Raw genomic sequence first — 144,179 nt, 5'->3', positions numbered from 1 at the left:
TTAAATTTCCACTCTGACCGTGACATTTGTAGCTTATGTGGTGGGAGCACTAATTTCAGTATTCATGAAACTACAGTTGTCCTGTTTATTTTCCACTCTGACAATAGTATTCGTAGCAGATGAGGTAGAATCGCTAACTTCAATACTGTATTTATCTGTTGTGAGTCAGTAGTTGATAATCTTGCAGGCTTGGAGACACTAAATAGGTATGTGCTCTTTATGCAAGCATCAACATCTGCTTCTAACAGCTTTGCCTTCTTTCCACAATGCCGCATCGATTTTCACGAATTAAAGTTTGGTCCATTCACTCCGAATGTTTCTTTTAAATGTTGCATCTTGGGGGCGACTCGTTGGGAGGGCGCACCGGGCGCCGCCCGGTAGCCCTATCCGCCCCTCTTAAACATAAAACCCACAACACTAAAATATCAATTTAAATATGTAGTTGGTGTCATTGATAGTGTCATTCCACTGCACTGTAATATAGTGCAGAACATTTTCGTAACCGGTGTGAGCGGGAAACAAATTGATTGTGGTACGTACCAATATTCTCTTCACTGTATGGCATAAGCCTATAGGTAGTGAGAAATATATGAATGATACAAATATTCAATCCAGTGCATAGGATTGATTATATTTGTTATTGTAATATGGAAAATCTGTATTAATTTTAATATTCAGGTATTAACATGTGAGTGTAGAGAAGTTTTGAAAATGAGGGAAGTGTGGCATTAGTATAAAAGCTCCGTCCCTCTCAACAAATATAATTTCTATTCACCATCGAAATTTATAAACTAATTAAGTAAATGCATTATTAAATCACAGATAAAAAGCTAAAACTATTCCTAGAAAATATATGCAAAATATGATTTCGCTTTTCATAAAATAAGTGATTATTTAAAAAGTAAATCATGTTGATTGATTTATATTAATCTAATAATTACTGTTGTATGAATAGCGTATTATTTACTGATGTATAGTAAATAAAAAGTAGTTGCTACTATAGTATGTATATATAACTAAAGTATATATCTAAATCAAGAAATAAATTCAATAGTCATATTCTAGTACTTCCTCCAATCATAGAATGGTAATATATCTACCATAGTGTAAGATAATAGACAAAATAAAAACATACATAATAATATCTTTTAAAGCGAGTATGTGTGATTGTATGTATGTATCCATAGTCTGTGTACTCTCAATCTGTGTCTGCAATATCCATTCACTATAATTCTTAATTGAGTCGCTCCATATCTTTAAAATTACGTACCTTTGCTCTTACTTAGGCCTATATATAAAGCCAAGCATAATCACGCATTTAGTTCCTGCCATATGTATTACTGTTTGCTTTCATAGTTCATATTATAATTTACCATGTCAGTAATACAGCAACTAAGATATATATATATATATATATATATATATATATATATGTATGTATTCTTTCCAAATACACAAAATAAAATAATATTGTCTGAATTACAAAAACATCTTGCTACAAAAACAACTTAACTTATTTGCACAGACTATCTCCTGACAACACATAATCAAAATGTAGCCATGTGTCATTATTACGTAGCATAACGACTCCATATTTAAACAGCCTCATTCCACCCCCAGGCCTTATTCCATGCAGGGCTCACTTACAATACATAGCAATTATACAGTAGATTCGTCATAGGTTCTGTAGTTATTAAATATTAATTAGTCTCTATTCTAGGATATTATTTGTTATTTTAAAGTATATCTTATTTATTTTATATTTGAGCGTTCCAAATCAGGATTAAAATATTATCTATATTCGTGAAAATATATATTTGGCAAGATTATGAACAAATAGGCACTTATCAAGAGCAAAATTAAGTCTTAATATATTCTTGTATTAATATTATTAAAATCCAGGTGCAATATAATACCTCGAGGCGGCGCTTTGCACTAGACTATAATAAAATCATATCTTATTTTAACTAGCTGTGTGCCAATTTGGGATTACCATACAATTCTCAGAACTGTTTTCTTTGATTTTTTTTTTTGGTGGCACATACCTATGACTCTCTTTGAACAATCTTAATTTTTACTTAGAAGTCTAAATTTATTTTCATATACTATCATTACCATATTCAACATTATATTATTACCCTTTTACAGTTATTCATATAATTATATTCAACATATTAAAATTGCGCGTACGCTTATATTCAATATTTATTATATTCATATGCTTGTAGTATTTTTATATTCCTGCACTAGTATATTATTGTATTGATTGTCAAGTAATCATAGAAATAAATATATTATCTACTTGGTAATTTTCCGCTGATAATTTTTGTTTAATATTCTAATTATTTTTCTTTCTTTTCAGGTATGTACTTTTCTGCATCTAGGATTCATTGTCGAATTATATATATATATATATATATATATATATATATATATATATATATATATATATATATATATATATATATGTGTGTGTGTGTGTGTGTCTGTAGTACGTGAGTACCTTTTAAAATTCATACTTATCTATTATATTATGAAATAGTAAAATTAATGTAATAACAAAATAACTTAATATTTTATTCTAATGATTTGAGGAATAATTCTTATGTATAATGCAAATAATTAGTTCACTAACTAATTTTGTATTTCCATAGATACTGACTAATTCAATAGAAATCATAACATTAAATGGACAATAAAACAATCACATGCTTTACACATGATCAAAAGGAGGCCTTTAATTCCTTATGGGCGCTTTTAATCCCCTCAGCACCTCTCATTAAGTTTATCGCCGAATACTGACTGTGTTTAAATAAATACGTTCCAGAAAAGCCATCGGAAATGGTATACTGAGCACTTAATTTCCTCTTTGCTGAAAAAAAGCATACGTTTGTTTCCTTCCTAATTAGTATTCTCTACGAAAAAAAATATTTTTGTAACTTGTCTAGGATTTAATTTCTCTACAATTTTGAATGTTCGACTAATGAATATTGTTATTATCAAATCGCGCTCTTTCTGGTATTTTTACGTTTTGATTTTCAAAAAATGGGATATTAAGATTAAGTATAATCTCGATGAAGCTTTCGAAGCTTGCCAGCGGCTCAAAAAGAAGATGTATGTTCTTCATGCTTTGGTATTGCATTTATACCATTTCCTAAACTTATTCCTATTTAATATACGTGTTTGTGAATCCTTCTCATTATGGATTAATTAATTATTATTTTTTGTTCATGTATTAAGATGCATAAATTTACCTTCATGGTCTAGTTGGTATATTTATTTTCTTAACTTCGTTCTGTGTTGTTTTAAAATTTAGCAAGTTTTATTTTTTCTGCTTTTATTGCATGTCATGGATACATCAAGAAGCATTCGAAATGAGCTGTCATGTTTGCTTCATTGATTGATTTCATAGATATTAAAATCCATTTCTCAGCTTAAAGCTGTTGGAGCCAGTTGTGAGGAAATTATTTCTTGCTTAAAAGCAATCCTTAAAATTACACCTAAGCGATAATGAATAAGATAAAAATAACAAAGCATTTCTTAATCTATTTACGGTATGCTTATAATGCATCAACCCTAGGTTTCTAATTCTAGTTTTTCTCTGACATTATTTTCAAGGAAACATCCGAAAGTTATTTTCATTAAAGATATGTGTGTAAACTGATAAATCTAAGAGAACCTCTTCAGATGATACTGAGAAACATGATCGATCATTGCATCTCACGTGTGTTCCTACAACGTCCGTTATCTGATATACAGATTCGAAATCGAATCTTGAACTTTCTATCCAACGTGCTCTGGTGTACTCCAGCTCCAAAAATAGCAACTATACTATATTTTCATCTAATTGAAAACATAGTAAAAGATTCAAAAATTCTACATATCTTTACAAGACTTGCCACTCATGCTAGAAGTTTTATTTTGCGACCAAATTCGATTGTAATGTATATCTCTAGGTGTAATTTCAACTACAAACCACTTTTATAAACTTCATTTTCAACTGAATTATTGTACTTCGAATAATATTTTATAAAAGTAGCAAATACGCAAACATGCATATTAAATTGCCTGATTTTTTATTCAATTCTCACTTGTTACCATCACTTCTCAAAATTGGATAATCCAAACTTTTAATAGTACTCATAGTGATGTTTCGATCTAACTTACTTTTAGTATTATTACTATTTTTAATATATAGTGTCTTCGGGCTTAAATTTACATATCACCTTAAATTATTTAGCAATCATTCTAGGATGGGCGAGTCTCTACTTGCATGTTGAAATTGTCTCGAGACTGATAGAAAAATGTGTAAGTCTCACAGTATTCTCCAACTATGTTGAATTATTGGCCAGAGCTGTAGAAGTAACTAAATTTAAGAAATTCAGAACTGTTTTCTGGGATCGTACCGTGGGCGTAAGACACACTCACCTGTACCATGTTCATATGAGTAGTGAGATGTGTACGATTACAGCTGCTGATACGCTAAATACTAATTTTTCTCTATAAATTTAGAATCAAGAACCCCAGTTCTCCGCCATGTTGAGATGTGTGATTTGCCCTAATTCTAGGTTCTAGTTGGGGGTGTTTTGTCAGATTTACAACAATAAAATCTCATAAATCAAACTTAAAATACGTTTTAGTATATTTTAATTTAGAGTTTGAATTGAAGCGACTGCTAGTAAACTGTCTCATGCACTGGGAAAAGTCTAGCGAAACAGATTTCTCTGATGCATACCTCGTAGATTCTAATGGTTTTAAATATTTCAATTTTGTGGTTATTATTGTTGTTCAACTCCAGTACTTATATAGTCTTGATTAGACGCGGATTGATTTCGCAGAGACGAAGTAATGATTGCTAGTAATCATTTCCTAGCCCTGTCCTGTAATATTTATGCAGAATATCCTCCGTTTCGGTAGTGTTAAACTTGAAATAAGTACTATTTCACATACGGAAATATCAGCGTTTCTCTGCGTTAATTGAAATTGAAGTCTAGTAAACGGAGAATAGAGAACTCAACTTGTGTCCATGATAACAATGAACATAGATCTTGCGTCATTTAATTTCAGAGTACAATTGAACTCTATATTTAAAATTACCTAAGATTTTGTATGGGGTTCTTTCCTGAAGTTGATATTCTGAAAATTCGTGGACGTGACGTAAAGACATGTACAGTGACAAAACTTTGAGTCCGGGTTCTAGAACAAATTTAGGAATTTAGGAAGTAAGAAATATGTATATGCCAGTCTTTCGTAATGAGTTCTAATTACGTAAGTGAAGCTGTCATCAGTACATAAGACGAATTCATAGAAATGATTGAATAACAGAGTCTTTACATCATGATCCAGTTTTTCACATATAATTGTTGCTCACTTAGTTCCATACGTTCTGATATTTCATAAACTTATACCGATAAAATGAAAATTAAATTTGGCTCGAAACAAAATCTAAGATTAGAGCTACCATAATATATACAAACTAACACATTTTTAGTTCGAAACTTTCTCAAAAGTAGCATCTCCTGTGTCAGACATGTTGAATTCGAGTACATACATGTTCATTTGCATTTCGTGAAGCAAGAAGTGCCCATATATTGAGCTTTGGACATTTACGACCAACGGTTAAATATAACTGTAATACTAAAAAACTGCATAGCAAATACTGTAAAATTTGTTTTTTCACACAGCTTGGCTGTTGTTTTACAATGTTCATCATTTCCCTTGGGTCTCTGGATCGGTTGTTGATTATACGAAGGTTATAACTATTCAGTAATATGGTGAAGAAAAACTTTGATTGAATCGGTAATTATTTTTGTATTGCATATATATAATACAAAAATAAGGACCGATTCAATGAAACTTTACAGCAGGGGCGCCATTTAGGGAGGGAAGGAGGGACAATTGCCCCCCCCAAAGTGTGAGGGATACATATAGGCCTACTTTAATCGATTTGCTACTAGTATACTAGTACAAACCGTGAGTCTTATGTCGGTGGTGCTCTTGGCACCCCCACACACAAACGAAGTCTGAAATAACTCCCCTGTTTTACAGCTAGTGAAGTCACTAAACTGTTAAACTCATAAAACTAATTAGTTACATTCATATTCGTATTAGTGCGAGATGTTATTGGTTCGATCCTAACTTAGAGTTCCTTCCTGGCTAATCGGTTAGCGTACGCGCCTTTGGTGTAAGAGACACGGGTTCGATTCCCGCTGGGAACTCACGTGGTTCTGCGTTAATCAGTAGGTCTCGTCTCATACAGCCTCGCTGCTGAAAGGGACGTTAAACTCAAAATTAATTCAACTCGATCCTAACCTATGGCAGTTTATTTTGGACATCATCGTATTCATGAGTTTTGTACGCGTTCTCTCGTTTTGCCATCAAGCTCGCTTCACCGGTTATTTCAGGAAGGTTCAGTTGCCTTTGTTATCAATATCTATTTGCTTTAGAGCCCCCTTGTAGGTAAGCGATTACCATATGCACTTTTGACGTGGGATCCCTGGTTTTGATTCCCGACAGGAGCACGTGTGGTTCGAATCCCACATTAAACTGTAGGCCCCTGTCGCATATAGCTTCACTGCTGAAAGGGACGATAACTCAAAACTGCATCATATCACATATCATTTTACTTTAAAGTCCCTAGGACGTCAAACAAAGTATTTTATTTCATACAAAGCATGTAATTACTAAACTCAAATAAGAATGATTCTGATACGTTTACTATCGCTCCTAAGATTTTTTTTTAAATCTCAAAATCCATTACATTTTGTGAGTTGAGTAATTCATGTTTGTATCTGTACCACTGATGATGATCAGATGAAACAAAAGTTCAAGTTTGCTTTCACAAGTTAGGAGCAATATATCATATTTAAGATACAAATCTGAACCGAATAAAGTATATCTCTTAGTAATTCTACTTTTATAGTTAACCGCTTTTAAAATTAGAAATAAAATGATCCAAATAACTGATTGTTTCGTCTCCAAAAAGAAAGATTCAGTCCATTTTAATCAACATCGTTCATGAAGTAATTTGGTCTCTTACTCTGAAACGACTTGTCAAGAAAAGAAAAAGGAAGAAAAAAGAAAAAAAGAAAAGAAAAAGAAATGAAAGGAAAGAAAATGGGCCTACTAATAAATTTATGGTATTCCTATATTCTCTATGCGCAATATGTCAAAGAGCTTATATTATGATGCACGTCATGATCGCATGATGAGAGTATGCTGTGAGAGTTCAGAGAAAAGTAGGAGGAAGTATGTTGAAGAAGTAAATTTTGCAATACTCGAAGCACTTCATCTAGTATCTTTCTGTTACACTTAATTTCTCGCAAGTACTACAGGACAAACAAGTGTTGCGGTATCTCCTTATTTCTTGCTGTACACTGGGTTCACAGTAGAACCCTAAATAGCATAACACTCCAATTAAACTTACAGACGAGCTTGATTATTTCGTAGATTATTAAATGCGTTGCGTGAGTGTTTAATTACTTATTTCACTTTTTATTTGCTTGGTGCTTGGAGTTTATATTTCTTACGTACTGACACTCTATCGAACATATACCTACAGTTCAAGTGGGGATTCGAAGTACGGACAGTCGGTGGTGACATTCAGCCAATTCACAAAAAAAAAAAAAAAAAAAAAAAACTGCTATTAAAATTTACAGGTTCCCATATATACTTGTTAAAATTCCATCTTCACCTCTAGATTAAGTACGGAGGAGGAATAAAGAAAAGAAATAAAATGTAGGGTTGTTGTTTTTATTTTTTAGAATGTGGTAATAGTTGTCACTCCCATATATTTAAAAAATGCATGTTTCAGTTGAGACATAATACTTTAATCATCTTCGCGATAACACACCGTTTGGCTCACCTTGATTCCTCCACTTAGCTGACGCTAACGACAAGGGACGCTGAGTACAACAACTACTTGCTTCTCTCGTGTAACTGCCATTGTCAACCTCATCTCACAGTTGATTGTATACGAGTGGAGATTTGCACGTTATGTTTTGCGTGTGCATATCAGGCATTTTCAACCTGGATATATGATTTCAAATTTACTAGAAATGTAAATAACATAATGTTTTTTTTTAAAGTTGGTAGTTATTTTGGTTGATAGCTCACATTAAGATTTTATATATATATATATATATATATATATATATATATATATATATATATATATATATATATATATATATATATATATATATATATATATATAAACTGTGCAGTAGCTCAGAAGCTTCATAAGTTTGATCTACAGCATTGAGGTGCAATGGAAATGTAATTTGCCGCTATGGAGGCGCAGTTCATTTCTGCAGCACGCGTTTATAGTTTTGTATCATACATACAAATTTTGAGTTGCGCTATCGCAAACTGATACGAAACAAGCAACTCATTTTTGTGTGTGTGTGTGTGTTTTGGCACTCACAGACTTGCTACGTTTTACTGACCAGAAGAAATGTCTAGTTTAATTCGTGGAAAATTTTGCATCTAATGGGGGAATTGCATAGATTCGGTAACGAATATTTTTTTACGAAAGTGGCAGAACTGTGTTACAGTTCTGTTATATCGTTCACTAGTATTATTGGATTAATAATAATAATAATAATAATAATAATAATAATAATAATAATAATAATAATAATAATAATAATAATAATAATAATAATAATAAAGGATTGTGTTGATTTATAGATGCGATTTTCCTATTTTCCTCCGAAACAAATCTAAAATTTATCTGAAGGTTTAGATATTTTCCTGATAAGCTGATTAAGGTCTTGAATAAATCTACAAAATTAAAACAGTTGTGTTTCTGACATGCGATAGAATGCATGTCAAACACAAGTCACTCTGATCGTCGTACATAAAGAGCTCTCATAAAACCAGCTCAGAGGGTATTTGAACGGTCTTCGTAACATTATTCTTTTTTTTTTTGTATATAAATGTATTTTCATTGATTTTACTCAGAGAATAGCATGAAATGTAGCTATATGGACAATTTAACAAGCTTTAAATGTTCGTAGTGATTAACATATGAATATACGTAGTCAAGTTATTAATAGTGATACACACATATATATTATGAGGTCAATATCCTATATTAATTTTATCTACTCGGATTATAAACTAAAACAGTTAGCTTATGTATTTAAAGTTATGTTACTGATTAGTAAAATTATATTAGTAAAGCTCTTACTAGTTAACACTCTTTACGTCTTCGAAAATTTCAATCGTTTAACTGTTGAACAAGACCAAGCCGTTAACCTCCAAAACACAGAATTTGATCCCATACATGATGATGACGATTATTATTATTATCATTATTATTATTATTATTATTATTATTATTATTATTATTATTATTATTATTATTATTATTATTATTATTTATTCATCGTTGTATGGCTTTTGCACCTGACCAACCCATTGTGAACTTTCCTTTAATTATTTTCTAGTTGTAGCTTCGCCAAAAGTCATGAAGAAGAGACCAACGGTAAGGAAGTCCTTGACTCTTATCTGAAATGTGTAGACATACCATAACTACAAAGAATTAAATAGTTTTTTTTTAAGGTAATATTTGATTTTCATGAATTTTCAATTGTCCATATTCCATAATTCCTCAATATTCCATAATCGAATAATACTCAATATTGTATGCATTATACCTGCTAAAACTATTTTGAGTGAGAAAAAAAATATTAATCAAGTGTGGTTAATATAAACAATCCTGAGTTAACATTTCCTACTTTTGTCAATCATGAACAAGAAAAGTTTGACAACTTCAGTTATGTTTTCTACACTGTAAAAAAAAAAAAAAAAAAAAAGGACGTGTTATTTCATCGACATGCCTGTATGTTAACAATATTGCGTTAAAATATAATACAAATAGGTGGTTAGAACAACTCACTTTCTATTTAGAGTTGTGTGTCAAATACCGGTAGTTGAAATGACACAGCCTTTTTGTCAAATTAGCACATGTCGGTGCTGTTTACTGTGTGATTGCCAAATATGTTGAGCATCTAATTATAACGGCTTATGAATTGAAGCCACAAACACAGTAGATAGAAATAGTTAAACAAATTCAGGTATTCGAAAAATTTCAACATGTAACCCGTGCGATATGTTCTCAATTGTCTTACGTAATTTTCCCGAATATATATCAACAGCGAGAAACAACACCGTATTACTGTGTCACTTCTACATTGGACACCGGGCTCACCAGTCAACACCAGGAACTGCTTAGAAATGGCGGTAAACAGATAGAAACACGATAAGGAGGCAAACATATCATAAGGATATAGTTATGAGTTTCCTATGATTCTTGAACAAGATGTTGGTGAAGGTTGTGTTTTGCAGGATTAAGAAGTACTTCACAATAAGTTTTTGAGACGACGACAAAAAGTTTTATGAAGGTTTTCTAAATGAAGTGTTCTGTAGTTTACTACCCTTATTTTAAAAGTAGAATATTCGGTAAGCGTAAGCAAGCACACTACAAGCATTTTCAACACATGGTTACATCAACACCGCACACCAGCGGTTATTTCAACACCGAAATACATATCGTAGTAACACAGAAGTGGAGTCGAACTGACACAAAAAATGGTGCTAATCTGGTGTTCTGACCCTAAATTTTAACACAAGAGGATGTTGAATTAACACAGAAACGGTGTTACTTGCGGCTTTGACCTTCAATTATGAGACATAGTATGTTGAAATAAGGAAATTATGTTGAAATAACACAGGACTTTGTTACATTGATACTTGATATGGTGTAATATTAAATCAAAATAAATAACACACTACGAACTGTGTTACTTTATTCGTGTTGGTGCAACATCGCCACAAGTAACACTCAACACTTTTCCCTACACTACGGACCCTTTAATGGTATTGAATCAATACCGAAAATACTAGCGCAGATAAGAATTTAACACTGCTCAACACAACTTGTGTGCTAAAAACGTAACACACCCCTTGTGTTAAACACCAACACCGCAGTTTCTCTGTTGAATTAACACCGCATGGTGGTAGTCACCCTGGAACCACTGCCCTGTGTTAAAATTGAGTTAAATTAACACAACCGTTTTCTATTGTGTACCATGTAGTTTCTTTGGCTTCCCTATAAACTGTGCCTTTAGTTTCTCTTCCAATCTGCTAGAAGAAGTATTTTCTAAATTATAACGCACAAAATAATTTTCTTTATTTAATTTAAAGTTTCGGTATGCACGAGGAAATGCTCCATCCGCTAGGAATATCAACACAAACGATGCCTAAATAGATGTCAGCATGTATTGGTAGGATCCCCAATCTTTGAGGCAGTAAAACACTGAAGGAAGAAAAGTAAATCAGGCCTCACAAGTCTACAGCATAATCCAAAGAAAGATCATTATTCATTGCTACATACTCAAGTGTGGTAGCTAGTGCTTGAAGATAGACGTGTGGCAATTAATTGTTTAAGGGGGTTAATATTACTAGGAGTCCGTCCCTGATTTCTTCATAGACCTCTGTATTTATGTATGTTGTTTTCCTATCATCTTCTATTATATTTACATCATCAGCATACACCATAACCTGATGAATACCATTTTGCTATAGGCCCTGGTTGCTGTTTTTGATTTTCCTTATAGCATACTCCAGAACAAAGTTAAATAATAAAGGCGACAACGCATCTCCTTCTTTCAGTCCATTCTTGACGTGAAACAAGAATTTTCCTACCCGGAATTTAAAAATGAAATGAAATATTTAAGTTTTACGTCCCACGCTTATGCCGGTTAGGCTAAAGGAGACGGTGATGATGAGAGATGAGTGAAATGGTGGAATGAAGAAAGTGGGAGGAAACGGGAGAACCCCGAGAAAACCCACGAGCACGGTGTTTGTCCACCACAAAGTTCACTTGGCGGGGGCTGGGATCGAATTAATTTATTATCTTAATTTAACTAATTTTGTTTGTATTCAAAATTCTGTAATAATGCTGTACAATGATTCACTCCTAATAGAGTCGTAGGCCATTCTAAAATCAATAAATAATTAATATTAGGGTATTTTATTTTCATTTCATTTCGAATATTTGTCGAATCGTAAATAACTGGTTGACAGTTGATCTATTTTGCCTAAATCCACACTGATAATCTCCAATAATTTCACCTGCGTATGGAGTCAATCATCCTAATACAATGTTTGAGAAAATTTTATAGGATGTTAATGGAAGATAAATACACCGATAATCATTGCAATCGGTTTTGTTGTCTTTGTTGTGAATTTGATCAATGATTGATTCTCTCCACTCTTGTGGCAATTCCCCCTTGTTCTGGATAAGAAGAATGAGTTTGTGTATCTTGTTACAGAGGTTCTCCCTTCCCGGCTAAAATTAACTCAACCGAAATTTCGTCTACACCCAGAGATTTGTGTTTCTTTATTCCTTTATAGTGATTTCTACTTCTGTTCGGTTAGGCTCTGGGTTATACGTTTCTGTCGTGTGCATTTCCCTTTCTCCATGAACATTAGCTTCATGTGAAGCAAACCGTCAAAGAAGTATTTCCATCTCTTCAAAATGTTATCTGTATCAGTGAGAATTGTTCCTTCGGCCTTCTTTAATATATAAGCGCCAGGTTGATAGTCTTCCTTAAATTCGTTGATACTCATGTCCCGAATGTTTTTTTTTTTTTGTTTTACTATTATCTTTAATTTCGTTAATTTTAGCTTTCAGGAATCACGTTTCTTTGTTCTGAAAGTTTTGGAAGTTTATCGTCTGATATCAACAATTTTTTTGTAGTTACTTCGTTCTAATTGTGTGGCCAACGTAGTTTGATCTGCTTTCTCTTCCCTGCTAGTTTAGTGTATTCCTGGTCAAACCATGATTTGTTCCTACGTATTTTCCGTTGCGTGTCCCAACTTTTCTTTTGCTGAATATTTAAAATAATAACATTTTAAACTCTACAATTGCCAGAATGACGAAATATTTGTGCAGTATTGTATTTATATCATCCACACGGAATCAGAATGCCCCATATGAAATTCATATTTTATTGGTTTGTATTTTAGCTAGTGAGTCATCTTTGGTACTTACATTAAAACTGTATTGACGTTTAGTAATCCGGCAAAATCGCTTATCCGGTACAGCCGTTGTCACGAACCTGTCGGACTAGAAATTGCCTACTGTATTACTAATTCGCAAGGACAGCATGTTGCAGTACGTCGACGCTTCCATTGTTTTGATGAATATATGCTTATATTAAGACTATAGTTAGTTAATTTGTTGTAATAGAAATGTAACATTATTGAAAGAAAATTTAATACGGATAGATCTGAACTGCCGCTCGTTTATGTTAGGTTAATAAATCAAAGTTAGAATTGGAAACCATGTTTGTAAACAAACTGGCCTGATATCTCGAGACCACTGAAGTGATTTTGTATTATTAGTTGGTTTTGAATGTCTTTCTCGTTTATCTTCAATTACCTCGTAGACAAGCAATTTTGTGCTTCTCTTCTTCGTAGCTTCTTGTGCAAGTTGTCATAGGAACAGATTTTATTTCCTCTGTTTAATATAGACGCCAACTTGGAGGGATATGAAACTTCCATAATTCTTGACAGCTAGTTAGATCAGCTGCGACTGAGAAAAAAATAAGAATGGTCGGTTTTTGAGAGGGCATGGAAAGGAAATCTAATAAATCTTTCAAAACCTGGAAACGTTGCATGCAAAGATATAACTTTGCAGTAGAAAATCAAGTAGGAGCTCTCGTCCGTTCTCCTCCCCTTTCCCCACGAAAAATGCAGCATTGATTTCGAAAACCTCTTCTTTATTCCTGACCTAAATTTCTTTTCTGATGTTTTTTTTTTTTTTTTTTTTTTTTTTTTTTTTTTGTAGTCTTTCGCTCTTCAATCACTAACATTTTAGCCATAGCGATGTTGCTGAGCGAATAACATTTTATTTGTTTAAGATGTTAAATTTTCCGGATATAATCATTGGTTTGGTGCCGATCATCTGGATGCCAGTTGTTCCAGATAATAAATTGTACACATATGAATCGAAATTAGACCAAAAGTTCATGTTGAGATGAAGTAAGAGTAAACTCTAAGAATATTTTTTGTACTGTGTTTGTAAAATGAATATTCAAGCTTCTTTGTGTTTGCCTCCTGAAAGATTTTGAACCTTTGTGGACTTTTGAAAAAAAAATGCTAACAAGGAGAAAACACACTTTGGTAAATGAACTTCGGGACCATCTTTCGCGAGGTAGTAGCGCATATTTAATGTGTACATTTAATATTACAAACTTGGCGAGCGCAATAGCCAGTAATAGCGGAGAAAAAAGCATCTTAAAGTTTCCGACTCGCCGCATATATGATACGACGTGTCAATTTGTCAACTGACGTCATTGTAGAGTGAGGAGCAACTGCGACCCACGTGCAAAGGAACCCGTGTTCGATTCCTGTTTGGGCCAATTTTTGTTTGTTTGTTGCTTTAACCAATAAAGTAGCGATTTGTAACTACAAGTAAAATATCAATTCACCATATGTTTAAATCAGTTGTAAAACCGTTCTGTGTTAACTAGCAACGTAGTACAACCCACTACGTAAACATATTATTGTTACCACAGTCTTGTAAAAAATGTTCTTGGTGCATCGAGTCTATATCAGTGGTCAGTGTGCGAATTACAAGGAGCGTAAGGTGGAAATTCCCTTTGGTAATACTGGTTGTATGTTATAAACAAAATAACCAATATGCTATAACCAATATGATTGTAGATAAAGTGACTACTTTCTTGGTTAAAGCAAAAAAAATTGACTCGAGCGGGAATCAAACCCGAGACCCTTTGAACGTGAACCATATATGCTCCTCATTCCACCACGCCATTACTTCGTAACTTTACGCGTCGTATCATATAAAGGGTGGTAGGTAACTCCAACGACAAACTTTGGGAGGTGATTCCTTATATGAAATGAAAGAAAAAGTTCTAATAAACATGAGACAAAACGTCTCCTTTCAGAGTTATGAACCGCCGAAAATTCACGTTTCGAAACGCTCTAGCTTAGAAACTACAGGACCGATCTCAAGCGGTTTAAAGAATTACAAAGGAACTAGTATGCGCTCTACCTAAATATATATGTTCTACCATGGTCCGTTATCGGCGAAACGAACAGCAAAAAGGAAGTTGAGGTATAGGGATATTCCTTTAAGTACTAATGGCGCGTTCATTTCGCCGATAACGATGGTAAAGCATGGATATTTAGATAGATCGCATACTAGTTTCTGTGTAATTTCTTAAACCGCTTGGGATAGGTCCTATAGTTTCTAAGGTAGGGCGTTTCGAAACATGATTTTTCGAATTTTCGGTGGTTCATAACTCCGAAAGGAAGTTTGCTTTACTCTTAGTCCTACACTTAAGGACTTACTCATTATTGTGAACAAAGTATCTGCTAAACATTCATACTATTTTGGTTATATATTTTGACGTAGTAATGACTGCCAGTAATCGAATTCTTAGGGAAAAAATACGCTGACATTTTTTTTTAAATGTAATTGTACTATATATTTGATACCTCATCTCATACGTACAGAAACGAAAGAAACAAAATTTCGCTGAAGTTTGAACGATAAAAGAAAATCTTGTTCATGTGATTTAACTCAAGCACAAGGCAGCTTCCTCGTATATAATCTTCCTCGTAGCTATACTGCAACGTTACTCATTCGTAGTTCAGATAATTTACGCTAATAAATTTTAGCATGGAGGCAGATGGATACGTTCACTTTGATATAAGGAAACTACGAATGCTAGTGTCATATAAAATGCTGTGAACGTAAGATGAGAATTATAAATAAAAAAAAGAAAGTGTTATATTAAGGTGCATTCTAAAGCTGGTGTTCTGACGAGAAAACTAATCAAAGGTTATAAGCCAGACTTATTCGCTACTGCATCAGTGCTAGTCAAGATAGAAGATATCACCACTAACTTTGTAGTTGAAGATGTCAATGTGTATCTTAACACAGTTATATTTAGATCGTCTTTAAATTTATATATGTTGATCCAGTAATCTTCTTTTCCTGAAACGGTGGTCTGATGTTTTTTTTTTTATTATTCCGTTTAATTGGCAAATAATTTCTTAGTTACGTTAACTGTATGAAAATGACTTAACCCTTTATTGTCCTACTAAATAAATTGCGACGTATTGAGACTCGATTCCTAGATATGATAATTTATCATACGTGAATAATTTAAATGTATGTGTTTAAGCTTCCCCATTAGATACGATGTGTAATTGACCTGCAGCATCAGTGAATGATTTAAAATACATTCTCTTCAAATTTAAAATACGAATATTAAAATAATATCACAAGTACACCAAATAAATAACTTTACCATTTTTTTTCATACAACAATATGGTTAGCGTACGGGTCTAAGGCTTGAGAGAATTGATTCGATTTCTGGTAGGAGCTCATATGGTTCGTATCCCACACTAAGCTGTAGATCCGCACATCGTATATCTTAGGTGCTAAAAAGGACGCTAACTTCCAATCCAACGAACAAATCCAAAGAAGGACTTGCGGCTTACAGGTGTGGTCTCCAGACAGACGACTGTCTGAAGCAACCCACTGGTTGCTAAAAGCAATGATGTTTCCGATACTAATCTTAGCACTTTTAGATGGAAAAGAACAAAAGTCACTGACTTTTTCGAAGAAAACAGGAAAACAAATAAAAGTAAAAGCTGTCTTTTTTTTTCTAGCACAGAAACCCAGGTGTTATGACGTTTAGTACGAAAATATGGGAAGTATAATTGCAGCACTAATCTTTAGCATATAGTTGCTAAAATCATATATATTATTTATATGCTTCATTTCATAATCATTTCTGTTGCATCCTTTTAATTTCATTAAGAAACCAGTTGAGAATGATCCAAGAGCATTGCAAGAACGAACTTAAAAAGAATTAAGAGATGGAGCGGAATGTATAACTGTCATTGTCCCTAGATGGAAAAGAAAATCTTTCTATTCGCACCTTCTTCTCATTCTCGCAAAAAAAAAAAAAAAAAAAAATCTTTATACGAATTACAGTTGTCGAGATATGGCTGCTTAAATACCTAGAAATTCGAACTTTTTGGTCAATATCTAGGAAACGGTGTCCAGTTGGCTAGTAGACAGTTAATCAGTGGCCACCGATTGCTATTTGGTACCAAAATGTTTAATATCATCTTAGGTAGTGATTAACACCAATATGATCTCTGTGTGACTTATGGTTCCCGAGATTCGGCTCCTTAAATCTCTCGAAATCAGAACTATCTTTTGGCCAATATCACGGGAACGGTAAGTCATAGAGATATGATATCGGTGTTAATCAATACCTAATAGAATGATAAATGTTTTCGTACCGATATTAATTAATGGCCAGTATCCAACTGGCCACTGGCCAAACCAGTAGCCAGTTGGACAGTGGCCACCGGCAGGGACATCGCTAAAGGGTGGTAAGGGGTGAGCCTCCCACCCGAAAGATACCAATTTATTAACAAGTTGGCAAATCAAAATACATAGTTGGCAATTTGAAGAATGCCGTTTTTTTTTTTTCAATTGACTTATTTGGTTTAACATTTTCTTAGGTACCCAGTTGTAAATTATTATCAGTTCTTTTATAGACTTGACACAAATTTTGTGCAACTTACTATATTGAAATAAATTGATATGTTCGTTTAAAGCTTCCTTACTTGTTGCAACTGATCACACTTCACTTTTGGTAATTTGATATTCCTAAACGTTTTAAAAAATATTGACTGAAAAATCGGGAATTTGTACCACGGACAAAAACAGAATAGAGGTGGTGTGCAAAATTAAAACAAAGGGAGTCAGAAGAGACGTCTCTGTGGCAGGTAGAGCATTGGACGCAAAAGCATTCGATATAAGAGCGTATAAAAAACAAAGCCAGGTTGTGGAGATTAATAAGAATCTATATTAATAAAACAAGAACAAGGCAGTAACTGTTTAGTATAAACTTCTTACTATGTATAGTATGCAAATTTGACAAATTTAAGAGTTTGTTTGTTTTTTTTTTTTTTTTAAATAATAAAATCTAAAGAGAAGTAGATTTTGATACCAGAGTGAATATAATGTGTAACCTTGTCTCTTTTGTGTGTGAATAGACCTTTCGCTTTGAACCATAAGGTGATCATATTAATACAGAGGACAACAATAGCTTCTGTTTTGCAGTAAGACTTTCTATTTACAAAACTTTTCGAGTAGGGAGAACTGAACAAAAGTGTGTTTTGGAAATGGTATTACAGTAAGTTTCTGGTTGTGTTGTTCGGTGAGGGAAAGCTACAATTGATGAGTCAAGTCATTTCGTCGCTTCCGCTGTGAACCAAAGTGCAAGATTCCAAAGGACACATTTTTGGGTTTTAAACAATACTCTGCTGGGTGAAAGCATAGACCGGTGTGTGTTTCACTTCATTTTCATACAAATGAGTTGCCTCTCTTACCTAATGTTTAATCTCGTAGTTGCTTCTTTCGGAAAGTTAAACAAAAGTTGCATTTCTTCCTTTCTTTATATTATTTATAAGTCAAAGCATTACGTAACCATTGTATGTTACTTACGTAGCTCAGAGAGCCGCAACTATGGGGGAGCAAGCGAGGCATGCGCCCCGGGCGCGTGGTTGAAGGGCGCCTAAAAGGGAGATTTATTAGTATTTTTCCTGTCGGTATTTAATACTTTTCATCAGAGTGCGAAATAATGAAATCGAAGTTGGAGGAGACTGGAGGACAGAAGAGTAAGAAAAAAACATCTCTGCGCACTTACACTTCCAAGTTTCGATATAGAAAGTTCACGTATTTGGGCATACATAAGTAGCAAAGTATACAAAATTAGGTATTACGAATATACCGCTGACCACTAGTTCACCTAATAATTAAATATGAAATACGTGTTTATTACACATGAATTATTGTAGTTATTTTGCGAACTTCTGCCACTATTTCATGGTATTATTCCCCCAGCGAGGTTTTAGTGGGAGAAATTCCCCCGTTCTCTAAGCAACTGTCAAAGATTTCGCATCATAAATTCCACTATTTCAATTCGATAATAAATAATGAATTTAATGTAGAATCAAATATCATACATTAAAATATGTATTGTAATGCATTTTTCTCTTCTCTAACCACAGACATTATTCATTGTGGTAGAAAGTCATTCTACAAAGACATTCTCTCAGGCGTCAGAGACATTTTATCAACGTCCTTAAAATATTGTGTAAATCAGCTAAGGATGTATTGGTGTGCAATATTATTTCGTTGGAAGCAGCACTGACCTTTACGACTCTGATAACTAAAGGGTGGGGCGATAAGATTTTTTTTGTTTGATTTAGTTTAATGCACCACGATTATGCCCAGTAGGCTAAAGAAGAAGTGAACCTACTTATTATAGTGGCATCCGAACCACTTCGGTCGTTCAATTCTCTCCCACAAGAAATCGAACTCGGGACCCCAAGCACCAAAGGCTCACGTTCTAGCCACTAGATTAGCGGCGAGAGCAAGATTGTTTGTTTTTGGTGGCGATTTAAAGGAGGGGTACGTTATAACAATGTAAAAGTATGTCAGAAAGTGAAAAAATATTCCCAGTGAATATTAAATATATGTACAATAGAACTTTCATATTTTTCATTCACAATTCAATTCAGGATCCTCTCCACAATATCGTCATGGGTTCAGATTGATTCATTGATAGTGGGTTATAATAGGGACGTCAGCATCAAGGCCATTTGTCCCCGTCCCAATAAAATATGCCGGGATAGTCCTACGGAAATTGGACTCTAAAGTGAAACAAGGGCTGTTCGTATTCGTATCTCAGACGGGGCATGGAATGGGACGAATATGAAAATAAGGTTGCTGTAATAGTTTTCCACAGGGTTGGAGAAAATGAGACTAATATTTTCGAAACACTTGGCAGTTTTTTTTTATCAAGACTTGGGAATTATTTTGTTAAGACTTGGCAATTCTTTTATCAAGACTTGGCAATTTCAAGTCCCCCCCCCCCCCGTCCAATCTTTTAATGCTTGCTACACCGCTGGTCACCGGTTACTATTTGGTACAAAAATATGTACCATCCTCTTAGGTATAGATCAACAACAGCATCATCTCTCTACAACTTATGGTTACCGAGCTATCGCTCCTTAAATATCTAGAAATTTTTGGCCCATATGATGAGAACGGTAAGTCATAGAGATGATATTGGTGTTAATCAATACCTAGGAGGATGATAAACATTTTGCAACCGACATTACTTGGTGGTCACTGGCCAACTGGACAGTGGTCAATTGTTACTGTTTGGTACCAAAATATTAACTATCCTTTTAGATACTGATCAACACCAATATGATCTTACTATGACTTACGGTTCCCGAGATATGACTCCTTAAATCTCTGGAAGTCGGCCATTTTTGGCCAATATCTTGAGAACGAAAGTTTAATCGCTTTAACTGATAGTTTTTGATGCTCTATCGAATCCAGGGTCCAAAATTTAAAAAAAAAATAGCAAATAACATATAGACGGATAGACAGACACCCAGACATAAGTAATTCAGTAACTTCGTTGAATATGCATTTAATAAATTACTCAGAGTTTATTTGAGCTCAGACGCTAATTGTTTAAGACTAGCATACTCCCCTATTGCATATAATATTTTCATATATTTCTCCCCCTGTATTGTGTTCCTCTCTGTCTTTGGTATCGAATTAATACCAAATAAAACTATCTAAGCTCCTCTAATTTTCCCTCTTAGAGTACGGAATTCCCAAAATCTCGTATTATTTGCAGAGTAAAGTGCAAGGAAAATATTTATACAAAATTCCAAGAAACAACATCTAATCTTTCCGGATATATGGCGAACGACAATAAATCATTCAAGTCCACCGACCTTACTTTAGAGTGCGCATTTCGGAAAACTTAGTCTTATCTACAGTCTAGTGTGCAAGAGGACAATTTCCACAAAATTTCTAGTTTCTGTACTTGTCATTTTCCGAGATTTGTTGACTAGTGAATTAGCGAGTCAATCAGTGAATATATATTTTTATGGACTATATTCATTCACCTATGAATGTTCTTAGCATTCTTATAGTACTATGCGAGTTCCACTATTTTTTCTTTGTAAACATCCTTAACGATGCCTTCTACTGAAGGTCCCTAAAAATTTTAATTTCACTTCACTTTCGTACCTCGCCGACTTCTCACATTCCTGTTATTTTGTCATTCTTCCATAGTGGGAAATCGGATGCAGTTCTGGATAGGGTACAGTTATTGTAACACTTGGAAAGATCCTCATTGTTCACATGTGGTTCCAATTGAAACTATGCTCTCGTAACCTATAGTTCTAAATTGATTAACACTCTTGTCAATTCCATTACGAGTAAAGATTCCCACTATTTCACAATGTTACTTTTTTGCAATTCTTGAATATTGCATTTCACACAGTAGCACTTCCATACATGTAGCGAAATAATATATAACAGTTTATTCTAATGACTATAACATTTGCGCATCTGCAATACCCACTCGAAAGAAAAATAGCTAAGGTTTGTAAATGAAAAGTTTTTATTCATAACTAACTCCTCTATGGCCTATAGAATATTCAGTGCTACATTTACGAAAGCTCTTCATTGACTTTTCTCAGCCAATTGGATATAGTTTTTGCTTTGGCTTCCTATTTCTGTGAGATGCATCTTAATATTGTCCTGACATTTGCGTCTTGGTCATCGTATTGATTCTTTCTTCAATTAGGTTTTCAGTTATTTTTTTTTTTGGAAACGATTCTTTTTCTTTTTTTCTTTTTTTTCATTATAGCTGCAAGACCTGCCCATCTGAGCTTTCTAGATTTAATATTACGTATTTCGCCCCGGAGAATTCGAATCTGCAATGAGAAGTGGGGGTTCCTATTTGAGATTTCAAAGTCGACTTCCCTCCCTCTCCCCAGAAATGGAGCAGCGGGATCGAATATGATATCATTGGATGTCCCAATTCGAGGCAAACAACTTTTTAAAAATCCGATTTATAGTTTCTATCCGATAGATATATAGATAGATAATAAACACATGCGAATGCCATGATAAATAGATATGGCATTCGCATGTGTGATGCCATGCATTCGAATGCCATGCATAAATAGATATGACATTCTTCTTCACTTTGAATAGCATATTTAAATATAGACACGTAGGTTTGCATTTTAGATATACATTTCTGAGATATTTGCCAAGTTATCCTTAATTCTATTATAATGATTCGAATGTGTAACACTTTCTAGTGTTGACGTTTACTGTCTCAAGTCCGTTTACTTCAAAACGGAAACTCCTTAAGTTGTTGCCTGGCATGATTGAATCTCAAAGTCAAAGGTCAAAGTCAAAGCTTAAATCTATCATTATTTGGAAAATTCTCAGAGTGATATGCAAAACATTGTCTTGCCTCTTGACAACTTCTTTATTTTATTTTATTTTTAGCGTAGTTTCCCTTGATACTAATACACTTGGTTCAACTACAGTACTACTGCATGTTCTAAAGCTTTATGCCATCGCGGAAATCATATTTATCAATACCTGCAAAATGCTCATTCACTCATGCTTTAAACCTTTCCTCCCAAGAAAATCAAAGTGTAAAAATGTATTTGTTTCCACCTCGAGAAGAGATTAATATTTGGCGGAGTCGAATGTGATTAATAAAATGTAAACCCTAGCTCATTGATGTTGGCCGTTGCAACGGCATTTATTTATTTATTTAATTATTTATGTGTTTATTTATATGAAAGTACACAGGCATACACCCATAACATACCTTCTTGACTTACATAATTGATGGTAACATGTCCTTACAAAGAAGAAAAATAAAACATGGAAAGAAAAGAAAAAAATAAAAGAAAAATACTAAAAAATAAAAGGGAAAGAATGTACAATCCAGCCACGAGAACAATAATATATATATATATATATATATACATACACATACATATCTATCTATCTATCTATCTATCTATCTATCTATCTATATATATATATATATATATATATATATATATATATATATATATATATATATATATATATATCAGTACGTTAACAAATAATGATAGATCATACATGATTTCTAGAGCGATATCTTGGTACATAGAAAGGGATATGTAGCAACAGTGTTGAACTATTAATTCTATTTGTCAATATATTTCTTAAAATAATAAGATAATGTACAATTCTTCTATCCTTTAAGCTACTTAGGTTGAATAGCGAGCGTAAAAGTGACACTGACAAGTGAGTTGTTGAATCTGGTTTAAATGTTTTATAATATAAATATCTCAAAAATTTGTTTTGAGTCACCTCAATTGCTTGGATGCCTCTCTTAAAGTGGGGACTCCAGATTACCGACGCATACTCCAATTTGCTTCTAACTAGGGTTGCATATAACTTGATAATTACTGATGGTTGTCAAAATATTTTTGCGTTTCTGATAACAAAACCTAAGGCTCTATTTGCTGAGTCTATAATACTAACTAAATGATTGCCAAATGTTAATTTACAATCAAAAATTACACCACGATTTCTAATCGGTGTAACATTCTCTATTTGGATATTATTGATTTTGTATACATATTTAACTATTTTTTTTTGTTTTTTTCTACTAAAGGTTACATTTTTACACTTATTTACGTTCAGTAGTAGTTTATTTAAACCACACCAATCTATGATTTTATTCAAGTTTTGTTGTAACATTTTGCTATCTTCTTCAACTGTAACTGATTTGTAAATCTTTACATCGTCGGCAAATAGCAAACAATTGGAATTTTCTACAACCTCAGGCATCGATAAGGCAGTGATCATTGTCGTGATATAAGATTCATCTCTTTGTTTATGTATTTATTGATAAACTGGCCTTATTTCGTTATTTTATCCTGTAGGTGTTCCAAGAGCTTTTCATAACATTCAGTTGTGATTGCTATAAGAGGTGAGAGCAGTCAATGCGAGATATACTTTTACATAAAAATAATGATCTTACTGGCAGGCTTTACACACACAAATTCCCATGGCGATGGATAATGATGTTGGAATTGTCCTGGTCTCTGTTTCGTTACTGAAGTGTGCGATATACCTATGATTCATTGGTGGTTATGAATTGTCTTCTATTGATATACTCTTCCTAATTTCACAAATCAGTGTAATATTTTAACTTATTACTCTCCTTTTAAAATAAAGAAAATACAGTACGGACTTCATTCTTGCGATCTTAAAGCTATAATATTGCTTGAGTGTTGTTTTTTTTTGTCTCGATTGGATTAAATTTGAGTTTAGCATTCCGTTTAGCAGCGACGTGATATGAGATATGGTCCTGCAGCTTATCGTAGGATCCGAATCACATGAGCTTCCGCCAGGAATCGAATGCGAGTCTCCCACGCCAAGTAGTTTGTGTTTAAATAAAATGAAATTGCTAGTTTCCCATCCAACCTTTATGCCTTGTATGCTAGGAGATATCGTTTGTTGTTTAAATGTAACACGAGTTTGTTTCTAACGTTTTGCATATTTCGTAGAGTTCATTAACATAACTTGATTATTATTTGTATCATAAGAGTGATTGAAATGTTCCCATGTTTTGTAGTTCTGATAAAAACAGCATTACTCAATGGTTTATTATTAGTGGTAGTAGTTTAATTGTAGTAGTAGCGGTAGTAGTAGTAGTAGTAGTAGTAGTAGTAGTAGTAGTAGTAGTAGTAGTAGTAGTAGTAATAGTAGTAAACTGGTGTATAGCGAGTAACCTCACTTTCATGGTAATATTTTGTAGATGTGCTAGTCTAATGTTAACGTTTGCAAATAGATCATTGGTGTTTTTAAGGGGAAGTAAGAGGGATAGGTGTTTGCATATTATAATTTCGTTATTGCAGTCAACATTTTGTTCTTCAACTTCTCTATGTATTCCGGACTAGAGTTGAATATTGGTAACTGCTGATAACTAAAAGGGACTATGTGGCAACCTTCATGAAAAAGAAAATGAAGCAGCACATGCAAAGCTCTTGCCAATCAAGTTTAAAGCAACACTCTTCCTTCCAATGCAGAAATCTTCAACGAATCTTTCACAATCGCGTGTTTCCACGAATATCTAGTTTAATATAAGATTAGATGTTGCGGCTAAACTTGGACGAAAATGCTCGTGTGTTTGTTCGTTGTTAGTGTGATAATCTAAACAATATGTTGAATGAGGAGTGTTCGTTTCAAAAATACGTAAATCGAAATTGTTTTTGTTGTGATGGTCCTTACATTAACTGCATGAAAGAGTTTAAAATATGGTTAACATTTTAGCTGGGTTTATGAGCTTCGTTTAAAGCTTTTTAGTTTCATTGAGAACATTTCATATTTTACAAAGAAAAAGGTACAGACTAACGCACACATACACAAACAATAGCATATATATATATATATATATATATATATATATATATATATATATATATATATATACAGAGAGAGAGAGAGAGAGAGAGAGAGAGATCATATTATTTTGCTTATTGGCGTCGTCGTACAAGCCCAATGAACATTCATATCTAGCATAATTTAGTATATCCTCGCTAGGTGTAGGGACTGTAACGAAAGGACAGTCAGCTTCGTTCGACAGTTGCATTATATATTAGAGATACGTAGAGACGTGGAAGTTAATTTTGCACATCTATTGTTAGCAACAAAATCTATTTCCGTCATCGGTTGTCCGTTTGTATACTGAGATGATTTCAGTTATTCATGATGATAGATTTTAATAATTTATAATTGTGAAAATACGAATAAATGAAATAGATTCTTTAAGATATTGCGTTGAACTTAGTTTTTTTTTAATAAAAAGTGCATAATAAATAATAATAATAATAATAATAATAATAATAATAATAATAATAATAATAATAATAATAATAATAATAATAATAATAATAAGGACATTACTGGACGCAAAAGCTCGAGCGCTTTCCAACGCTTATGCAATTCAGAATACGAAAGATGTTTTTGATTGATCAGGCGACAGAACCAGGTAGCATACCTAAGTTGCCAGTATATATAACGTATGGAGATAATATGGATTTCAATACTACTCAGGTATTCAATCTTGACTGAGTATATTCGTACTTAGAATTAGTCACACGAGACGAATGGCTAGATAATATCTTGTAGTGCATTTCTCTGTGTAGCGATTTTCAGGGACTAGTGGGATTTCGTAGCATATGTAACATGTGCATTGTTGCTTAGCCGGCAAATCTGTGAGAGAATCAAAAATAGAGAATAACTGCAACTATATTCAACTGCAAAACAAAAGTTGAAATTATTTCTTCGCGCAAAGGTGTCATGAAGTGGTTTCACAAAGTATATTGAAAATTTTCTGCCTCTTCTCATATTTCTTCACGGAAATTCTGTCTTACCTTGCCTCACAAGCTACCTAACTACTACAAACATTTCTCCTACAGACAGCTCATGTGTTGATCCATTATATTACAAAGTGAAATTAATCTGTCTTGAAAATATGAGGGTCATTAAGATGAAAGTGTCAAAAAAAGTCTAGAAAATTAAAATAAAACGTGTCACTCACGTGAACGTGGTCATACTCCTTCGATGTAGTCCTCGTTGCCAGGTGAACACGTTTCCAAATATTTGGAAGACGTTCGATACCGTTGAGAGTCCCCGTTCCCGAAGAAATTTCGAGAGAGCATCCTAAGGCAATAACAATACTGGGAATATAATGGAACTACTACTACTACTACTACTACTACTACTACTACTATTATTATTATTATTATTATTATTATTATTATTATTATTATTATTATTATTATTATTATTATTATTATTATTATTATTATTATAGGTAAGAAATGAAAATCACAAGGGCTCATATCTGGCAAGTATAGCGGTTAGTATAGTTCTTAAGAAAGTCTGTGCTCTATGAGAATCGTGACATCTGGCACTGCCCCTTTTCATATTTCTTCACGGAAATTTTGTCTTACCTTGCCTCACAAATTAGTTTAAGTTGTAGGAGGTGTGGTCGTTTGCATTGCAATGCTGGCGACAACAGTGACTCAGGTAGAAGCATAATATGCGGTAACACTGGTAACACCCGATATAAAAAGAATAATGATTTTGTAGTTATTGTATATATGTTATCATTATGATCATAATATTTATTTGTTCTTGTTTGAACTTTCTCGGTCGTATAGAGTTGGGTGGCGCCATTCATTGGACTGGCGCGGCGTCTCAATTCTTATTCGTAGGAAATTCCCCTTGCAGTGCGGTCAATCGCAGAAATGCGGTGCAGAAAATCAACACCTTTCTATGCGTAACGTTCGAGAGTTTAAGCGCTCGCCCATCGGCACCATTTTTGCTCCTCCGTCGGAATATGCAGTACCTATTTTAGTGCAATCTTACACATGTCGAGATGGTATGATACATTGACACAAATAAAATATTCAGTTCATTATCCAGTACAATACATGCCATCGTCGATCATTTTCGAGCAATGTTCGCAGTGCTTTCACATGACGTTGACACGTAACCGTTGGAATACGGCCTCCATCATGCATGGTCGGAGTTAGGAATTGTCTCCAAGGGGAGCAAACCTTTTATCTGCTGGGGGGCACGGTAAATACAAATGAGAATTGAAATATCTTATAGGTGGCATTTTTATTCTTTGTCAAAAAGTTAGGGGGCAATGCCCCCGTATGCTCCCCCATAGCTCCGCCTATGCCACCATGTTATTGGTTTGCTGACTGGCACTGGTATATAGCCTTGTATGCAGCAGTGGGTCTTACAAACGTCCGATAAGGCAGATCACTGTAACCACTCAAAAATTTTAAATTGCACCCTAGTTTTTACCTACCGTTTACTGATTATCTGATATTATTTTTCAATAGCCCTCCATCAATCATCTGTAGTAGCAATCGTGTGTAGGTGACATTGTGTTCTCACGTTCACATACAATACATTCTATTTCATTAAAATTAATTCAAATGTGGAAGAGACGCATTTAAAATAATAAAATATATTTATGCGTTTCATGGAGATATTATCTGGTTCTATAAATAATACTTACTTCATTATTTAGTGAGATACAATGGGTAAGGTTTATTCATTTTTTTTCTTGATATACATTGATTTTATTCCAACTTGGACATCTAGAAATTTTAACAGTAGACTGATGTACTGATTATAAACTTTACCTCCAGGAGCAGAGTATTCAGCAATGAAGTGCACATTTTCAAATATTATAACGTTTTGCTGTTTGATCTAGCCTAGAAGTATTCGAACCAAGCTTGCAGGATCCATAGCTCTTCGACATATGATTAGAAACCCAATAATAATAATAATAATAATAATAATAATAATAATAATAATAATAATAATAATAATAATAATAATAATAATAATAATAATAATAATAATAATATTTTTCATTTACACATACAATACGGGATAAGCAGGATATACCCACAAAATTTGTCCGAATGGGACAAAACTTGCAAAATTTAACCTTCGTGATCGTGATGCCCATTTTTTTATTTTTATTAATATTTGGCGGGAGCAGAATGGGTATATTTTCCCATATAATGCTATGATTAGGCTCTTGGATCTAGCCTAGAAGAAGTTGAAGGATTTTTAACAGAACTTGCACGATTCATAATTATTCGACCTAGAATAAAAAAATGGAATAAATAAATAAATACAATTGTTTTTTACTCATACAAAGGGGAATAGGAGATCACACCCATAAATGTTGTCCAAACGGGACAAATCTAGCAAAATATAATCTCTCTACGCCCTAAGCAATAAAATAATATTGCACCCATATTTGAGGAGAGCAGATTGAGCATATTCATCCTCTTACCTTTATAAATGTAAATATAACTCTTTAAAAAATCGTAATCCTAAGAGCTATGGATCTTGCAAGCTTTGTTCAAGTCATTCTACTCCTTCTAGGCTATACTCAAGAACAAAACAATATCACCTTATGAATAAATATGCTCCCTCTGCTTCTGTCAAATACGGATGGAAGATTTAAAGAAAAAAGTTATTTCTAAGGGTTTCAGAAAGTGTAAACCATGTGGACACATATTATGAAATTATGGGTAACATAGAGGAAGATAATATAAAATAGGGTTTAAGAGGCGGTAGTAATGCAATGTGGATAGGCTTAGCACAGGATTGATTCCAATGCAGAAGTTACTTTTTTGCAGCGATGAACCTTCGATTATGATAGACAAAAATTTTCATTTTTTTTTGTTTGCTCCTTACAATTCTGGCAGTTTCTTTCTTTCCATTCCCTTTCGCTTCGTATTTTAAACACTTACTTTCATTTCATATTCCTCCGAATATTTCCTTAAACTTTCTAACGCTATTAATTTTCAGAAAACCCACTTGGTCTAGTGGCTAACACGCTTGATCCGGGGTTCGATTCCCGGTGGGAGTACAGTTGAACGACCAAAGTTGTTCGGATTCCACTAGGTCCATGTCTCCTTTAGCCTAGCAGGCATAATCGTGGGACGTAATAATAATAATAATAATAATAATAATAATAATAATAATAATAATAATAATAATAATAATAATAATAATTATTATTATTATTATTATTATTATTATTATTATTATTATTATTATTATTATTATTATTATTATTATTATTATTATTATAACAATTGGGTTGACAACTAGGGTCCCATATGTTGATCTTACATGTGAGGGCCGCAACTCTGCTACGCCACTAGTGTCCCTTATTCTGTGTGTGTCTCTCTTTCCGTTTAGTATGGATGTTTATTTTTGTGTTGTTAGGCTTTTATATTAAGCCTTTATATTTTGAAACCTTTCTCTTTTTTTACGATTTTTTTTTCGGAAAAGAACTAGATAAATTGTTTTCCTCTTATGTCTATTTCTTACCATTAGTCTTGTTTGAACTGCTTAAATTAAGAAATTTTGTAACTATTTTTGTCATCCATTGCCCTCACGATAATAAAATCGTCATTCTTAACAATGTATTTTATTCTCTTATATGCAGTTCGGCACACTGCTATATTTGTAACAAAATTGAGGTTTGGTCCAACGCATTTTTAATTCTCAACTACCTAAACGACCGTGTTCTTGGTTTGCCTACTATTGCAGGAAAGAAATGCAGGTGATAATGCACTTTCGGAGTTGTCCATACATTTTCATTTGTTTCTTCTAGAAAGTGAATAGTGTTGAAGGGGTAGACAGCTGTCAAACTTAACTTTCAATTATATCATCTGCTATTTATATTCATGTATTCACTTTCATTCCAGGTAAATTTGATTTCAGCAATTCAGTTAAATTTCAGTAAATTTGAAACTGTATTCCTACTGAAAGCATATAGATACCTTCGAGCTAACAATCACTGAATTCCACGTTGTCCGACGTTTCCAGGACTGACAACAATGTACTCATCATCAGGGTACATTAGCTCGAGAATAACTATATTTGTCACGACACCAGGAAAGTTTCAGTTCCGCATATATATATACTCTATGAAAAATATTTTATATTGGTTCCTAGCAAATATATTTTCCTAAAATTACAACCTTCTTACATTAGTTGGCTGTGCAAACATCCAGATAGACAACACCTATAATGCAATACTAATGTTCATCAATTATCTACAAATAATCAATTTATCAGCGTTTATCGGGATATCTAAAGAAAAATTTTGACTTTGCCTAACGTTTGCTGTTTTACATTATGCAAACACAAATATATATACAATATCCTTTCCTCGGACTATATCTTCGCGTTTATCGCGAATATTTCCAGTATAACATTTACTTTTGGGTTCATCCATATTAATCCATTAGCAACTATATATTATCCTTACAAAAGTAAATAAAGAAATAGCTTTATAACTATGGAACCCGGAGGTTAAATGCCAAGTTAACAAAAGCTATCCTCTGACTGTTGTCCTTAGCCAGTTGAATTCAGTTTCAACTTTGTATTCATATATCTGGGAGATCAATTTAAATTTTTACCTCCCATCTCCCATCTCCATGTGGTCGTTTTCGGATTGGATTTCCAGTTAAAACATTGAAAATGTTCCTACTTTCTTCCATTCTGGCTACATGGCCGGCCCACCTGAGCCTCCTGGACTTGATGGCCCTAACAATGTTTTGTATACAGTATAAATTATACAGTTCATTGTTATGAAATTTCCTCTATTCCCCATTTCCATTTCTCGTGGGTCGGAATATTCGTCTCAGAATCTTGTTTTCAAATACTATCAATCTAAGTTCTTCCCTCAGAGTAAGTGACAATGACTCAGAATCATACCTAGGTACATAGCTCTGGACATGATTTCCGTTTAAAAAAAATCATTAAAAATAAAACATATGTGGACAATATATTGGACTTACGTTAACCTGTGGTTCCACGTCACACATGGCCAGGGGATTTAAATTTTACGCTAAGCTTAAATTGATCACAAACCCAATATTTACTTGCAAAAATGGAAATGCATCATGGTCAATTATGTAATTCGTCAAGCAAATGCTGGAACATATTTGAATATATAATTTCATGACTTATGAAGAATTTACAAAGACATACAAAGTTTATGCGAAATGCTGAGGTTCTTAGTTGGTCAGTCTCTAAACTGTATTTTTAAATGCGTGAAACTATGTACCTTACTCCACAATCATAACCATTCATAAGTTTTTTTTTTTTTTTTTTTTTTAATGCAGGAATGTATAAGTAAGTATGTTAACTAAAGTACTCAATGTAGAAACAGCAAAGTAGAAATATATATATTCACTACTTGTATTTCGGATCGTTTTAACAATTTTTGTTAGAGTATGAGAAGATATAGAAATATTACATGCATCGATGTTATGTGATAAGGAAAAGCATTTCTTCTTGGACATACGGATAATATAAACATTGGATGACCTTCGATTTCGTAGAAAGATGATATGTGAAACGGTAATAGCATTAGGTATAGCAGATTCTAGTGTTTCTGCGTGTTACCATCTTTTCATTGTGTGTTGTCATATGATAAATATGTGAACTCGTACATAGAAAAGACCATCGCACACAAAATGTCTAAAATAACGAAAAAAAAATGAACACAAAGGATTTTTTCGTCAGTGTCATTTCCCAAGCGATCTAAATTTAATTTTCTTCGTTGTGAGTTTACTTTGCCCTCCTCCTACCTCTTCATCAGCTTCGACCACTCCACTGCACTCTTTCATGTTAGAAACCATAGTCAGTGAAAAAAAAAAAAAAACGAGAAGAAGGTAATGGCAGTGGGCGGGGGTTTTAGAAGAGGAAGTATGGAAAGATTCAGGGAGGAGAAAAATCTTTGATCTTTTGTGTGCGTTCCCTTAGGACAGTCTACCAGACACATCTCCCAAATCCCACTCCATTGCCTCTTCCCAGCACGCCAACTCGGCTACCTCCATCAAGAAAATGGGAACTGTCTGTAGTAGCAGGTTGAGGCACTATTCTTCGCTGTCACTGCTCTTTTGGGAAGAAATAGCCGGTGCTAAGCAACTGGATTGCTTCTTGCGGAGACTCTTTCTCCAACGTCCAGTTGTCATAGAAGACTCGTTTTAGATGATGTGCTTCGACAGCGCGGAACTTCACACAGCATACGACGCACCCTTGGGGCATCTTTATTGTTTGTTCTTTAATTTTAAAGAATAACTAAAATTTTCTTCAGCAGTATGTTTTTTTTTCTACGTGTGCTTCTTTCATGTGCAATGAAATGAACATCAAACACGGTCTTGAAAAGTAACAACTCAGTACGTTTGTTTTGAGGTTCATAAACGAGAAGTGTTCACACGAACGTTCCGTAGCAAAGAAGTAGGAAAAAACAAGAAAGAAAAAAAAGAAGAAACATAAAATATAGGCATTGGTTGAACTTTAATTTAATTTTTCACAAATAAAAATTACGTTTATTTTTTGTAAGTATATAGGTCCTTATGCTCTGTATTTTATTTGATAACCTCAGTACATACAACTTGACAAAGATATTTTTCTAGCTTTCATTAGTCCACTATGATCGTTCTTGACACTTCTACATGATACGATAAGAAGTTAGACTGTTATGTTTCCAATAAATATAAACCCTCTATTTACCAAGTTAAAATGGTCGACTTGTTCACGTGGCAAGGTATACATATGATGAAAATAAATACAGGATATTTCAAAATGAATATCGAGGATTTAAGTGGAGATGCAAAAATGCCGGCTTTTTTGAATCGATGTTTTTTTTTACATAAAAAGCCGGATTTTTTGGGAAAAACAACGAGAATTTTGAATTTTTTTTTCATTTTCGTGATTTTTCTATCTAAATAGCTTTCTTATAGTATATTCTATAGTTAGATAAGAATTCCATGACCTAAATGCGATATTTTGCTCTGAAATTCACCATCAAGATGGATGGAGCACATGTTTTACGAATTAAAGCTAACATGAAGAATGTAGTATTTGAGGGCAATTTTTGGGGCTATTTACCTTTATTTTAACTTTTGAGTTATCGACATTTTTTTTTCTTCTCTAGATCATTTTAGTTTGTCATCCGTGTTTCATTTCTAAGAGCTTTTAGTACTCTAGCTTCTAGCGCAAATGTTAAACTTGCCCGTTTTTTTTTTTTTTTTTAATTTATCCGTCAAAGTGTACGTTTTTCAATATATCCATCAAGCCGTACTTCCACATTTCTGTTATACTGTAGCTGTGAAGTGATTTAGCAATAATTTTCCGAACACAACCTTGAATACCAAATTATACAAATAATCAGTAGCGGATTTAGAACAGTACTTTAGGAGGGTTTTTTTCTGATGGTTTCGTTTCCTAAAAAGTCCTAATTTTATTTGGGAGGTGCTTGAAGTTTATGAATACAGTCATAACTAATATTTCGTTTCGTTTATATGTTTAGCAATAATCTTTCGGATACAACCTTAAAAATCATTTTATACTGAGAATCAGTGGCGAATTTAGAAAAGTATTTTGGGAAGGGTTTTTCTTACTAAGGTTTAGTTTTTCTAAACATTCGAAATTTTTTATTTGACAGGAACTTAAAGTTTATGAGTAAAGGCATAACTAATACATATTTCGTTTGTTGCAGACATTCCGTAACTTTGGGGAACGGGCTTCAGTCCGAAAGACCGCCCCCCTAACCTTCGCAAAACCGTCACTGCTGGTAATTAGTAATAATAACGATTTAAAAACAATAAGAAAGGAAGTCGGCCAACTCACAGTACACGCACTATTTCTACATTCACAGATGGAATGAAGAAAAGCTTTGTCAGAATGGTCGAACGCTGGGTTGAATCCCGGACTTACCGATAGAAGCGCAAAAGCTAACCACTCAGTCATGTTTGTTGTGCATTTGTATCTAGATTAACTTAAATATATTCCGTAGTCTTTTTCAGGGGGAGGGGGAGTTCCGTAATATGTTGAATCCCTCTTGTTAAAAATTCAGAAAACTTGAGGATTGGGTAAACCGTGATGGTGGTTATACACTCTGTAAAGAAAAAAATAGCGACACTTGCTCAGATATGGTTTTCGCAATACACTTTAATCAATATGATTTTTTACATGAATTCCTGATAATATTACAATGCATATTCTTAATGAGCAGCTCATTCTTAATACTTGCGCTAGAGTTTCAGGTTTTTGACATGAATTTAATGATTGTATATGCATATATAAGTAGCTGTGTGTGTTTTGAGCAAAATCGTTTATAGGAAGAGTTATACATAAAACTGAAAAAGATAACAACAATAGCAGAAAACAAGAAATGGAATTTCTTGAGGGTAAGACATATTATGTGCAAACATCGGGAAGTACCATACACCAAACTAGTATTTTGAGTTGAGTTGAGTTGAATTTAGTTTAGCGTCCCTTTCAGCAGCGAGGCTATATGAGACGTGGACCTACTGATTAACGTGGAATCCGAACCACATGAGCTCCCGCAAACTAGTATTTTGTATGTGCACCATGGGCTTTCTGCAGTGCAGCAAATCATCGGAGTCCTTTGGTAACAAGGCTATTGCAAAATGCAACCTCGATTTCACGGAATAACACCCGGATTATCTGTTCCTTGAATTCAATTCTGTTTGAGATAGTTGTCTATTTAATATTCTACTCATATTGATCTACAAATTTTCAACTGGATTCATGTCAGGTGAGTTTGTAGGCCACATGAGTTTCTAAATAGTCATATTCTTGAACCACGTATTAACGATTTTCGCTCGGTGACATGAAGCATTATCGTCCTGGAAAAGGAAGTAATCCAAATTTTCTTCAGAAAAGACGTCTTTAGCTGTTGTAAGAACTTTACGTACCAGAATTTGAAGATATTTTCGTGCATCAAACGATCCTTCACATATATCCGTTGTTCTGACGTCTTTAACGATGAACCAAGCCCATACCATCACTCACTAACTGAATATGTGCATCTCTTAAACAAAATCCTTGTCAAGTTCCTTGCTTGTTCGTATCCACAACTTCACACCACCATCGTTTCCCTCTATTCTAAACTTCTTTTCAACGAAGAAAACGACGTGCTTCCAGTTGTCATAAGTCCAAGTTGCATATCAATTCACAAAACTACATGTTGAAATCCTCTGTGTTTTGTCAGTTTGGACTTTCTACGCGGTTTCTTCTTTGTAATATCCTCTTTATACAGTCAAGACAATACAGTTGTACGAGTAACTGCAGTTCCAAGATCATGTCAAACTACAGAAGCGATTTTTGGAGAAATCACTCCTGTAATCGGCAGTGCTATTGATTTCATTTAGCAATCTGCTCTGGGTTATGCTTTCTTTTTTCTTGCACACTATTGACGAAGGGACGATTGTTATGCTGTTTCCACTTGTGGATTACTCTTCCTGCCGTAGAATCATGGATTTTCAGTATTCCATCTATTCCCTTAGAGATTTGCCTTAGCTGCGCAAAGCAATAATTATGTCTTGTTCGCATGGCAACAAGTCACATTTCTTACCCATCTTATTTGTTTACAGTCCACATGTAGCAACAATATCACATACAAACAACGCTGCACAACAACAATTTTGTCACTTGACACTGTTCAAACAATGAGAAAGCAAAGTACAATCATAAAACGCTATTTACCTCAGCCTATACATCACAAATGAAATACAAAATTCTCACTACAATAATTTACGAGACGCACTGAGTGCCATCTAGCGAAAATATTACTGATACACAAACAATTGGCAAGCAATGTCGAACACCACAGGTGTCACAAATAACACAAATGAACTATCCCTATCCCACTCTTCATTTCCTTCTATTCCTCTTCTAACGGGCTGCAACTATGGCTTTCTATGTAAGTTAGCTTGAGAATTGAGGTGTCGCTATTTTTTATTTACAGAGTGTATAAAACTTAGCTGTAGAATTTCAAGAATATACAGAACCAAAAGCTCTAGATGCGCAGCCTTTAAGTGTATCATGTAAATCTAAGTATTTCTCTTATGTTTTATTTTAATTTTATTTTGTTTCAAAAAGAGGGTATGGAATATTTTGAAGTAAAAATACTACATACTATTTTGCTAGTTATTTGTGTATTTTTTAAAAGAAGTGTTACTTTTAGGGTTGGCTTGTTTACACCAACTTTTTTTAATAACTGGTTTAAACCAAAAAAATAAAAAGAACGAAAAATGCGAATCGTGTGAACTTCATGGTGACGTTTCCAGATATCAAACCACCTGCAATAGTTTTATTTCCCTTTCACCTTTTAATCAAGATGTCCCATGTTCAATTCTCGGTCGAACCACAACCCTTCTTTCATGTGTAAACCAAGTAGCGGTTCGGATGTCAGTTTAAGCGAAAGTCTTCTCCTTGATAATCTCGGTATTTCGTAAGGATGTTAAGCCTAAACATGCGAAACGAAACCAAATTGTATATTTCTGCATGCCTAAATGCCTGTTGTTTTATAAAGAAGCCAAGATTGCTTAAATATATTGATAGAAATTGGCAAAATTTATCGATTGCCTACGTAGCTTCCATGGATTGGACTTTCAATGATATCTACGTACTAAATTTGTAATTTAATATCTCAGTTTTAGCGTACTGATTATGATATGTTGACTTTTAAATTTTACATGCGAAGCAACAACAGGATTTTCCCGTTATTGTCTTACATTTCAAGTAATGACGGGATTTTCCCGATGGCTAGGGCGGGAGATTCTCAATTTAAGAAATTTACTGACCGGACTTATTTAAGCTTATGGGAGTTCTTCCGGCATAACCCCGCTGTTGCATAATAACACCAAGGCGAAACAAACTTATTTCTGTCAATATGTAATATAAATACATAAAGCAAAAAATCTAAATCAAAAAAGCCTGGATTAAACCAAAAAAGCTTGGTTTAGACATCCCCAAAAAACGGATTTTTGGCATTTTCAAAAACAACCATGGTTCTTGCCAACTCTACTTACTTTTGTATATAGCAGGTTAAAAAGTTCTAATTATATACATTGGTTAATCCTGTGGAATTCATAATGTAAATATGTTGAAGAAAAATTGTTTGGAATATCTTTTCGAAATTCATGATTTATTTTCGAGGTTTTATATTATTATCGACATCAACCACTAATTAAATGACTTTTTGTGTTATAGAGAAGCGAAATAAAGTCTGCTTTATCAATTTAAAGCAGAATTTTGAAAAAAAAAATTCCCAATCAAAAAAGTGAAGCAGAAAAAAGAACGATTTTTTTTTTCAAAAAAGCCGTTTTTTTTGAGCCCTTGCATCTCTAGATTTAGGGCTTTGTAGTATACATTACATTTAACGTGCAATTATAAATGATACATCAAATGAAAGAGCAACTCAGACAGTTTTCGTTACAAGTGTTCAACGTGAACAGTATTCGTCCCAGGCGATATAGGCCCATAAAGTTTCTGCTGGGATATGGCGCAAAACACACTTAATTTAGGGGGGTCTCGTTGCAACTGTACCATTTCATGGGGATTTGCTGACCCCCGAATGCAAATATTATGAGTATTCACATCACCACTTAGGTGAAATGTCGAATGTCGATTCATCACAGAAGGCGACACGATCTAGAAAATCCTCATAGTCATGCAGTGACATTTCATTTGCAAAGTTGACACGTAAACTGTAGTCTGTAAGCTTTAGAACTTGTAGCACCTGCAAACATTAAGGATGTAGTTGTAAGGGTCTCCTTAAAATTATCCACAAAGACGGTTGCACTGCAATTATACATTCAGTTTTTGCCAAAAAAAAAAAAAGCTTTCTGCTCATCAGTCGCTATCTTCTTCTAGCACCTTTAACGACAGACAGAGGGAACAGCGCATTTGTATGCGTGTGTACGAAGCTATTTGAATTGTTCTTTCGTTTAGTGCATTATTTACAATCGTACGTTCATTGTGATACTGCAAAGCCTTAAAACCCCGACAGTCTTTTTGAAGCATCTTGTATTTAAATGAAACTTTCATTGCACAGAAAAAGTGCATTTATATAAGAAATATAATAAAATAGAGAATCCTAAAATTTTCTTAAATATGAAAAATTAAAAATGTTCGCACTGGAATTATTATTAAGTATTGAAACAAAAGAAAATTGCAAATCATTTTATTGTCATTCATTTTATTACCATTTGAAACTTTACTTACAAGCGCTTTTCTTGATTGAGTAAACTTTACAAATACATATACTACACACGCCACACTCTCAGCAAATTTTGCTATTTCTTGAGGAAGACCACTGTACAGGTCACCCTTATTTCATGCAATATAAGCAGTTCTTTCCTGGTTTAGTTCTTGTTTCTGTTGATCCAGTCCTATTCTCAAATCTTTCCTCATTTCTTACAGTGAGTCTATAAGAATGTTTGCGTTGTCTACAATTCTCCTTTGCATTTGAGCTGTGTTCTTTTCGCCAGGACTAATACAGATTGTCTTCTTCGGTCAGTTTTATTCAAACATCAGTTCATATACTTTGTAAGACACAAACTCTATGAGCTTACTACTCCGCTGTCAATGACATTTTTAAACATAATCAAACTCCGACTTCTTGTTTTCCGGCTTACAGTACAGTCTGTATAACGTTTATCGAAAATAACTAATGCATTTTTTTCCTTATACATTCGACAATCGTGTGCATACGTTTTAGTTACAACATGATGCTGTATACATTGAAATTGTACTACTGCTGAATGAGACTGGAGTTAGGCAAGCGTCCATGTGCTTGGTTATGTTTGTATATGACATTTTCTACTCTATTTCAAGAGTATTATATAATATATAATAGTGCATAATCTTAGTGGCACAATAAATAGACTATAGAAATAGAAATAACATAATGGCATCTCTACAAATATAAATAAAATTGAGCATATTTGTTTTGGATTATGTTACAATAAAAAGTTCTGAAATCATTTTTACAGTACAAGTATACTTAACACTTGCAGTTATGATGCTGCTCGGTTGTTTGTGTTGTATTAGAAAATAAACACCTCCTCCAGCCTTCCAGGCGGCAACGTACCATTAACTAATGAAATGTTGCCACCTTGGAACGTAATGTAAAAAGGTATTATCATCCTAAATGTGAAAGCATGCATTGTGAAGACAGTAATTACTAAGAATTTTTTTTGTTTGCTACGCATATATTATTGTTCTATTAATAATTAAAGGAAATAGATACGAACTTCTGAAGGATCTCTGGCAATGCTCTTGTCTGTTCTAAATTCTATATCAGTGATATATGCCCCGTTCCCAAGTTTTCCTCCACTGCATCACATAAGCATAACAAACCAGCGTAACAACTAAGTTATAACGAGCCTATCTAACGCATATGTCACGAATGCATTTATAAATATATCCTCACATTTACAAAAAAAAAAAAAAAGTCTAATAAACGGAATCGTAAGTACCAATATTCGCCCCCCAACAACCCCCAAAATACTGTTTATACACTAATATTGGTCATATTGGATTATTTCTACCACGTCTCCAGTCTATTTTTTTTCTTTGCATAAATTATATTTCACTTCCTCTCAGGATATGCATTTTAATCAATTTACTAACATAATTCTCAGTGTACTAAAATTGATGATGACGACAAGTCTCGTTTTAATTGTTTTAGTAGTTATTGCGTGATACTATGAGATAAAAACTCGCACTCGTTTTTATATGATATACTTTTACTTTAGAGCGATGAAAGGAGAGAAGAAAATATGGTGGTCGTGAAAAGAAAATAAATTCTAAGTTTCAACGGATTTACAGGTTTCATGGTCCACTTTTACCGAAAAAGTGATTTTTTGAAATTGCTCTTCTGTTCGTATTGATGTGCACTCGCCCACAGATCATACCGTTCAATGTACCTCAACCAAATTTTGAACTTAGTACTTTTATGTGGTTCTTCAGTGGCGGTTTTAAATGTATTTCCTACTGCAAAAATAAGGGTAGATCAATTAAGGGTAAAGGATAAAAAATACAATTAAAAAAATAGCTCTAACTTTTGTTTATATTTTTTTGTTTATATTGTTGTGTTTATAATGAATCAACTCATTAACCGCAGCGTACGCCATAATTGATTTCTTATGAAAAAATATATACAAGGGGTAGTTTACTTTTCGGGATGAATGAGGTTTCTCAAAAAAATGCCTCTTTTTATTTATTTATTTATTTATTTATTTATTTATTTATTTATTAACAACTGCAGCGCAATTTGATTTATTTTAAGGAATTGGAGCGAGAAAGTTTAGCATGGTGGTCCGCACCTTTTTTTTTTCGTATTTTACTAATGGACAAATATCGTATATTTGGACCACTTATTGTTGGTTCTGTTTCATACGGGATCCGGAAGAAATTTGTGTCATATGACTTATACTTATTTGAAACCTTCACTTCAGTTCATATTAGATAAGGCTCTTAAAGATTGATTGATTGAGTTTTAATTGGAATGTCCAGTACCGAGTATATTTGTCCCCGTCACAAAGGGTCTTCTAGAGACTAAACGTAAATACCAAAAATGAGCTTACATTCCATTAGGTCTAGCTACAAGGAAATATATGTTTACTCTCTTTTATGGACAACAGTAATACTAACCACACAGCGCACGACGTCCTATTTTGATCCCAATTATCCCATATAGTTTCCGGGATTTTAGGAACAACGAGTAGGCATCTCAAGGGTATCCTGCATGGGACGTCCTAAACGAAGCTAATTCTCTTACCTTAATTCCCATTCTACTGTGAAGTACCCCGAAAATTAGTAAGGAATACTCCAATTTTATTGTACTGCAACTGCACACACACACATAACTTACTGAACGTCGTCACTTTACTGTGCAATTATGGGAGTATGATTAGGTATTTAATTTAATTACCAGATGACATGTTAGAACTACGGTTCTTTTTAAATTAGAGGTGGTGCGATTTAGAACCCGGTGTGATATCGGGAATTCCTCTCTCTCTCTTTATCTCTCTCTCTCTCTCTCTCTATCTATCTATCTATCTATCTATCTATCTATCTATATATATATATATATATATATATATATATATATATATATATATATTAAGAATAAAAATAAAGTTGTTGAGTAAGAGAAATATTATTAAACATAAGTATATTTCTATTTGGCGATTAATTATCTTGGCATATACAAAACTTTATTTCCGAATCCACACAAACCAGCAAAGCAAACTGTGTATTCTCTCGAAATGTCAAATCTGCAGATGTTACAAATTTGAAAACATTCGGATTTCTTTTCTGAAGACTAATTTCTTACGCTTTTTATTTGGGTATACCATTTGAAGTGTTACGCCACGGGATGTTAATACTAAATAAAAAAAAAAACCTGTAAGTCACGAATTTTCTCTAATTCAAGAATTTGATACGAATTGGAAATTACGCTTCTGTCGTTTGGATCCAGGTAATGTACATACTGATTGAATTTCTCATTTTTTCGCAAGAAAAGAAAATAAACTAAATCAATATTGAACGATAAATTTAGAACAACATCTTAGTAGTAAGGAAAGATAAATGGCGAGAAAATGAAGTTGAAGCATATTAAAGGAATAAAGGGAGTAAGTTCCAAAAAAAAAAAAAAAAAAGGAGAAAATGCTCGTAAATTATCTATATTCTCAATTGGAAGCAACTTTTTGGCCCGTCGAGTACGTCCGGAGGACTAACTATAGTTTGATCTGAAAGAAGGAAATAGTGCACTTGAAATCCTGAGCTTCGTTATCACCAACAAAACAAAATTTTACTAAATGTCTTTCTCATATTATCATGGTTTCTGTCTTCTTATGGATCTTATAAAACTGTTTGATTTTCAATATGCTGACAGTAAAACAAATAACATTTTTATATACTTATAAGGTATAATGAAAACAGTAAGTGCAGAAAACATGACATTGATTTCGTACTACGCTTTTCCGCCATGTTTTATCATATAAAATCTAACAAGGAAATGCAAAGCATACGGCACATTTTGGGATCAGGACGAAAAGTGTTCCATTTCCGCTCGTCCGTTGAATACTCTCGAGAGTCTTTACAGATATCGAGCGAGAAAAGTCATGATAAATTCTTTCACTCAGCAAATATTCACGATGCCATGTCTTCCCACTTTTCACGCTGCTATCGCTTACTACAAGGTATCGCTCGCTGATAGTTTTCTACATTTGTATGAAGACATGAATAAATCATCGTCATGTATCCTTGCTCGGCCTGCTAAATTACAACAAGAAATTTGAATCTCCTCGCTTTTTCACAGTTCAATAATCCTAACTTTTTTCTTAACTTGGAAATTAAATAATAAGGATGAAGAGGTAAAGCATTTCCGTATCATTATTTTATTATTTTCTTTCACACAGTTCCAGCTACTTATATATAACTCTAGTATAAGGTTATTTAAGTTTTCTGAAAGCAGTTGCAAACTTAATATTTCCTCTTTTCGAATTTAAATATAAATTAGCCTCATGTAAGTCTTCTATTCTTTTTTTGTCCCAACAAAGTAACAAAGTACGATAATTTGGCTCTAATTTTTATATTTATGTTTTAGAGGGATTTATGATTTACTTGAGTTCACTCTGAAACTATTTACAGTTGTAATTCATAAAAAAAATAGATGTTACTGTGCAGTAGAATTCGATAACTGAAAATCTACAACGTTGTTTAATAGTCTTCACAAAACTACACAGACTATACTTTAGAGACGTTGTTTTACAATAAAACTTGAGTTTTTCTAGTTTTGAAATTATATTACTGGTATACTTACAATATGATTAAAAACAACATGATAACAGTCAAAATATGTGTTGTGTCATTCTCGAATTATACTTGTTTCCTGAGCCTCTCACGACAGTTAGATTGAAAATAATTTCGAATTTTTATAATATTATTTATATCGAACATATGTGGTTGTGCCAGAATAGATAACAGTAGTACTGTGGCTTCACTTTCAGAAATATACTACTAGATGACATTAGATGTGCCTTTGATCCTTTTCACAGTGTCTTTCACATTCTCCTTTCATGAATATATTTCTGCAAACATAGCAAGTTTTGAAGTTGTCTACTTAAAAATACTATTTGTTATAAAGATGCATTTGAATGTTTAATTAATTATTTACCTATTTCTCATCTAATCATCATTTCCGAATGGTTGCTCTAGTTTTGTATATATGAACAAAATAATTTAATGTGCTAGCATGCCTATATTGCATAGATCAACATTTTATATTACCCATCTTGGATTAAACACAGCACTCTAGCGAACAATTTTCTAGGAGGCACGAGTGGTTCATTTACGTTCAACCGTTTTCGTTTTAGTGGTAATTGACGTTTACCTGATACAGGTATCATACCTTGGCGTCCATGTTGAATACGGTGACCGATATGAAAAATCTTTTGCCGTGCCGCTTTCTAGTTTTTAAAGAGCGATCTATCTAACGAGGCGTCACTCGCCCCATGTCTCCATTTAAAATTTTAAAGTTGGGCCGCGGGCCCCCTTGAAGAGCGGCCCTGGAGGGCACCGCGACACCACCATTCGATTTTTCCCATGATATTTCCTATTAGCCTTTTTTTTCATTTATTTATGGCCAATCGTTGTTGAGATATTTCCGTGGAAAGATTAAAATGGGCAACTATATATATATATATATATATATATATATATATATATATATATATATATATATATATATATATATATATATATACAGGGTGTCCAGTGAGGAAAGTCAAAGATTTTAGGAGATGATAGGGGAAGTCATTCTAAGCAAAAATGCTTATGTGAACATAGAGTCTATTCGCTCTCGTTCCGGAGATATGGGTGGGGGTAACTGTTTGCCTCTTGCACTTGTCGATTTTCGTTTGAAACATTCTAGAACACCTAGCTGGAGTTATGTTGCATATTAATCTCGTACCAAATGTCCCTTACTTTATCTTGCTTGAATGTATCTAATTTAGCATTACGTGAAATACCACTTTTAGGAAAGCTAATAAAACAGGATTGCAGATGGTATACAGATTGTCCTCGTACTGCATACAAGAGGGAAGTAACGGAGGGCAATTTTTCGAATTTCCCTATAAAATTTCCTTTTTAAAACAACTTTGCACTGTTCTTGACTGGAAACACTGTCACTAGAGGAACAGTTTCTGATTAGGCGAAGATGATACTGTATACCTAAAATCCAGGTGAGGTATCAAGTTTTTAGTTTCATTAGAAGCCCCCCCCAAAAAAAACATTATTCTCAACTCCTTACTTTAATAACATAACAGTTTTTCAACTTTTTATAAATAACAATGGTTACTAATATTAAGAAACGAATGTTTTTTTAATGCAAAATCGGAAATACAATACTATTACCTAACATATTAGATCTCTACATTTCTACGCGGGAATACTAACTACAGTTCTGAACAACAGATAGCAGTGAAACAAAACCCACTCGAGTTAAAGTTTTTGCACAACATACTACACCAGAATGTCCATTGCAACAGGGTTGTCGAAATCATAAGTAATTACTTCTAATAATAAACAATTATTTTTATTGCATACAGATAGAGACGTAACTCTACTAGAATCAACCTTCTACGTAATTATTTTTCACTTGCAGCAAATGTTCAAAGATATCACCATGCTCCTCAATACACTTTGCAGTGCGCGTCAGTACATGCAATATTATCCGATGGATGTCTTCTCGGCGCTCTTTGACGGTGTTGAGTGCCCCTACAATGATCTGAATTAACTGTTATTGTGAGTTGGCCTTTCGTCTATATACAACGTCCATCAACCACCCCCACAAGCAAAAATCCAAAGGTGTAAGATCCGGGAAGCGTGGTGGTCAGTGAATAAACGATATCCGTTCTCCATGACCCATCCCAGATGAGGAAACTTGGAGTCAATATATTGGTGTCGTACGAGAGGGAGCCTTGTCGTGCTGGAAGTGCATTGACTCCCGAGTTTTAAGAGTCACATTTTCCAGAGTACTGATAATTCGTGGCGCATGAAACGCAAATAATGCTCAAACGTTGGGAAAAAATACCCGATCACAGATAATTTCCGCCCAAACATTTACAGAAAATCGTTCCTTATATTGCTTACTGTGATTGCCCTAGGATTTCCGTCACTCCAACGATGCCAGTTGCGGGTGTTGTTTATCCCATTCCTGATGAAAATGGCCTCATCGGTGAACAAGAAGAATGGGCCTGTATCCATTGCGAGACCAACACGTAGTTCACTGTCTCCTGGGTGGAGATGTTGCATTCTTTGGACATGTAACAGATAAAGTATTTCTCCTCGCAGCTCGCAGTACATCATGCACATACATACGTGGAAGTGCAAGTTGATTAGAAAGTCTCCTAATGCTGGTGGTTGGATTTTGTCTTCTTGTTGAGGGGTGTATTTTGAGGCTCGTTCAGATGTTAGCTTCACGCTGGGAAGCTCACTTGTTTGCTGTAGTTTAGTATACTTGTGTGTAAAGACCCGTGCAGCAGGGACTCTCCAGCGATGAAATCTTCACTGATATTCTTCCACCGCACCTTTGGCATTACCATCACAAAACCCGTAGACATACATCATATCTGCATATTCAACGTGGGTGTATTGGGACGGCATTCTACTACAACATTGTCGAACTTCTTCCACAGTCTACATACAAGCATTTTGCTTTTCTTCACAGTACCGAAACTCCTGCTATCACTTGCACACACGAGACAAAAAATAACTAAGAAAAGACCCAATTTAATGAGTTGCGGTGCGCCTCTTACAGTAGAAAAAAGTCCAAAAACATTTCGAGGAAATTGGGCATAACAGTGACAACGTCTCTGTTGGGTGTACGTGAGACAAGCAAAATGTGTGCATTAAAAGTAATTTATGATTTCGACAACCCTGTTGCAATGGGCATTCCAGTGTAGTATGTTGTACGAAAACTTTAATTTGATTGGGTTTGTTTCACTGCTATATGTTGTTCAGAACTGTAATTAGTATTCCCGCGTAGAAATTTAGAGATCTAATATGTTAGGGAATAGTATTGTGTTTCCAATTTTGTATAAAAACATTCGTTTATTAACATTCATAACAATTGTCATCTGTGAAAAGTTGGAACACTGTTATGTTATTAAAGTAAGGAGTTAAGAAGAATGCTTTTGACGGGGGGCTTCTAATGAAGCTAAAAACTTGATACCGCACCTGGATCTTTGGTATACAGTATCATTTTCGCCTAATCAGAAACTGTTCCTCTAGCGACAGTGTGTCCACTCAAGAACAGTTCAAAGTTGTTTAAAGAAGTGAATTTTATAAGGAAATTCGAAAAATTTCCTTCCGTTATTTCTCTCTTGTATATAGTACTTGGGCAATCTGAAAACCATCTGCAAGTCTGTTTCGTTAGCTTTCAAATGAGATATAATATGTAACGTAACTCCAGCTACGGGGTCTAGATTGTTTCAAACGAAATTCGGCAAATGTAAGAGGCAAAAAGTTATATCTACCCCTATCTCCGGAACGAGGGAGAATAGACCCTATGCATTTTTGCTTAGAATGATCTTCCTTATGACCTCCCAAAATCTTTGACTTTCCTCATTGGACACCCGATATATATAGGGGATAGATAGGAGATAGGAGAAAACAGTTTAGACAACAAGAGACGAAAGTTGATTTTTTTTTTCGAAATACCAATGATGCAGCAAATATTTTGGTTGTTTATCGGAGGATGATACACAATGAATATAAATTCCTAATCTAGTTTCAGAGTTTCCACAATAAGTAAAATACACTATTTGACTAAAAGCATCTGGAAACCTACCTAAAGTGGCAGCCGAAATTTGGTCATTTATTAGATTCAAGCATCGACGTGTAATAAGGGATCGTTCACTCACTCAGACATACTACCGATCGGATGGCAAAATTCTGACTTACGAGCTGCAAGGAAGCCCATGGATAGATTTTTACTTGCAAAGAAGCAAAAAAAGTATGGTGATTTAAATAACTCATATTTTCTGACCAGAGTATGTACCTATATTTATTAAAATTAAAGTGTGTCGTAACAGTTTCAATAACTTAATATAATCTTCATCAGACATAATCTGTTAAAAAAAATATTAATTATTTAAGCAATAGTTCCAGAATCAAGATGGAAGATGTTAAATGTAGAGTGATACGTTCGTCCTGATGTATAATCGAATAGAGACCCACTGTTCAACGTACCTGAGCGAAATTTAAGATTAAGGGTTTCATGTGATTATCTGGAAAAATTGTTCGAATTATGTATCTACCTGTACAAAAAATAAAGGTTTGTTTACTGAAGGATTTTTAAAATACGATTTTCTAAATATAAAAGCCTGTAACGATTTTGTTTATAATTCATAAATCAGTATTTCATCATCAACATCATACAGTTGTGTATGTATTTTTTTTTTTTTTGTAAACAATTCAAAAATGATAAATTGCTCTTACGGGCGAGTTTTGTTCTTACGGGTGATATACACTATGTTCATTCCCAAATTCATTTTCAATACTGCACTAAATAATCAGTTTTGTCCTGGTAGTCCTCTGTCTTGTCATTTCCGTATAGACCAACAAAAAATCGATGCCCTATCTACTAGAAATAAGACCATATTACGATGGTCTTCTTCCAAATTTCACTTGCAGGTAGTAACACTATCCGCAACATGCCGTTCAACGAGGCATTCTCCAAATTCATATTATCCTATCGAAACAGCATATGATAAATTAAGACTTACCACTCAAGAGCGTATTTTCATTGTTCAATGGCCTTGTAACATTACTTCATATACGAGGTCCATGTCATAAAACATACATTTTCTTTTTTTTTTACGCAGGGTTGATTAAGTTTAACAGACGCACGACCATCCCCTAGTATACCGTGCTTGCAACAGTGATAGAATATCTGGGGTGAAGTTGGGTATGTTCGAGTAACATGAAATGGCTGCCGTAGTGCAGGATCCCTCCAAATGTGAAATTATATTTGTTGTACGATTTCTGAACATCAAAGGACAGATGCAGCTGACGTCCATCGGGAATTTTGTGACATTTACGCACCAACAGCACAGACTAGTGAGTGAAGAGGAGGTCAGGCAATGGTGCTGATAGATTCGGGAAAGGCGTTCAAATGTTCATTGCAGTGACCGTAGAGGAATATCTAATGTACGGATAGACAGCCTGGTGGAACGCGTTAACGAGAAAGTGCGATTCAATTGCCTGTTCACAATAACTTATCTTGCCAAAAAGTTCTCTGAAATATCTGCGAAAACAGTGTGTCGAACTGTGACTGGGACGCTTGGGTTATCACAAACTGTGAGCGCCAAAAAGAAGTGCTGACATATGCTCACAAAGAGCAAAGAATGACAGCTGCATGTCTAGGAGAGAATGAGAATAACCTCGTTTCTCACATAATGACGGGGGATGAAACCTAGATATCGTACGCCACTGGGCAGTCGAAGCAGCAGTCAATACAACGGCATACTCTGGTTATCCTAAAGTGAAGGAATTCAAACAAATACCATCAGTACGCACAGTCATAGCAGCCGTGCATTGGGACCAAAAGGGAGTGATTCTTGTGGAATTTGTTGAGCCAGGATGAACAATTACAGCAGAAGTATATTGAAAGCAACGAATAATTTGCGTCTTGTCACCCAAAATTGACGGAGAGGAATGCTATAATCTTACATGCTTCGGATGCATGGCAACTCCAACCACACACATGTGCTCGTGTTGTTGAGACAATTCAAAAATGTTGATGGGAACTATTCAATCACCCGTTTACAACCCAATACATCAGTTTTGAACTGGCTGCACTCTCAAGTGATAGATTTTTAAACATAATGTATACGGAGTCTTGTGTCACGTTACTGGAAATGTTTGAATGTTCATGGAATAACTATGTCGAAAAATAGCCAAGGAATGTATTTGTATATCAGAATAAATTTGTTCCCCGATAATTTTCTTGTTACTTTAAAAATATGCATTTATTTTACTTGTCCTTAATACCATGTAAAGAAAAAACATTTGTCGGGATGGTGTATGGTTTATGGTCATCTTTTGGAAAAAGAGAACAAAGTTTCGGCACCTCACTTTGAAATACCATGGTGCTAAAAGTAGTTAGTTCTTGATACAGTGTGTGATTCTTCGGTAAGATTGGCCCGGTTTTAACCCATTATCAGCCATTGTCCCTTTTTTGGGACGTTTTTTTTTTTTTTACTATTTTTTGAAAGTGTTTGGAAAGATATTCTTCAAATATTTCATTTCCTTTCATTTGTTTACAGTCTCTTCTGCATGATACAGAAGTTACTTGCAAACTTTTGATAATACGATGGCCAAGATATGGCGCCACGTTATGTCGAATTTACATTTTTCAGCTGTGCAAACTTTTTTCCGTTTTAGCATAATATTTGTACCGCATTTTCAATAAAATAACGATTGTTGTATGACAACATGTATCTCAAAGTAATATGATCGTCTGCTATGAAACATAAATGCATTTAGTTAAATTTCTCATATATTTATTTCAAGCGTCCCAAAATTGGGACATTGGCTGGTTACGTTAGTATCATTTTCTATGTGAGTTATAGTTCAGTCTTATCCAATATTGGTAATTCTAAAGATATAATTAGATGCTGGTGGTAAATAACGAAGGTTGCATTTCGTAGAACACTATGACATTGTATAAGCCTGCCCTCACAGTGGGTGAAATTATGAATTTATTAGAAAAGTAAGATAGTGGTGAGATCGACCCCTGCCCTTTGATGAACAGCAATCAGATGGAGAAAGAAACAAAACGTGGTTTCATGGACCATAGATTTGATAAAGAAAATGAAATTCTTATTGTAAAACGGAATCATAACAGAGAGATGAACTAACAAATGTATAAAGATAAGTGCAATATAAGTGTACAAACTCCTTTAGGATAACAATAAAGTAATTTAGAATTGCATGTATGTAAAACAAATAAGTATGCAAATGTGTATTCATTTGGAACAATTCCATAAATTACCCAATTTCAAGGACGTTTGTAAAATGCAAATATAAAATGCTTACGTATTCTGCCATTGTCCCAAAAAGGGGACGGGTTGTATTTCCTGAACTATATCGGCTATTTCTATTTTAACACTAATTTTGCGTATTTATATCTCAAACAGTTATAAATAAACACATTTTATGACATTAACAACGATACAAGAGTTTTGGCGGGTAATGGGTTAAAGATTGAGTCTTTCCAGAGCTTGACGATTTCTGTAGATCAAAATATAAAATAAACTGAGTCGCTTTTGGATTGTTTATATCCTGTTACGTTTCCACTTCACTATGACATCAAAAACAGATCTCTGAAATCTCAAACCAACTTCATGCACCTGTGACACTCAATGAACTAACCATGTTCGAACTTTGCAAGGTGACAACGACCCGTCCTGCTCTTTTTCGTTCTCTCGTGACGACTGTGTATCATGCTCGTGTGTTTTACGCGGTAGATGACGTTGCTGTCACCGAAGAAACTCTTTCGTGGGCGGTTTTGATTGCATTGTGTAATAAATATGCTCATTCCTCTAGCTATGAAATAATAATAATAATAATAATAATAATAATAATAATAATAATAATAATAATAATAATAATAATAATAATCATCATCATCATCATCATCATCCCTGTGAAGGAAAATCAAACGAATTAAACGAAATTTATAGTTTTACTTCCCACGATTGTGTCCTTCAGCGTAAATAAGGCGAATGATCGATGAACGTGAACGACTACTAAGTAATAGGTAGAATGAGAATGAGGTAAAAACGAGAGAGCCCCGATAAAACCAACGACCACAATGTTGTCCATCATAAATTCAAATGAACAGGAATCTTACCAGGGACCTCTCACACCAGCGGAAAAATTTCTACCACTTAGCCATTATCCCCCATCCGTGTAAAGCATAAAATAGGGTAACCTAAAGAAATAATAATGTGATATACCATTGTAGGTTCTTGATTTAAAAAAAAAATAAAGTCAGACTGAAGTTGGTTTTATCCAGTAACCCAAAATAGAGTTGAGTCAGAATTAAGATATGTCGAATGTTCTATTTGTTGCCAGAGCGGGAAGAATTGTAGGGAATTATGCAAAGTTCGTTTATGAATGATATTTCATACTCTGTCATTAATAATCTGAAATACCTCACAAACTTCATTACATGATATTTTGTCTTCTACATTAGCAAAACTCTAGGAAATATGACTCGTGCTACAGCATTTGGATTTAAGCTGATGAATTCTTATACACCATGAAACAATCAATTGCACAAAAGTTATACAATATAAAAACGCTGCCTCTCATAACTTCAATAGCAATATCACAACATCGTGATATCTTCTGCAACCTTTGCTTAACATAGCAAGTATTGCTTTTATGGTAACACAAGTAATTAAAACTCTATTTAGTGTAGCCCACGAGACGAAAACTAAGATTTGTTTGTCTCGTATCATCTCGATTTTCGAAACATTTCTTTGTCGTTTCGCCTCACTTCTTGAAAAGCTTTTCTCCCCTTGACTCATTTTGTAGGGTGTCCCACAAAGAACGCACCTTTTGAAATGTCTGTCATTTCCTTTATAGTAAGTTAGCAGCACTGAACGTTACACAATTTTCAACTATTGTATTTGTGGTTAGTAGTCACCGAGCGCAGAATAGCACGTGATCGTTATATGTTTTCTGTGTGGGTGGGAACGAAACGCTACACGACATTTGTAAAAAGTTTTCACTATGACAAAACGTTGTTTCATTGTGACGCGCTTCATTGCTTCAAGTGCAGCAACAGATGAAAACCATTCAGTACTAAATACATAATTGGCGGGTATTTCAAAAATTGCGTTGTTTATGGAACACCCTATGAAGTTATGTACATTTTTTGTTTTGATCTTTTCTTAATTTCATCTAGTGATTGCCAGCAGTATTCTGTGTAACGAGAGCTTCACGAATAGTGTAATATAACAATATTTAAAACACCTTTATTAAAGTATATTGTGTAGAGACTTGTGTGTATCTTTAGATACTGATAAATGCTCTTCATTGTGTTCGTACAATTATTTTATCAGTTTATATTTTTATACTATGGATTATTTAACTAAAATCATACTTGAGATCTAGGAACTTGGTGAACTAGTAATTATCACGAGAATCGCGAAACTCATAGTTTCGCAAGCAACACTTATTCTTGGCAGGGACATTTTTCATATCTACAGGTGTTTTGCTCACTCGAAGTTTTCAATGACATAATCAGCTAAATCAAGGAGCATATCTAGGAAATCCTCTGGCAAAACACCTCTGTTTCGATTCACGTTCAATGAAAAATCGAATCTTAATATTCAGGAGCACCAAATAAAAAGTGTCTTTGGGCTCGAAATGTTCAAGGTGTATGGGATGACGAATGACAAGCGAAAAGTCTTCTAATAGAATTAAAAATAATGTAGTGTGTTGGAATGTTTAAGAGTGTTGATACCTGTTCATCGCATATGCTCACTGAAAATTGTTGGCAATGGCAACTGCACCTGTGACATGGGAATTTGCATCAACTACACGTGACCATTTCGACTACTAAATGTACCATCTTTAGTGAAATAGGCTCTAACAATGAAGAGTATGCATGAGGGAAACTGAAAATTCACTACAATGTGCCGAAAAAAAAAGGAAAAAAATATTGTGCGTGAAGGGAAAAAGAGAGAGATGTAAATCAATTTGGACTGAAATCCTGAACTTTTGTGGTTGGTAGGAACAGAGTTGTTTTTCATGTAGTTGCGTACCAAACAGTATTGTGCGGTACACTCACTTAACGGGCTATTGAATAAGCGTTAATTCGAGATTGTTCTGCCATGCAATCACAAACTGATCTCTTGAAGTAGGGAGTCACTGTAGTTTTTTCCTGCTTGTTCGCAAAATTGTGAGAGTAAATGCAGCATGTTCTTTGAACAGTGACAAAATCATTTTTTAAAAGAAGTTTTAACTGCCTATATTTCCAAGGATGATATACCCAATACATACTATATTCTACAGTCTTTTCACTGACATGGGTACACGCAACTATTGCTCTGGAAGTACTTCTAACATACAGTACACTCTATTTAATAAGTCCTTATTATAAGTTAGGATAGACTTATTACTCAACTCTTCTTGCTGTTTAAAATTTGAAGTATCTTACTCTTCAGGGAGCGAACTATTTTTTTTTCAGTATGTAGATCATTAGAGTAAGTGACACGCAACCTTGAAGCATCTAAAGGTAGCGGTCGACATGCATAGTAACACGTATATAATATATGTGGCAACGTATCTCGTGCCGTCACTCCGCACCCTACGGTCACTTTGGGATGAGTTTGCAACTTCTCAACAACCATTTGGGAATCGTTATTATGTAGTATCCAGTAATGGCAGTTATGACGATTGACTAAACTCCCAACATGGAATACGGCCTAGTCACTCCGCAGATGTTTTTTTTTTTTTTTTCAAACAATTGTGGTCAACCTTTGTGTCAAGCCGGTATTAATTTCCCGAATTCCATTCGTTGGTCATAGTCTAAGAATTGCAACTCTTATATACAGGATCTAATGGGATTTTCATGGGTAAACATTGATTTTTTTTTTATGCAGAACGGCACTCACTGCATACCTTGACAATCTACTGTCACGAGTTTCCTGGGATGTTGATTTTTCAGACTTTAGGTAAATATTTCTTGAACTCTTGTCACATTTTCCTCCGTTCATGATGTAGCCACACCTTCTTACCTCTTTTATAGATGCTGTTGTCATTAACTTCGTATGAAAGTTCTTAATTGTCTCTGGACGAATTGTTGCATTCACTCCGTTTACTGTATGTTACCATTTCTGCACCAAAACGACCGATTCCACACTTTATAATACGTAGTGATCTCAGTTTACTCAAAAGCAGATAAGCGCTCAACCTTGTTTATTTGCATTAAACTCACTGATTCCAGCGGTCAACGATTGAACTAAGTGAAGCAGGTAATGTCAAATATAAATACTTTGCATTATGGCACTGTTGTCAACATTAACTTAATAATATTATATGTATGGCTTGGGTCTAAAAGGGCCAATGTAACTTTTTGGCAAAAGGGAGATGTTCGTCAAATTTTAACGCCTATAAATGGATATTTTCCTGTGCAAGAAAATCAAATGCTAATATGAATGGTATGTTCCAAACTATTTCGTGTTGACATTTGATCTACTTGCACAAGTAAACACCCATGTATGGACGTTAAAATATAATAGTATCTCACTTTTGACAAAAAAGTGTTATTGGCTGTTTTAGGCCCAAGTCATAGATATAAATTATGAATTTTTAAGAATATCTAGATACTTTTCCCCCACCACGTAGAAACCATCACTGCATTTATCTATTAAAAGTTGAAACATCATATAACTACGATTTTTTTTTTTTGTTTTAGTTAAGGAATGTCCAAACATAAATAAACGACATTTTTTTTAAGACATGGTTTTTAATACGGATTTAACATTTCAAGAATATGTTTCACCTCCCCATTTATCTCTTTATTGAAGCGGAAATGGTAAGCCTGTCTCAGACGGGCATGAAGTAAGGATGTGATTCATGGTTTTCAACTCACGACCTTACTTACCGATGGTGGGAGAAGTGACTTGTCCTTACTCCAGGTTAAAATGTTCTGCTATCCTTATTTGAATTCTGACTTGGAAGAAATAGAAGCAGTTTATATTTTCTCCTGAACTTGTATACAACTAAGAATCGGAAAAGGGCAGCGCTTAATGACATTTAAATTTTTTCTCGCTGTCATTTCAAAACATGGCTACCTGGAAAAGAGAAACGTCAATCGAATTAATACAGTCATACGAAAAATATGATTTAAAAAGAACGTAAAGCATGATTTATATTATTAAAAAAACTGCATGAATAGAGGCCTTGGGGAAGGTATGCAGTAAAGTAAGGAGTGTCCGCCCGACGCTACACACATAATAAATGTAATTTCGTCTTTTAAAATATTCAAAAAAAGGTGACTTAAATATATTCTGTAATTTATTTACCAAACGATAATGTAATATGTTTAAAAAAAAACGAAACAATGAGAGTTAATTGTCATCAGTGTTGTGTGTTGCTCGTGCGATTTTAGGGAACTTTTCTAGAATTATGGCACAATACAAAAAGTTCGGGTGTAGTGCATGAGAGGGTCCCCGGCATGATATAAATTTACTTTATGGGGTATGTGGGTATATATTGTGGGTAAAGACCTGAGCGAATACCCCCAGTACCTCAAGAAGAAAATTTGCTCTTCCTCAATTATTTCAGCTTCCTGCTTCTAATAACTGCCCTCATTACATATCTTGCCAAGTAATTTGATTTTCAGTTCTACAATCTTGTTGATCCAAGGATCTACAAGCCTTTCTTCAGCTGATGCAGACTCTCTTATGTTCGTGGCTTACTTCCGAATTTTCCGGGTTACTAATTCCAGTAGCATATTCAATTCTGAATAGTCAATTTTGTAGTTTTTTTTTTTTTTTATTTTTAGGAAAGAGGATATTCTGGAAGTAGTTCATTATCCACCATTGAAAATACCGTGCTTTCCTGTGCATATTCCGGAGAAGACCCAACAGCTCCCCGATGTGTCTCTTTATTTTTTTTCTTTTTTCTTTCTCTTTTATGGTGGTTTCTCAAATGTTTCTTCAAATGTTTTTCGTCTGTTTAATGCAGCCCCCACGAGAAGCTCTGCTGATAAAACCTACATAGTTTCAAGGATCGTCTGAAACCCCCACATCACCTCAGGATAATAGAAATTGCATGGAAGTTTGAGTTAAGCAACACTGTCAAGTTGTAACCTCGGTTGAGGCCTTAGTTCAGATCCGTATGAGACGGGCTGTAGAAATACATCACTTATGATTTTAGCGCTACATTTTTATAAAGCAAATACTAAGTTATAGTAAGATTGTATTTCCATATAGATTCAGAATCCAAAAGTACATTCTGTCTCTCCGCTTTGTGCGTCTATTGAAATTGAAACGGATCAATCAGTTACGTCTCTTTGGAATATTGTACAATTATCGTTTAGAAATACACCATACTTTCACAATCCAAATTGATCTCACCTGTTTGTCTGGATTTTAGGAAGATTGAAAGAATGGTTAAAAGGTCTATCAACGGTGTTTCTTATTATGTTTTACCTTCTTCATAATTGTTATCCTGAAATAAATGTTTGTTCTTTTTGTATTTCTATATCTATGTCGTAAGATGAAATCCTTGATAGATAAAATATTATTCCTCTGATACAATTCTACAGTTAAAGATATACAATAATCCTCTTTTTTTTGTATACTATATTGCTCCGTTTTGGAAATCGTGTTAGTACTTCAAACTGTGTGTGTGTTTGCAAGTTTAAATGTTTCTAATGGAATGTTTGTACCTAGGTAGTGAGATGTTATTTTCCAGACGTATTATTATTATTATTATTATTATTGTATAACGTCCGTATGTTGCTAATAAAAATCATGTTACTGGGTCAGACTGGTAATTGGGATAGCTTCTAATCACTGAACTTACTAATAAGGCGCTTTCGAACTAGATCATTATAATCTACATCAGGTAAATATATGAAAACGTTATGTATATCCTTAATTTTTTTTACATTAAATCTTCAATTACTCGTCCACTATTAAAAAGCATTAAGAAAAAAATCAGCTATCCGGACAGCAATATACTGCACGAATATACGAAATTCATATGTTTACTACGGAAAACAGTACGAATCATACGATATCCTTATGCTACACATTTTTCCCGCTTAGATGCTACAGGATGTCTGGCTTCTAACAGTTTTCCGTATATTACATACGTATGCGTATGTTACATACGTCAGCTATGTATTATATACTTCCATCTTGGGATGCACGCGAGACGCGAGAAGTCTCGTCTCGTCTCGCGTCTCGTCTCGCAAATGCGAGACGAGACACGAGACGAGACTGAAAATTTTATGCGAGACGCGAGACGAGACTAAACCATGCGAGACGAGACGCGAGACGAGACGCGAGACGAGACTCAGTTAAGTCTCGCACGAGAAGTCTCGCGAGACTTCTCGCAGTCTCGCAACATTTATGAATTACATTTAATTGTATATTTAGTGATTTTACATTTATTGAGTTTTCTAAGTTGAGCGTTAATGTCTCCAGGAACAAAAAAGTGATTGGGGCAATAGACATTTTGTGAGATTTATTATTATTCAAGGTTGATTTTCAGAATTAAAGCCTTCTTTAGTTTCTAAACATCATTAAAAAAGAAAAGCTTTGTAAATTGGAAATTTATTACAGGATCGATTTAGGACTTTATTTTGCGACACAAACACAGACACGTGGGCGCGCACGAATACATGAACTTCTGTTTTTGGTCTGAAAAGCGAATAAGACTCCCTATTGCTGCGAAATGTGATATTTCTGTTGTTTCTCTCTTTTTCACATTACTGCTAGCGATTAATGTTGGGGGATGGCAGGGAAATCCCCTCTCGTTAAAGTTTATCCCCGGTCCAGAAAGTATATTATTTCTATATATTTATCAAAAACATCACCCTCTAGTTCGGAAGTGTAATTCAAACACTGGTTTGGTAGGATGGCCCTATAGGTTTGGTGGGAGATGGTAGGAATGACCCTATATCTGTCAGTAATTTTATTTTCTAGATATGGCAACACTATATAAGTTGAAAGCGAAAGTTGATAAAATGCGATAATGCAACATTGCTATAAGCGCGAACGAACCAAAAGAATTGGGTCGTATTGTGTTGTGAGGAGTTCTTTTGTTATCTACAAGCGCTTTTGGTGGTATAAAACATCTTTATAATGGAAAATCGCCCTTCAAGGAAACGACCAAAACGTGTAAATGTTGACAGTGGCGACGATATTTTAGAAGAGCCAAATGGGGACCCAGTTGAAAGTGAAACGGATACAGGTGCTGTTTCTGCAAGTTCGAGTCTTGATCCATCCGAAACAGCAGGGCGTAAAAGTAAGTTCCAGGATTACTTTGAAATTGCGACGAATGCTGAGTTGGCTATTTGTAAATTACGTAAGCCTAAGAAGATAGAATTGAAAATGCATTCTCGTAATATAACGGGGTGAAAAAAACACTTGCAAAATATTCACAAGAAAGAGTACGCGATTCTCTACCCCAACAGCGACAAAGATCAGAAAAGTAGCTGCAGGAAGGAGGATATAAAAATATATTTCCCTCAGAAGAAGGAAACTAAGGGAAGTGCATAGCATACTTGACAGTGTCTAAAGTGTTGAAAATTAATTATCACTATTCCCCGCGGCGAGCCATTGATATAATTATTATTAGTATATAACATAATTATGTTGTATATCAGTTATTTAGTTTAGTATATTAGTATATGTTATCCACAAGTCCGTTGACACAAGTAATCTTATTTCTTGGTGGCTGGTGTAAAGGAAGATAGGCGACAATAGATGGCAGCGCTGTTCTCCTACACAAGTAACGTATTTTTATATTTTCTCTGCTGCTTCCACAAATTTAATACTTGAGAGTTGAAACTTTCTGAAAAGAAAGTTCAAACCTATTCTAAGGGAACAATCCGTGTCAATTTTGGATATTGTGACGTTAGAGCATTCCTCGGACTAGAAGCAGGCAAAGACAAGGTTGAAATCCGGTCCAAGGATCCGGGTTTGGTTCAATGAGTTCAGAAAAACATATACGGAAACGTTATATTCTTTATATCCTAATTACATTGGCGACTTTTTTTTCGGGCCAAAAATGTGCCCGCATGGCATACTGGAAAATATTGCTGAGAACTCTAAGCTGGAAAACAATGTTGGATGCAGCAACAATTTATGCTGGTTTTGCTGTAAATTATGCTATGCAAAAATTAATGGTCCAACAATCAAATTTCAGCACAACTTTTCTTTTAATTTGGAGCGGAGTAGACACAAGTTCGGATATCATGTTGAACTCTAGGTTCCGTCTCCTTAGGATGTTGTGAACATTCATCCCATGGAAAGCAATGGCAAACCACCATGGATTCACCTTGCCAAGAGACTTTTAGATCAAATACCTGCCTTCGGACAGAATATCACATCATTATTCATTAACAACCATATAATAACACATTGCAAAATTTTGACCCAGAATATATGCGAGACTGCGAGACCATGCGAGAAAGTCTCGCGCGAGACGCGAGACGAGACTCAAAATTTTATGCGAGACGCGAGACGAGACTTCACATTTGCGAGACGAGACGAGACGCGAGACGAGACCAACATTTGAGGCTGCGAGACGAGACGAGACTTTTCCATTTCTCTCTCATCTCGTCTCGCGTGCATCCCTACTTCCATCTGTATATGAGATAGAATATTTTACTTTCATACGGTAACTGCGCATAGATGGAACACTTATACGGAAAATAAGTATAAAACATACGTTTTCAGTATACGTTTGCTGCAAGATGTTACATATACAGGTAGTTTTACGTTAAGTCCAAAAAATTACAGCACTTAGGCTAGTTTCAGACGAAAGCATTTATCGTAGCACCTCTCGTAGCAGATGTGCTGCCAAAAATCTCGTATAATATTCTATGGCTTTTACACGGTAGCATTTTGAGAAGCATTTTGTCGTGACGTAGCAAACAAATCACTGGAGAAGAGCGCAATTATGGCTCCAAAACTAAAAACAGATATTTCAGTCACTATTTCTTCCAAAGCCCTTTTTTGCATATGCTTATTATGATACAAAGGACTTTTAACGGTGCAGTTATACTATACAGATTCATAGATTTTAAAATTTACAGAAGAAATTTCTAATATTTTAATAGAGTACTGTACAAGTAATGGAAGTATGGTGTGCAGTTACATCTGAAATGCATATTTACGTGGAAATATAGAAATTAAAGTCGAACCTGACATGCACGTAATCTTCAATAAGCTGCCATAAAATTTTGGCAAGTCTGTAATTTCCCCATTTTGTATCGAGAACAGAATCCAACCAACCCTTCGGGGCTTCTAACCCGTTCCCGTAACTGCTACTACTACTACTACTCTTAATATTACTACACCTACTGCTACTGTTACTATTACTAAGTACTCCTTCTACTCTTACTACTACCCTCCTCCTCCTCCTACTACTACTACTTACTTCTACTACTATTACTCTTACTACTACTACTTCTACTACTACTTACTCCTCCTCCTTCTCCAACTAATACTACTACTACTTATACTATGGATCCGTATAGTAAAACTACACGTTGCCACCTGTTAAAGTGAACCTGCATCTGAGAACGCAAGAGCACACCTCAGAATTGATTGCTGAAGGTACAATAAATGAAACTAGAGGTTTTTTAAAAATTAATTTCTGTGTGAATCCGTATAGTGAAACTACACTCTTTTGACTTTGTACAAACAAGGATGTTCCTCACATATTTTAATCAACATAATAATAGCATCCCTACTCCATCTCATTTTTCTTTACTAGAATTCAATTCCCCACACAAAAAACAAAGAACATGTATATTGGACACAAAATTGTTCGCTTCCTTTTAACACACCACGGCGCTGCAATCGGAGCAGAAATGCTGGGGAAAATGCTTACGAAATAGAGCAGGTTCTATCGACGCATAGGATATGTCATGGCATGGGAAATGCTATAGTATTTGCTACCTTACGCGGTAGGATATCGATGATACGATTTTTGCTACGAGAAATGCTACGATAAATGTTTCCGTCTAAAACTAGCCTTACACATATAATCTACGTTTTTACCTACGCCACATTTTTTTCTTTATGCGTGGATAAAAAGGTAGTGTTTTTTTTTTACATATTTTGTTTACGCGTTCCAACACCTAATGAATAACTTAACTATAATTTTACGATAATATTACTAACACGCTTGCTTTCCAGTCAGCGATGACGTCATCATAAGAAGACGGCAAACTTCCTAGCTGTGACCTGAATAAGTAAACTTCCAAATCATAATAGTTCTTTCCTTATTTACAAATACTATAAAGGATCGAGACCTTCTTTATCCTGTATAATATACAACATATGCTCATATTATTTAACGTGAACCTCGTACGCAAGAACAAATGAATTTGTTATTTGGTTGAATCGGATTTTGACCATTCATCGTTGAGGCTACTTAAGGCATGGACCTACAGTTAAAAGTGGGTTCCGATCACATGAAATTTTGATGGAAATCAAGCCCGGATCTTCCATGCCTTACGCATGTACGCTAACCATATAGCCCAGAAACAGTTCATAGTAGCAATGAATGTTGACATAATAACTATAGGAGCATCCAAGAGGACTTCTTGTTAACATTGCTATTATACACTTTACACACAAGGATCTCCAGAAAGAAAAGGATCAACTACAACTGTTAAATTTTAAAGGTTAATTAAACATACACGTGCATTTTCTTTTAAATTAACGTACAAATTTTATAGCCGATAGATGTGCAAGGAAACTGAAGAGAAAGTTTGAAACAATAACTACTATTTTGGTTAATTCAAATCATATTTGCCGTCACCACGGATAACTTTGCTATCCACGAAAATGAGATCTGCAATATACTAGTTGGTTGTTACTAATACTTAAGCAGAAATTCATTATCATATATATATCCAGTTCTCATTTATATTCAACGCATTTTTCACACTTTCGGATAATTATGATGATATTTGTGTAATGTTGATGAATGAAAGTACTATTTCATACATATGCGACTGGATTTTGGAATAAATTCTACGTTTCGCAGTAAACAGTATTATCTTTCTCATAGTTAATGGCTTGCGGGCGAATAGACCATCCATTTTTAACACTGACACATTACCTTACTTTGTATATATGTACCCTTTTTCGGATTATACACTAGGCTACGTGATGCTGCGTTGATTCAGGCGGATTAAACAGTGCTGGAACAAGGGATGATTGCAGCCTTAGGGATGTTGTCTGTGTGATATGGCGACTACAGCTAGCCTTGTAGAGGCTGAGACGGAGAAATAGCGACGATAGGAAGGGGAATGACCTACTTGTCTGTTTCTCTTGGGTCTCCAGACAGATATTAGAAAGGAGAAACAACATTAATAAAAGCTCTAGTTTAGAATTGATCATAAAAGGAACCGAATTTCATAGATCAATATGTGAAAGATAAATGGTCATTTGACATTGAATGTAGAGGTGGTGCAAAGTGTTCAAAACTTTAGTCACATAGATCTATACCAAAACGTTTTGAATCGTTACTGTATTTGCACTTTATTACCACATTTTCCTTATGTGAAGACAGACAAAGAAAAAATGAAAAACAAGAAACAAGAAACATAAAAGGGGAAATACGTAAATAAATCTAATATAAATAAAATAAAGAGTTTGCTTGTGTGTTTGTATGTCTGTCCGTCTGTATGATGTGATTTGTATTACCGAACATTGGTGCAATAAAGATAATCTAAATTACGTAAAAAAAATCCGAATTATCGGATAATTAATAGTAGCTTCTGCAGAACACATCATATACGAGGTGGGTCTCTTATTTTCTTAGCAAACTCAGTAGAACAGGTTAGGGAATTAACTGATTTAAGTAGCTTATCATGTGAATGTTCAGCTGTGTTTTTTTGAAAATTTTAATTTTAATATTGTGACAATATATCGTAGCCAATCTGGTTCGATACAAATATTCTTGCAGTCTCTACAAGACATGCTCGATAAAATCAGTAAATTACATAAAAAGAAAGTACTAGATGTGGTGATTTTAACGCAGATTTTTTGAAAGAAACTTCTGAAAAGCATCGTGTGTTGTCGCTTATCAACTCTTATAACATCAATTATATGATTAAAAGATCAACTAGAAAAACAGCTATTGATAATGCCTTTACGAATATAGAGTACGAAAACTTTCAATACCAGATAATGGATGGTCTCTGACCATACCTGTCAATTACTGAAAATTAGACTAGGAGGTAAATTTAATCACAACAATAAAACAATTTCCTGTAGGTCTTCTAGCGCAAAAAATATTAGTAAATTTCTAAACTTACTTGAAAAAGAAAAAAATAGGAAGATATATACAAAAAGACAGTATTGACAAATCCTTTAAATTGTTTTCCAATATCTTTCTAAATGTTTTCGAAAAATGCTTTCCGAAAGTAAAGCGAAAAAGCTCAAACAGGAGCTATAAAGGGTGGATAACGCCAGAAATCAAACAATATAGTAAACTAAAACGCCAACTTCTTAGACATACACAAAGTTCTGTAGGACATAAATCTAATATTAAGTTATTTGTGAGTCAATACAAGAAAGTGATACGAAATCCCAAACAAGACTTTTTTTCACCAAACAAAATTGCTACTGCACAAAACAAATCTAAAGATTTATGGGAAGAGGTAAAATATAATATTGAATATAATACAAAAAAAAATCCTCAAATGATATCAAACTAAATATTAATGGAACACTGACTAGCGATCCAATACTCATTTGTGAGGCCCTAAGTAAACATTTCAGTGAAGTTGCTCAGACAGTCAGTTGGACCTCAAATACCACAGAAGAGCCTATCACACTATTAAAAGCGGCTATATCACGAGTATCTGAAACTATGATTTTCAGGCCCATAACCAAATACGAAATTATATCCCAATTAAACAAATTGCAAGATAATAAAGCCACAGGTGACGAAATCACGGTAAAAGTCACTAAACGATGTCCCAAGCTACTAGCGTCACACATTTCTTATTTATTTAATGAATGCATTGTACAAGGAATCTTCCCTACTAAACTAAAGATAGTTAAAATTAAACTTTCTTTTTTATATATAAAAGTAGCAAATGCTTAGCTGAAAATTGTAGACCAATCTCACTATTACCTGCTTTTAGCAAAGTCCTTGAAAACATAATTTAAACCAGGCTCCTAAATTTCCGTATGAAGCACGATATTATATAAAAAACAACAACACGGTTTTCTCACAGGCAAAAGCACTACTTCAGCTAGTTTCAGTTTTATTGATAGTATACCGCAAGGACTAAACGAAAAACTTCTAGTACTAGGTACATTCTATGATTTAACTAAAGCTTTTGATCTTGTAAATCATGAAATTCTCCTGCAGAAGCTGGAACACTACGACATAAGAGGCAAGTGTTTGACGCACTTGAAGTCCTACTTAAAAGATAGAAAGTAAATAGTAGAAATCACTAATACTTCAACTGGACATTGACAGAATTTCCAATCAACTCTCGGAGAGATCCGACATGGAGTCCCTGAAGGCTCCATCCTAGGTCCGCTCCTTTTCTAGTTTATATAAACGATTTGCAAACGAAATACCAGATACAAATATAATACTGTATGCGGATGAAACAAGTATAATGATAAAAGCTAAAAATACAAATTCAATATCTCTTAAATTTGAAGAGGTTACTGGAACGTTAAAACAATGGTTTAGCAGTAACAAACTAGTTTTGAATAACATTAAAACTCAATATATATGTTTTTCACACAACTCAAAATAAAAAAAAGATAGCATGATAGCAACAATAAACACATCTATGCAACTAGCAAGTGCTACTAAATTCTCAGTGACTATCATTAATGAAAATCTTAAATGGACAAAACATATTCAGGCAGTATCACATAAACTTAACTCAAAATTGTATGCTTTAAAAATATTAAAAGACAGTTTAAACACAAACACTCTCATAGAAGTCTACTACGGGCTTATCCATCCTCTTCTCAGTTTTGGAATTATTTTCTGGAGTAACCCAGGGGAAAGCTCTGCACTATTTTTAAAACAAAAACAAGTAATATGAATTATAGCAGATTTAAAGCGTAGAAACAGTTGTAAACAATTTGTTTTTTTTAGGAAATTTAAAATAATAATCATTGCGTCATTGTATATATATATATATATATATATATATATATATATATATATATATATATATATATATATATATATATATATATATATATAAACAACATAAGCGATGATTTTATATTGTCAAAACCATAAACGAGAATTTTCCAACAACACACAGATATACTGTAGTACTAGGAACATTTATAAGAATTCATATTTCAGTAGATTAAGCTTAGTCCAGCACGGACCCAGATATATGGGTAACATTATCTACAATAAATTACCAAATGAAATGAAACTTGAAAACAATTACCAGTTGTTTACGAAAAAGCTAAAACAAAAAGAAATACTTAATACAAAACGCGTACTATTCCATAAATTAGTTTTTGAAAAATTAAAAAAAAAAGTCAGAAACTGACAAATTAGTTTTTATTTGGCAAATTCTGGTAAATTATGTAAATGTTTATCCTTCTATTAGTTTTTCGTTTGTTTTTTTTTCCTTCACTTAATACTATATTTGTTAATGTAAACTTTTCAATTTTTTTTGTAATGTAAAAGTTTTGATGATTTTCTTCACATTAAGTATTATGTACTATGTATTCCTTTTGATATGTACTATACTGAACCCTGCAAATACCATGTATTATGGTTTCATGGAGTAAATAAATCAAATCAAATCAAATCAAATCTGACCGTGTGCGGCCCGGGACCAGACGACCCGACCGAGAGTAACCAAAATTTTGTCACGGGTACCTTAGTACAGGCCCCAGGTCAAGATGAAGCGTTTTTTTTTTTAAATTTCGAACTAGAGGGCGTTTACCTGGACTGACCTGACGACCACACAAGTTGACCGAGAGTTACCAGATTTTTGTCACGGATACTTTGGTCCAGGCCCCAGAATAAGACGAAGCGCTTTTGCCAAAATTGGAAGCGTGGGGTCTCAGAGGGCGTTTAACAGAACATGTAAAAGTAGTAGAAAATGACTGATATTAGTGTCGTATTCATAGTCTTCGCGGTCCGTGAGATCGATGGTGAAACTTCGATGGCATCAACTTGCAAGTTCATCCTATTCAACTGCGGACCGGGGCCACCGGGAGGATACTGAGACATGTAAAAGTAATGCAAAATCACCGATTTTAGTGTCAAATCCATAGTTTTCGCGGTCGCTGGGATCAATGGTGAGAGTTTTATTAGCGATGACTTGCCAATTCAGCTACTATTGTATGCGGGTCGGGGTTCAGCGGGAGGGGGTATGCAGAGACATGTAAAAATAGCCCAAAATGACCGATATTAGTGTCAAATCCATAGTTTTCTCTCTTGCTTAAATAAATGGTGATACTCCCAGAGGCGTTGACTTCCAAACACAGCCCCCCATGCGAATAATGAGTATATTCAGGTAGTAAATAATAAAATAAGGGATAAATGCATTCGGGATTCGAAAGTGAGCTCATTGAGCGAAATCTGTTTATTACCATTACTGTTTCCAACTAGTTTGATCGGGAAGGAAGATGCGCGTATGAGATAGTTGTTCGCTTTATTCTTCTAGGAGGTGATAGTTCATATGCATTGCAACCATTATTATCATAAAGTTTGCTTAATTTGCTTAACTAGTCTTGAACTAATTTGATACGAAAATAACGAACATATATATAATATATAAACTACTCTATATATTATGTCCACCATCAACTTGCAAAGTCAGATCATTATTTCCTGTATAATTTTGGATAGTCAATGCTAGCACATAAGACAGTTTTGTGCATTACTGCTCAAAGATATTATTTAACCATTTTTTAAATGAATCTGCGAAATGATCGTTCTTAAAATGGAACTTTTATTTATTATACCCTGCATAGTTTCTGGAGAATCAATTGTAGCAAACGTATGATCTTTCGATTATTATTTTTCAGAAACATAAAAGGCCAGCATTATTTCGAATGTGTCACGTTTTCAACATTGGACGATGGATTTCTATGTGTCTTGGTGCACTTAATCCAGAAATGACCGTAGTTTGGTTCCACCACGTCAGAATTGTTTACAAATCGCAATGTGTCGTGATGTGTGTTGTCTTAAAACATCGCAAGTATGAGACTACGGACAAACGTCAGGTGATACAAAATGCTGTCATTTGTTTGTTTATGATGGAAACGAATCGTTGGCAACATAAACCGGCAGATGGCAGCACTTAAGTTATTAAATGTTGTGTACACTGCGACTATTTGTACTGGTGCAAGTCTTCGACGTGTCCTCCGCGATAAAAAAAAAGTGTGTGTTTGTTGGCGGAGCAGCAAACATATAATGTTCCACATGGCATCAAGAGGCTGTAAAATGTCTGCAGATTCATTTTATTACATTTGTGGTGAGTTCATGTTGGCAATGCAAAAAAGACATATAACAACGTTCGTGAGACAAATGCATTTCGTGTATTTCGATTGCTAAAAAAGAGGATTCGGTCGCCTTTAAAGACTTACTAGCCAAGTTTCTGGACAACAAAAAGAATCCGAGTTTCAAATCTATCGTTGATACTACGCTGCAAAAGTACGAAAAGTTAGGCAGTTGCGTGAGTTTGAAGGTTCATTTCCTACATTCTCTTTTTGACTACTTCACTGAGAATCTGGATGTTGTTAGTGAAGAAGTGGTTGAGAGACTCTACCAGTACATCCAAGAAATGGAAAAGCGTTACCAAGGACGATGAAAAAAAACAATGATGGCGGACTATTGCTGGATGTTTCACCAAGAGGAATTCAGAAATGAACTCGCGCGGGAAAGCCGGATACCCAGCATGACTGATCTAAAGGGACGTCGACAAAAAGACTAAACTCAATAGTATTTTTATTCTATTCTATTCTATTTTCTTACATTGCTAAACCAAACAATACCAGGTGTTTTAATTAACAAACCGATTATGTCATCACGTCTTATATTTGTGCTATTTTTCGACATATACCACATTTGGTACATTGCCATTTGCAAACAAATGTGACGTGATGGGAAGAAACTAGATCATTTTTGGATTAAGCACACCAATATACATTATAATCTATCATCAAATGTTGAAAGACAGAACCATCGTAGGCTAGTTAATCGATCAGAAACATGTTGCTCCAACACTATCTACCTATATTATGACCCATACCAAAGTTTTACTTAACGTAGTCTTTAAGGCGTCTTTAGAAAAGTGGCTTAAAAGAAACGGATAACATGATTTTTAGGATATTTGTCCTTAAGCTTGGTTCAGCTCGTTGGTTTTGCTCTGATAAAATGTGTCGGTAAAAACAGGAGATATTCCAATAAAAATTGATGGAAAGCATTTTCCATCTCATTCTCTTTTTAAATAAACCTGTTTATGTCAGGTTATAAAATGTAACTTCTCCTTGACAGTTGAGAACTAATAGCTAATAAAAATTATACCAAGAAAACATTCATAATGTCTCATGAAAATCGTGTATTTTTAGATTTCCAAATTATACTATGTATAACTATGGAAAACCTCATATATTGGTTGGACTCTAGTGTCTCTTTCAACACCGAGGCTATATGCGGTGTGGGGCTACAGCTTAAAGTGAGACTCGAACCACACAAGTTATCAACGTAATTCGAACCTGGGGTTCACGCGCCGAGGGCTCATACAGAACCATATAGCTACGACATCGCTTCAGGAGCATTATAGATTGGCTATATCTGTCTGTCTAGTGATATGTATTAGATCTAATTGTGTCAGATAGCCAAAAAGAGTCCCAGAGTAGGTTCTATCTCCACTCTTGAACTTCTATTGAAACCCAAATTAGTACAAATGTACCATTTCCGGTTTCAACATTAACCCTCTATAGAGCAAGCACAAGAGTACACAGGCCATTCCGTGAATATTCGCTTTCCTCTTTTGCGACTTCTCAATTAGATAGTTTTTGATCCCTCTTGTACTTCGAAAATACATTATGACTGTGGTGCTGGTGCAGAACAATAGTATTGTGGGCAGTGTACTGATTAAGACATATTTATCCATTGTGCGGCCATATTTCTTGAAGGATATATATAGAAAACAAACCGAATACTTACTAAAGGTATTATGTTCTATCTGCTGCTGAAACTGGTGTATGCTGAACTTCGAGGTATATATAGGCTCCTTAGGAATCGTAGGTAGCAGAATAAAATAAATTTTGTTGGGGTTGTCTACTGATTGATTGGAAAAGGGACAGGTGCTTTATATGAATCAACATTATAAACATATTATTTTCTCTCAGACCATTCTGACATAAAACACGTGCTTTCGGGACAGTTTCGAGAACAAACAATTTATTGCGTAGTGTAGTTGAAAAGAAAAGAAAAAAAAAGGATATGCAAGTATTTGGGCTGTTTTGTTACTTGCTCTGAATTGACAAATTTGCATCTTGAAAATATGCATTCATTTATTTATTTTAGCATTACAGAGGCTGTCATACGGACAAAATGCAACTAGAATCATGCACACATTTGTTTGCATTGTTCGTCCATTTTTTTCAGTATATGGAAAACACGCTCACGTATATAATACAACAAGATATATATATATATATATATATATATATATATATATATATATATATATATATATATATATATATATATATATAAGTGTACAAATGACTTCCTTATAATGTACAGTATTATGCAGTAATATATGTATATTTTCGAAACGTTGAATTCTGCCGATTCATGCAAGTACTGTATGTTAGTCATGCTACAAAGTACATCACTTAGTGTGTCCTCATCTCAGTGAAAAGATCTGTAAACGGTGAAGGGTGTATGTTAACATATATAGTTGGGAAAGTAAATTTTCCGAAAATTTACGATTTGTCACATATCACCTTTATCCTCTAACCGCTTCAAATGTTTAATAGCAAAAAAGGAGAAGAAAAACAAATAAGATAAAATTGTGGAAAGCGCCTAAAACTACCTGAGGGACAAAAATTCTCAAGAAAGGGCTCCGTCCTGAATATATTAAAAATGAGAGTGGTGCAAAACTTCCGGCTTCATATGGATTGTCATAGAGTGAAACTACAAGATATAATGAAAAATAAAATGTTGTTACTGTTGGTGTCCTAAGTAGAATGTATGGTTTTCCACGGTAAATATTCAATAAATGCACTTTATTAATGGTGTACTCTACAAATTCTACTTATTATTTTATCTTGATACATCTGATTCTTAAATTTGTCAGTCGTACGCTCATAGGGAAATTTGGACTTCACAGTGGTGTCTCATCTAAAAGTTAAAAGTTAGTAGATAAGCACATTATTCGAATTAATTACGAAAAAAAAACTAAGACCACACTGTAATGCAAGCTAGTTCAAATCGTTTGATATGCCAATCAATCTAACTTAAAGGAGACAAACTAATTGTATGCAACTCAGTTAATATAATGCACTGCTTGCACGTAAGCATAGCTATTGAATCTATTTTAGAGTAAATTTAGCTAAACATGGACACACTAGTTGATAATCGATACCACCAAAAAGTTGCATCTCTTAGTTTGTTTGTAGTTAACGTCCCTTTCCAGCACATATGCTACAACAGACTTTGATTTATGGTTTAATATGAAATACGAACAAAGTATAATTATATCTGAATTTGAATCTAAGTCTCTCGTATCGAAGTAGGTAATTTGTTGTATTGCATATATAAGCATATACTTTAATATGTATACGTAATGTAGACTTCTTAGTTTTTTTTACACTTCTGAAGAAATGATATGTTATACGATTTAATATGCGTAATTAGAGTTTATCGTTTTTCAAAGAGGTTAAGAACTACTTTATCCATTCGTATTTTATTACCAAACATGTGTCATATCCTTAAGCTAGGTCGTCATGCTGCAACAATCTTGTAGCTGTCATTCAAAAAAAAAATCTTCCAACCCTGTAATATTTCTCCATGTAAACATAATCTTGAAAGAGACATGCAGCATTTTCTTCATTTTGGAAGGAGTCAAACCATGTGTAACTTTCTGGATCGTTTTGCCTGTTACCTGCTATAGCCATAACACTGACATAAAAAAAAAAAGAAATTGTTTCGCCGCTTCCGAAACTACGAATTCTTTTGGACAATGAAGGGAAGCACGCCAACGTAGATGTTTTTAATGAGGAGGATCGTTATTTGTCCACTAGAGTGCAGTGCTGCATAGGTGGGGATATATTTCTTGCTTACAGGAAGTTCCAACTGCATAAACAGTAAATAGAAAGATCGGGTTGCATGATTTTTTAATGACAGCTACGAGAATCTTGCAGCATGGCAACTTAGCTTTAAGTGAGATATATGTCAATCGATATATATATATATATATATATATATATATATATATATATATATATATATATATATATATATATATATATATATATATTGTTTTAATATAATTTATATGGAACATTACTTGTTGGATTATGAGTGATCTTCCTGTAAGTTTTGTTCAGCATATATAGCATACTAGCAGCGTTCACCCCGCTTCGCTGCGGTCACCCCGGAACGCAATAAACTTTGTTACTTAGATAATTTTTACTTTTTCGCTTTCAAATTGCAGTAAATGTTAAAATTATAGCGCCTGTCATTTATGTTAACCCGCCGAGTCACATGGTCATGCGGGTTGCATATAAATACGTTTATTTTTACCTATGATGAACTAATAACAAATGATTTGTACGTATGGACACTTGAATGGTCAATTATCTCAAGACACTGGTAATTAAAAATTAAAGTGATATGATAAAAACCATCTAGGGTCCAAATCCTAATAACCCCCCAAAAATGAAAGAAATTGGTTCAGCCGTATTAGCGTGATGAGTTCACAAAGGATTTGTGCGTTCTCTTTTATATATATAGATAACATGGATATCTAATATAAATTCCTTTTCTATTTGTGTTCTGGAAAGTAAAAAAAAAGGAAAAAAAAAAGTAAAAAACGTAGGTTAGATTGAATTTCATTTGCAAAAGGAAACCAAGAAAAGTTAAAACATTTTGAAGAGAATTAGATATTTACTGAACTTTTCTGGTCAACCTCAAAACCACTCACATTTTTCCCCCTCTTTAATCTATATCGTAATTTTTCAGTACTTTTTTTATCTGAAACTTATTTCCTAACTGTTTCTGCAAGGTATTTGAAACTACGGTAAAATAATAAAAATAATATTAGAAAAAAAAACTAATGAGCAGCTTATTGATGATTAATTTTTTTCACAAAAATTTAAACACTATTAGCCTTTAGAAGAAAAAAAGAAAAAAAAGCATGCTTGGTAAATTGGTTTTCGTGGCTTAAAAAAGTTGAAGAATCTTCTTTTAGCAACAAGGCAAGACAAAACGCAATTACCATATTGGAGCATCTCTTGTTCCTATACTCAATCTCCGAAGCACATCGTGTCGAGCTCCATCGTGAAGAAGACGGAGAAAAAATGTTCTTCTCTGAGAAAAGCTGTCCGTTGCCATGACTACAAGAGGACGGATGCTACGTTCATCTCCCCAAGATACCCACAGGGAAAGTACGCGAGAGTGCGAGTTGAAGTTCGTAGCTCAATCCGCGTGTCACCTGATGACTTACTTTCTTTCAAACCTTCTGTGGAAAAGAGTGAGAGTGAGCGTGTGTGTGTGTGAGAGAGAGAGAACAAGAGCGAATTTCCACATACTTGTGGCTCCTCTTATAACAATATTCTGTAAGCCAGACTAATATGTTGAGACATATAAAGCAAAGCTATATATATATATATATATATATATATATATATATATATATATATATATATATATATATATATATATATATATATATATATATATATATATATATATATACTTTTTATCTTGCTCAATGAAATCAGCTTAAGCGATTTGATTGCAAATGCAGTTAAATTTCATTCCTGGAAAATTTCAAAACTTTTTCTTCTTTTTAAATGATTTTTTTAGAGGATAACTATTTGAATATGTTTTTCTTCACTTAATAATTTTGAAAGTTATATCAGTTTCTACATTCACAACAGATTAAAGTATGTCTTGTTTTGCATTGTTCTCAGAGTAAGGAAATCTTTAAGCACATATTGTGATTCTGTAATGGACGACATGCTTATATAAACGAACGAACGCATAAATATATTTATTGAAATATTGATAAAAACTACTGTAAAAGAAAATAAAGCTTTGGGAGGAAATCCAGAAAAAAAATTGGGCTTACATATACAGTGAAAGTCCAATTATCCCGAATTAATGAGTTGTAAGCATATTCAGAATGTGCAGAAATTTCTATAATTGAGGAAATCGCAAAAAAAAAAAAAGTTGTTAGATTAAAAATCGTCCGGAGTAACTATTGCTTAACAAAAAAATGTAGACCTAATGCACGTTGGAAATAAAATTGTTTTACTACAAAGAATTAAATGTATATAGAAAAAATAAAGGTAAATTTCAACGTTGATTTGAATTGGAATTTCAAGCAAATTATATCTTCACGAATGAATATACACACATTATGCTTCCATAAGTTCTTTTTTTCTTTTTTTTTATTTTCGTTCACAATGCTTTGATTGGTGGCTAGGGTTTGAGTAATTTGAGTTATACTGTATATTAAACGTATCATCTTATCATTATTACGTTGCAGCTGAGAAGAAAAACAGTGTCCGACTTCGGGACTCAAACAATGGATCCGTTCATTGGGTGATTGACATTATAATGATGATGATTTTGACTTTAACATCCCTTTCAGCATCTCCCCAAGTGCACTTACGGATTAACGTGGAATCGAACCCTAGTGTCCCATGCCAAAGGCGCGTGCGCTAACCGCTTAACTAAGAAGGAGCTCTGGAAATTAGGAGCTCTATGGAATGTTGAAAAAGAGAGAGTGTACCGCATTGTAAGATTATGGTATATTTCCTATTTCTGCACTATTCTCTCTTTAAAAGTGAAGGTTAGTAGAAAAATCTCAACGTCAGAGTAAGCATAATATTTAAAATGGCGTTTCTACACTATGATGCTACAGACAACGTTTATAAGATAGAAACAGAGGCTGATTCGATACTGAACATTATTAATAATATACGAAGTAGTTTTTTATTAGTGAATCAATCTATTCTAAATCTTAACAAAATATTGGCTTTGAAAGAAAAATAAGTGTTGATGGCCGTTAGTTATATCATTGGTTAATTTGAAACTAACTTGATTTGAAAACCGTGCTCGTGGGTTTTCTCGGGGTTCTCCCGTTTCCTCCAACTTTTTTCATTCCACCATTTCACTCATCTCTCATTATCACCGTCTCCTTTAGCCTAATCGGCATAACCGTGGGACGTAAAACTTAAAGATTTCATTTCATTTCATTGATTTGAAAAAAAAATATCTTGTCACGAGTTCATTTCATATTCCAAAACCATGTTTATTTTTTTATAATGAGATCTTTATTCTGAATTTTAATAAGAATAACGTTACCACAAGTTATATTTTCTCTCTTTCTTAACAACCCAAGATGGTATTTGTAAACCTGATTTTGAAAATGTCAACTTTTTTGGCCACTTACATAGGCAACCCGCTTCACTAACCGTAAACGTTAAATTATTATACGCATTACAGCAGAACAATGGAAAATAATCATATGTGCCTCTAAAAAATATTATATCGACAAAACGAGCTTTCAATACGCACGCAAATAGTTTCGCCGTATTTTCACGTCATTACGGCCAATGTGCGACGTTCTGTGCCTTTTGTTCTTTGAAATGTTGTATATGATTGTTGTTCATTTTGTTCATTCAACTCTTGGTAAAAATATCCAAGGCATTCTCTATTTTTTTGGAGGGGGGGGGGCTAAAGATATGAATATTCCCTTTTATTCAACTTTGATTCGAAATTTTGCTATATTGTTATGGTTGTTGTATTTTAACAACCATTTTTGGGGGTAATCACAGCGCGGAAAGGATACTTTTCTACAACTAGGCTGGTCCCTAATTTTAGTCTTATCTTGGTGTCAGGAATCGCCTTTCAAGCGTTGTAAACGGTGCACATTCATAGCCTGTATATACAGAATTAGCCATTCATATTGAAATTTCATTTAGTGGCAATGCTCCTGTAGTGTGAACTTGAAATTTAAGTTGGAACGAATTTTATTTTATTTTATTTACTCACTTTTTCACTAGTCAGTTCGCTAAGATTTTTTTTTAAATAAGGCAAAATGCTTCATATAATGGAGAAAAAAAAACATGAATTGAACACAACTTGAATAGGCTGCGAATTTCAAAGCATTCACCTTAACCCTTATTCGGGCAACCGGGGCCTCCCAGGCCCAGTAGCTTCATTTTTCTAAAATTTCTCAATAACCATACATATTTCGAAGACATAAAATACTGAATTATTCTATCTTTCGTCGAAGTTAAAATCATGAACATATCGAGTTGGTAAAGCTAGTGTTTTTTTTTTTATTTGAAAATCTTTTCCTGACGTAACCGGGCAACCGGGGCCTAGGAGGCCCCGTATAACTTTAGTGAAATTCCTGTCAAATATTAGATCAAATTGCCACATAATTATATATTGAACACGTGACTATTGTAACCTTTAGTCGGAACAGTATGCGGCAACAGACATTGAATTTTGAGTGTTCTGCACTTAAAATATATACTGGGCCTGACAGGCCCCGGTTGCCCGTTTACGTTACAAAAATGTCTGGACCGGATTTGCTATTCTGCTTGGCAGCTTACAAAAGCGTGACACGAAGTTTTGCTACTTGACAAAAATATATACCGGTGCATTCTAGACTAGTCTAAACAGTAAGTGACAATAAGTATTGATTTTGTGTATTCTGCACTTGCCCGGATAAGCGTTACTCACTCAAATATCGTATAGTATTTAATAAAGAATTATTTAAAAGAGGCTAGTAAATTTAGCTGTATTACTCATTTATTTTTTTTTTCTTCTGACGAACGCTGAGATTCTTCGAGGTTATTTCACAAGTTATATTCATTTTTTTTTTGTTTTCTATGAATATCACACTCACTTGTTCAATTTTTGGGAGGTTAGCACATTCTAGCTTAATTGTATTTACAACTTGTTTGGCGGAGTACATGAACAGGCACACTTAGTTAAGTCTTCAAAAGAACAACAATTTTAATATTTTTGAGAGAAAATTGAGTGGCGACGCTACTCTAGTTTGGTTTTACTCGTACTATTTCTACATTAATTCTGGACTGCGTGGGAGAAACAGTGTAAGTCTGAAGCTGGCCAAAATGAGATAAGTCAAAATTGAAGATCTATGTGTCATGTTCCACCTCCGGTTAACTTGGTATAAGTCAATTCTAAACTTGAGTTGAATAATCGCATCTTGGTACTGTTAGTTTAAGTGATTCATACTTATGCTAGGTAAAATAAAATAAAACAAATCACCTCCTGAAAACCTGTCTCTTTAACTTATACTGTTTCTTCCGCGCGGTCTAGAATTGTTGTTTGTGAATCTTGTTTACGTGGTAACATTTAATTGTTATTCACAGAGGAGTATACAGTAATATGTATGTTTCGTGTGAGCATTACCGTTGCAACATGTCAAATTCTTCACTTAATACACCGATTACTTTGAGCGGAAACCTAGCACAAGTTGTTACATAATATATATGTTTCTGTACGTGTGAAAATCTTCCCTCGTCTCGTGAACTACAAGATTAGTTTCAATAGCTGTTCATAAAATACTGTTTATATTAGTTCAGTTTGTGTTTAATTCTATTTTCGTTGACATGCTATTGTAGTGCTTACATATAGGCAACCCGGTCAATCCATATATATGTTGGGTTGCATACATGCCAGTGATTAGTTATTTGCAAACCTCGTTTAGATTTTGTGTAAAATGTGTAGAGACAGGATGTTTAGGCACTAGAAACCTAGAAAATAGGCAGGCGAATAGGCACTAAAAATTAAAAAATAGGCAGTAAAATAGGCACTAAAATGTAGCTCGAAATAATAAAGATAAATACTCAATACCATTAAAAAATAGATTCAAGTCATAAATAATGCTCAAAGAATATAGAAACATACTTCTTTGTCAATATCTTCTTTTTATTGCATATATAAAAGCGAAGCTTGCTATGCATTCCATATATATTGGGTGAACCTGGAAGATGTGCACATACTTCGGGAGGTGATTCGTGACATCAAAATAATACAAAAAGTCCTCTTGCATGTTGTGGAATTCCGCGTCGTATACGAGTGACAGGGGGGCCAACTTGGAATCGAAAATCGAATCCTGACAATTGGAGCGAGACATAAAAGTGTGTACATATTTTGGAGGTGATTCGTGACATTCAAAAGAACGTTTTGTCTTCTTTTCATGTCACGAATCACCTCCCAATGTATGTGCACATCTATCTGTTCCAGTCCAATTGTCAATATTCGATTTTCCATTCCAAGTTGGTATAATTATCACTCGCACACGACACGGAATTCGACAAACTACAAGAGAACTTTTTGTCTTCTTTTGATATCATTAATCACCTCGGAAGTATGTGCACATCTTTGAAGTTCACCCTGTGTATATATTGTAACCTACCACATGCTTGTGTTTACAAACACCTAATATATGTACATATATGTGCATTATTTATGTATATAAATTATATATTTTCCGAATGAAGGCTTATTTTGAAGAAAATGCATAGAATACGCAACATTAGGCACTAAAGCAATTATTTAGGCAGTAAAGGTCGAAATAGGCAAAATAGGTAAAATAAAATTGGCTTTAATCGAAACTATAACCCCCTATATAAACTTTAAAACGTTATTTTTGATCATATCTTTAATATTAAAGAATAGACATTTTGCCTAACATCCGGTCTCTAGTGATTACATTACTTATTATTATTATTATTATTATTATTATTATTATTATTATTATTATTATTATTATTATTATTATTATTATTATTAATATTATTATTATTATTATTATTTATGTATCCGTTTTAGGATTTACCTAGGTATATACACTTTTTTAATCTTGAAGACACACGCTCACTTTAGTATGAACGATTTATGATTGCCACGAAATGTATGTTGCCCTTGACTGTAATGGCTCAGGAATTTTCATGTTAAAATATTAACAATAAATGGAAATGTGCATTTTTTTTCTAATTTACAATTCACCACCATTTTCGCTTTAAGCAGTAGCAACACATTCTTGATGATCATTTGTGACTTGGCGATTCAGTAAACTTGAAATATACTGATAATAAAAAAGATGTTGCAGTCGGTGCCAACACTAATAGGATCGTTTTACCTTATTGGAAAATATAGTTTGAATAATATGTCACTTTCTATACAAATATAATAACAAATTACTTTCTTATTAATCATTAAAAAAAAAAAAAAAAAGACATTCAAGACATTTTTCAGGTCTATATTTTTTCTCTCTCTTTCTCTCCATAGTTTACTGTATATGTGTTCTATCTGGAAGATGGGCAAAATATTAGCATTCTATGAGGTTTTGTATCTGCAGTACGATTGTAAATACTATTTCAAAGTAACAATGAGAGCATGAAACTTTAAATCATTATAGTTGATAAATTGGATTAAACAATCTTCATTACAAGTGCGCACCGACATTTTTTTTTTTCATTGGCGTGAGGGGTCCAATACTATAAGCCACTATGTCTATGTAGTATTAAATTGGCATTATTCTGCACCCGGTAATTGTAAAATACTTCCACTTATATATCCTGGAAAAATGATGGAACTAGATTGTAGAAATGACGGATAAGAGCAAAAGTGCAGCTGAAGTGTAAGATCAAATTTTCACGTTATATCAATCAGTTTCCTGTAAAACAAGTAGTTTTATTGAGAAAGTGTACAAATTTTTGCTGAGTTAGACATTTCGGGATTTTCGGGCTCGGTGGACCTCCTACCCCGTGGCTGTCCCATTGTCATCCATGATGTCCTACAAAAATTTCAAGTTCTATCAGTAGCAAACGTAAGACCATGCATTTATTTACTTGAAGAAAACGTTTAAGGAGTTTTGCAGAGTATTGAAATTAATTTAGTTCATACCAAAGAGCAATGAGGAACTGGTATGCAACAACAAGTTCCACCGAAGTCTTTTACCAAGTAAATGGTTGAGAATGGTGGTGGCTTGTGATCCACCTAGGCGGGTGTGCAATACTCATTATTTTGATCTAGTCTCTTCTGCTATCTCATAAGCACATCTTTATTACACTGAGTGCTCAATGAATTGTGACCACCTCTCGACGCAAGAAAGCATGGCTAGCAGCCAAGCTGATTACATGGCTACCCAGGCTTGTAGTATTGCAGAGCAATTACGCACTCAAGGCTACATGTTGGCAAACATTACACTGTTATAATGGGAGATGGGCAGGATTTATACGAATTTTAATAGGACATGATTGTATGCACCCGTGCAATAGATGCGCCAATAACTCAGACAGCAATACTTGTCTTATGCGACCGTTCCTGTGTAATGAAGGCATACAAGGAGTGGGAAGAAAATGAGGTAACGGTCTCGAAAAGAAGGAACTACAGGGCCATGTGGAAGTTTAAAACATGGGGAAAGCGTCGTGCCAAACAGCTCGTGACAGCCAAACGAACCATCAGTGTCCGGCGATTACGTGATCGATACGACGATGCCCAGCACAAATATCCCACGCAAATATACAACGTACACTGGCACGCATCCGGTTCCACAGCCGACGACACTCTCGTCACCCACTCCTTACGACTCATCACCTCCTACTTCGTCGCACTCGGGCACTGAAATACGCTAATTGGACCATGAGTGATTGGAAAAGCGTGTTTTCGTCCGTGAAATCACAGTTTCTGCTACTCCTCTCGGACGGACGTGTGTATCTGTGGTGCCACAAGCTATGGATCCCTCGTACATCGTGCGTACTGTACAGGCAGATGAGGGAGGCTGTACAGTTTGGGAATGCTTCTGTTGGCATAGGTTAGGACTATTGAGGGGTACGAACCACAGCGATACATACATTGTGCACCTGCAGGTGTTAGAAAATTACATACACCTTACAATGCAACACTTTTACCCACACGAAGACGGTATTTTCCAGGACGTCAATGCACGGTTCCACCAAACCAAGACACTACTTCCTTGGTTTAAGGAACATTCCACGGAGCTGCAGCGTATGAATTGGTCTCCTAAGTCACCGGCTTTTAATCTTATACAACATTTATAGGATTTTTGGAACGTGCTCTTCGCACCATGACTTCTACAACAACATCTGTGGGCTCATTGTAGGATGTCATCAAGAATATATGGTGTCAGATCCGCGTGGAAACATATCAGCAGCTACCACAGTCCATGCCACGCCGTGTCCAGGTCGTCCTCTGAGAAGGGAAGCTGTCCAACTCCTCGACGAGTATCATATTGAATCTTGCACAAGTGGAAGAACATGTGGAAAGATGCTTACTCCTACGATTTGCAACGTCATCGAACAGGAACTATAATAATCGTTCCCCATAGCCCCTGAAAGTTATGTAATCTGGTCATACATGCATATGAATCTGATACCCTTGAAAACACGAAGACAAATGTTCCAAACTCAAGTTCACAACAATCAGTGGTGATTGTGATCTCTGGTACGTCATTGATGTGGATCGATGGCAAATGGAACAATATATGCGATTGTTAGTTCGAAACGAACACGTTTACCCAGTTGAGAAAATGGACACCCTGAAACCACAACGCAAAAATGGCTTTCTATTATTATTATTATTATTATTATTATTATTATTATTATTATTATTATTATTATTATTATTGTTATTATTATTATTATTATTATTATTATTATTATTATTATTATTATTATTATTATTATTATTATTATTATTATTATTAACTAGCAATATTAGCCGCTTCGCTGGGTTGAAATAAATAATTTAAATGCACATCTTTGTATGTTGTATGGCCGAATTTGTATCTATGCTGCATCGTAAGTATCAATGTTAATCTTACTGACACCGACAATTATGGATTCAACACTGATATTGCTGATTTTCGATCATTTTAATGTGTGTTACCCTTCCTCATCCCCCCAAGTGTCAGGGCTGGAAATTGATTTAAACAGCATCAGAAGTGTTACAGTTCATCTCGGAGACGGCAAGAACTATAGATTCAACAGTAATATTGGTCATTTTTGACCATATATATATCTATCTATCTATCTATCTATCTATCTATCTATATATATATATATATATATATATATATATATATATATATATATATATATATATATATATATATATATATTCCCCATATTGTAGGCCACTGCATAGGTAGTGTCACCATTCATCTCAGCGACCCCAAAAGATGTGGATTCAGCACTAATATAGGTTATTTTCGATTATTTTTTAAATATCTCCTCCTTCCCCTCCCCCAAGTTGTGGGTTTGAATTTGGATTTCAACGGGATCAAAAGTATCACTGTTCATCAAAGGGACCCAGAAAACTATAAATTCGACACTGATAGTGGCAATTTTCTATCATTTCTATATATCTCTTTATCCCCTTCTCCCAAGTGGCGGGACTGATTTTGGATTTAAACCCTAATGGAAAGTGTCACTGTTCATCTGAATGATCCCGCAACTTATGGATTAGACACTAATATATGCCATTTTCGATCATTATTATATATAGCTTCCTTTCCCCCCTCCACCGTGCTGCGGAACACGGCATCAGAAATGTCACTGTTAATCTCAGCTACTCCTAGTACTATGGATTCGACACTAATATTAGTCATTTTCGATCATTTTTAAATGTTTATCCCCCTCCCCTAAGTTGTACCATCCCCTCTCCAACTATCAGATCTGAGCTTGTAGTGAAACAGCATCAGAAGTGTCACTGTTTCTCTCATCGACCACGAGAGTATGGATTCAACACTAATATCGGTCATTTTTGATTATTTAAATGTATCTTCCCCTCCCCCAAATACATTGCATCGTCAAAATGAATGGTCTAAAGTAATTTTTACGGCTAAATTCATGTATGTTGAAAATTTGATTTAGATCAGTCTCATGGTTTAAGATTTATGAAGTCACAAAGTCAGTCATGTTTATGTTATTTTTGCTTAAATCTCCCTTCCCCCTCCCCATCTTTGGCTTGTCAAAGTGAAACGATAAGAAAATACCCAAGGGTCGACCCTCATATATGTTGAAAATTTGATCGAGATTGGTTGGGTGATTCAAAAGTTATTAGGTTTTATTATTTTTTATTTACACGTCCCCCTCCGCCTCCCCTAGCATCTACCGCTAAAGTGAAGTTACAAAAATATTTTCAGATCCGAAATTCATGTATCTTGAAAATCTGATTGTGATCGGTCGGATAGTTCAAGAGTTATTAACTTACAAAAAGTCACTTTCAGTCTTATATATTATATATATATATATCTCAACCTCCCTCTCCTCCCCTAGATTGCTCCGTAAAATTTAAATCATGAAAAATGATTCCAGGCCTGAACCTTATCTATGTTGAACATTTGATCAAGATCGGTCAAGTGGTTCAGGATTTATTAAGTTTTATTTATTTTCACCCCCTCCTCCAGCCTCAGCTTTACCGTCATAGTGAATAGCCTGAAACCAGCCCAGTCTCGAACTTCATCCATGTTAGAAAGTTGATCGAGAATCGAGATCGGTCAGGCGATTCAGGAGATTTAGAGTCACATACATAGTGATTTTCAATTATATATATATATATATATATATATATATATATATATATATATATATATATATATATAATGAGAAGAAGTACAGTGACTCACATTAATATTCGGACACCATAGATATTACACAATTTGCTTGCTGTACATGCAAAAAAAAATAATAAATGGGAAACCAACGGAAAACAAGCAAAAATGCAATGGTCTGATCGAACAAATATGCTATCAGTTATTTAAATTATGCAAATTAAGTCTACTTTATGAGCACGCAATTACAATATATCGTATTTTGGACGCCACTTTAATATTCGGACAGTTGTTTTGACGTTTGTTTAACAATAGTAAGCGAGACAGCGGAAAAGTTCCAGTTGCAATTTAAGTTGTCCCGAGACAGGACATGTGTATCTGCTTAGTTTACGATTGATTAGTGTGACCGAGAGAAAGCATAAAAGGAAAATGGGGCGGAAGGGACCAAATACAACGTTTAAGCAACGGTATTTAGTAATTTTTCACCATTCGAAAGGTCTATCGTAGAGGGAAATTGCAGAACTACTCAATATTTGCTAAAGCACCATTTATGACATTGTACAAAAATTGAATAGAGAGGATTGAATCTAGTCAGTGCCTCAAAAAGGTCCACCTGTGAAACTGAATGATGGAGAGAAAAGCAAATTGTTTCAGAAAGTGAAGACAAATTCCAGAATAAGTGCGCTGAAATGAACAGTAGAGCTGTATGAAGACACAGGGAAGTCGGCGCATCCTGAAACTGTGCGGCGAGTGTTGTGAAGTGAAGAGTTTAATGGGAAAATAGCTAGAAAAAAGGACTTTTATTAGTAAAATTAACAAAGATAAAAGAGTTAAGTTCACTAAAGATCATATTGAGAAGCCCGCAACTTGATGGAATGGCGTGTTATTCACGGACGAATCAAAATTCAATCTCCATGAGTCCGATGCCGAGGTAATTGTGTGGCAGAAGCCAAATACACAGAGTTAGATCCTGCAAATTTTCAACCTACCGTAAAGCATGGAGGAGGAAGTGTGATGGTATGGGATTATAGCCTATTTTTGCATCGGGAGAGGCAAAACTCGTTTTTGTTGAAGGGATTATGACAAAGGAGGTTTATTTGAAAATTATCTGGCAAAATCTCCACCAAAGTGCTGAAAAATTAGGAATTATGGGGATGTTTAAATTTTACCAGGATAATGACCCGAAGCATGAAGCACATGTGGTGCGCGAATGATTGCTGTATAATTGTCCGAAAGTGTTTGAAACACCACCGCAAAGTCTCGGCCTTAACCCTAGAGAGCATATTTGGGATGAGCTACAGCATAAGGTCAAACGGGTACAAGTAACGTCACGAGACGATTTGAAAAGGGCCCTCCGCGCAGCATGGGATGACATATCGCCCCATTCTACCAACAAACTTGTTGGAAGCATGTCCAACCGTTTACAGGAAGTCATGAAACGTCGTGGGTTTCCCACTAAGTACTAGTGAAGCGTTTGTGAGCGAGAAACAACACACACAAAACATATATGTAGTAGGTGTCCGAATATTAAAGTGACGTTGCAAATACACAGTGTCATCAGTCTCTGTACGTTATTTCTGCTTCTTTCGTTCAAGACACCGTATTTGTACTTCGTTTCTTTCTGTAAATATATGAATATCTAAATACCTATTTTTTACACTCACACGGCTCTCATTTATTTCATAAACCTTCCTACTTTTAAGAAAATGCAAGTGTCCGAATATTAATGTGAGTCACTGTAGACAACAAAAGTATTCTTGGGCCCATTCAGTAATGAACGAGTTCGTCTCGTCTTGAGTGTCCTCCATCACTGCATGACGATTTGAAACTCTACAAATAACCACACCCCAGCCGTATTCGAAGTCGGTACCCTAGAGTAATTGTTGTTTGACTATTGAGACCAAGCAGCCAAACAACAATAACGCTCTTCATCGAGCACTCTTTCTTCGTAAGTTTTTGTCAAACTACAATATAATTATCATTTCCGCACCCGTCCTACTCACCATCTTTAACTCATGAAGACTTATTTCTTCCTCCACCCCGGAAGATGAAGCTAACGCTGAAAGGTCGCCCTTTTCACATCGGTGTCGAGATACAGCGCGAATCGCCAAAGATTCTGGCTTTGCTGATATTGTATCGCAGGAATTCTAGGCCGCATTCAGCAGAGACATGACACTGGAACCGTTTCATTGTTGTCTTGGTGCGCAAGGTATTTCATCGTGATGATGTTTCATTACGTAATTAGCATATTTTCTAACCACAAAGCTATTCCCGGAACTTTGTTTTCAGTTCTCACCCCAAAAATTTCGTACTATTATTTGTGCGTTGTGTACTGATCATTAGTAGTAAACATATAATAGTACATATCGCACATGCTATTACATATTCTATATTCTTATTAGCAGGCCCGACGAACGTAAGTGAGTAAGGGTTCTCTATTGTATTCACCTGGTGCGTAACCTCCTTCCCGTTCACCTCCGGAACCAGACATGAGATCGGAAAATTGATTGCATATCTGGAAGCATAATCGAACAGAGACGACAACGAATATAATTGGATCCCTCCCGATTGGCCACTTCCGGATGGATTTAGAGAGGTCACGTCTGGCAGGAAATGGTCAAATCGGGAACAAAATACATATATTCGTTGTCGTCTCTGTCCAATCAAGATTGCATATAGATAATCCATTTTCCGATCTCACTTCGGTTCCGGAGATCAACAGGGGGTACATGTTGACCATTTCCGGTTGGAAGTGACCACTCGGACGTTGGGTCAACCTATCTATCTATCTATCTATATATATATATATATATATATATATATATATATATATATATATATATATATATATATATACACTATGTGATCAAAAGTATTCGGACACCTGGCTGAAAATGATTTACAAGTTCGTAGCGCTCTCCATCGGTACTGCTGGAATTCAATATGGAGTTTGCCCACATTTAGTCTTGATGACAGCTTCCACTCTCACATGCATACTTTTAATCATGTGCTGGAAGGTTTCTTGGGGAATGACAGCCCATTCTTCACGGAGTGCTGAACTGAGGAGAGGTATCGATGTAGGTTGGTGAGGCCTGGCACGAAGTCGGCGTTACAAAACATCGCAAAAATGTTCTATAGGATTCAAGTCAGGACTCTGTGCAGGCCAGCCCATTACAGAGATGTTATGGTCGTGTAACCACTCCGCCACAGGCCGTACAGTATGAACAGGTGTTCGATCGTGTTGAAAGATGCAATCGCCATCCCCGAATTGCTCTTTAACAGTGGGAAGTAAGAAGGTGCTTAAAACATCAATGTAGGCCTGCGCTATGAGAGTGCCACGCAAAACAACAAGGGGTGCAAGCCCCTCCAAGAAAATAACACGACCAAACCATAACACTACACCCTCCGAATTTTACTGTTGGCACTACGCACGCTGATAGATGACGTTCACCGGGCTTTCGCCATACCAGCACCCCTACCATCTGATCGCCACATTGTGTACCGTGGTTCGCCACTCCACACAACGTCTTTCCACTGTTCAATCGTCCAATGTTTACGCTCCTTACACCAAGCGAAGCGTCGTTTTGCATTTACCTGCGTGATGTGTGGCTTATGAGCAGCCGCTCGACAATGAAATCCAAATTTTCTCACCTCACGCCTAACTGTCGTAATACTTGCAGTGGATCATGATGCAGTTTGAAATTCCTGCTTGACTAGAAATGGATTCTGTATTTTCCAGCACTGACTGCAGAAAGCCTGCTGAATGTAATAAGGGTAAAACGCGTATATAAGGGAGGTCAGTAACAGCTTCCTCCGTACGATTGCTCGCAATGAAATGTATAGGATCCTCCCCTTATCCCTGTTCCCCTCTAATACCAAGATTTCAATGCTCGTTTGCAAACCATAAATGTGCTACTCACAGTATAAAGACGAGCAAGCTGTGTTCGCTGTGTCCCTCGCTGCTATAAAGGTAATCAAGAACGTTCTGTCGCTGTTTCACCCTCAACCTCCGAACATCGATATGTCACCTAAGACGTTCCTGGAAGATCAAAACTAGTTCCCATCAGCATCGAGGACCTTCTGCCAACGTTCTGAAAGGCCATGGAGTCCATCGCGGTAGAACTTGGTGCACCGTGAAGCGAAGAAGGTAACGACAAGAGGATTTTGAACCTTTACTAGGGATTAGAATTGGCGTCCTCTAAGGTGATTGTCCAAGGAATGGAACGGGTGATAATCGGACGGCACAATGTCCGCGGAGTATGGCAGAAGCAATAGTGTTTCCTTTACAAAGCGTAGAATGGTGTCCCCGTTCATCCTAGCCACTTGGGGCTTAGCATTCTCCTGCAACAGGACCCCATTTGTGATACAAAAGTGCTGGATCCAGAGTTTTGAATTTATCTTGAATACGGCTCAACTGCTGACAGTACAGAGTTGCATTGATGCCCTGACCAGCCGGTAGCAGTTCCCGATGCACGATACCGCGAGCAGTCTACTAAACATACAGAAGTTCCTCTGGTACAGTGCTCGTTTCGTCTGTTTTGGAACAGGTTCATGGGATGCTTACCAATGATGGCAGCGCCGTGGAGATTCGCACAGGACTCACTTATCATCACATGTCAACACCTTGTACAGAAATGACTCCTTCGTCAGAGGAGACAGCAAAGAAACACAGGTGTCTGCTTGCGTTGCCTTTTGTCCTGAAGTCAAATTATTTGGGACCGATCGACCCAACTTGGAGTGCTTCCCAAGTTAATGGAGGTGCTGCCGAATGGTTTCTCCACTCACACTGAACTGTAGTCCCAGCTCGTCACATGTCTGGCCACTCTTCGCCTCAATTGCGGCCTGAAGATATTCATATTGTACATGTGATGGTTTTCCGGCACGTGGCACGTCTTCGAGTGTTTTGTCACCGTTCTTAAACTTGTTAAACCACCGCTGCACTGTCCGCGTATTCAGGACGCCCTCACCAAAGGCCTGGCATATCTTTAGCCCCGCTGTAGCGGCGTTTGACCCCAGTTTGAACTGGTACAACTTACACTCTCTTATGACGCTCTGTGGATGTTCCGTGTTCATTCTAGCCCTTACGCAAGTTCACGGTGTCACTGAACTATTACAACCAGGTACTATGTTAGATATACGCACACCAACAACTGACCTTCGCCTTGTCTCCATTGGCATTCATCTCATGATGTGAGGGCCAATTGAACACAGACCTCCACAAAAAGCGACAGTTCTTTCTTGGTTACCTTGATAAAACGAACTTACTTAATTATTCTTTTTTTTTTAATTTTTATTATGTAGTGAAGTGTATATTTCGAATATTTGATTTTTTTTTATTTGCATTCTTTTGGAACATCGGCATTGTGAAGATAGTACTTGGTATATGATATTAACGTTGGTTCCGAACTATAAAAAGCGCTTGAATACGAAATAAGATCAGTCCTCGCATAATAAATCACTCTACACCACGTCATCTTTCTTGCTACAAATTTCAGATGTTTCATATTATCATACACTTCCGTATAGACATGTGGTTATCACCTATATTAATTTTCTCCAAGCTTTTCGAGTTAGGCATAGTTGGTAAGATTAAATAAGCGCTAATGAAAAACATAAGACAGCGATTTTTTCCTATTTTCCCAATACACTTTGAGGGAGAGAGAATATTTGCAATAGTTCAATGAAGTTCAAAAGATTGATTGTCAAACTTTGTCAGAAGAAAAACTGAATCTATAATAAGAAATAATTTGTACACTTTAAGAAAAAAATGTCGATAGACATTTATCCTTCGGAACTTTATTCTGAACAGTACAATTGAGTGCTGTGGGAAATGATTAAATCAAAATTGTCAAAAAGTACAATATTTATTTCCTGATTATTGATTTTAATTCATCTTTGGACAAAGTTTGAACATTCATTCATGAATTTGCTTAAATTAATTTGAATTTTGTCGTTCCCCAAGAAATATATTTGAAAAGTAGGGGACGTGCGTTGCCATCTTACCTGGGAGCACGTGACTTAATGGCAGAGCGCTTACCACAGGTGCATGGGGTCCCTTGTTTGATGCTCGACCAAGTAAGTTTATGGTAGAGAACGTCATGTCCTTGGATTTGCTCGTAGTACTTCCCGTCAGAGTGTATCTTATGGTTGAAAGCGCCATCATTTTTTTTTCTTCTGAGAAAATTTAATTTTCAGTATTTCCTCTCACAATTATGTCCTGTAGGCTCTGGGAGGCGGTTGATTACTAGAAATGAATGGTTATGAAATAGTTTGTGTATTGAGGAAGTTGGGAAACATAAAAAGCGACGATAAACCTTCTGGACATGATGATGTCCATCACAAACCAACATGGGACGGGATCGAACCATTGTCCCTTCGCACCAGAAATGAACGATCTATAGGCTATATGTGGTATCGTGCTATTTTGCTTTATTCTCAAATTGGTAATGTTTTGCAATAAATGCGAGTTTGCATCCTAATGGCAGTGCCAGGGGCACGGTGGCTCAGTGATAGAACGCTTATCTCTAATGCGTGGGGGCCTGTTTTGATCCCCAGCATTGTGTTCGTGGGTTTTCTCAGGGAACTTCCATTTCCTTCCACTTTCTCATTCCACCAATTATTCCATCATCACTTGTTTTAATCGTCATGTTTCTTAGCCTAAAGGACACGTTAAACTCAAGCACTTTTCCAATGATAATGCTCTGCTTAAAGAAGAATCGGAATATAAGATTTAATTGGAAAGTCAGCACCACATATCAACGTTGGGACTATTTTTCTCATGTATTTCAAATTTTTGTGGTTTCTTTTTTTTTTCTATTACCAAACTGGAAATTGATCCTAATCCAGATCTCACCGGATCGGAATTAGTCTAATCTGAAAACAGTTAAATGAATGAATATCTTGTATTCGATAAAGCATAGTTTCGAAAAAAAAATCAAATATTACAATCTTTTTCAATTTAAATCTCTCGCCACTTTTATATTTCAACTCATCTCTAGTCTTCTTAGTAAGCGGTCCGATGGTGAGGTGTTAAAGATTTATCTCTGGTGCAAGGGGTTCCTGGTTTCATTGTAGGCCATGCGAGTTGTTGTTGGACGAAATCACATCAGTCGGTTTTCTCTAAATTGTCCCGATTTCGTCCCACATATACATTCCAGCAATTATTTAATGATCATTCACATTCATTAGTCATCAATCTGCTTTAACCTACAAGGCATAATGTGGGATGAAAACCAATAAATTTAATTTAATTACTAATCTGACTAAGTATTAATCGTAGGTTGCACTGGCTTTTACTTCTAATCGTGTATTCCTTATTCTGACGTTAGAATTTTAAACCTACAAACTTTACCCGATTCAATCACTATCATGGTTGCTGCAGGTCTGTCACTAGGTAACAAATCAGTACCTACTACCTTTTAATATTCTTCTCACCTGGTTCTCTTCTTGAACTTTCTGGACCTCTTTGCTCACTATAACACAAAATTCGAGAGAAGATAAACAGTACACTTCTTCCTGGACCGTAGCTACATTATTCTACTGGTTATTTATCGTCGCTGAAAAGTTGACGTATATGTTCCAATATCACACACTGTATATAATGCGACTTTCATTTGATGTGTAGAACGTTTCCAAATCCGGCTAAATGTTGAGACTATCCTGTACTTCTTCCTCAAAATAATATATGCCTGTTACGTTTGTGACGATTTGCTGCCTCATATATAATTAATACAAACACAACAATATATCCCCAAATACACCATTTTCAACATTTGAAGCATTGAGAAACATAAAAATCATATCCATTCCTATTTTTCACTTTTAGGGATGTTTCATATTTTTCTGGGTATTTCATGCCTCTGGTGCTTTTTTCATGTTAGAGCATAATTATTTAATGCATAAATAGAAATCAATAATCTATCATCGTATTGTAAGAATTACTATGCTTTATACAATAGCATCACATGAATTTATAGTCGAATCTTGGGAAACGCTTTGCAACTTTCACATATTATCGGTAATCAAAAGCATACTAAATAGCCTGTACGTACTTCGAAAACACGGCAGATATTAATATAATTTCCGATTTTTTTTTTTTTTTTTTTTTTTTTTTACTCACTGAAATAATAGATAAACGCATACATTTTATTTTTAACATCTAAAAGTGAAACTATTTTGTCGCATGTGGATTTTCAAATAATTTCACAACTTGGTCCAAGTTTTGACGTTGCTTTTACAACATTGTATAGTGTAATAATGTGCATAAAGCCTGCAGCTACAGTTGAGTGTGGCGGCTTGTCTGCTCCACCAGTCGTCGACAGTTGATTGGTTTGTGCCTCAAGCACAAGTTTAACAACATTGAACGTGGAAAAGTTAGTTAGTTGCAACACCTGCCAACATAAAACCTTATACAACATTCCTGCATACACGAAAGTATTTCATACTGTCGCAGAAAAAATAAACAATTTACCTAAAAAATATATGTAGTTTTCCTCTGCATTTCAACAGAAAGAATTCGAAGGAAAAATCCTTCAAAACAAGCATTAAGGAAATTATATATATATATATATATATATATATATATATATATATATATATATATATATATATATATATATATATATTACTTATGGATACATGCTACTAAAGAACAATTTACGCGGTGAATATTAATTGTGTATTTAAAAACAATGTTAAAATAATTTATGTATAGGTTCTGCAATGTGTAAGATGTGTCACGATATAGGCATAATAGTACTTGAGAGAAAAATATATCATAATAGAAAGTACAAACAGGAAAATTGTAAATTATCTTTCATATTAAATGTTGTGCGCTACCATGGAATCCTATTGGTATCCCAGAGGTATTTAATGTTGTATATTTCTTAAATGAATTAAATGAACATAAGTATCTAAAAGTCCGTTCTTGATGTATTTTTCCCCGGTATGTATTCAATATATTGAACATAGAATATCGTTTACTGGTTTGCTGTTATGCAAAATAATGATTGTTTATCACTGATGTCGTAAAAAGAATCCCAAAATAATATTCATGTAAATGAAATGAAATGAAATATTTAAGTTTTACGTCCCACGGTTATGCCGGCTAGGCTAAAGGAGACGGTGATGACGGGAAATGAATGAAATGGTGGAATAAAGATATCAGCACTCATGGCTCAACATACCCACCACACTCTATGTTAAGACAACAAATATGGACGCCGCAGTGAGAGCAATATTTGATATTTACGTCATTAGAGATCGTATACCTCATACTTTTCCATTTTAGCACATGTTCTTCATTCAGCACTAACATTGGGCTATCATTACGCCTTACAACAGTCTCGAGTCGCCCGGAGACAGAATATATAAACATCATGTGTCTCAACTGATGTTTCCCAATGTGTTTGTGACGTCAATGCACTTCATATCATTATCATACCTGCTTATATATATTATATACCTAGTTACATGTTTGCACCATTAGTATGATATCTTGCACTACATTGCATATTGAATTCTTTCTCAAGACTAGTTTTATGTAGTTTTTCTTTTCTCAGTTTCTTGTTGTTTTGAATTGCACTTAAACAATCTATTGTACTAGTATTAGCACCACCAACATGTGTTGAAACCTATGACAAAGAGAAGGTGTAACCCGCTAATGGCTGGGGTTAGTTTGTTGGATATGAAGCCAAGTATGAAAAAATAAACAACTAAACGAAAATCGATGATTAAATAAATTTCCTATACCTAATCCCTTACCTAAAAAAAAAAAAAAAAAAAAAAAAAAAACTAAAGCCTGTTACAGCAAGAATATGACATGACTTGACTATTCCGGATTGTAGAGTTGAGTCTATTACTTAGTGACGAGGTCGTCAAGTATTTTTTTTTTCTAGTTTGGATGACGATGATGTCAGGGATGCGAAGGATGACTGAGGTGCAGTCCAATGCAAAAAGATCGTTTTCAAATGTATATGTATAAAATTTATGTATGAAACACCAATAATTACTCATTTTACTTGGGGTTTCAAAGGGACCCCATGGTATGTCCTATGCTATATTTTCACGTAATGCACAAGGGTTAGAGTAACTCACAGCTCACGTGTGTAGCAATTTATACATAAAAGTGACCTCAATGGGCTGAGAAACCTGAACAAGTGAGTGCAATTTATCATTGCAAATCTACAGCTGACTTACAAACTATAAGGATTCAGTGTTGAAACTAGAAGTGTCTCATCAATCACTTTCAATTGTTATAAACTGAATGGCGACAGTGGCTCAGTGGTAGAGCAGTCACCTCTAGTGCATGGGTTCTCTGGTTCGATCCCAGCTCTCGCCAAGTGATCTTTGTGGGGATCAAGCACCGTGTGCGTGGGTTTCCTCGGCGTTTTCTTGTTTCCTCCCTCTTTCTTCATCCCACCATTTCATTCATTTCCCATCACCGTCTCATTTAGCCTAGCCGGCATAATGGTGGGACATAAAACTCAAAGATTCCATTTTTTTGTAATAAAGTGATGAAATATGATACAGAATCTGTTCTTGCGACATTGAATTCCTGTTAAAAGCTATTTCTCGCTATCTAGTGCTGCTTTGGGTTTACGGTGACCTACTTCGAAATGGGAAAATGTTGATTTCTACAACTTCCGGCATAAAAAGTAAATTGGGCACTGAATCCACATCAAAATGTATATATCACTATTTAGTAAAGTTGTTATCCATTGGAATGAATATTGAAAGCAGAAATGTTAGTAGATTTCTACCAGTTCCTGTTGTGTAGTTAGAGAGATAAGATTGAACGCAACATATAGTAATGAGATGTTTAATTCCTTAGCAGAAATATATTCTCCATATATATTACTGTTTTCGTGACAAAAGAGATTTTCTTCTCTTTTAGAATCAGCATATGTCTAGCAGACACCTATTATAATTTGATTGATATTTACGTATAAGCATTTAATGATGATTGAAGTCTTGCTTACAAATATCATTGTGGACTAGCATATACCTATGAAAATATATATTCTCTCCTCGTGTTCTATTACACTCAATTTCTCCCTGCTCTCTCAAAAGTCGCATTTCCAACAAATATTATTGTCCTTGGTTCAAAAACGTTCTATATATTTACCTCTACTAATTGTACTTCAGTGGAATTTGGCAAATATATACACCGGTTCATGCTATTTTATTTGGTATATTTTGTGCAGGTACCTGAAACTCAGGTCACGTCATAAATGCTTATATTTTTTTTTTCAGGATGTTTCGTGTAATTTTCCATAATTTGTCCCAAATGTATGCATCGCAGCATATACACACGTTACCAATACAAATCAATCAATATATATCAAAATTAGTAGAGTAAAACGAAGTTTCCAAATGATATCTTACCCTTCCCTGGTGTGTTACGGAGTCAGAAGGTGTGTCGGAAATTTCAGACCATCGGGAAGAGTTTTAAGTCTATACTTGATTCAACTCATTTTAGTCTTTAATATCGGTTAACATCACTTTTGGACCATAGTGCATCAGTGAACACCTAAAACGACAGCAGCAAGAGCGTTGATTTCTATAAACGACTTCATAGTTGTTTGTTATTATATAATTGTTATATAAATCAAATATATAAGTCATTATGTACTGAGTGTTCAGCGTAGTCAGTAAAAAGTGTCAAGTCATTGGATTTGTGTCGTAGCTATTGCTATTTAAACACCCTGAATTAATGCATTTGTGTGCTAATATTTACAACGATTAAAACTGTACTTAGTTCTTGGCAATATAGTATTACAATGACCAAATTTTAGCTGTTGAACTCAAATGTCAGAATTTCGCTAATTTAAGCTAGAGTGTAGTATTTGAAATCTACACTGCTTGCCACTGAAAATGTAATACCGGGAAAAGAGAACTTGATATCAACATGAAAGCTGGCAGCAGATACATCATGGTGCAAGTAGGACAAGCTTAAACTTACCGCTTTGTGAGACACATTAGCACGTGGCGACAGAGGAGTTGAACCAGCAACGGCGAGCACATGGACCCACTGTAAGCGGTCAGAGCGACTACAACACAACGAGAAATCGGTAGAATGAACCCCTTGATATCCATCCTGGATATAGCAAGCAACACATCTTTGATACGATATCACAGCTCATCAACAGTACCTGACGGAATTTCTAGTCGTGAGAAGCGTTGTGCAATTGATTTGACGTGCGCAATGGGCGAGAGATCGGGGGACCGCGCCGACCAAGGAAGAAGATGAACATTATATCAAGCCAGAGAGTGTAGGACGGCACATGAAACATGACGGCACCCGTTATCATACTCTGGCAGAACGTGCGCTGAAAGAACAGAATTGGGTCCAAAATTTTGTTAATGTACCGTTCGCTAGGCAAGTGTCCGTTAATGCATAAGCAATACGAAAGGGCATGGAATCCAATTTCGCACTACATCAAAACACCCGTTGTCGGAAATACATGACGATGCAAAATGCAGAAATTTCTCAACCTATTTTCATGAGAGTGCGAAACACGTATGCGGTCATCATGATGCTACACAGAGAAGCGAGGCTGATTTGAAAAAAATTGGTCCTGAAACTCTCTTTCCATGCTTGACATCATTATAGGCTTACATATCTATGGTGTGCAGTCAGTGGAAGCAATTGCAACCGTGAAAATATGTCCTGCTCTATCACACGACGCATAACTGATTTTGGAGACAGTGAACGCCGTGAAATAGCCTCCAATCTTTGTGTCAGGGTGTGGGATGTTATATCTGATCCTCCAGAGCCATGCCCATAAACCGTTTGTCCTCCCACTCTTGGTGCGGTGCAATTGTTTGGGTCTGGCGTGTCGCTGTATTGTACTCTCGTGAGTATATCAAAATCTTACGCGTTGCGCTGTGCCGACATTCCGTCCGCTACATTCAATAATGTCATGGAAAGTTAAGTGAAATTCGTGATATACCACTATTCGCCCATGTTAAAAAGCCGTGTCCTGTAGTACTGACGTATTCGAAGATGTTTCTTCAGACCAGGGGTGTGCAAGTTAGAACAGTGGGCGGGCCAATCACAGAGCACTAATTGGTGTCGCGGGCCACACTGTTGGTATATTATTATTACGTCAATTTAATAGTATTGCATTCAATGATAGAACATGTTCACCGTAATTAACATCACAATAATATAAAACAACTGTTAAAATGGTATAGAAGGCGCGCTCAGACGATAGCCAGCCGGGAGACTGAATTTAACACAAATAAGCTGTCATGAAGTTTGTGGTTTCTTCGAAAGAAGAAAAAAAACTAAACGTTGTCATACGTAATGCCTTCCTTTCCCTCGCCCCCTTTTCTTTCTCCCTCTCTTTCTCTTTCACCCATGTGTCTAACAGTGTGTGCGGGAGGAGGGTTGTGTCAAAGAAAAACTACCACTAGCAAAGATTTGGCAACAGTTTGGGTTCAGTTTATTGCCTGTCAGTTACTTTTCAAGGGAGATAGAAAAAAACAAGACATTATGAAAAGAAACCTCACACGGGGCGGCTTCCTTTTGTGAGCAAGTGGCTGTCTTTAGACTGAGGCTACTATAACAAAAGTATTTACCCACTAAAGAGGAGCAGAATATTGTGTTTGCTTTTAACAATTTTAGTTGGAAATTTGCCCCCTCATGTCCTGAACCAAACTCTTAGTGTTAAGTTATAACTTAATGTTCCAACATGGATACAGTTTTCAAGATGGACATCTGTTATCGTTGACCTCCTCTTGAACTTGAGCCGCTTCATGTGTGAAAATAGTTGCTCATAAAGGTATGTGCTACCAAACAATGTAATGGTCGTCATGTTGAAAAGAGCTAAGTTGGGGTACTTGTTAAGTAGAAAGTATTTGTGACAAAAATCTTCGTAGCAATTGTCTTCAAATATGCCTTTCAAAGCAACAACCTTCTGAGATTAAATTATCTTCATCTGTAAATTGTCAGAAATACTACTAACGTCAACGCTTAATGGTCATGAGAAAATACTGAATTTAACTTCCTCCTTACTGAATTCTCTAAATCGGACATTAAATTATTTAAGCAAATCTGCCAATGAGTTTGCGTAGAAAGGGAATTCACAGAAATATTTGTCATGCTGCAACAGGTTTGGAAAGTAGGAAGCACTTTCATTCCACATTTGATTTTCAAACAGTTTCCTCTTCCTTTGAAAGGATTTGACATGTCTGTAAATTTCATGAGCTAACGGACAGTTAATATTCACAAGGAATGCAAGGTCACACAACCACTTTTCATTGTTTAACTAGGACCTAGGTTTTCTTTTCATATCCAAGAAAAGTGCCACCTCTCTTATCAGATTATAGAAACGCTGTAGAATCTTTCCCTTGTTCAATCAGCGTACTTCAGAATAGTAGATCAAGATTCACTCCCCGTTTCCAGTACGTTCAGAAAGGCTTTTAAATTGGCGGTAATTGAGGCCTTTCGACTTTATGTATTTCGCACAAGAAACCATGGGCAAATGTTAACACGTTGGCACAAAGATTCTCCTGATGTAAAATAGAACGGAGAAAACACAAGTTACTGATATCAATTTTCTTTCAACTAATAATTTCTTTATTTTGTTACAACCCCTACAGTTATCTAAGACTGCAGCAAAACATGTCGTTAGGAGTGTGCATATGCATATATCCATGCGAGAGCAAAATAATCCAACTGCCGCGGCCATGAACCGTTATTTTTCTACTGAGCCGAGCTCTAGGTCGGTGTTGTCAACTCAAAATTTTGTCTTTACATCTAGCAATCCTTATACCGAGGGAAATTGTCCTCAAACTACCCGCGGTTGTCAAGTGCTTGTTTTCACGGCGCTGCCAAGTTTTCACTGCGTAGTCGATGGAAAATTTCTAATTCACTTTAAAGCAAAAGTTATAATAATTATCGTTTTCAGTAATTGGCCGCAAGACATGGCTAGGCGGGCCGAGATGGCCCGCGAGCCGGCTGTTGCACATGGCCGCTTTAGACCCTACGCACGTTCTCACGTCGGACCAACTTTCCTCTATCACTGAACTGTGACTCTCTGGCCAGCCTTGGCTTGCTGTCATCAGAGGTCATACCCAGCGATTCTACTGCTTCATGACGCTTTCGCGCTAATTAATTATTTAGTCTTCTATGTTTCATATATTCTGTAAATTTGATCTCCATACGATGTATCTTTGGTTTTGCATTTGTGGTGGCAAGCAGTGTAATATTTTATGTAAAATTGTAACGACTTAACACACGTTATATTTTATGTTAAATATTATGAAATTTGCATAATAGAATTTTACTAACATATTGTACTTTTTTGTTATTCTAGGTAAGTGAGAAGATTAAGGATGTCAGCTTCTGTTACGTATCTTATAAAAGCGTTTATTCAGAAGTTTCTATAGTTAGCAGTGAGTATTATGCATTTCTTCATGGCTTTTTTTTTCATTGGCCGTATTTCTATGGTAGACCCGGGTTCGATTCCCGGCAGGAGCTCATGTGGTTCGGATTCTACGTTAATCAGTAGGTCCACGTCTCATATAGCCTCGCTGCTGAAACGGGACGTTAAACTCAAAATCAACTCAACTCATATTTTTTTTTCTTTTAAATTTTAACTCGTTCCACCCCGAAAACAAATCAAAGCCACATATACCTGACTTTGCACAAATTTGAAGCATACTTAAAACTTATCTTACAAAAAAAAAAAAAAAAAAAAAAACTTATTTCATGGGAATTGTTAGGAAAGAGTAATTTGTTTCTCCCAAATGAATTCTCTCCAAGTCAACACTGAATGATGTTTTCCTCAATGTTGAGGACACGCTGTTTAATTACTTTTTAGCACTCCAGAATAATGCATTCACTTCACTATGGGCGTCGTTAGCTATATTACAAAGTAATTTTTGTCCATTTTTTTTTCCTCAATGATGTTTCTTTCAAACTAGAAACGTAGAAAAATCACATTCCTGCAACCGAAAATGATGGAATCATATTCTCGCACCAAGAAATCTCCATAGAAAAATGCATCTTTCCCAGAAATCATATTTTCCTGTATACTTTAATGTAATTACTTTCAAATCGTCGAAATCGGTAGAGTTACAAATTGTGTGCAAATTGCATCTTTAATGGGGAAGCATCTTTAATTTACATAAATTAACTTTGCATAATTCGCTACAAAATTACTTTCCCCATACTTGATTTCTAGCTACATTATTATTATTATTATTATTATTATTATTATTATTATTATTATTATTATTATTAGTAGTAGTAGTAGTAGTAGTAGTAGTAGTAGTAGTAGTCGTAGTAGTCGTAGTAGTAGTAGTAGTAGTCGTAGTGGTAGTAGTAGTAGTAGTAGTCGTAGTAGTAGTAGTAGTAGTAGTAGTAGTCGTAGTAGTAGTAGTAGTAGTAGTAGTAGTAGTAGTAGTAGTCATAGTAGTAGTAGTAGTCGTAGTAGTAGTAGTAGTAGTAGTAGTAGTAGTAGTAGTAGTAGTAGTAGTAGTATTGATAAGTCATAAGTTGCAATATTACGATGCAACATATGTCTGTATTTATTACAATACAACGAAAGCAATTTAACATTCAAAGTATAGCAACTTGTATTGGTCTTTCTACATTTATCGTCCCGACAGTTCCTCGCTTCCATATCGATGCCACGTCTTGTGCTCAAAGTCAAATAAGTCAGTCACTACTGTTTACACCTCCTGCTAGTTGTTGAAGAACCATGATTTCAGGAAGTGCGCCATGGACCGAAACAGTAATTTGCATGGACAAGATCAGAATTATATGTCGGATGTGGCATAAGTTCTATGCTATTAAGCTTTTGATATTTATTTGGTATAGTGGATCATACATCAGCTCCAACTGTTTGAAGGAAAGGTCGGCATTGATGGTACGACCGTTAGGCTCGTTCTCGAAGCGAATTACCCTCTAGTAGTTTCACAACGCACAGATCATGACTCTGTTCGAAATGGACCTGTTTGACGACGGTTCTGGAATTTGGTCTTTGCTCAACGAATGCTTTTGCACGCTCTGATTAAAAAAAGTCACATATTACAATCCATTTTAGGAAACACACATTACGTAAACTTTGCAAAAGATGTCGGATATATCCAGTCTCCTACGGGTCTAAGCTGGTGTCAATTTATGTGACACAATGCAGCAGCTCTTGATATTTTTTTTCGGGTTTATGAAAGTGACGCATTACAATGGACTAGGACATGCCGAGCTGATTTGAAAAAAAAAATATCGTCTGTTTATGGATGAATTTTCTTCAATGGTGTGTCACATTAAGTCAGAAACTGTCGCCTTGGGGCGGCCGGACTTGGGTTTATATTTGACATTTTTATAACATGCACGAAATATCTACAACTAACAAGCTTTGTTGTTGTGGTTCGCTACGTTGTCCTTCTGCATGGCAAATATTTTGGGTTGATTCCCCAACGTTATGCCCGAATTCGAGCTCATATAGTAACACTTCACATATCATACTTTTTGAGCATTCATCGTCACTGCCACTAGAAACTGATTGAATATATGAATAGTGATAACATTCATGTTAAATAACACGCTTGCCACATTACCTCTTCGCCCAGTTTTTCCTCGTACTTATTGTAGAGGCAGAGTACACAAATATAAAAGTTGTACGTTTCAGACTCACTAAACTATTAAAACAAGATAACAAATAACAAATAAAAAATAAACAAAGATAATTGCATGCATGTTGGAAAAGATTGTCCATAATTTCTAACAACGTGAACTACAATAGCAAAAGTGTGTGGTTCTCGTCTGCACTCACACATTTTTGCCATCGGCCAGCCAACGATTAGATTCCTGATGAAAAAAGTTTGGATTCTGTGATGTAAATAATGCATGATGTACCGTGGGAACACCAGGGAAGGTGTTCCCTCCCAAGAAATGTTCGAAATGCCGCAAGAGAAAGTAGCCTATGAGAGATGTGACGGATAACGATGGGTTTCATACTGCATTCATGGACAGTCTGCAAGGTACTTTGTGCGACATTGTGCGTACAATATCATCAAACATGTTACTCCTGGATGCTTGCAGGCAATGCTGATGTGCATTTCATGGTGTTCAGCAATATAACGATCCAAAGATATGTTCCAGTTTGACGGAGAATGATATACTCGTAGTGAGTCAAGCTGGAACATAAATCACCATGTGATCAACATCATCTAATGGTGATGGAAACAGTCTTTGACTTTGATCAGCCGATGTCCTCACTGTTTACAATAATAGGAACAGGTGTGTAAGTTTATCTTCTGAAGTGAAAATGAAATGTTTTCTGGTTATTACTTACACTCAGAAAACTGCACACCTCCAGACGGCGATTCTTATTCACCGGTGCCAATTCATGTAAAACTCAGAAGTAAAACTTCTCACCTTACAGATTCCAGGAAGCAGCGAAACGACAGTCTCATGGTATATGCCTAACTCATCTGCAATTGCACGAACACTTTTCTCAGAGTACGCTTACACGATTTTTCTGAGAAGCTGATCCAAACATGATATCGGTCGGTGCTCAGAGATCTCATTTTGCAACGCTGTATTGCCGGGACTAAGTTTAACAAACGAGAAAAAAATGAAAATGAAATGAAATCTGTAAATTTAATGACTAACGATTATTGTAAGGAAAAAGGAAACTGTTACTGTAAGTTAATGATGGAAAATGAGTGGAATGATAAGTGGAAGGAAAGGGGAGTTCCACGAGAAAACTTATGGATACAATGTTGTCCCTGCAAACTTACTGGGGCGAGAATCGGACCAATGACTCCACGCACAACAAAAAATGAAATATTTGAGTTTTACGTCCCACGTTTATGCAGGCTAGGCTAAAGGAGACGAACTACGCATCAGAAGTAAGCGCTCTACTACTGATCCACCGTGCGCCCTTTAACAAACGGAAAATCATAAGTTCGTTCACCATTTCTGGCCCAAGTGTTTTGGTAATGTTTTGCTCTGCAGATTTTTTCATCTCCGCCAAGAATCGACCAGTTTCATGTCTTAAAAAAAATACAATCCTACTTTTTCGTAGTCTGTGGTGCATTTTAATAACACGTTGTTCCTGATTGTCTGGGTACTCCAGCCTATTTAATGGACGTGTACAAAGTTTGTGGCGTTGGAAGCGTGACCTCAGTCCATCTCTGGATTGTATTGCTGAAGTGAGTTTTCCACTATACGTCAAAGGAAACATTTCATTCGTTCCAATCAAATAGATGAAAAAAATGTGTCTTCAGACTATATAATTAACGCTTTTTGTTTCTGCAGTTTTAAAAGTATAACACATTACGAATTCCGGTTTTTTAAAAGGACTAAAGATGCTAGAAATGAATGTACACTATAATGTGTCAAATGTAGCACATATCTATTACACAGTACACTGTATGTAATATTTGCTACGGTAAATTAATATATTTTGTTCTTACCAATATTCTATACATTCGATTATCCAAACGTGTAGAATACTATGTACTTGAATTTAAAACACAGGTAGAATGTCGACACGATTACTTTGTCTCTCTTCCTCGCCGGCTCTAAAAGTGAGATGAAAGAATCACAGAAATTAACTTCGTAACAATTGGATACTTATTTCTAGTAATTTCATTAAAAAATGCAACAAACACCAAATATTTATTACAACATAAGTACCAAAAGTTAATTTAAATATTACAATTATTGGTGCTATCAGTTGTTCATATTGGATGAAAAATACAATGGCGGGATGAAAATTAAATTGATTTTATTTTGTTACATATATATATATATATATATATATATATATATATATATATATATATATATATATATATATATATATATATCTGAGCAAGTTTTTTTCCTCTTTTGCAATGGCAAATAGAGAGAGGCGGAGGAAGTAGATGAGTTGTTTTGATTACCTATCGACATAACGTGGACAACTTTTAGGCCTAAATCACATTCCGTAAAGAAAATCGTCCATTTATTTCTTTTTTTTTATTTCTTTCTTTTTTCTTTCTTTCTTTATTTATTTTATTATTTTTTTGATGTGTGCATAAGACAACGTTTTGTGTGTGCGTGTGTGTATGTCGTAAAATACTTGAAATCAGGCGCCCACCGTGAAGTTCAGCTTTAGCTTTGGACATTACATGTTGCAATCTTCTTACATCTATTCGAATCCAAAAACAAACAATCAATACATCCTGCACTACGTGCACTGAACCACTACTTATGGACTCTGTAAATTGGGTTTACACAACAATGATTTTATGAAGATAGTGGAAGCAGGGTTACGGATTGGATTTTTAGACAGAAACAGTGTGTTATCAATACTGCGAATTAAGTCAAATTCTCACCTACAATGTTTTCTGACAAGGAAAAAATATGCAAGTTGGAAGTGCGCTTAACTTTGAAGCTGAGACAAAGTGGCTGGGTTCACGGAAGTTAGAAATTCAGTTTAATAGCACAAAACATTTCTTTTTTAAGTTTGGCGTCCCTTTCAGCAACGAGACTATATCAGACGTGGACCTACAGCTTAATCTGGGATTCGAACCACATGAAACTTCGCCGGGAAAAGAACCTGCATCTCTCACGGCAAAGATGTGTACGCCAAATGCTTAGTCACGACGGAGCTCGACATACAAAACATACTAGATATGAAGAAATATGAAGATTTTTACTAAATACATTTTTTTAATCAAAATAGTATGCAATATGAAAATAAAAGCAACAAGTTACTTCGATTCTACATGCCATGAAGATCCTTGTTCTCACTGACCTGTAAGACATGCTTTAAAATATGAAATATCATGTTTTACCTCTCCCTACTCATGAGACAAAGAAGTCAGTACGGCGAGTAAGATTACATATCCATCGAAGAAGCTATTGACATTGTGTACATGGTAGATTCGTACCATGGATTGATACCAGCAATATGCTTAGTGTAGACAGAGCCGACCAATATCTGACACTGTGTAATCAGGGAATTATGCAAGTTGCTCAAGATTCGTTTTCGACTCTTAAAGAGTGTTGTTTTCATATTTCCTCCTCTACCAAAACAAAAATAGCATATCTGACATTCATACTGGTATCCATATGCAACTTTTTAAGGCCAAAAATGACATCACCTCCTTTAGCCCTCTCAAAAGCTCTTTCTGTTATTTCGGACACTTTGTACATACTTTCCCTGCATTCATATCATAAACGTTCTAAGAAAATACCAACCACCATTTCGTTTTAATCTCTAAAGTAAGGAACAAATATTACTGAAATTTCCTTCCATGAAATGCGACTAATCCTCGACAAGACTGTGAAGAGTATGTATGAACAATAGAACAATTAGTTAAACTACGCGACGCAACAAGAACTGTGCTGCTTCTCGTCACACTGGAAGATGTGGTAGAACATATCACACACTCAAATTATACTAAATTATCATATGAAGTAATGCACAAACTTTTATATTTATTTATTGCCTACAGCATAGGAGTAAAATCAATTCGCATTGAAAGATTTCAATTAGCAGTGACCTTCATAGACATTTTAAAATAAGTGTTATGTACGCTTATGTCCAAAATTATTGTCACATTTATATAGATATGTTGTTGTGGGAATATAACTTGATAACGATTTCGCCCGGTATTTCTTACAATGTTAGTATGTGTATAATTGGCAAAGACATGTATGTGGCAAATTTCGTGTCAAAAGAGCAGTAAACAAGAACAATAAAACGAAAATAAAATGTTCTTGTCCTTTTACCAACATTTTGTTTTACTCATTCTAATTTTCGAATTTATAATTCTCTTTCTATGAAATTTACCGAAAATATACATTTCCCGATTATACACATAGTATCAGTATTAAAATTATCCTGCAAAATCATTATCAAATTATATTCTTCATTTTGGGCATGAGTGTACGTTTAAATAACTTGCGTAACATCTGGTTGTGACTAAGTTAAAATCAAATATATATTGGATGCTGATTTGTAGACCTGCGAAGGATGTGAACACAAGATCTTGCGGTTAATTGGATTTTAGCATGCCTTTGTTAGCACTGAGTCCATATGAGATAAGGACATAAAGTGAAATCTTAACCTTAGTAATGTGTTCAAATTTAGAGCTTCCCCGCATTAAAGCGAACTCACAATCCCATGAACAAAGGAATGCGTGGAAGGCAGAAAGGGATCACAGGGCATGTTATCTTTGTTCGTTTCAGTTTGATTTTATTTGCAAAAACCTTGACTCTAGTCTCATAGTAAATTTAACTAGTATATTGGTCTTGCTTTTTCTGCAAAATAAGGCCCAATGTAATGGCTGTTACAAACTTTATTTGATGTACCTTCAGTGCATAATCTTCTTTTTCTTAAAATACTGATATTATTGTTTGTTTTTATTTGCCTTCTATAAAAAAAATCTCCACGAATATTGTTCTGAATAAACTACTTTCTTTTGTAGGCTGGTAATGTCTACAGCAAAATATTTGATCGCACCTTGCTTTTGGTTCAACATCTCTTTGAAGTAATGTGCCACATCTGCACTGGTTTTCAATTTTCAGTACCACCATATTTGTTACACTTTTTTATGATATCGTCCACCATCATATTTATTACTTAGTGGAATTTTGTCACTGATTTTACTTCCACGCAAAGGGTGTAGTCGGATAAGGTGGTGAAAAGTACCCTTGCACAGATTGCTGTTTTGCTTATATCAAAGGTACCTCATATCCAAAAATAAGTTTGGAAAGAAATTCCTTTCAATTTCAAAGTTATCATTAAAAATTCGAAAATCAAAATGTGTTCATATCTCTGAAACGACTAAGTTACGACGATGAAACAAAATATGTGTGTACTTTGCTTAAAGTACCTTACGGAAAACAAGGAACGATGTATTTCTCCCTTGAAATTTCTAGCGAAAAGCGCGTCGAAAATATTCGAATTCAAATATGTTTGCCTTACGTTTGAGTGTCCATCTTCTACCTTCTCCTATAAAGGCAGCGTCAACCCATCCATAATATAGTTTGACAATGGTTTGATACTCATGGTACAACTTGGTGTAAAACGAGGGAACCAAAGTCGGATACGCCTCGAAGATGTGTAACCCGCGTTACGCCATGAATGTTTCGGCTGGCACGCATGCTATCAGAAGTCAAAGATGGTCGAGTTTGAATTTCAGAGTTAACGCGAATGGCTCTACATGACTGTATAACCAGCGGCCCAAATCTGTCTTCAACATGGGGGGGAGCGGATAAGACCTTTCCCATAATATATATATATATATATATATATATATATATATATATATATATATATATATATATATATATATATATATATATATATATATATATATATATATATATATATATTAGCGATTTTCAAAATCTGTGGGTGCATGCATGACATGTTACATTTAGGGTATTGTAAAATAAAGAGCTGCAAAGTTTTAGGGACATAATACTTACATTTACTGCTTTGACCATTACGGTGTGGTTTCAGTATTTAGTAAATGTTCATAACAAAATATCCACAAATCGCTGTCTGGTTATATGCGAAAACATTACGTACACAATTGTTGGAAATAAAAATGGCACCTTCGATAGTCAGCTCTTAGCGTGCATGAATCTGATATGTTTAAATGATAGTGACACTCCTGTTGACTATCGCCACTATCTTCCTCTACTAGAGTTTATATTTCTCTTCTTACGTCAACATCTCTTTTGGTATGTTGATCGACAGAAAACCGTAATTTCATGGGATATGGAGTAACACAACGAATTCCTACAAAGTAGTCTCGAAATTCTGGTGGAATATAAATGAGAATCTTTCGCAAATCATGGCAATTTCTTGAGACTTGAGGGCTGGCCACACCTGGATTTCCAATCAGTTGACTGTTTCCCAATTAGTTATATCAGAGTAAGAGTACGCGATATGGTTAATACTAGGTTTCTCTTTGGTAATTCTAATATTGGAAGCTTTCTGTATATAAACTGGTTCACCTTGAACACATTCTTTGCGGAAGACTAATGATGAAACAACAGGAGCAAGGGAAAAACACATATTTCTCATCATTTCTGTTGTTTGGAAAGGTTGATGTCTTCTCTTTTTGATGTCTAACAATGTCGGCCCACTGATGTGAAGTGCATATTGCTGTTGTAGACCTCTTCTTCTTTTCAATAATTCCAATATCCCTGTCATGATATAGGAAAGTATGACCAGGTAATGGTAAATTGTGTTGTACCTCACAAAAGGGTGTAGCCGGATAAGGCGGTGAAAAGTGCCCTTACAAGGATTGCTGTGATATTCAAATCAAAAGTACCTCATATCCAAAGATAAGTTTGGCCAGAAATCCCTTTCAATTTCGAAGTTATTGTCAAAAATAACACTGGTAACATAATGCATCATTATTATTATTATTATTATTATTATTATTATTATTATTATTATTATTATTATTATTATTATTATTATTATCATTATTATTATTATTATTTTGTTCTGGCCGCCACAATAACCAGACCATAATATTAGTTTCCTCCTTCCTTGAAGTACTTCATTATTATTCTTTATCTAGACCATTAGACATGAGGCTACATCCTGCGAACCTCAGCTTGATACATCTTCTGGCCAGACATGGATAGATCCTCCATTTACGTCATACACTCCTAGATTATATATCCGAAGTTCCCTAAAATAGGAAACAACATTAGTAGGCCGATGTGATGTAGGCAGTGCCTACTGCATATCAAAAGCTATTGTCAATACGTGTGAATTATTTCATGCAACACAAAAATCGTGTTCCATCTCAGTTTGAGTGGCTTCAACTTTTCGTAAGTGAAGTTCCCTTTCGTGCATCTGCATCCCTTGCACTGTTGATGTCGATAGCAAATTTATCACACTTTTTGCATGTATCCAGTTTGGGTTGTCCAAAATTAAGTTTAAAATCTTTCACGAAAATCTCTCTGCAAATGTGCAATGTTGTTGGGGAATGGTTCTTTCTTTTGCATGCTGAATATACATATCGTAGAACTTTTTTCTCATCTAATTCAAGGGAAGATAATATCGATTAGGGTTGTGTCGACATGCATAATGGCTTACGTATTTGGGAACACTGACTATGAAATTACGAATGTGCTCTTTTGTCTCTTCCGAAACACGATTTGGTCGTGAGTCATGTTGCAAAATGTTATTAAATATAATTCTTAAGCGGAACGTCAGTTACCTGCAATATCTTCTCTCACTTCCGATAATTGTTCACTTCTTGCTGTTTCATCTCCCATTGTCGCTGCAGCCAGTACTATGTCGCTTGCATCAAGAATAGAAAGAGTAGAATGCGGCAAGATCATATCAAGTTCTTGCACACCACAATCGTTAATTTCAATTCTTGATATGATGTGCGCACCAACTTTTAGTGGACTTGTAAACTTCCCACAACTCTGCATTTTTTTTCTTCCAGAAAATCGGATGACTTTTGGAGCCTTCATGAATGACCATAATTCACTTTTCACAAAAAATGCCACATATTAGGTTCTTGCGTGCACACCCAGAAATGTTTATGAAGTTGAAAAGCGATGCTGTGGAGGATCAGGGAAGCAGAGTTGTCTTCAACATTAGGAAGGGCAGATTTGAGGCCTCTAGCTGGTGTCTCAGGCTAATTAATAGGATTTCTCACATTTCTTAATCATCACATTTCTCTCCAAACAAACACATTTCAAATCGGATTATTGGGGTGGCGTTTCCCCCAGTTTGAAGATTGGAGGGTACATGTCCCCCTCCTCTCCTGTTACTTGCGCCAGTGAGTATAACAGTCAAAGTCTTCCCTCTTCGAGAGACCACGTGAGAGCGCTAGTGCCGCTGTCATTTGACGAACTGTCATTTAACTTTTTGTTTGTTTGTTTAAACTACACACTGGTAATTCGAATAGTGTTAATGCTGCAATTCTAGAGCTGAAAGGGAACAGTAAGTTTCAGATATATCCGTATCTGCCATGACGTCCTTCGAAATAATAATAATAATAATAATAATAATAATAATAATAATAATAATAATAATAATAATAATAATAATAATAATAATAATAATTTTACCCATAACTTCGGAGTCGCGGCCTGTTCGCGAGAAGAACTCATAAAAATTGAAATGCTATTTTGGTAATGAAACTTCACAATACTGTTGACCATTTGGTACTAAACTTTGATGGAAGGTATATTCGACATAGCTACAGGTCGAATAATAAGTATAAACGAAAATCGTACCGTAGTTAAACAAATAAACAAAAAAAAAGTTACCTATGTGTAAGCCATTTTCTATTTATACTACAACTGGTTATATTGTATATATGCTGGGGCCACATACTGCAATCACAATTGACGCAGCAATAGTAAAATGTGTTTCAAGATCCAAATAGACTAGCGATTTTCATGCCACAAAGTTATATTTACTGTGTGAGACGCTGATTTCGGGATACAACCAGGGGTAAAAGTGAATCTGGAAATGTAGGGGGACGGTACGTAGCGGAATGACGTCACGCCGTCCCCCTCCTATATTTGCCCATTGTAATTTCCTAGGACTTGGAATGACGCTGTACTTACTTTTTTGGAGGTGGGAGGAAGGCATCTCCCCGCGTTCCCCTGCACTTTTACCCCTGGATACAACTGAATATTTGGAAGAAAGATAACTTTAAGTTTTAACGCCTACCCTGAAAAATAAGCGCAGGTAACTGAATCAATTTTTTTCCCGCTACGTTACAAATATTCGCTGGATTGTTGATGTTTGTCATCGTATTCTTGGAGAAATATTGTTTTCTACGTTACCAACTGGACAACAAGTTGCTTCCTCAAGTGATATTATTATACCCAATAACTTGTTTTATGTATAATACTTTTGGTAATCGTCTTCATTCTGACGGTGGTCTGAACGAGGAAGTTCAGCAAATAGAACGACAGCACATTGCAGAGAACGCATTAGGATTATAACTAGAAGAGCACGCTCTTTCGGAAATGTTACATCTGCGGACATCCTGGACTTCCCGGAATTGACAGAAAGACAACGAAAATTCTTTTTACAGGTTCCTATCAGTTGTCTCAGGCAGTTTCCTACTTGGCTGAAATGATTAACGAGAGCTCACTAGTGGCTAAGCGGTTAGTGTAGGTTCCCTCTGGCGTGGGAGACCTGGGTTCAATTCCTAGTGGGATGTGATGTGGTTCGGATTCTACGTTAATTAGTAGGTCCACGTCTCATACAGCCTCGGTGCTGGAATGGACGTAAAGCTGGAAATCAACTCAACTCGTGTAATGATGAATGAAGATAACAGCATTAATCTCCATTTCCTGAAAGAAATTCGAGGTAAAATCTCGACATATCAATAGGAAGATAGGTATTACATTGATTTTCTTCCAAACTCAATAGGGTATTCGGGTCTAAAGCCGTATTATTGTGGATCTGCACACGGGAATCGAACAGTTTCATGTTGTTCATGTGTCGCTGCAAACATTTATTACCTTCCACGTGCTCGATACTTTGCTAAGATTGTTCGGCCTACAGAGATGTTAAGCAAATTGTATTGCCGTTTTTGTCATTCCAGTAATAAACACACATAATGATGAAGATTGAAGGTTCCACATACCATGCCCATTTTTCTTGTAATGTTTTCTAATACATGAAACACATTGCAAAAAAAAAAAAAAAAAATCATTTCTGTATTATCAGCATCTTGTATATTATATAAGGGTATACATTATATGTATGGATAATCCAAAACGCTGTTTTCTGTAAATCACGATATAAAATATGGGTATCATACTATCACAGACTGAAAATCAATGGCACTAGTGCTATCACGCCGTTTCTGGAAGAGGTACGATTGTGAGAGTTATACTCCCATTAATGACGAGTTAGCAATTAAAACTCAACCATCTTTGAGGAGCCGTGGTGGCTCAGTGGTAGAGTGTTCACCTCTGGTGCTTGGTTCGATTCCAGCTCGCGCCAAGTGAACTTTGTTGTGGACACAGTGTGCGTGGGTTTTCTCTTTTTTTTCGTTTTCTCACACTTCCTTCCTTCAACCATTTCATTCTTCTCTCATCATCACCGTCTCCTTTAGCCTAGCCGGCATAATCGTGGGACGTAAAACTAAAACATTTTATTTCATTTCATTTTCAACCATCTTTGACTTCTGACAGTATTTGTTCCGGCCAAAATATTCATAGCATAACGCGGGTTGCATATCGTACAGGTGTGTACGACTTTGGTTTTCATCATTTTACACCAAGTTGCACTGCGAGTATCAAGCCATTGTCACAATATATTAATGGATTGGTGCTGCTTCTATGGTGGAAAAGAGAAGGTGGTCACTCAAACATAAAGCAACGATATTTGAATTCTAATATTTTCGACACGCTTTTCGCTAGAAATTTGAAGGCGAAATACCTTGTTTCTTGTTTTCCGTAAGGCTCTTTAGCAAAGTATATTCATATTTTGTCTCATCATCGTTTCATCTTTTGTTTCCAAGATATGAACACTTTCTGATTTCGAATTTTTAGCAATAACTTCGAAGTTGGAAGGAATTTGAAGTTGATTTTCTGGCCAAAGTTATCTTTGAATATGAAGTACATTTGATATAAGTATCACAACAATCCGTGTAAGGGCATGTCTTCACGGCCTTATCCCGCTTCACTCTTTACTTTGCCATTTTCCCATGAGATGACTAAGGCCATGTTTTTGAAAAAAAAAATATATATATTCATCAAGACAAATATCATCACCTAGAACTTTAAAACCGGAGAGTTTGCAAACCAAATACCTACGCTATCCGTACAAAGAGTTTTAAGTTTTCGTGAAATCTTGTTCTGCTTTCTATCAAATAATTTTATTATCCTGGGAAGATAACATGCACAAACGTATGTTTCATTGTGAAAAACTATACTTCCTACCGATACCTCAGGCACATAAACGAAGCAAATCTGAACATCGATGCTGTCTACTTTACATGCCAATCAATAAACTCCTTGTGCATTGTTGATGGCTAGGTAAATACCCTAAATTCATTGATAATCAAGTTGTATGATGGGCATGGAAACACCCCTTTAAGTTACGAAAAGCATTTCGTGACTCACATAACCATGTTTATCCGGTGATTTATGTTCGGTAATTGGCACGGAAAGACAGAGCCTATAGAAGGTACAGAAAACACGTCAAGAACGATTCCTCAAGTGAGAGCTTCAAAAGCTATATATTATTAAGCAACCGTAGCACTCTGAGAAGTTAAGAGCACGAAACAATATTACATTTAGACAATACTTGAATTTGATGATAAATAAGTTCTTTGGCAACATCTTAAACACACTAGAATGACGTAGTTGATTGACGATTTGAATAAATTATTCTACCCAGGCCAAATAATAATTTTAAATTATGTTTTAATGACTACAGTTAGTAGAATGAAGAACATTGCAAAATCTTCCACTTTTGTGTAAAATATTTACATTGGCGTCGTTGTATGTAGTTAGTAGATTCATATATATATCGAACTTTCACCAAAGATGTATAATATCAGGAGATTTTTTTTTATTTGTATGCCTTGTCATGACCCGAGTTGACACTTCACAGTGATTAGAGCATTCCTTTGCTTCAGTCAATTCATAACTTATCAAAATTTACCAAAATTAAAAAAAAAAAAAACTAATCCTGTAGCCTTAGCCAAAAAGCAAAATATGAGTGGTACGTGATACAGTACTCTTCAAAAATCCTCACCTCAGCAGAATATTACCCACATAACACAACATACTGGAATTTACTCTGGTCCCGTACCTGTCCTTCAGCAATCAGACTCACAGTACAAACCTTTATGATGATGAAAATATCATTTGGATTAAAGTGAGTTGACATCCCACACCTCTTATACAACCTGTTAAAATTATGCATCTTAGCAACATGTGTAAGCGCTCAAAACACACTCAGGTAGCTGTTTAGGACAAATTGATGATTGTGAAAATGCTGAACGTCTGACTTGATTAGGTGTGGTGTACCACGTTTGCTGTGGATCTCGCTATAGCTGGGTGGTGTTTATTGTTGGAGCCCAGCTGGCTTACACAAGTCCGATATGTCTCTTGTCCGAAGACTTAACAGATTGAAGTAGAAAGCGTATATCAATTAGAATGCACTGTGTTCCCCTGACGGTATAGTGACGCTCGCCATCCTTCTGGAAGATGATCCTGGAAAATTTCCAGTTAGGGTCGCAATACCAGAATTCACGACTCCACAATGTATAATCTTCTTAATGAAGAAATAAACCGGTTGTACAGGTTATTGCCTCTCCCATAATATATGGAAAATGGAAATGCATTAAGGATTTTCTCCTGTACTACGTGTCTATAAACATGCAAACTACCACTGTCATTGCTAAACATCAACTTTTCACTGCAGTCTCTACTGACAGCAATTAATATGTTTATTAGCGAAAATGGCTCACAGTAATCATCCGAGTGGAACGAGAGAACGTAGACCTACCTCCAAGATATTACGATTTAGTGCTGCGCACCTATATTGGATGTTCTACCAGTTAGGGTGGACAGAAAAAAAAATCATCTGTCTAGAGCAATGAAAATTTCGTGAGAGTAATTGTGAACGTCTTTTGTGGGAACCTTTTCCACCCATTTTGTACACTATTAGTGAACCACATATACGTCACGAGCTACGCACTTGACAATTCTATGGAACGACCACCCAATCTCTTTCTTGAATATTGTTTGAATCTTTGTCACTTTGTATGTCCGTTATTGATTGTACAGCTGGCTACAGTTATGTTTTCATCCGTCATATGTTTATACATATCTACAATATTATATTATGTTAACTTGTATGATATATTTATATTTCGTCTTCCATTATAGCTGTATGCATGCAATTAAACAGCAAATACTCCCTCTTTATGGAAGCCTTGAATTCTTAGAATCTTAAGTCATGTAAATTACGTTTTCAATTTATTAAGGAGACATTGCAGTTACTAACATAATAAAGTGTATGATACGGTCATATTTACTTTACGATCGATGTTTGTATTTATATAGTACAGAACTCGGTATGGCTTTAACCCTTCCACTGCTCCCGCGGAAACATCAACACATTATGATTCTTTGTACCCCGATAGATTTCATAACTTAAGATTATTCAAAACAATGTTCAAACATATGTTCTATAGCATAGAATACATATTCTTAGCGTATAGCCGCTCGCTGACAACATGACGGCCGCCGCACTGATGATATTGAATTCCACAGCCGTCACCGTTACGACGCGGCGCAAACAGTGAAAGAATTAACTTCGCATATGAAACGAGCAGTTATGGCAATACATAACTAATTACTTTCCCCATACTTGACTTCTAGCTACATTATTATTATTATTATTATTATTATTATTATTATTATTATTATTATTATTAGTAGTAGTAGTAGTAGTAGTAGTAGTAGTAGTAGTAGTAGTAGTAGTAGTAGTAGTAGTAGTAGTAGTATTGATAAGTCATAAGTTGCAATATTACGATGCAACATATGTCTGTATTTATTACAGTACAACGAAAGCAATTTAACATTCAAAGTATAGCAACTTGTATTGGTCTTTCTACATTTATCGTCCCGACAGTTCCTCGCTTCCATATCGATGCCACGTCTTGTGCTCAAAGTCAAATAAGTCAGTCACTACTGTTTACACCTCCTGCTAGTTGTTGAAGAACCATGATTTCAGGAAGTGCGCCATGGACCGAAACAGTAATTTGCATGGACAAGATCAGAATTATATGTCGGATGTGGCATAAGTTCTATGCTATTAAGCTTTTGATATTTATTTGGTATAGTGGATCATACATCAGCTCCAACTGTTTGAAGGAAAGGTCGGCATTGATGGTACGACCGTTAGGCTCGTTCTCGAAGCGAATTACCCTCTAGTAGTTTCACAATGCACAGATCATGACTCTGTTCGAAATGGACCTGTTTGACGACGGTTCTGGAATTTGGTCTTTGCTCAACGAATGCTTTTGCACGCTCTGATTAAAAAAAAAAGTCACATATTGCAATCCATTTTAGGAAACACACATTACGTAAACTTTGCAAAAGATGTCGGACATATTCAGTCTCCTACGGGTCTAACTGGGGTCAATTTATGTGACACAATGCAGCAGCTCTTGATATTTTTTTTCGGGTTTATGAAAGTGACGCATTACAATGGACTAGGACATGCCGAGCTGATTTGAAAAAAAAATATCGTCTGTTTATGGATGGATTTTCTTCAATGATGTGTCGCCTTGGGGCGGCCGGACTTGGGTTTATATTTGACATTTTTATAACATGCACGAAATATCTGCAACTAACAAGCTTTGTTGTTGTGGTTCGCTACGTTGTCCTTCTGCATGGCAAATATTTTGGGTTGATTCCCCAACGTTATGCCCGAATTCGAGCTCATATAGTAACACTTCACATATCATACTTTTTGAGCATTCATCGTCACTGCCACTAGAAACTGATTGAATATATGAATAGTGATAACCTTCATGTTAAATAACACGCTTGCCACATTACCTCTTCGCCAAGTTTCTCCTCGTACTTAATGTAGAGGCAGAGTACACAAAAATAAAAGTTGTACGTTTCAGACTCACTAAACTATTAAAACAAGATAAAAAAATAACAAAAAAAAAAATAATTAATTAATAAATAAAGGTAATTGCATGCATGTTGGAAAAGATTGTCCATAATTTCTTATCTCGCTATAGCTGGGTGGTGTTTACTGTTGAAGCCCAGCTGGCTTACACAAGTCCGATATGTCTCTTGTCCGAAGACTTAACAGATTGAAGTAGAAAGCGTATATCAATTAGAATACACTGTGTTCCCCTGACGGTATAGTGACGCTCGCCATCCTTCTGGAAGATGATCCTGGAAAATTTCCAGTTAGGGTCGCAATACCAGAATTCACGACTCCACAATATATAATCTTCTTAATGAAGAAATAAACCGGTTGTACAGGTTATTGCCTCTCCCATCATGTATGGAAAATGGAAATGCATTAAGGATTTTCTCCTGTACTACGTGTCTATAAACATGCAAACTACCACTGTCATTGCTAAACATCAACTTTTCACTGCAGTCTCTACTGACAGCAATTAATATGCTTATTAGCGAAAATGGCTCACAGTAATCATCCGAGTGGAACTAGAGAACGTAGACCTATCTCCAAGATATTACGATTTAGTGCTGCGCACCTATATTGGATGTTCTACTAGTTAGGGTGGACAGAAAAAATCCTCTGTCTAGAGCAATGGAAATTTCGTGAGAGTAATTGTGAACGTCTTTTGTGGGAACCTTTTCCACCCATTTTGTACACTATTAGTGAACCACATATACGTCACGAGCTACGCACTTGACAATTCTATGGAACGATCACCCAATCTCTTTCTTGAATATTGTTTGAATCTTTGTCACTTTGTATGTCCGTTATTGATTGTACAGCTGGCTACAGTTATGTTTTCATCCGTCATATGTTTATACATATCTACAATATTATATTATGTTAATTTATATGATATATTTATATTTCGTCTTCCATTATAGCTGTATGCATGCAATTAAACAGCAAATACTCCCTCCTTATGGAAGCCTTGAATTCTTAGAATCTTAAGTCATGTAAATTACGTTTTCAATTTATTAAGGAGACATTGCAGTTACTAACATAATAAAGTGTATGATACGGTCATATTTACTTTACGATCGATGTTTGTATTTATATAGTACAGAACTCGGTATGGCTTTAACCCTTCCACTGCTCCCGCGGAAACATCAACACATTATGATTCTTTGTACCCCGATAGATTTCATAACTTAAGATTATTCAAAACAATGTTCAAACATATGTTCTATAGCATAGAATACATATTCTTAGCGTATAGCTGCTCGCTGACAACATGACGGCCGCCGCACTGATGATATTGAATTCCACAGCCGTCACCGTTACGACGCGGCACAAACAGTGAAAGAATTAACTTCGCATATGAAATGAGCAGTTATGGCAATACATAACTAATTATTAATGCTTTCGTTTTGTTTTAATTGCAATTTTATCTGCAATTTTATTTACAATTATATTCAACACCAGATTTCTGAAAATATATTTTAAGAAAATGTTTACATCAATAAAAATGATTAAGCTACAATTTAAAAGTACAATTGATTCCAATGAATGGAGACTGTCATTTGTTTACTAAGAATGTTGTAGACATGAATGTTACTAACTACAAGTATATTCATGCAGATAAACATTAAGGTTGAAGATATGTTTGCAAGTAGCTTAAATACGTGAGCACCATATTCATTCTACGTATTGACATCCTTGCGCTTGCATGATTCTCTCGTATGGAAGTAACTTCGCTGGTGACTGTGAAGGCAATATAAAATTCTGTCCCCTCACTATTCTGTTTCATATACATTTGCACAAAGTTATGATAAATTATTCTTTTTAGCTACTTTCTTTATGACAAAATGCGTGTTCGAGTCACAGAGTAGCTCAAAGAGATGCTCTTAAAAGCAAGTGTTCAGAGAAGAGGAATGGTTTAGCCACAGCTACATAAAAAATGCAATGATTTTTTTTTCATGACATACAACTGTTTTGATTATAATATATTACATTGATATAGGACTATGTCGCTATCTACAAAGATGGTTTGAAATAAAATTGTGCATCACACGCTACAATCTGATTAATAAAAGTCATGTTGTTGGCTATTGTCGAAGGCAGTTCATAAATGAATCAGAGTGATTTTACTTTCGTAATTTCGATTTGTATGAAACAAACTTATAAACACCGAAGATTAACATAAATCACAATACATGCTATTATACATACATGCACATGCAACCATAATGCATGCACATATATGTAAGAAACGAAATAAATGTGAAATTTCATAAAACAGTAACAAACATAAATTACATCCTAAAAAGAATAGCCATTCAAGTGGCCTACATGACCGAGCTCATACTGTCAGTTTTGAGTTTTGAACCCAGAGATGCTATGGATTATAGAATCGAGAGAAGTTTCTAGATTTTCATCTGCCTAGCCTTCACCAAATACAGTCTTAGCCAACAAGAGCAATTCTTAAGCTTGCGAGAAAAAACATGCATCATTGCATCGAAATCAGGTTTCCGTTTTTATAAGAGTTAACCTTCAATACAATCTTACAATTTTGGATAACTGCTTCTATATCCCTGAATGATGTCAACCAAATAACTGCGTACCCACACGACAAAACCCATTATTGTAGTAGACCATCATCATCGGAAAGGGAATGCAGGAGAGAAGGCGGCCTCATGTATTATTGATATATGGCATTGGCTTATCATTGCAACTGATAAGGGACATCACCCAATTGCCCGGCTCCGATTTCAATGATTTTTTTTCTAGCTGATAGAGGATATATATTTATTATTTGTGATGACAAAAATTTTTGCCATGGTGCATGTTTTCTATTTTTTTAATAATTTTTAAGAGTTGTGATGTGGTTATTAGAAATTACTGCAGAAGTCCCTTACTAACCTTTGTAAACGGAGCGTTACTGAAAGAACAACCATGTAGATACATATAAGGCCTAAGGGGAAGTTGTATGGTAGGTATGGCCTTAACGGCAGCTATCTTGAAATCCGCCATTTTGAATTAAGGTCAAGTTTTTGAAATAGAAATATGGTAATATGATACATAATTTCAGGTTAGAATTTAATCAGGAAGACAATGGTAAAGCTAGTTTTGAGATACACCCATTTGGGGAAAAGTTACAGGCATTTAATTGTTCACTCACTACGTTCCAAAGTCCCTTACCTCCGCGTATTAATGATAATGAGTAGATAAAAGCTTCGGTAATACATATTATACCTAGAAGGAAGTGATACCGTAAGGATATCGTTCACGGCAGCCATCTTGAAATCCGCCATTTTGAATTAAAGTGAAGTTTGAAAAATGAAAACCATAGCATGTGACACCTCATTTTAATAGATTTTTTCCCAAAAAAGCCAATGGCATGCTTATTTTTGTTCTATAGTTAACCAGTATGAATTTAGGACTGCTTCTAATGTACACCAAACGTCCATTATTCGATCTTTCAAATTGGCAACACTCCTAATTTTCACCGCATGTTTTAAGATTCCAACTGGCACTTTGCAATTGTTGCCATGGCTCATGTTTTCTAAATTTATTACATCTTTTAATAGTTGCGATTTGTCAGTTCGTGAATAGTGTTGGGATAAGCATCCAGCAATTTTTCTGAATTTTGAAGACTTGCCATGTAATTATTTCCTTTGCCTGCCCTTCAAAAACTCATTTACTGACATGAATAATCGCACAATGAAACAATTCCAACTTTGCATTCAGGTAATACCGAAGACGTAGCTTGTAATGGATAGTAGATAAGACGAGAAATAAAATGAAAATTCACTTCGTAAAGGAAAACGAAATATGATTGTTGTGTAAATCAAGGGTCTTTTGTTTTGTTTTATATTTATTTATTTATTGTACATTTATTTATTTATTTATTTATTGTATATTTTTATTTATTTATTTATTTATTTTCTATGGCAAATTTTTTTAGCTAGTCAGACAAAAAAGTCATTCGTTTTCTAGCGATTGTTGTCGATCATTAATGTATGTAAGATTTATAATCAGTATTGATCGGGAACTCAATTAAGTTACACCTTTTTTATAAACAAGTTTCCTGTTTCCAGATTATGTTCATGGTACAAACAATGTTTTGGGAACAGTCATATTATGCCTCTTTGATATTTTCTATCATTGATGCTGTTCTTTTAAAGTTGTATTTATTAAAAATATTTTATTGTTTGTCGTTTGCGTAATATGTAGACTACATTGCCTGATAATTTTGTGTTCGTATAACACCAATTTGTTATAATTTCGTTTGTATTTCTTTACGTCACATAGGTCCATATGTTCTTCATGTATCATCCTTTAAAATAAATAATTACATTGAAAGTCTTCAAAATTCAGAAAGATTGCTGGATGCTTATCCCAACACTATTCACGAAGTGACAAATCGCAACTTTAAAATAATAATAATAAATTAGGAAACATGAGCCATGGCAACAATTGCAAAGTGTCAGTTGGAATATTAAAACATGCGGTGAAAATTAGGAGTGTTGCCAATTTGAAAGATCGAGTAATGGACGTTTGGTGCACATTAGAAGCAGTCCTAAATTCATACTGGTTAACTATAAAACACAAATAAGCATGCCATTGGCTTTTTGGGAAAAAAATCTATAAAATGAGGTGTCACATGCTATGGTTTTCATTTTTCAAACTTCACTTTAATTCAAAATGGCGGATTTCAAGATGGCTGCCGTGAACGATACCCTTACGGTATCACTTCCCTCTAGGCATAATATGTATTACTGAAGCTTTTATCTACTCATTATCATTAATACGCGGGTTGGAAGCGGAGGTAAGGGACTTACGCACATACAGTAGTAACTATAAACAATTAATATGCCTATAACTTTTCCTCAAATGGGCGTATCTTAAACTTCACCATTGTCTTCCTGATTAAATTCTAGTCCGAAATTATGTATCATATTACCCTATTCCAATTTCAAAAACTTGACCTTATTCAAAATGGCGGATTTCGAGATGGCTGCCGTCAAGGTCATACCTACCATACAACTTTCCTCTAAGCCTTATATGTATCTACATGGTTGTTCTTTCATTAACGCTTCGTTTACAAATATCAGTAAGGGACTTCTGCAGTAATCTCTAATAACCAAATCACAACTTAAAAATTATTTAAAAAAAAATAGAAAGCATGCGCCATGGCAAAAATTTCTGTCATCACAAATAATACACATTTGTCCTCTATCAGCTAGAAAAATTTCATTGAAATTGGAGCCGGACAATTGGGTGATGTTCCTTGTGAGAAATGATTGCCCAAAACTATATAGACAACACATCCACTTAATGCCAGCACGTACTCCTCGCCAGAGCATTCCTCTTATATTTCAATAAAATGTGGCAGTGCCCGTAGGGCCAGTGGAGTGTGGTTCGGTGGCGTTTCCTTGGACTCGAAACAAAACAGTTAGTTCATACAGGTGTGCGATATGCCTACGTGTAAGTGCCTTTATCTGGAAAACGGGTTAATTGTGATTTATTCTAGTGTTTTGGTACACACCCTCAGTATGGTTAACGAGAGCCTTTGCAAAAATGTGAAAGATAGATCTGCAGAAAGGTAATTTTGTAAATGACTGACATTTATTTCGAGTGAGCAACTCAAGTTCCTCCATATCAATTTTTGATCTATATACTGATATCTAGCAGCATATAAACGAATTTCTTTCATTAAACTCAGGGGTTCCTATGCAGTATTGCTTTCAACGTTGTATTATGAGCATTACTATCTAGTGATGCTAACTTGTGTGCTAAAAAAAAAGAAAAAAAAAGAAAGTTCGTGTTAACAACTTTTTAATAATAATATTTTTTTTTTTAAATAATAATGCAAAACATTATTTTGGCGGCCTACAAAACTCATAGCAAAACCATGTCGTGGAAGAGGGGCAGTGGTCGGAAGAAGAGTTTCAGTGACAGGTCCTGCCAAACATTAAAGCTGATTGTCACTCAGAACTGTCGTGCGGCTGCGGCGCTAGTAGCAGATTAACTAAAGAAACAAATTATACTGCCTGTGCCGACAATCACACTTCGCCGCGGGTTATATTGCATGGATATGCATGACCGGTTTGGACGGGAGAAACATTTGATAAGTTCCATAACGCTGCAGTACGACGCCAATGATACCGCGAACATGTAATATGGATCACTTACGACTGGATACGTGTGATATATTTGGATGAGTCATATTCCACCTTATTTTAAAAGGTTCCTTTCTGTTGTGAATAATGACCCTTCAGCACTTATTGGCACATTTACTTTACAAAATGAGATAATAAAATATGATGATCATTTAAAAAAAATCGTACTGAAGATTTCAACACAATTAAACGTTCCTGCCCTTATGGCGTCCTCCCATCTCGCCTAACGATTTATCATCCACTGATGTCTCCAAGATAAGAATGTCCGCCATTTTAGACGAGATGGCAATTCCCATCTTGCTTAATCATACCACACCTAAAATTGCTGGAAGATGTAAGGTGCGAATTTCTGCACTAAAGAGGGAACTTCTGTACTAGCATTTTAACCACCAACACTGAGAAATTATGAAATCATACGCACGCGCCTTCGGGAAAATAAATGCTCAATGTATTAATCTTTCGTACATAAAAAAATCACGAATCTAGTTTCAGTATGTTAAAATCAATATTGGCAATCTCTGTCAATTACAATATAAATATTTATTAAGAACTATACGACAAGAAAGCGCATTAATGCTCATATCAAAATCCCTTATCTTATATGAAACAACATATACACACAAACATACACAGAATCTATCCTATGTGAACGCTATGTGGTACAGCTTTAATGTACGCGAATAAACCGGTAATTTTGCTCACTACTCTTTGTTTTAAGTTTTCTCCACCTCCAACATTACTATAGTTAGTTAACTCAAAGCTTGTTCTTCTGGCGAGGCTTGGATACATGAAAATGTATTAGGGTGGTGTTCTGGAAATTTCATTTTTAATTTAGCATGCCGAATTGTTTGTCGTTGCACCGGCAGAGTTGAAATGATTCCACATCCTGATAGAACGAATAAAAATATGATATAATCTTGAATATAAACCGCAAGTAAATACCCCAAATAAAGGGCACCAACCTTAGAGAGTTAGTCTGTGTGCTAGCATTATAAGACATACGTAAATATATTGTACTAGTTACTACTACCTACATAAAGAAGGCATTTGATATAGACAAAAAAACTACTTCATTTCACAGTATAGTATTAATTGCAGTTCCATATTAATAAAGGATTTTAGCTGCACAATACTAGTTTATACTATTAGATTATCTATCTAATTTCTTTTTACTTTTTGCCATACAAAAAAAAATAACTATGAATATTAAAATGTGAAGCTCTCAAATAACTTTCTTATAATTTAAGCAATTTTCTATTGAAACTCTATATTAACAATTTGAACCGAAAGTAGCTTGCCTTAACAAACATGACGTGCATTTCATAACTAGATAAAATGAAAAACATGCCTTGAATAGTTATGATGGAAATAATTCTTCATATTCGTCCAACCAAGTGACCACCAGATAGTCAAACGAGCTTTATGCAAAGTCGTTTCGAAACGTGATTAGTGTCATACTAAAGAGTTCGTTTAACATATATTTCCTGCAGTAGTCAGGCCTTTAGACGACGCTAATCATATGTCAAAACGACTCTACATAACACGGAATATGTCTTTTTTTAAGAACCATCACGTGCATTTTCCTGAATGCATAGGAACCCATCACTAACACTATCTGATGGGACGAACGGAAGCCCTGTTGCACGCCGAGCCCATTTCGTAATTTCTTCATTTTCTTTTTAGTCACTAACTAGTCTCAGAACTTACAGCATCCTCCATAAACACTGACGAGAAATTTTGGGGAAGGACTACGTTCATTTCTTACAGGCTTTTTTTTAATCTATCGTGATACTATAAGTTCTAAGTCCATACCATTTTCTGATGCCTTTGCTTTTATCAAACTTAGCAAACGCAGGTATGTTTGCTAATCACGTTCCAATCACCTTCCAGTATTTACAAAGCAAACCAAAAGTGAATTAAATTCACTAAGTAGCCTTCCCCATCCGTGCTTTCTTTTTGGGTAGTGCTTATTATATAAAGGTAACCAAGAAAGTTATGTAGCTTTTTCTGGAGGTGTGTGTTCAATTGGTCCTCACACCGTGAGTTGAATGCGAATGGAGTTAAGGCGAAGGTTAATTGTTGATGTGTGTATATCCTACATACTACCTGGTAGTGGCAGTTCAGTTACACCGTGAACTTGGGTAAGGAACATAGAACGTCTACAGAGCGTCATAAGAGCATTTATGCTATACGAGTTCAAACTGGAGCCAAACGCCGTTGCAGCGGGGCGGAAGATACACCTCGCCTTTCGTGAGGGTGTCGTGACTACGCGGACAGTACAGCGGTAGTTTAACAAGTATAAGGACGGTGATGAAGATGCACTACATGCCAGAAGAACCACACATGTACAAAATGAAGATCTTAAGGCAGTAATTGAGGCGGATAATGGCCAGACATGTGAGTAACTGGGACTACAATTCAGTGAGTAACTGGGAGTAATGGCCAGACATGTGAGTGACTGGGAGCAACCATTCGACGGCACCTGCACCAACTTGGGAAGCACTACAAGTTGGGTAGATGGGTCCCACATGATTTGACTCCGGGCCAGAAGGCAACGCTAGCATATATATGTGTTTGTTTGCTGTCTCCTCTGAGAAAGGAGTCATTTCTGTACAGGGTGTCGACATGTGATGAGAAGTGGGTCTTGTACGAAACTCTAAGGTCGCCGTCATCATTGATTACCATCCCATTAACTGGTTCTAAAACAGCCGAAACCAACACTGCACCAGAAGAAGTTTCTCCTGTGTTTTTAGTAGACTGCTCGTGGCTCGTGCATCGGGAACTGCTACCATGCGGTCAGACCATCAATACAACTGGGTGCTGTCAGCAGTTGAGCCGTGTTCAAGATAAATTCAAAACTCTGGAGCCAGCACTTGTGAATTCCAAAGGGTCCTCCTGTTACAGGACAACGCTAAGCTGCACGTGAGTAGGATGACCTGGGACATCATTATATGCCTTTGATAGGAAATACTGTTGCGATCGCCCTGTACAGACACAATCGGTGGTGGAAACATGGTAATTCCTAGATAAGTGGCACATTCAAATTCGGCTAAATATAAACGAATCAACCTTTATAATTGTTGTTTCGGCAGCGAGTAGATATCACCAGATTATTCATTCAGTAATACAACTTCTTTTCGTGATGGATTATCATGCAATGCAATCTACTAGTTCCTATTATTCCGATTTATATACTTATGCAACAGTTATTCGTCGTACTTCAACTTCGGCACGTGTAACCGTGGACTGAGTTATCTTAATATAAAAAAAACATAAATTTATATATGTGTGTTAACTGAAAGGTCCGTTCTTCGCACTTGGGTCATAAGTTGTCCCCATTCCCCGTTTAGAATAAGGATTTCATTGAAAGTGCAACTATAAAAATCCGAAAAATACTTCTGTTCTGTCTAAAGATAATATATCAAAAATTCGCTACGAAGTGCTGGAAGGTCATTAGACAGAACAGGTATACACCTTTCAAACTACGAATCGTGTTTATGTATGGTGGACGCCCAAAGAAGCGTATGGTCTGCAGTGTATCCGCACAACCATGCAATATCTGTGATCTGCAATATGCAACCATGTGTATCTTTGACACTTTAAGCCCGTAATGTGATAATTTTCAGTGGGTCCTATGCTGCCGCTAAACGTCACTGTTTGTAATGATGTCGTCATTTTAAAGGACCATTTGCACTCTATGGTCTATTTTTTTTCGAAATATGGCGCCATATTCCAAGATCATAATGTACCCATTCGCATGACTGGACCTGTTGTGGTATAGCAAGAGGATGAAGTTGAATCCCCTGGCCCACTAATTTCTCAGACCTGAAATGATTGAACATATGTGATCCGTTTGGAGACACAAATTGGCGCAGATGTCCACCTACAACCTTTATCACAGAATTGATAAATACATTCGGAGCCAAGTGGTGCAATATTCCAGTTGCTACCATCCACGACCACCTGACTATCCACTTGACTATGTTGCATGTAGTGTTGAAGCTGTTTAGGGGTAATAGTGGTTCAACACCATATTAATCAAGCTAGCTTCACTTAAAAAAAAATATTTGCAGTAAATTGATAAGGATCTGTATGTCACAAAGTCATGTGACAAAGAAATGTTCAGAAACATAAAATAGTTAGAAAACAAACTTTGTAATACCTTCGATTACAAAAGGTGTGAAAAAGAAAAATAAAGTTGATTGTTTAGGAGTTTAATGTCCCTTTTCATAATTACAACATACGATACGTCGTCCTATATTTTAATGGTTATGAATATGAGCTGGATAGCAACTATATGCGATTTCGCTAGAAATCTAATCTTAAAACTCTGATACCAAAGACAGAAGTAGTAGCATTCAGCCACTCTAAGGAATAAAATAAGTAACGTAATGTTATGTAAGAAAAATCAATAAGCTTAGTTGCATTTAATTTAAAATTTATTTAGGACTAAAAATCAATAAAACATAAGCATAACTTTCCAGCTATTTAGAAGAAATTAATTTACTTGTCTATGCGATTAAACATTTGCTGTTGGTTATACACTGGCAAGTGTAGAGAATGTGCTCGGTGGAGACTCAGTTATCTAATTGTTTGTTCAACTAATGGATCGCGTTACATGAACATGCAAATAATGAACCTGATTAACTTTACAGAAGCGTTGCTCAAACGCAACAGACATTATTCATATAATTGCATTCTCTGGAAAATTCAGCACTTAGTGACATCATTTTTCGGCTCAGGCTTTAATACAAAGAGAGTCTGAATACCAATAACGTCCACCTATGATGTGAATCGTCATAGACAATTAAAGTAAGGTAATTAAAAACTCCAATTTGTATAAATGGTTAATAGTTATCCATTTTACCGTTTCATGTTTACCTTCGATCTCATATGGTATTACGTGTGTTTGAGATTCAACATAAAAAGTAGTTTCACGTTTTATACGGCGCTGGTAGTGAAGAAAATCGAACAATTTTAAAAACAATAAGCTAAAACAATAAACACATATTATGTTTTATCGTTCGTCTTTTTCTCGTAAATCACTGAGTGATTTCAACTCATATTGAGTACAGAAATTGAGTAATTATATATCACATTGGTTTCAAACTATACAATGTACGCTCATATAATTTCCGCGCCTCATTATTTTTTGGTAAAGTACACAAGGAAAAATAATTGGCACGTGTAATGCCCACATTGCAATTGCCAAATTTTAGATTATGTGTTTTTCTACTACCTACTATTTACGAAATACGAAAATAGAAGTATGTTCTAACAATTACGTAAGAAACAACATACATCTGAGTAAGCAAGTGCCTTGCATAGCAATATTAACTTGCAGTATTTTCGTTTGATTTCTAAACACCTTTTATTTGTTTCGGACAGAGCAAATAATGTCAATCAAAATTACTTATTCAATAACCTCTGTAATATCGCTATTCTGAAATTTTGGTTGACATGGTAAAAATGTGACATTACACAGACGTACGTCACGTATTCGGTATGTACCTAACTAAAAAAAAAAAAAAAAAAAAAGTTGTCTTGAAGAGATGCTGACGGTGTGGAAAACTACATTCTTCGAGGTATATTCACAATGAGCTTAAATTTCATTTGCTTATTACACACAGGATAAAAAAGGTTAATAAACACATTTGTTTTAGATAGGCCTATTTATTTTTATAAGAAAATAATACCGTTTTAAGCATATGAAAGCTGTAAGCAATCAACATAAAAACATGTTCAGCTCATGTTTCTTCAATTGCAAATGAGAAACAATTCATTTTGTTCTACGTCTCACGGATACGCTAAAAAGAGAAATGATTAATGAAATTAAATTATTGTAAAACGAATTAATGAAAGGAGGATGTAGTAGAAAACGGGAGAAACTCGGAAAGAAATTCACGCAAATAATACTATCCACCATAAACGAATTCGCATGGCCTGGGATCGAAATAATGACTCTCGTAAGGAAGGTAAACATTCTATCACTGAACCATCGTTACTTCATTTTTCAATTGTATTAATATTGTCAACCTACAAGCTACTATTCTTTTTAGTTTATATAGAATTTCTATGTATGTATACACAGTACTCTTTACTGATTTTGTTTGACTATCCTTAAGCATTTGAAACAATATTCCTATTACCAGCCTGGACAGTTATGCAGTTGAAAGTAGCAAAATGTATTCATAAATGTGTAAAAGAAATCAATAAAATATGTAAAAAAATAAAATATAAAATATAAAAATATATACTGTTCGTGTTTATTCATGTGGTACATTCTCAGTGAAGAAAAATAATGTTAAATTCACATCTGTTCTAGTTGATTATTCTAGGTGTTTTCAACGAATTTATAACATGCATAAGGTATTTCAAAAAGTAGTGTCACAAACTTGCCACAGATATGTTCAAATTTTCACAGAAAAAGTATATATATGCCTTTTCTGACAACCTGATACATCAAATGTTGTTAATACGCAAAGTTCATTGATCTCATCACTTATTCACTTATTCTCTTATGGTCATCACAAACTTTAGGGTGCTTCCGTAGGTATAGAAAGGTGAAATGTACTGTCCAGTCTTGGTGTAGCATGCAAGTACACAAATAGAAAACAACAGGATGATATTTCCCTCCGCCAAGTCCTCTTCAATGAAGTGTGTTGATTATTCAATAAAATGACGTCAAATCCAATCAGAACATCCACAAAATATAAAATATGTATCCAAGTCTCTACTTTTCAATAATAATAATAATAATAATAATAATAATAATAATAATAAAGAAATAACATAATTACAATATCAATTACGTAAACAATGCCTTCCAATTAAGAAAAACGATTGCCAGTACACAGGGCCGAAACTTGTGGGGGCAGGGGAGCCACTGCCCTCCATGGAAGCTCTCCGCCGTTCGAGGGATTCCCATTTTAAGAGAAAATTGTCTTACTTCATATACGATACGAAAATGAAATTATAAGTGAAGCATCAAACAGGTTCACTACATTGCATAAACAGAACAGCACACTAAAGGTAAATAAAACAATAATGAGTCGTGGGCCCATTTCAGTAAAAAAAAAAAGTATACTATTAGGGGCATTAGAAATAATATATATATATATATATATATATATATATATATATATATATATATATGTATATATTCGTATATTATTGTCAGACTTGTCAATATTATCCCCTTAATTAATTTGTCGTGTATGGAACGGGCCCAGTGGCGTAACTAACGACCCCGCAGACCTTGGTGTGCGGGAGATTCCAAGAATTTCTGATATTCTCTGATCGTATTGGCCGATACAGGTAGGACATCAAGAGTCATGACCTAATTATAGCGGAAATTAAGGCCAACCGCTGTCGGCCCTCGTGGCCGAGTGTTCTAGGACAACGTTCTAGTAATGAAAGTATTTTTTGTTGTGGGTTCAAACCTTGCCCAACACTTTTCTTAACACTTTTTTTTATTAAAATAAACTTGCAGTTTTACTATATGGATCCATAGTAAAAGTGATGATAATAATAATAATAATAATAATAATAATAATAATAATAATAATAATAATAATAATAATAATAATAATAATAATAATAATAATAATAATAGTAATAGGAACGGGTTAGAAGCCCCGCAGGGGTTGGTTAGGTTCTGTTCTCTTACTCAATTTTTTCTGTACATTTTACATAACAAACTTCAAACAGCTGGCTAGGGTAGCAGGCGAATACTGAAGCTCTTGGGATCGGTGTAAATGCTGCCGGCTTGTCTTCTTTAGAAATTAGAAATTACGATGAGGAAGAATAGTAGTAATGTAAATCGGGAGCAGTTTAAAACAATGAGGCAGCCTCAACTTGAAGAATGTTTCGTGGTATTTTCCTCATTGACGAAAGTCTATATAACGAATGAAATCGAATGAAATCTCGATTAAGTCATTGAGACACTGATAAATAACGTCTTCTTATACGAGCATTAAATTTTTATAGTCTTATATGCATTGATTTTATCTAAGTAAAAGTTTAGATAAATATTAAGTGACGCGGTAGGTAAGTGGTTAGCGTGTTGAACTTCTGTTTGCCAGGGCGGGGTTCGAATCACAGCCAGGTTGAAACTTTTTCAAATGTTTCAGTTTCAATTTCAATACATACTCAGTGTGACAAGAACGATCTTCTCTCCTCCAGAAAGAAAATGATGTTGGAATGAGGAGAATTGGAGAAGGTTTCTCAGTGGAGGCAATCATTTACAAACTAGTTTCCAGCAGTTGTTTTAGATTTTATATTTTCAGCTACTTTCAAGTATTTCCTGATAGATGCGTAGTCAGTATTTTTATTTCTCTAAACATACAGTATATAAAGAATAATACATTACATACACATTAATATTAAGATAAATATATGGTGTTCTTTGGAAAACACGATCCGAACCATAGAGATTCATGTTAGAATGGAAAACTGTTTCGTTCGTCGCCTACTTTACAATTTTACCTGGATAAACACCTGGAACAGAGGTACCAACTGCTGTCAGTGCCGAGAAAAGTTACGTGTAAATTGGGTTGCATCTGTCTAGGCGTTCTCACAACTACAAATTATCTGGACCCCAAGTAATGGAATCAGAGCACTTAAGTTGCTATCAGGAAATGCGTCAGTTCTGAACTATAGCTTGCTGAAAATGTATTAATATAGAACAAAAATGAATGTCGGAGAAAGGTCGGGTCAAAGGAAATAGTGCATTATTTGGCCTGGAGTTTCAATAATTACAAATCAATGATTAACAAAGGCGGTGCAAGAGAATAATCTCAGAAATATTCTGTATTAGTACCAGAGCGTTGGGTAAAGGGCCAGGAAGAATTGACAGTGATTCAAGAGGCCATATCAAAACAGGAGGCAATTTGCCGGCGTCAAGAAAGTGGTATAAATTGCGGCAGTTGACGAGGGTGTGGCAAGTAGAGCCCGGATATCACCGAGAAGGTTAAGAGCGATCCTAGGAAGCAGGATCCTTGGACCAAGGAATACGTACAGCATAAACGACAACGGAGTGACATAGAAGGTTGAGTACAATATTCGTAGAGTGCGTGTATGGTAATGGAGGACCACACATACTAAGGATAAACAAGACTGAAAATTATACTGCTAGGAATAGCAGATGCTCAAAATGGCGTCCCCTGATTTCGATGCATACATTGTATCGCCGTAATAAGTTTTGCCTCGTCCTCTCGAAGATGCTGGGTTTCGTGCTAACGATATCACAGGCAGCAAGTACTCGCGCAAGGAGGGTTTCCTTCGTTTTGTACAAGTGTGTCGTACATATTTTGCATAACCTCGCAATAATAAATCAATGGAGTTCAGATCAAGGGATCGTGCCGTCCAAGAAATAGGATCTTCCCTTCTTATCCACCTATGCGGGAAGGAATAATCAATCACTGATGATAAGTCACTCCAAAGTGTGCTGGGCCCGCCACTGTTTTTCATCCATGTGTATATGAATTGAATCTCCAGGTCAAATAATGCACTATCTTCTTCGACCCGACCTTTCTCCAACAATTCGTTCTCTCGTTCACGCTGGTTCGTATTAGCCAATCGCAGTTTTTACGGGCTATACCTTGGGATTGCTGCATTTTCCAAATACTAATCTTTGTCTCGAATTGATTTCTATGTCATTTTTCATTCTCCCGGTATATTTTACCCAATGTTTCCGATCCAAACCAGTGTTGTAATATGAGCCTCCCTTGCGCCGCCACTTTTACTCATCGATTTGTACATGAATTATATCTTCAGGTCAAATAATGCACTATTTCCTTTGACCCGACCTTTCTCCGATAATTCGTTATCTCGTTCTCGCTCGTTTGTAGGATTAGTCAACGAAGTTTCGGCGGGCTATAGCTCGGGATTGCTGCATTTCCGAAATAGGGATCCGTGTCTCAAATTTTTTATGTGACCTTTTCCATTATCCCGTTACGTTTTACCCAATGTAGCCAGAATGTGTAGTGTGGGTTCATCAGTCCCAGAACACACTACGGTGGCGATGGTCAGATCACATTTTGAACGTCATTCTCGTATTATATATATTCTCCGCTGATGTTGGACGTAAGTGCAAATCTATCATGTATTTGTTTCGTTTCGCTGCACTGTATTTCATCTGTTTTATTTCAAAGAGTATATGAAGAACTGGGATGAAAGTAGTATCCAGACAATATGTTGAAAACGTTAAATATTGTAATTTAATTATTATATTCTTTCACTTACACGCTTCAAAACAGGTACAGGAGAAATTTAACTAATTTAAAACAATTAATTTGTTATTGGCGAAAGCATTACATTTACGAAAACCATTACAAGATGCGGCCCCAAGTGTCGCCGCCCGGCGACCAGGCGACCGCCACTACCGCTTCCTCCTCTGCGAGAAATAAAATTTCCCCATATGCAGGATTGAGCACAAAGCTTGGAGGTTCATGCAGATACTTAGCGATCAACTTGCATCCTATTTGAGACGTGTTGTGTCCCCTCAACGCTCTTACGCTCCATGAGTGCTGATACATACAGAATGGTTATTCGCTTTAATGTAGCAATATATTTGAACAGTTATTTTATTCGCTAGAAGTTACTGGCACTTACTGCCTTGAAGTGAAACATAGACAACATTGTGAAAGCGAAAGATATAGTTTTATGTCTTATTATGAGGAATTTGCATAACAAATTATGTTTTATTTGTTTGTTTGCCGACGACAAACGCCATAACATAAAAAAAATATTGCTCTTGAAGAGCACAAATTTCATCACGGTCCTGTATAGCATTTGGTATACAATTGTAAAATGTACAACAATTTTGAAGAAAGTTTATTTAACTTCATAGCTCAAGACCTTGCGTCTGACTGGTTATAAAAATTTCACCATTTTTGCATATCTATTAGCTTCATCTGACTTGCAAAATGATATTAGACTTGACTCGATGCGACTCTTATACCTGAGATTTGGGACTCGAAGAAGAATCTACGCAAAATGCTTCTCAATAATATTTAGACGACATAATATGTTTGTGTTATTGTTTGACAATTTGTTTTCCATTAAAACGCTATTAATATTGTAGACCATTCTGAGTTCTACATTCTAAATTATAAGTGCATTTTTTCAGTGAGGTAATAATTTTTTGTGTATGTGTATGTTCACCAAATGACAATTTCATTAACAATAGATTCACTAATTAAGAACTAATTGTTAAATAAATTGAAGCAATGTACTGTGTCTTATCTATGCAAGAGACTTTAGAAAGTGTTGGTGATAATCACATTTTTTTCCCCCTCGTAACCGTTATTGTCCGCTGTTTAATCAAGTCTCAGTAGTGAATCGTTGATCCAGCTACCGATATGGTTGCGTCTCCTGCAGCTTCCTTTCCTTCACGACCCGCTGAACACTTCGAAGTTAACAAAGCCTCTCTGCTCATCTCGGAGTTTCGGGATCAGGTGACTGGAAACAAAAGACAACGACGGAGACCGATTCGAAAATTGAGTCTCACGGCTTTCGAGGAAATCTAGCTAGAGAAAGGATTCGGGAAAAAAAAAGCTGACAAATCGAATGAATCTATGATTCACTGGCGGAATAAAGAGGAGAGCTAACCCGATGAGAAATAATTTAGTCAAATGGATAGAAGGTATAGTTTTAAAAGGAAGAAAAGATTTCAAAAGAGTAATGTGTCAAAATATATACACAATTTATCTGGGAAACAGATAATATGATTTATATATTAGATTAATATACAATAATACATTGTAACGCGGCTTTGAACAATGACAGTTTTGCATTAACACGACATTTATTATTACGGATAATTGCTGATTTGCTGTATGTTAGTGAAAATCGGAATAGCGGAAGATTACAAAATATTGAGTAATGTAAATCAAAATCGCATTTCATAGTTTTACATATTTTGAAGTGCAGGTTTCTTTCCGAGATGCTAGGGGAGATCATACATCATACTAACAAAGGAAAGGCCATGAACCTGTCATCCGGACATCTGAATCTAACCAAGTCTATTCGATAAACATAACAAAGATATGTTCATGCACAATAAATTAGGTGCCATGGATAACGGAGTAAGTCCCTGGGGCCCATTGACCCTGTGAGTAAAAAAAAAAAAAAAAAAAAGTCGTAGACTTCCAACGAAATAGCTATTGCATCAACACTGTCCATTCATGGTTTATACTTCATTCTCTACAGCATGAAATAAGCTTTCCTGAGGTGTTATGTATTGCGGCTCATAACATACTTGAATAGGAAAATTTTGAGAATGTCAGGAAAATTCCCTCCAGACATCCATCCCATTAGCTTTGGACTCAACTGGAGTAAACACGTGTAAAGTGCATAATTCAAATGTACCTCGAAAAATAGTATAGGAGATAAGAATTTGTGTACAAAGGCAGAATAAATACGAGAAGAAATGAAAATGAAATCTTTGAGTTTTACGTCCCACGGTTATGCCGGTTAGGCTAAAGGAGACGGTGATGATGAGTAATGTATGAAATGGTGGAATGAAGAAAGTGGGAGGAAACGGGAGAACCCCGAGAAAACCCACGCACACGGTGTTTGTCCACCACAAAGTTCACTTGGCGGGAGCTGGGATCGAACCCGGGACCCCAAGCACCAGAGGTGAACGCTCTACCACTGAGCCACCGCGGCCCCCATATAAATACGAGAAGAAAGCACGTATTGCAATACAATTTTTTCCTCATATGTATATCCCGTTTATCAATAAAGAAAAGCTTTGTATACACGTTTCTTATTCCCTATAGTATTTTTTTGAGATACATTTGGATTGTGTGATTTTTATCTGTGGCCACTCCAGAGGAGTCTAAAGTTGGTGTGAGGGATTTCTGGAGGGAATTTTCCCGACATTTTTCCTTTTCACGTACATTAGAAGTCCTAATGCATAGCACCTGTGGAAAGCTTGTTTCATGCTGAAGAGAACGAAGTATAAATCATGACTTTCCAATGAACAGTGTTGATGCAATAGCTATTTCACTGCGAGTCTACTTTTTTTTATACTAAGAGAGTTAATGGGCTACAGGGACTTACTCTGTTGTCCATGGTACATGTTTTTTTTTTTTACTTTTTGGGCATAAAAAATATGTTATGTTTATCTAATGGACTAAGTTTGATTCGGATGTCAGGATTACAAGTTTATGTCCGTTCTTTGTAAGATGAGTATATTGTACATTTTCCCTCATTTCCGAGATATGATGATTCATTTTCAGGCTCTGAAACCTGCTGAGTTTCAGTTAATTGCGTACAACAGACACTTTGGTCGGTGTAAAGGGAAAAAAATGTAACTCATTCGATAAGTAATGAAGTAAGCTTTCCGATGGTGTATAGATTGTTGCAAGTATGCTTAAAAGAAGGAAATAACAGGGGAATATTTGAAAATTTCTCCCTTTTTTTTTTTTTTGAACAATTGTCTCATGCCATTAAGAAGAAAAACACTGTCACTGAGGGGGAAAAACTGGTTGGATACTATACTCTACACAGAGGATGTTAAAAATTAATGTTATTGTTATGAACAGTAATCCAGAAAAAAAATCGTTATATAAAAATGATGCGGTAAACGCATCGTTGCTTGGGCCTTCTGATTTTTTAAATTTCAATAACGTTACTTAATAATGCATTATAACTTAATTATAACTTATTTGATTGTAGTAATTTACAATGACAGTGAAGAAAAAAGCCTAGACCATTTGTCATGTACCGGTGGTAGACGACAGCTTCTCACATTCTCCAATTATATATATGTACCGAAAGTCCCAAAGAAGCACTTCATTGGCTTGCGCAATTCTTCTCTCACCAACGAGATACCACACTTGTGGATGCTTGCTCGATCTGCATCCTTTCTTCCAGAGGAATTAAGAATACTCTTATATACTGTGATTAGTTTTAATGCTTACTTTGACAATCCAGAAAACTTGTTGTTGGCAATGATCACCGACAGGAACCAGGACATCCGAGTTTTAGGATGGATAAGTGTAAAAAAGTATCGGCAGAGCAAGTGTATGTCAATCCATCTGAAGTGGTCCAAATATGGTGAAAATCAGAGACGGTCCGTCATAATGGGTCCGGTGGGTCCGGCCCTCCCATCGTTTTCGTAATAACATGGGAAAATGTACGCATCTTAAGTTATCTTGCTAGTATTGTGGCTATAATTTCCCTCTGAACCAAAAAAGTAATTCTGATTCCTTCAAATCATTTTTTTCACGTTCTACTTACGCTTATGGGCACGCTGTTCACGCGGTCAGTACAAAATAAAAGGGGAAAGAGCCTGTGTCGTTTCAGTGTAGACTTGGTATTATCTTTCATTGATTTATGTGGTGAACAACGTGAAAACCCAGCAGATGGCAACGTGAAAGTAGATGGCATGAGGCAAGAATCGTAGGCTCTCATCACACGATTGCACCCGACTCCTTCCGAACGAAAAGGCTTGAAGCTTGCTTATTACCGAAATTTGCTTTGTAGAGGTTGTTGATCTAGCATTTTTACTTGCCACTTGACCTTGCTCTAAAGGGACGCAAAATCAACCGCCTGTCCATCAATTTAGATGTGCATCTTCTTAGTGCCGTTTATGATATATTTTTCCCTATGTTTTCATGTGGTTGTGCGAAAATGAATAAAGTAAACGTGTTGTTAGAAAAGTCATTTTCATTTTTTTTAATGGTAAACTCCAGATGAAATAACTAGGTACACATTGACTCAAAATTTCAATTACACAGCAAGATGGAACAAAAGTTAGAAACTTTTCGTGCAATTGGTATGAAAAATGCAATTGGTCGGCCGCTTGTGAAGAACATGAGGCCATTTTCTGTTTACTCTTTATTGTTTGGTGGTGAAACAATGTGGACAAAAAATGGATTTTTCTATTTGAAACAATTATCAGAAAAAAAAAAAAAAAAAACATTAAGAAACACGAGCATAGCTTTGTTCATATTAACAATTCTTCCGCTTTAAGCATAGAAGAGCTGACGCGGGAGGGTCCCACATGTTGTCACTAAAATCTAGTTGCCACATAGCACATCTGATAGAACATCATGAGAAATGAAAATGAACAAAATTTAAAGTGCTATTGAGCAGAAGGATTAGGAGCTACAGGGCTTCAAAATTTGAATATCCAAAAAATTGTATCATGGAATTGTGTATGTTTAAAGTAAATATCTTGAAAACCATTAAAGCAATCAAAACAATGTTTTGTGCGAGTCAATGACATATTCTGGTCGTAATCTTACTACATGGATCACAATAAGAATCACAATACACACAGACACCAGAGATATTCTGTCCAAAACCGGAGCACGAACTTCGTCTCCTTTAAGCATAGACGCCATACGAGCCCAAAATAAAGAAATAAAGAAAGAAAAACAACTGGTTGGACAGGTGGAACTCGATTTGTAGCCACTTCCTCGTAGTCGGTTCCTGGGAGTTTCGGAGTGTATGTGCCAAAACGTTCTAAAAGGACCTGCTGTATATTCATAATGTTTTGAAAACATCAGTACAATTTCTTCGTTTATTTGATTATAATTTATAACAACATAATAACAATATCGCATCTCACTTTTTCTTGCGTTTTGTTTTCAGCATCAGGAAGCTTCAGCGTGAAAAAAAAAAAAAAACAAAGGTCATGGCTGTGCAACACAGTTTTCTTCGTAGTCTTGCGGGTAGCATTGCCGCAGCTATAAACATATTCAAGTCCCATGAGTAGTCTAGCAGCTAGAAGAATCTTGTTAGAAGTTTGAGAGCCAGAAGGTTTGTTTATTTTACCGAGCTCTACTATCTTTAGTGTTTTTTTTTAAGTTGTTCACAAGTTCTGAATCAGTCATTATTGTGCAATGGCCGCCATCTTGAATAGTCTTTCGTATTTCCTGATTTTTTCTGTGACAATTTTAAATACATTTAGCTCAAGCTGTAATTGTCACAAAGTTATCAATTATGCCTCTTTCGATTTGCAATAGTACAGGCTTTTAGCTGACGTTATTTACTTGTCAGTAGTCCACATAAGAGGGAAGTAAAGGATGAAAATTTCGGAAATTTCCCTCAAAATTTTCCCTCTTACCGATATTTTGCCGTTGTTAGATGGTAACGCTGAGATCTAGGCGAGAAAGAATAATTACGGACATTTTCTGTTATGTGGCAAATACATACTGAAAATTTTGTCTTGATTGATTCAATAGCAGAAGAGTAATAAAATATTTTGTATTTTATGAATATTGGTCACTCGAACCATCTTAAGATTTAAGAGAAATACATTCGCCATATAGAAAGACGTCCAGCTCAGACTGTAACTGCCGCAGATATACAAACAATATATCGATTCACTTTCAATAATAAAGACTTTTAGGTGGCTTGCCGTTAGTGAGTATGGAAAAGAATAAAAAAAAAGTGGAAAAATGTTTAAAAGTTTCAATTTTTCTATTTAGTACAATAAGTGCAAGAGGAAATTCGTTGGTGAGTGAGTTGGCAACACTGTTGGAGTCTTGCTATGAGCAGAAGTCGAAGTTAACGTCGAAGTCGTCAATAAAGTGAATATTAATGATTTAAAGCTAAGTTATATATAATTTTCTTCCTTATAAAGTACTAGTTGTTACTCTAAATTTGTTGAATATAACATATTGACTGAATAGTTCAAAATTTCCAAAGATAGATTAAATACGGTTTATATATCAAAGTACTCAACGTATATGCGATACCTTGTTTCAGATATGTTATTTTTTAATACACAATGACTTAAAAAGACCGTTACATATCGCTAATGCTCAAGCAATACACTATTTAAGTGGATCGAGAACTCTCATCACTGTATCCAACTACCATAGAAGATGCCGCAGTTGTAATGATGTACTGCGTCAAGATCAAATGCTAATATGCATGACTATTATTAGGGCTGAAAGAGACCGTATTATCATACCAGCATCTATAAAACCCGACAGTCTTGTTCGAGGTAGTATGGATAATTTCGACAGAGATGAAGCTACATTTTCTGGAATGGATGGAACTCATGACACAATACTTGTCTTGTTTCAAGATCATCATCTGAATGATTAACTTAATGTTTCATTAGAAGAACCTGATAGTCCAGAGAGATACCTGGGAATGTTTGGCATTCACGAACTCTCACTGAAGATATAGATGCCCACAAACTGTTTTACTACACAAAGTCAAAACAAGGTGTAATAGTCTCAGTACTTTCGTTCCTAGCAGTGACCTAATTACAGCAAATGAAATAAAACAGCCAGGTAGAAATTTGAATCTCATATGATTTCTTTCAAGATTTCTTAAAAAGATCCAACATACATCAAGCCGATTTCCCTCAGGAAGTTGATATTCCCTCCAGAAACGCTTTTGCGTGCACTGTCTGAAGATCCATCTTACAGGACCGTTGCGAGATACACTTCAATTCTCCCCTATCCTGCAACTGGTTATGACACTCAACATATGTCATTTCCAAGGTATCTTGCACCAGTTGAAGACAGTTCACTGTTGTGTGAAGAAGGCATACATCATATAGCTAAAGAAATCCAGTTCCTTCAACTTAAAAATTTTCTAACATATTTCTTGGTCTTGGAGGATTTCGTTTTCAAAAAGTCATACTTGCATGTATTGGTCTATACTTCTAGGGCAGTGGAGCTTTGAAATTCTTGCTCAAACAGAAATTATGGATCCACGCACTGCTGAATGCGATTTAAAATGAAACAACAGTATCAGGGGAGTTGGAGTAATAGGAATGATTTGTGAAGTAATGGAAACATTGGAGTGGAAGGCATTCATGTAACATATTAATAAACAAAGTATTCCGAATTGTTCTCAATAGTTAAACGCATACAGTTATCAGTGTATGAAGAACAAAGTTTATCTAAATCGAAAGCCTGAGTGCCATCAGAATGGACTTTGAGAAATTTAGAGAAAGAGGAGCACAAAAATGTGAAATGTTTGTTGATTGGAAGCAGTCTGGCTCTTCTTTTCCGAGACTTAATTCGAGTGGACACAGAAAATAACTGGGACTTGCATGTGTAAATCTTAAGAGAGTGCTTACCGCTTTTCTTCTCATTTGACAGAACAAACTATTCACGGTGGTGTACTCTATATTACCACGATTGCTTAAAACTAGAACAAGAACATCATCTGATCTATTATGAGTTTAAGAACGGTCACAGTTCAACATAGTAACAATACATTTAGCAATGTTGCATTGGATCAAGCATCAGAGCAACACTACAATAAGTCAGCCAATGGATATGGAGGTATAATCGGAGTAACCAGACGAAAAGAAGCCGTGACAAAACACGATCTTATCAAACATGAGAAAGAAAACATAACATACTTTTTGAGGCAGTTGTGTGACCTTAATGAAGATGATGAATATGGTCTTCATCACGAGTTTTAAAAATCTTTAACAATTTAAGAGCAGCAGAATACATACAAAGTAAGTACTCAGCTGTGAGTAAATATATTTCACAGATGCTAACTCTTATGCTTGAGCGAGAAAATCCGTTTTCGAAAGTTGATAGTTGTGGAATTTCTAGCATTATAACTGGAACAAAAAATGAACAAGTAATAGCAGAGTACTTACTTTGTAGGTAAGAAAACGGAGATACTAGCTACAAAAACTCCATTTAAGAAAGCTTGATTGTGAAATCCAAAGGTACTCTAGATCCCATACATAAATAGTTTCCAAAGACAAGGAAACATGAATCTGCAACTGAGTCAACGCTCCAAGAAACAAATAATACTATTCGATTCATAGAAATAGCAGGTTCAAGAAGTTTTGATATTAAGACACTACTAAAATACGAGCTTACATCATATTATCTAAAAGATGATGGGTTCTTCAAGAAAATAGATAATGTACAACTCAGCAAAGAACTTGGAAAAAAATGATACAGTGACTTATCTACCAACTCAGGAAACGAAAGTAGCAATGGTAATCAACGTTCTGGTGTACACTCGAAAAGTCTGTCAAACGGCTTATGTGTAAGACATTTGGAGACTACTTACTTTGGCTACTTGTGGAAGATGTTTTTGAAACTCCCCGGAGGCTGTTTGTGCACTGACACCGTGTTTGATTTGTATCAAGATAAAAGTATCAAAAAGTGGGAGTGGCTGAGGTGACAAAAAAAAAAAAAAGAAAAAGAAAAACAAATGTTCATCCTATTGATGTAATTGCTAGTAACACAAATATACTCCTTCCTGTCAACATGGGTACTTTTGTGGTTTAAGCCAGAACAAGGCACGTTTGCAACAACTCTTCATTGAGTGGACTGTTGATGAAGGAAATTGCACAAAATCTTTGTATTTCGGAGGATAGGTCACGAATATCCCAAAGCTATGCCTGAAATTAAGGGAAGGATCCGTTAGGTTTATTGTGAATGTGACGAAACTGATAGCAGAATCATGAAACACATCCAACACATGGTCGAAACTGATTCCATTCAAAGAGTTATGATTGCCTCCATACATACATATGTTATGAGTTCCGCACTGTACCATTTCAAAAACAGTTATAAAAAGTGTGACCTCAAAGAACTGTGAATCGTCAAAGACACACAACCATCTGTGATGTACACTCATGTCCAAAATGATTGTCACATATTTATAGCTGTCTTCTTGTAAGAATATAATTTGATAATGATTTTGGAGGGTACTTCTAATACTGATACTATGTGTATAGTCGGGAAATGTATATTTGTGGTAAATTTCATAGGAAAATAATTATAAATGCGAAAATTAGAATGAGTAAAACAAAATGATGCTAAATGGACCAGAAAGTTTTGTTTTCGTTTTGTTATTCTTATTTGCTGCTCTTTTGACACGAAATTTGCCCCATACATGTCTTATGCCGATTATACACATACTAATATTATAAGAAATATCGGGATTCCTACAACATATTTATATACATACGACAATAATTTTGGACATGAGCGTACATACCACTTCACAAAGTGAGGGAGAAGATGGACGACACTCTTCTCTATGTTCTTCCTGTCGTTCGCAGTCTAACTGTGGTATCACAAGTAAGATTGGGACAAAACAGCAATGACATTAGGAACACTGTTGAGCAATTTTGGGGTTGCTCCTTTGGATGAAAGAATGATACAAAATGTCGAGCCTTTTATCGCAAAAGTATTTGGTTCATCAAAAGCAAACTGCGATATGGTATGATTTGAACAATATCACAAAGCAAAAGCTACCAACTTTTCTCAAGTGTGTCCACCATCAGCAAAGATAGTCTTTCATATACAGCGTACATATCTTCAGTACTACATATGGATGATTGTGCTGGATGAAATCCAACCACTGAATCTAGTAAAGTATGTTTACACAGAAGAAGCTGGATATTTTAAGCCTATAATAACGCATGAATAGCTGAGACCTCCTGAATTTGTCTCCCCTTTTACTTCCAAGATATATGCAAAAGATAATGCTTGTCCTTGTCAGGGGCGGATCCAGGACCGACTTCTGGGGGGGGGCGGTGAGCTGTCATAATGCTACTTTTAAGCAGAGATGGAGTGGGTCAAGCTTTCTGAGTGGGTCAGTGGGTCGTGGGTCAACAGCATGTGACCCACCACCCACCGTGACCCACTGCGACCCACCACCCACCATGACCCATTGCAACCCACCGACTCAGTATGATCTACCGACCCTCTCTGCTCACTGCATTGTAGACAGTATCTTCTGAAGACTGGTAAATTTGTCTCCGTTTTACTTTCAAGACCTTCATTTCCCTTTCTTTTCCACTTGTTTCTGTCTACTTACCTGAGGTGAGTATATCTAACCAAGTGAAAAAAGAACTTCATGCACTTCTGGATATTGATATTTTTAATAGTAATAATAGCAATAGGACTTACACTACCACTTAGCTTTTCGAGACCTGCCAGTTTTTTAGAGCTAACTACTGGAAAAAATAAATTTTTGAATCACTGTAATATATAAATTATTATATAAAAAATTGAATGTAACTATGTGCGCCTTATCATCACGGTCAAATTGCAAAGTCAAATGAAATTACTTTTGGTATATAGTTAGACCTTAATCCAAATTGAGATGTTATATTGCTTTTATTATAATGCATAATATCCTAAGGAGGTACTGAGGATCCGAATTTTTGCGAAAAAGAATGAGTATCTCACAAGCCGTTAAACTTACGGAGCTGAAATTCAGTGTATTAACTCTATATTGAAAATAAACAAAATGTGTCGTAGCATTTTTTAAAATTCTCCTTTATGTGGGGAAGGGGGCACTTTCTATATATGGAGAATTGGTAGTGAGTTGGTTTGTAAAAATGATCGAAAACGATCGATGTTATTTAAGAAAAAAAATCAGAAACAAAAAATACAGTGCTTGGCTTCATATATCCATTGCTTTCTGCTATAATAATTGCTGAAGCTTATGGAGCGCTTACAGCACAGGGCAATCAACCCATAAAGTTGTGAGAAAAATAGGCATAAAATTTGTACTGTAAGCTTAATTACACGGAAATTTGAAGTTTAGATTGTTCGCATAATTGTATGGAAAATTTTACACTTTTTTCCCTTTAAGTTGGTCTACTTACTTTGATTTGAAACTTTGAAATTTCATCCTTTTTTCCGCTTTAAAGTATTGATAATTCAACAAGGAAATAATAATACTATGATAATTTAATTGAAATTCATCGTAATTTGGCACATCGCAAACAACAGTGTGGTAATTGAAGTTGAAGAAGGAGGGAAATTCCCATTCACCTCTGAACACTTTCCAGGAACCTCGTTCCTTTTCGCTTTCTAGACGGGGGAGGGGACTTGGTAATGGTATCAAACCTTCATGTGTAATTACAAAAAATAAATTTATAAACAAATAAGAAATCATCAGTTAATCAGGCTTTAATTGATAATTTATTCACAAGATTCCCTATCAAAGGCGTAGTAGATGAAGTTTCTGTTCTACATGGGTCGACCTTGCCAACTGACATGGTCGATATGGAAAAGATGTATGGTGATAGAGAAATGATATTTCTTGCTGAGTATTTCAAACCTGACCAAGAAAAATCGTTATCAGACTTAAGTCTAACAAGTAGATTGTCAATGAGAAGTTGCAGAAATCGGGTAGAAGTATTATCAATTTCCACGACAGAGTGCGAACGGGGATTCCCCCTTATGAATTTAAAGATGACTGATATTAGAAATAGACTAAGTGCTCAAACATTGTCTAACTTGTTGCTCTTCTATGTTAATGGCCCACCGCTAGACATGCTCAAAGTAGACGAGCTAGTTATTTCTTGGCTGAAAGATGGACATCATTCAACTGCGGATGATTTACCGCCAAAAAGTTACCAACA

The sequence above is a fragment of the Thermobia domestica genome, chromosome 6 (genome assembly GCF_964235325.1).
Source record: "Thermobia domestica chromosome 6, izTheDome1.hap1.1, whole genome shotgun sequence".
NCBI lineage: Eukaryota > Metazoa > Arthropoda > Insecta > Zygentoma > Lepismatidae > Thermobia > Thermobia domestica.
This window is presented reverse-complemented; position numbering follows the sequence as displayed.